Below are 140,927 nucleotides of genomic sequence, written 5' to 3' on the forward strand. Positions count from 1 at the left end.
TCAGAGAGCCACTGAACTGTACAGGTTATTTTCCATGGGAGATCCCTGGTATGTGTAGCGATTGTCCAAAGCTATGCTGCAGTTAACCAAATGGGTCTTTTCAATGATAGGAAGGACATACCATGTACCCTACAGTTGAATTCAACACTGAAATACATACAAAAATCCATTTGTCCATTATGTCAAAGAGCATCTGGTGATGATGAAAGATAGATAGGAGCTATATTTGGGAATAAGTTAAGGACTTTGGTGGTGGGGGAACTTTCTTATTCCTGAGACATTGTCTGGGTAGCTCCCTTAAATGCCTGTGATGGCAGAAAAGCAGCAGGAAAATTTGCCTACTCCTAATCTTTGAGTTTTTTGTGTTGCCTACGCTGTCTGCAAATTCTAATGCCACTTCTCCTTCTAGGCTATAGTGTTAATCAGCTTCGACAAGCGGAAGTGAGGATTATAAGTACTGAGGTTTGTAATAGGAGACAAGTGTACGGTGGAGCGATAACACCTGGAATGTTGTGTGCTGGATACTTGGAGGGGCAGGTGGATGCTTGCCAGGTAAGTCTCTATATAGGCAGTAGTAAAAAGGAAATAGCTGGGGTGGAAGGTGATGTTTTCTAGAAATAAAATGTACTTTGGGCAATCTTAAGTTTGAGTTTCAGTATCTTGATAGATACAAATGAAGACCTTCATGGCTCATGGGCTGAAGTCTGCACTTCAGTTTGCATGTGGTTTATATACAATGCACAAGTGAGAGAATGCAGATGTGAGGGTGTGGACTGGGAGAGACTGGATTAGACATAGGCTGTGAGCTTCTGTCTTGTCAGTAAAATGTGTAGAACTTATTACATTATAATTATAGCTGAGTCTAGAGAATTATATGAATTATAGCTGAGGTCTAGAGAAAAATACCTGCCAGTTGAACAGAAGAACTTGAGAATTTGAGTTCATTAGTGAGGTGAACACTGCTTACTTTTTTTGTCTGTTGCCATTTTTCTCCTTAGGGTGACTCTGGTGGGCCACTGGTGCATGCGAATTCCAGAGGAATCTGGTATCTTGTGGGAATAGTGAGCTGGGGAGATGAATGTGGCAAGCAAAATAAACCAGGAGTGTACACACGAGTTACTTACTATCGAAACTGGATCCACTCCAAAACGGGCATCTGAAACCTGGAGATAGTTAAGTTTTGTGGGCTGTGTACAGCTATTCCTCTGACACATCCTGCTCTGTGGTCACCCTCTAAGCAACTGCTGGCTTAGCTTGTGGTCATGTATAAAGTACCTGTAAGCTTGGAGCAGTCGAGGATTTGAAACTGCTTTGGCCTACAGCCAGACAGGAATGGACTTGATCCATGTGACAGTTGTTTGTTCAGGAAGTAGTCTGTGAGAGAGACAACTGCCTTTTGTCTATATGCAATATATTGACCCTTTTTTCTCCGTGGCCACATGTCTCGGTCCCAGCTTTTATACCCAAACAAAATGTTTGAGCCCAAACAATCATCTACCAGCATCCAAGACAAGCTATAACTGAAACCTGGCCCATCCATTTGCTGTGTGCTCACAAGGCCCTACCTATTGACAAGCTACAATCCAGCAAGGCTGCTGTACTTCTGAATTCTTGAGCTTTCTCCTGCATCATTCCAGGGAGTGTACTATAATGAAGAATGGAAGATGGCTTAGAGAAGTTCTGGTTCCTAACATCAGACTGTTACTTAAGTGAATAGAGAATTTTTCCTTGCCTGAAAAAGAAATTAAAGGAAAACACCAGCTTGCATCCCCCTTCTTTGAACAAGTGAAAGTATGCCCGCTCATCGCTTCATATAAACAGCCTCTACCACAGCATTTGCCACGGGAGTGATTGCTGGACTTAAGACCAAAAACCACTTTATGTTTATACCAGTCTGTTGTCATAGCACAATATTTGGCTGGATTAATTTCCATTTTTATCTTTCCAGAGGGTATTTTTCTGAATAAAAGTCCTTTGCCTTTTGTGCAGGATGGATGATTGTAACAATCTTAGTATGACCATCATCAAAAAAAACTTCTTAAACTTCTTATTCTTGTGAATGCTGTTCTCAAGTCTTTATAATTTTATATGTGCATCTTTAGCTGCATCCTATTAAAAAAAAAAAAAAAAAAGTTTTTGCATTACAGTGGAAATTCCCCTCTCCTTCAGAGCAGGGCAGAACTTCTGACAGGCCCAGAAATCTTACGTAAAGATCTCTCTCTCCTCACAGAAAGTAAGGATTGCCTGTGTTGCATTGCCAGACTGTAGCGTACTGATTTGATCTCAACCACACAAACCTCATATTCTCTCTGACTTCATGTTTTCAGGAGCCCATGTTTCTGTCAGCCAGGTAGATATCCAATGCTTTCTACAACCCAGCAGAAGAACATGCCTATTCTTGGTGAGGATGCTCTCCTTGGTGTGTCTGCAAGGTCTCCAACACCTCATGTGGATCCTGATCCGCACAACAGCAAGTGCTGTGGACTTAATTGCTGGATAATGAGCCACTCAACTGCTCTCTTCTCCCTCTGTGCTCAGAAGAGGAAGAACTCAGCAGAGGAGATACTGGCCACACTGCCAAGACTCGGAGCTGGTCCAGCATGGCAAGCAAGCAAGAATCTTATGCCAGGCTAGAAAAGGCAAACAGCAGGCTTTCAGCATGCTCTCAGTTAGAAGGGCTGGGGGGAATGGGCCCTTAGTGATCAGTCTTAGGATCAGTGTTGTTCAAGTTGAGCACCAGTCAGCTGGCGAAGTCAATGACAGTTCAGGGATCCCCTCTGGACTGTGCAGCTCGCTGCCAGTGCTGCCAGAGCAGCGATCCCTCCAGAGCAGTGATAACAGAAGTATTTTGATTACGTGTCCTGTGATCTGTTTGTCAGTACAGAGAACCATGCTTTTCTAGAGCCTCACTGGAGGTACTGGAATAGTTGGAAGCCCAGAGAAGGTCTGCAGTTGTGTATTCTATACTTGTGTACACCTGGCACTTAATTTTTTTTTTCCTCCAGGAACTTTTCTTGTGGAATGTTGTGAGCTTCAGAAACAAACTTGGTGGTTTAATTTCTACATAGGGAATAAACACGGTCAGACTGGTTCCATGGGTCTAAGCCTAACAAATTTCATTTCAGCCTCTTCAGCTGAAAATGTCTTTGGTGTATATTACTTGTTAGAGGAAGCTTAAAACTGATATATGACAAATATATATGAAATTTTTTTCTTGGTTGTAGCAAGTGTCTTACCAGGATGGTGAATATAATTTTATACTTTTCTTCATAAATATCATTACAAAATACGATGGATTTTCAGTTCTCAAAGCACTTTAGGCTTGGGTTTTCAAAGGGCATAATGGTTTCCCTATCCACTGGATTTCATTGTAACTTGCACAGTTCATATTTTTAGGGTTGCAAATACCAACTTTCTCACCGATTCCCCAAAACAGAGAAATAGATGTCCAAAAAATTTATTTTGAATCTGTGACCTTTCCAATTGTGCTTCTATATGGTACTAGATCAGAAAGCCATAAACATTTAGCTCTGTATCAAGGGTTGGAGTAAATCTCATTCTCCAAAGTGGCGCACACAAAGCTGAAAAATTCAACTTGTCATTTGCTTAAGGAATTGCCAGTTCTGAGGATCTCCTTGTAGAGATACAGTACCTGATCTACCTTATTGCTGAGTGTCAGCACAGTGCAGCCAGGAGGAGTGGGGTGAAGAGAACCTGGCATCTACATGGTGTATGTTTTGGAAGCCTTTATTTTAGACTACTTTGTAGAGTTTCTCCTTATAGCATCTGGAAATTTCTGTTCCAGCTTCTTCTGGAAGCAATGTAGTTTACATGCTCTGAGGCCTCTTGGTGCTGCAAAGCAGTACAAATGGTGACTATCAAGAGCATTTAAAAGAGCAGACTTCATTCAAGGGAGTATTGGTATGCTTGGATGTGATGGGCCTGAATCCCTTACTTGTGGCAAAACTACACTGATGTCATCCTTGTCTTCACTCAAAGCAGAATGGGATGTATCTAAAGATACAATCATGCATGACACACAGGAATGTAATTTATATGTAAATTTAATAAAATCTGTTAAATTTACCTTCTGTTTAATGTATTTACTAATTTCCTGCATCAGAGTAAGCAACTGTAAGTTGGAGAGTCCTCTGTTTTAGAACGTTACCCTGATCCTATACCATGGATTTATGCGCTGGCTTTTATGTAGGCTTAATCATCTGGCTTTTTTTTGATTGTTAGAAGCTGTTAGATGAGCAAAATATCATCCAGACTAGGATAGAATTTACCCACCTGACCAGCAGTTACCCAAATTTATGTGCAAGTAAACAGGTCCTGTGTCATCCACTAGAGGGTGAATCGTATTGTACAAGAGCCTTAAGCTCTTGGCAGCTGGTGGTGCTCTGCTTCAACTCAATAGAGAGGAGCCGGAGGATAAGGCACTGTCTTCCTGCTGCCTTGAAGAGGCAGAGATGCTACACAGTTTGCTTGCAAAATCTGGGAGGCTGCAGCTGCTCAGCTTTAAGCATGAGCATCTGCAGCACTGGGTGAGTTTCAGGCTTCTCCATGGGCAAGCTTGGCATCCTTCTCTCCCCTTTAAGTATGGGAAATGCAGTAGGCTATGGCTGTGAGAGCAAGGGCTGAGCAGGTTTTGTCTGCTTATCTGCAGCAACAAAGCCAGAGCTTTGTCCTGTGGAAGAGTAGACTAGAAAGGCATATGGTCAGGTACTTTTTGGCATCATGGGTCAATTTTCTGAGCTTGTCAGCCTTCTTGCAAACAAGATAGCAGAGCAGCAGTAATTTTGAGAACTTGATAGGATAAGGATAGGGAGGTTTGCAGTGGCATGCTTTGGTCTCCCATTTTGACAATTCCTGATGATTCTTGTAGATCAAAGACACTGATCAGATTTCTTCTTGTCCCTTTCCTGTCATAATGGGAAACTTGGTACAAATTGTACAGTATTCTGAGCTGGAAGGGCACTACATGCTGGAGTTAATTGATCCCGGTCTATAATACCTCACAGCCAGCAGGACGAACTTGGAATTTGAGGTTATTTAAGAGGATAAAAAGGAGTGCAACAGCTTTATTGCAGTACTAGAGGACATGCCATGTTGGCTGTAGATGGGAAGGTGGCCATTTGTTTGAAAGAAGAGTAGTCCTTTTGTCACATTTTACTGGGTCCAGTGCAAGAAAGGGAGTGTTAGAGACATACTTCTTAAAGGACATAATTTTATCAAATATTTTTTATGGCTTAGAAAACAGCTTTGTGCTGAGTTTCTGACAGAGGCTGTGTTTCGTATGTAACACTTGGAGCATTTATGAGCATTCAGTTACGTTGGTAACTGTGCCATGACCCAAAGATATGCTCAGCTGGTGTGGTTGTATTTGGCTATGTGGGTGGAATTTCTGTCAAAGGGTTTGAAGTGAAGAACTGAAGAGAAGAATAATTCTTGTGGTCTTTTGTATGCGTGGCCAAACAGCATCCTTCTATAAAACAGAGCTGTCAGTATTTCAGCCTGCTGGGTGTCTGATCTATTATTGCTGCAAAGAAAACTTTTCAAAACTCATCTGGTTAGAAGACTTCAGAAACAAATACAGCAAATGGCATTTAAAGTGCTTTATCTTAGGGTAAAGTTTTATTTCTAATTGAACCCTTTCTTAAATTGCACTTTCTTTGAAGAATATTTTGTTTGCCTTTCATTGTTTGTGGCTTTTTCTCAGGTTCAAAAAAACCTGTTTCAATTAAGAAAGAGAAAAAGCTTTGAGGAACTTGTCATCCAAAAAATGCAACTCTTTCTTTTATCTAAGCTTGCATAGGTCTGAGAAATACATAGCATATCTCCGATTCACTTGATTAGCTACTGAATTCCTTCCTCCCTGCAGTAAATGGGAGTTGTGCTTGCTATGTGATGTTTGTCCCCTCTGCAGCTGTGCTTTCCATTTTCCAGTTGTGCCACTGGGCTGTCCCTTACTTGAGGAAGGACTTGCCATCAGCCTGCCATCCAGAGCCTGTTTTAACCACAGATCGTTCTTTGCAAATCAGTACAAACAAACAGCAATTGTCACACATCTCTGACCTTCACCAGACTCTTTGGATCACCTGCAGCCTTTGGAGCTGTGACTCAGACAGTCTGGCACTGTTCTCCAGGCCAGCAGATGACCTGCATACCAAAGGGGGCTGTTGATGGCAACATTCCTTCCCCAGTGGACAGACCAGATGGAGGGACTGTGCTAGGAAATAATGTCTCCTGTACTAGAGCATGATCAAAATGTAAGAAAGAACTTTTTTACTGTGACAGTACTTGGACTTTGAACTAGGTTGTCAGGAGAAGTTATGGAGTCTCCATCCTTGGAGATGCTCAAACCACAATGGGACATGATCCTTAGCACTCTCATCCAGCCGTGCTTGTTTTGAGCAGAGATTTTGGGCTAGACCATCTCCAGAGTTCCCTTTCTGCCTCAGCTGCTCTGTGATTCTGTTCTCTCCAAGTACCTTAGCGGCTTCAGGGAAAGACACGTGGCCATGGCTAAGGGGTGGGTACAGTCTCAGGTGAGCTGACTGTCCCTCAGCTGTGTCTGTGACAGCTGAGTGCTCTGGTAGCCAGCCTAAAGAAGCCTGACACCAGGTCATTTTCACGCTTGACCCTTAGATGCCATAACAGTGCTCTTGTCCCAAACTTGCCTGGCACTGTTGCCTTTGAATAATCAATGGAAACAGCAGGGCATGGAAGGGAGAACAATCCATTCTGTGCCACCTAAGTAGAAAGCAAGTTACCTGAGAGAGAGCTAGAAAGAAGGTCTCACAGAGAGGCAGCCAACCAAGTGGGACCCTCATTAGGTACTCTGTGTTTCTATCAGAGTGACTAATCTCCTGAACTGTGGCTGAAAATACAGCCAGAGTTAAAACAGCTGCAGGATGGAGGTCCTGGACATGATTTTCATTATATCTAATTTAGTCTATGAAGCCTTGAAGGCTAATGCAGTGTATGATAAATCGGGTGACCACTGACAAGAATGCCATGTAGGATCTTGCATGCTGCTGCAGAGTAAACTGGAACAGGTAATAGCTGAGGCAGAAAGCATCTCAAACTCTGTTTGGCTTCCACCAGGCAACTTAGGTGCTAACAAATAATATGAGATCAAATCCAAGCTACCTATTTTCTGGGGAGGTAGAGATGTAGGAAAAGCCTTCTTTTGTGTGTGCTGCCATCCGCAGAGCTCTGTCTAAGTGCTCCCAGTAAGTCCCTCTAGCACTTCAGATTCGTGAAACAATGCTGCTCTTCCTTTGTTCAATTGGAGCTGTGCCTGTTAAAGATTTATTTGTATTTTAAAGTGCTCTGTTTCTTTATAGGCCTAGTCTAAGTCATGTGAAGATCTCCTGTCTCTTTGGAGATGCTGTGTGCCTTAACAGGGAGAGGAGGATTCATGCACTGGATGTCGAGAGTTATTAGCCTGAGAGAAGAAAATGCAGGCTGGCCTGTTTCACTGCACCAAGCTGCAGCTCTGTCTGAGCAGCTGCAGAGGACAGGCACACGTGTGCCACCTTTTTGCCTCAAACGGGGCGACGGGCTATGAATTCTTTTCTAATGACTCTGGCACTGGGGGACTTCCGTTGTCGAAGGGAGTTGCTGGTATTCTGGGCTGGCCTCGCTGGCTGCAACTCAGACGGGTGTAGCAGTTTCTGTTACAAGGCCCTGGAAAGAGGGACTGTTTGGAAACCAGCCAGGACAGGATCTAGCATACTTCAGAGCTTGAGGCTGTAGCATCACAGGATCTCCATGTGTTCAGTATCTCAAAGCTGCATGGGCATGTAATAAAATCTTGCCCCAAGTGACTTTTCAAGGCTCAAAAGAAAGGTCCTGGCTTCTCTTCCAGCTCTCATATTGGCTCTGGAGAATAATTCTATCCTTTTAATGGATTTTCTGCTTTTGTTTTTCTACTTATCAGTTATTAACTGCCATCAGTTATTTAAAGCCATGGTCAGCATTTCATGTAGCAAAGGAAAGCATGAGATAATAAACTGGTGACCTTTTCTGGTCAAAAGAGTAAACTTGTGTAGCATGTCCACAGCTGAAAAGAAAAAGTATAATGAAATGCAGCTCATTTAGAGCTTCTGCTGAATTTTGAAGGCCAAATGCAAGAAGTTTTTGTGTTTTTCAGGAGGGGGAGGCCTGAAGCCATAACTGAGCTATCCAGGTGTGCTGATGGAAAAAGGAGTGGACTTGTCCAAGGGAAGGATTTCATCGCAGTGTGCCAGTTTGGTCTTATCAGATGCTCACAGATTTACAGAGTAATTTAGATTGGGAGGGATGTACAGAGGTCTTGTCAAACACCCTGCTCATAGCAGCTCTAATTAATTCAGGTTGTTTAACGTTGAGGCTGTTTAACAGAGCTTCTGTCAGTTCTGTTAAACATCACTGACAGGAACACTCAGTTTAAAAGTAATGACTGACCGCTGTCTTTGGTCTGAAATTCATGGCATGGCTTGAGTAACTGGTAGACAACTATGAAAAACATCTTTGATTTGTAAATTCCAAAGATGTTGCTACAGGACTGGCCAGCGGTCTTCTCTAAAGGTGCTCTTTGTCTCTAGAGCCCGTGAGCCTGTGTTAAGTATGCAAACACAAACCCAGGTAGTCTGTTATTACCATTCTTAGGCAAGCAGTGTGTCTGACTGGCTGGGCTGACTTTGCAGGGTTAAATGGAGAGAATGGTCATTACATCTTTTTACACTTTCATTCACAAAATCCTGTGCACCCACATTCTTGGATTTCCACCCCATGCTTTGATAGCTGTGCTGCTTCCCTAGTATTAACCAAAAAAGGTTACTAATTGCCTAGGTTGCTGAATTACACCCTAATACCAAGCACTTTGCAACTTGATAATTTATTGTGGGGAAAATTATTTGTTAATTATTGTCTTTTCTTGATCTGTCTGTACCATTGTTCCTGGGGCACAGGTATGTGTAAATTAATTTTGCATCATCTGAAAGAAGCAAGGGTATTTCCTTATTTCACACTGCTTTGCTGGACAGTTCATTTTAATGGCTAATTAATTTGCAAACAAAAGCAACCTACTTAAAGTTTTATTAGGCAGGTTGCAAAATATTCTTGATTGTAAGAAAATGAAATAATTTTTTAGGAATATCTTTGGTTTTCATATTCTGGAGTAACAATAGGAATAGTCTGTCCTAGTGTGATCTGAAAGTTACCAGAAGTTCATTCACCTGGTGCCCAATCCCTTTTCTCTGGCACTTCTTCCTGAGAATCTTTGCAATTCTAATAAATGTTTTTCATTCTTGTTTCAGGGCTCAAGGTCTCAGGTAAATGATGTCTCAAAATATACCTGTTTGCTAAAACCTGCTTCTCTTGTAATATGTCTTTTACCTGATCCAGGTGGTTAGAGTTTGCCACTGAACTTCTGCATGCATCAGGGAAAAATCTCTGCATCTCATAGGGTAAACACTTCAAGGGCCACTTTTTCCCAGCATAAAAAAGAAGAAACAAACAAAAAAACCAAACCAAACAAACAAAAAAAACCCCAAAAAAAACCTGGGAGAAAAAAAAAGGATGAAAAAACTGAACAAGGAATTCTAAGGTATTTTCTTGGCTCCTGCATTGAATCAGTTTGTAACCAATCTCCATCAAGTGCTTGAGCTCCTGTGGAGGTGTGTGTATTTCTGGGTGGAGCACAGAATCCTTTGTGCACAATCTTTTTTGAGTTTTACTAATTTTGAAAAAGAAAATAACAGGGTAGGTGGTGGGGAATGGAAGGTACAGCCCAGGGAGGATATTAGTACTTGGCAGGTACCTGTGTACTCAGTCAGTAAAGCCCCAGGTCCCAGGTAAGGTAGGCAACTGCGACAAAGCCCTTTCTACAGGGAGCTTGGAGAATCCAAAAAAACCCAATTGATTTGATCAAGGCAAATGAAGAAATTGATGTTAGAGAAACAGCAGATGCTGTTCAGCAGTGATCAGCTTTTCCCACTGTCCTCAAAATGGTCTGCCCAAATGCTCCTACAATTGCATTGAAATGCCTGTGAATGGATAACTTTGGGGAAAGATGGAAAAGGACTTGATATGTTTAGGTAAAATTTTCTTCAAATCTTCCTTGTCTTTTTTTTCCCTCCCCTCCCTTCATGCTGAGACTGTTTCCAGAAGATAGTGAATGTTCCAATAAAAATTACTGAAATCTTGAGACTTCATTGGAAAACCAAATGCTTCAAGATTTTTGGTACAAGTGCATCAAAGAGCAGAAAACAGATTTGGATTCTGGTAATTTTACTTCTTGTTTTATGATTTTCAATTTTTGATGTAAATGCAGATTTTCTCACTAGTGAATCTCCATTTTCCTCCTTTCCAGCTGGCCCTGAAGAATCACATTTGTGCTGGGAGAAGGGAATTCCAAGGAGATTGGTGGCCCTTTTCACAGAGTAAGCATTTTCCACAGGCGGGGTTATGCCGACCATTAAATGACTAACATGTAATTAGGAGGCTGGATACTTATAGTTGTCTTGTCCCTGATGCCAAGGGAGTCCAGGACAGCTGTGGATGAGTGAGCACCGAGGCAGATTAGGCTTGGCTGACCAAGCTATTTATGTCCATATTTATTTTTGTGTTAGCTCTCTCAGAAGACAAGTGACGTAGCGTTGTGGACAGTGTGGTGCCTCTCTGCTGTGGGTTTTACAGTGAGCGTGTGGTAGAAGGTGCAGCCACTCAGTACAAGGCCTGCTGTAGGGATAAAAGCTGGACAGAAGGGGAGTGCTGGAAAAGGGAAATCTCACGCACTTCCTGTTTCGCTGTAGTGAAGAACGAGTCTTCTTGCTTGGGCCGGTTTATCTTCTCACTCCATCTCTGCCTGGGGAGCTCTTTGATGCGGAGCTGATCGGAAGGTTACAGTCTCCTTATCAACTCCATGCTTACCTCTGTTTGTTTTTATTCTGAAGTTCGTTCCCTCATTTTGCAATAACCCACAGGGTGCTGGGTGTTGCGCCAGCTGTGCCTCAATGAAGGATCTTCATTCAACACCTTTCCCTTCCCGTCACACCAGTCAATGCGACTCCTGCGTTTTCCAGCACCATTCGCTGCGCAGTCCAGACTTTAGTCAAGCCTTCGTTGGTGGTCAGAAAGGCTACCAGGCCTACCGGGACCTACCATGGGATCTTCAAAAGTAGGTGGCATGTTTTAACTTGGCAAGTTTAATTTGGAGGTGTAATGGCGGTAAAGGGTACTGTCTATGGGAAAGCTTTAGGGCTTCAAGGACATAGATCAAGAAGAGAAATTTCTTTTTCCTCTTGCCTTTGGTGCTCAGTGCTCTATCTAAGTCTTTCATCCTTTTAGACTTGGGGTAAATCATGGATCTGTCTGAAATGTGCAGCCTGAAAAAGAACAATAAATGGAGGGAAAGCTGAACAGGAAATTGCAGGCTGAAAGGGAGGTTTTGGAGGTTGTGGTCTGGATGAAAAGAGTAACGTGGCTGGAGTGAGAAATGCAGAGAGAAATCCTCTCTAGCATGGCCAGGAGCACAATGATTTGCTGTCTGTTTAGAAAGATGATGTGATGGCTCATGTTGACACTTACCTTTTCTTCCTTCTGATCATCTTATTCTGCTTGCAGCAGGCTTTTATTGCAGTGCAGAATCCAATAAGCTCTTTTGTGCCAAAATCAAGCGTTAATAACATGATTTTTGGAAAACATGGGGTTTAGTCTGGTGTAGCTGCAATAATATTTCCCCCAAATCCTGCAAAAACTCATGATTAAATTAAGTGATGGCAGCACAACTACCTAAGGGGAACACTATAGGTGTTCATCATTCTGGTTTTGACCCCTGTATTTTAAGGAAGAAGCCATGATTTCTAGGGAGTAATGAGCAGATGGTTTGCATTGGAAAGTATTTCATGCAGTCAGAGATGCTGGATATTCTTAGTTTTGTTTTACCATAACAATATTTAAGGCAATGCTGGAAAGTTCAGAGTATTTTTACAGAAATAAATCTTCCAGCTGCAACACTCTACTGCTATGTCTTGGGTCAGAGCAGAGCTTGGGTCACAAAGGTACAGGAAACCTCTTGGAATTTTCTGTTTAACTCACTGGGTTCTGGATTCATGTGGCAATAGGGGGATGCTCAGTCTCCCATGCGTTTGTTTTTTGTTGTTGTCTCAGCAGTTGATGAAGCTTAAAAGTATGACCTCAGGAACAAAATTCAAAAGAAATTGAATTATTTTTTAGCACCCTAATGATTTGGCTGGATGGTTGAATTTTTGTGTGTGATTGTTAAAGATTACGACATTAATCTTGTCTCTGTGTTGCTTTGGGGAAATGGCTGTGGATGATTCCAAGATACTGCTTATTTTTTCCATCCTCACTATTTTTAAAAATTGGGGTTTTAAATAATTTCTGGGCATGTTGAAATAGAAACGTTGTTTCTGGATGGACAAAACTTATTCTTTGTGCCCAATGAAGTGTTTTTCTCATTTTGTGGGAATAATATCATTTTAGTCAAGAGTCCTGACTTTGCCAGAAGATGAAGTTCATCTTTGTGTTCTGTGCTGCCTAGAGGTACCCTGCTCAACACCCAAAGATTTTCTGCCCTGTTTAATATCCATAACTTAAAAGGTATGCTATTCTAACTGTCAGGTAAAGAAGAAATCCCCATCAGCTGTGATTACCAGTTTGTGCATGTTAGATAAAGAGGGAAAACTAAGTGAGAGTTCTCTACCTAACAGAATTGAAAAGCCTTTTTTTTTCTAGTTAGATGTAAATCTACTTGCCATGACTTGGTGATATCAACAGTGGTGTAAATAATTTTAATGACAGTGTGCTAGAGGGTGGTTAAATAGCATCTGAGTACAGTTTGTTTGCTTCCTAGTTAGGAAAGGATTTAATTGTTTAAATGGTTGTTTAAATTATTATAAAATCTAAAGTACAGTGGGAGAAATCCATGTTGGATAGTTAAATATTTACACATTTGGGAAGAGATGACTAGATGCCTAGTCTCGATCTAATCCCCTGTGCAGCCTGTTAGATGTCCAGAGTTCTTTGCTGGGCAGGGATGTGGATCTGAGTGTGGAGCTGTAAGCTTTGCTGTTTGAGCTCATCCTTCTCTGCCTTAGTCCCATATGAGAGCGGAGTTTCACTATTAGTTTTATCCAATTCCAAGATGCCTCTTTTCAGAACATTTAAAGCTAAGTTGGAAGGTGTGCTCTGTAAAATCCTTCAGGAAGCCAACCTGCTAAGGAAAACTGGGTGGAGTAGACAGCCTTGCTGGTCTTGTCCCACTGTTGTGCTGCGTCCTGCACTCTGGGAAGCAGGTGCAGTGTCCCATCTGCAGCTTCCTTGTGAAGATCTCGTGCCTCGGCAGGGTGAGGTACAGAGTAGCTGGTGTTGTATATGGCAGTCTAAAAGTGAATATGCAGGTGGAAATGCAGTGCCACTTGCACCAATTTGTCATGCAGTAGGTGGGCAAAATGAATGCAAATTACAGACTGCTGAGGTGTAGCAGGAAATAGATACCAGCCCTGGTGCAAGGACACTCATGTGCCACTGGCATTAGTGGGAGTTTACCTTGATTATTGCAGGAGGCAGATGTGGTTCCTGCATGGTGCTGAAGAGAAACCTATTCTGCTCAGCTTGTCCCGGAGTAGACGCTGAATGGAGGAAACCCTAGTGAAATACTTCTGCTTCTGGTGCACACCCCACCTGATTTGACTGATATGGAATTGGTACCATTTATGTTTCCTTGCTGCATTCACTCAGTTTCTGGCCATTTTAGACAGGAAAACAAGAATGAGACAAGAGCTCCTCCTGAGCCTCAAAATCTTGCCGCCTGAGCAAGCCCCAGTGTAATCCCAGCAGCTTTTCTGGCCGCTGCTGTTCGTTTTAGAGGGTGTTTCAGGAGTGTTTCACTTTATTGATTTTTTCACATGCAGTTTTATGATTGGGCATTTTTGGTCAGCATAAGCTTTGAAAATCAAGGCATTTTCGCCTTCTACCACATACTCCTTCCATGTTTGTGTGTTTTATTCCTCCTTTTGAAGGAAGCCAAGCTAACACAAAGCTTGGGATGGCCTAATTTGACATGCTTCTGATCCAAGACAATCTGAAAGCTTCATGTGGTCTGTGGGCAGATTTGGTGATGACAGGGGGACAGATTTTATACAGAATTGAGCATGGGAATTATCTAGTTTCTCTGTCACTGGAGAATTGCCTGGGGTTTCAGTATCAGCTGTACCACTTGTCTAAGGAGCTTTCTCTAATTTCAGCAGCATTTTTCCCATGAAAAAAATCTGTCCATCTCTGTTCAGTGAAAACACATTGCTAGAGTACAGCATTTCACTGTGTATCTACCCAGCCCAGCAACTGTTTATTAGATATTGTGGTTTAGCCTCAAACAGCAACTAAGTGCAATGTAGCCTCTCACACCCCACACACACCACCCCCCCATTATTGAGGGGAAAAAAGATAAAAACCAATAGGTTGAGATAAGAGCAGTTTAATAATTGAAAATATTATTATTATTATTAATAAAAATAATAATAAATAGAGAGGCAGGAAAAAAAAAGTACCCCAAGAAAGACAACTGATGTACAATACAATTGCCCACCGCCCACTGACCAATGCCCAGCCCATGCTCCAGCAGGGAATGGCACCTTCCAGCCAACTTACCCCCAATTAATATACTGAACATGATGCTCTGTGGTATGGAATATCCCCGTGGCCAGTTCAGGTCAGGTGTCCTGGCCATGCTCCATCTCCGCTCCTTTTGCACCTGCTCACTGCCATAGCATGGGAAACTGAAAAGTCCTCGACTGACAGGGAGCACTACTGAGCAACAACTAAATCATCACTGTGATATCCACATTATTCTCACACTAAGCCTAAAACTCATCTTTGTATCAGCTACTAAGAAGAAAATTAGCTGTATCCCAGTTGAAACCAGGAGATAAAGTACAGAAATTATGTATTATTATCCAGAAATGTAAGCTTTTAAACTACAGAAGAAGGTGAATGCTTTGGGTCAGATTCTGAGTTGACATAATCTGTCACAGCTGCACACCAGCAAAAGGGCTGGTCTGTCACATCAAACTTGCAGAACTCCTTGGGAGCAATGGTAAGTATAGTTTTCATATACCAGTAAACAGATTTATTTCAGGAAACAAATTAAAACACATCACTGTCCTACTATTTCTGTATTTGTATATTACAACTATTGCTATAGTGATTTTTATAGAATTTTTTTCTCAAAGCACCTTAAGAGAGAGGTAGTACGTGTATTCTAAAACAGGGGAGAAATTTTGTCAATATAAGCATGCCTCTCTTGTAGGAAGGACTAAAAGCAAAGGACGTGTAATAGCCTGCAAGAGATCATCTCTAGATGACTGTTTTGGGTTTGGATTTTCATCAGTCTGTCTTGTCAGCACCTTTCTTGAGCAGCCACTGTCAGTGGGTGCGTGCCAAAGCACAGCCTGTGCTCTCTTTCCTGGTGCCTGCTGACTTAGCTGGACACTGTCTCTGATACAAAGCTCACTGCAGGTAATGGAGGTGTTCCGCAGGTGTCCAAGTGTGATTCCAGCCCTGGTGAGGAAAACCTTTGAGGCTTTTCCTCTGAAGCAGACAGTTTGACTCATAGAGGGCAGTTATAATTCTGCTTCTTTGCAAGAAGTGAATCTAAATTTCAGTAGGTAAAAGACACTAATTTCTTCTGTAAACTAACAGTTCCAGGCTTCAGTGAGGCAGGTGTGTGTATGATTTATTTAATGCAATGTTTATCATTTGTTTATTAAACAGCACCCTTAAAAAGCCAGGTTAGGATATTAGGCAATATTTTTAATTTTCCTTTGAGACTAGCATTTTTTCTTCTGATACTCTTCTGTTACTAAAAGTCAGATGTAATTAACTGTGTCCTTCTTATGCCTTCTAAAATGCATAATGGGAGGGATCCCTCTGGCTCTGTGTTCATTGGTCTGAATTCCTCCTTGTTGAGGAAAAGGTTCCTGGAGGGCTTCTTTGTGTATGATGTGAAGGAACCCAAGTATGGAATGCAGGGCTCCAAATCATGTACCACTGTTCAGGAAAGGTCTCAGGGGGTATTTCTGGGAAAATGTCAGCTGAATGTCAGTTGAAAAAGCTAAGACAATGTTGGGAATTATTAGGAAACAAAGAGAGGACAAAAAAGTAAAATTGTTATGTCAGTGTAAACAATTCTCTGTCAGTTTTTGTTGTTTCTCTTTGCCAGCAAGGATTTCACTCCTCTTCCTCATTGGAAAAATCTTAATCTGAGACTTGGCAGTTTTCTGCCAAGAGATGACATCCAGTCCTTGCTTGCAGTGTGTTTGAGATTGCTTCACAGGCATGGTGTCCTGGGAAAGAGCAGAGTTTTTTGGGGAAGAGGGAACAGCCACTTTAGCTGCAAGCAGAAGGGACCTTGTCAGAGGTCTGTCTGTGGTCAGTGGGAAGCTTTCAGCCTCAGGTACTTGGTTCAGGCTTAAAATTTCCACTTCTACTCTGGAGGACTTCACTGACCTTCCCAGCTGGAGTGTTTTTAATCTTAGTGTGCATTTCTAGGCTACAGTCCCTGTTCCCTCGCTTTGAGCAGACAGCTCCCAAGGAGTTAGCAAAGACTGCTTGACCCTTGGTCTGAGAGAAATAAATTCACAGCACTGAACTTTTATCAGCTCTCTGCAGAGTATTCAAGCCCTGACAGATCATCACATGGATCTCAGTTGTTTCAGTTCTGTCGTAGTTATTTCTCTTGTGTGTACTGAATCCCTGTAGGTACTGTTCAAGTTTATGCAGTGGGACATGTCAGATAAAGTAATTAATTTTTGAGGAATGACCCTTAGAAAGTACAGCAAAGCAGCAATAAAGCTCAAAGTTAATGGGAATCAAAAAATATCGGTTCAGTGATCTTTGTGGGTTTGTCTCACAGATATCTTTCAAAACCTGGATTTTAAATTCTCTTAGTCTGCAGCATGTCTGTTCAAGATGTCTATCCAGATGATACAGCCTAACCAAGGATATTTGGCTCAAAAATGCCTTTTGTTTTTGAAACCAATTTTCATTTTTAAAAGAAATTAGGACTGGAGAATAAAATTTAACAGCTGTTTCATATTTCTATATAAAAGGAAGGGGGAAAGTTCAAGATAAATCAAGAAAAAAGATGTCCAAGTCCCAAACAGCACCCCCTCCCCCCATTAAGTGACTTTCTAAGATGAATTTGTCAAACAGTTTCTTGTTTGAGGAAATTCAGTTTAGAAGCTGGTGCTGAGACCCCTCTGCACCTCTTTGAAATGATGTTCTCAAACAGGTTTCATGAGTTAAGTGAAAGTCATGTGTGTGAATAGAATTACACATGTGAGTAAATATTGTGGACTGGGGCTTCTGTTTGTTAATGATGACATGGAACTTGAAGTAGAAGAAATAAAGAATAAGAGTTACAAAAACCGTTACGCTATATGCAAGGGAGTGCTGAAAAGGTTTCACATTGATAGTACTCTGTTTAACTGTGTCCCAGCCATGCTACTTCTGCACTGAAACCGCTGTTTCAGTGATAGGATAGGCAGTAATTTCTTCAGGCTCACCTACTGCGGTGCAGAGGTGGCATTCAACCTTTCAAATGGGCTTCTCCAACCCAGCATTTTGGTTTGAGGTTACGCCAGGATCATTATAGCTGAAACACCTTCCGAGTGTTTTCCTTCTGTGCAGCCTAATCAAGACAACTGCTTTTTAAATGAGAGTATCCACAAGAATACAGAAGTAGGTTGTCTTAAGTTACATGCATTTTTTTGTTTGTTTTGGTGGCTTTTCTTGCAACTCAGTCTCATTTCAAATATAGTAGACACATTTGCAAAGCATGTAAGCCATACAAAAGACTACTACCTGGAGTGAGGGAAAAAACCCCAACAAACCATAAAACAGCAAATGCACATGAGAAATTAAAATTGAACTCACCACTGACTTTATGATTTCACCTAAAAGCTTAGAAATATTCTCGTTAGTGAGGTAGAGTCCTGACTGTTTATACTTGCACATTTTTCATTTCTGCAGTTGAAGTTTTAAGGCAGTTTTCATAGAGTAGTCTCAGAAATAATTTTGGAGGTGCTTATCTCTGAACTGTTAACAGGACTATTTAATTTCAGTCTTTGTTTTTTGGGGGTCTGGTTGATTGGTTGGTTGGTTGCTTGCTTGGTTGGGTCTTTTTGTTTTTTTGGGGTTTTGGGGGTGTTTTTTTTTTTTTTGCTATGGGGTCACAAATGAGTTTTGACACAAACTTGATGAGAGGTTAATGGCTGTTAAACAGGATAGCAGGAGGGAAGAAAACACTAAATAGGACATGCAGAACAAGTCAGAACAGATCCAAGTGACAAATTATTACTCCCATTTTCATTCAATCACATATCATGATATTTGGCCTGAGTCAGTTGTTTTCCAAGCCAAAGTAATGATTGTAATTGTAAGGTATCGCAATGGAATTAGAATGAAATATCAGGATCTGCTTTGGTATTTATAAGCTGTGCACAGTTGCTTGCTGTCCCTTTCCTGCACACAGCTGCAGGGGTCACTTGCAATTATTTCAACTTATTTGAATGTATTTAAACTTCTGGCTCATGAGGTGTGTGTTCGGGGAGCGAGCTGTGTGTACTTTGTATGTGGGAGCTCACTGGGGTACCTCACACCCTTGGGAGAGGATCCCTGCAGCCTGGTTTCCTGGGGTAGGCTGTACCTTAACCTGCAGGTGTGCATGTCTGCATGAGTGAGGTATCTGAAATAGAATAAAGGACCAAAAAATTGTGTCTCCTTGTTCTGTGTTTTGTAATGGCTGATAATGCAATAGAAAAACGGCTTTAAAGTTCTTAAGGAGTCTTTGAGTTTATAGACAAAGACAGAATTTGCTGTAACCAACCTTTTTTCAGGCAGTTTTTGTTTATAACACTGACTGTCCATTGGCTTTCCATGAGTTAATTTGGATTAGTACCCGCATAATTAAGAGCACAACAGAGAGAAGCATCTGGTGAGGCTTACTACTCACATGTCCTTGCCCTTCCCTGTCATTCTATCACTTCAGCAAATACTGCTTAAAGCAGTGCTTGCGTTTGTGTTTAGATTCAGTCTGAGTAAAACAGGAAACACTGGCTGGCCTTCTGAAATTTCTTTCTCTTTTTTTGTCCAGCTCTGTTTTGAAGGCTGAAATGGATTGAGCAACTGGAATCATGTATAGATATGTACTATACAAAGCATGAAGTGCTTTTTATCAATTTTACTGCACAAAGCAGTTTTGGGAGCAAAGGTGCCAGTGTGTCTGATAACTGATTTGCTTAACCAATTAAAAGCTGCATACATTGCTGTGTGAAAGTTCACCTAGCTGAAAAATAAGTTTTATTCTTGAAAATTTCTAGTCAGGAGTCACATGAGAATCTTAGTGGGACTCCTATTTAATTTGGCCCTAATAATACCCAAACCCTCAAACCTGTCTGTGTTCCTTTACTTCTAGCACATCCCAACACCTATATCAAAATAGTCTTGAGTCATGGTTTCATTTTCAAGGGTGTTGGGTGAGAAGTCAATTAATATTGCTGGGAAGAATCAACTAATGTTGAGGGATAAAACTTTAGCTTAATTTTTTTTTTTTGGGGGGGGGGGAGATGGGGGCCTTAAATAGAAAAGGATCTCCTATTAATCTCCCTTTGTTCTTATTTTCCCCCAGAATTCATCAGTCAGCCATCAAAATAAGACATCTCGAGCCCTGGAAAATTGCTGTAATTGTTATTGGAACAGCAGTGGCAGCAGCTATCACCATTGGTCTCCTTGTTTATTTTCTGGCATATGGTAAGTTTTGCATAATGTATCACTATTCCTATGCTTAGTGAATTTCCTCTGTGCCTGTTGTGCCAGATGATGCTGGGAGTTTTCACTAGTCTGTCTAAAGCTTATTTGGGGAAAAAACACTGGCTTCTTTAGAGCACTCTTTCCTTCCTCAACTAGCATATTTGCAGACCTCTTAGGAGCATTTTCTGCTGTGCAGGTTGATTTAGGGCTGTGGTTTCTGTTGGTTTTCATTTACTTACACTCGTTTCACATTTTTCTCATTATCTACTTCTGTCATGAAGTCGACACACAAGTGTCTGGTCTCCCTTACATGAGTGACAAACAGAGCCTTCTGCATGTCTGTCTGGGGTGTTTCTCTGTTCCCTATCCCTGATCACTAGCAGCTTCCTGCCAGAGCTTGGTGTTGAGTGGATAGGCCAGGAAGGAAGATAACTGAGCAGCAAGGTGCAGGTTGTGATCCTGTGTGAGCCCCAAGTGCTGCTGGTTGGCCACAAAAGTAACTGCTGGGTAAACTTGGATTAGATCACCTAACTGAATTGAGTACTTGCTCTTGGGCTCCTGGCTTTTGGAAGCGGTATTTGAATGGGTTGGATACAGGTGAAGGTTCATCCACTCCCTAGATGTCTGGATATAATTCAGTGCCAGGTGTTTCTCTAAAGTTCATTCATCTTGGTACTTTGAGTATTGCCTGTTCCTCTTCTTTCCCTTACAGATCAGAAGCTGTTCTATTACAGCGCCAATGTAAAAATCACCAACATCCGGTACAATAATGAATTTTCCAGACAGTCCTCAGGAAGGTTTAGAGACCTGAGCGAGAGGGTTGAGAGACTGGTAAGTTTGGACCATTGTGCCTTTCCATTAAGGACTGTGTGATAATACAAGAGTCATTAATGTGAACAGCACACTCGGAGACGACAGGGTCTGCTGTACTCTCAGTTGCCTGGTGGGCAGCCCTGGGAAATGGATAGCATGAGAGGCATGACCATATCTGGCAGAGCAGGCACTTGCCACTCGGCATCTTCTAGCCTGTCACTTCTCTCTGTCCCTGCAGTGGTGAAGTAGATATTTAAAATAATCTCAGCTTCCTCCTATATCACTGATCATAGAATCACAGAATATTCTCAGCTGAAAGGGTCTCACAAGGACCATGAACTCCAGCTCTCAAGTGAAATGCCCATACAGTAATTGAACCCACAACCTTGGTGTTTTTAGCAGCAGGCTCTAACCAGCTGAGCTAATCTCATCGTTTGTGTGTGTTCTCTTTCCATGCCCTGAGCCTGGCTTTGTGATTTATGTCCCATTGTCTCTAAAGAAAGCATTCTTTTCCACCCTCTCCTTTACAGGGTGGGGAACTCTACCTGTTGGGCTGTTACTGTGTGTTGAGAAAACAACACACAAGCCCTTTTCCTGCGCCTTTGGTATGTTTTGTTGGGAAACACTCCTACAAATAGCAGAGGCTGCTGAGTGGCTCTCAGTCATACAGCAGCTATGGAAATAAATAGACACATTGCAATTTCCTTTCTTGTTTTCTCTTTGAGACACTACCCCAGAGATGCTAATTACAGAGTCCTCTCTATACAACAAAAAGCACGTGATTGTGCTTGTATCTTTTTGTGTTTCATTCATCAGAATCCAATGCATATCTCTTACCTCCTGTTTGGCAACCATGCACAGATACCCAGTTAATAGGACAATCCTCTGCTCCCCACTACCATTTAATTTAGGGCAATGTCACTTGTCCACAACAAAATGTGAGCTGTGCTGGTCATTGCTCTGGAGAAGTAGGGTGTTGTGTAGGGACTTGGCAGTGCTAGCATCTCTTCACAGCTCCACTGCTGAGGGCTTCAGTGATCTTAGTCAAGTTGTCCTCTTCTCTGTACATGTCTGTTTTCTTTCTGCCCTCTTTGTCTACTGGGACCCATACCAGATTTCCCAGGATGTGCTTCTGGTGCATATCTGCATGTATAGAGTCTTACACAAGCTGTGTTTGCTTAGGTGCTACCACTTTACTACTGTTACCTAATAATTGCAGGCTTTTCACCTTGTGATATAGGACCTTGGAGAGGGAATGTTCTCCCTGACCAAGAAGACTTTGCATATTGCTGAGGGGGAAGGCAGAGAAGGACTGGGAAGGAGTCTGAGGAATAACACTTCATTGAGTACAGTTCCCACTCCATTCCTCCTTCATTTTATTTAAAACATGTGCCTCCTTTGGCAAAGTAACACTTATTTTAGCTGAGAAGTTCTTTCAAGACAGTGTCCAATGCAGTCAGATTTCCTCTGAACATGCCTATCAATTTAGATGCTTGAATGGAAGCCAGTGCTTTAGAAACCCCATCTCCTCTCTGGGTGTTGAGCAGTTCTGACAGCAGTGACAGTGCAGGTTGAGCAGTGAGAACCATTATATCAGGGCATGTTAATTGTACCTGATAAGTAACACCATAACAAACATACACAGAACGGTGTTGTCTTTCCTTCATTCCTGTAACTTTTCTTAAGAGCGGTACTTAATTCAGCTGTTAAATTCTATGTTCCTCTCTCAAATTCTATGAATTCTTTGCTTATATAAATGGTCCCTGCCATAAGTTTGACTTTTTGTGGTTTTAGCTCCGGGTGTTCCATTTAAGAAGGATGTATGAGATTGCGAATTGTCCGTAACGTTACTAAAAGCAACGCCATACACTCATAACACAGTGTGTTCCTTGTAAGTCTGATTTTATAACAGCAAAACTCATCTCGTGGTGATAAAAATCAAAGCAATCTTTCCAGATACACATATCCTCTTGATATCTTGACAGACAGCTGTCTCAGAACATCTGCATTTTTATTCTCAGCATCTTCACAGCAACTCTCTAATAGAGGATGAGAGAGTTATTTATCACATTTTCTAATTTGTTTGGATTTACCAAGACCCTTTGCAGTCTTTCCCTGGCTGGTGTCAGGGTTTGGGTATCCAAGCCTTCCCATTGTCACAGTAGTAACAATACCTTAAGCTCAGGTTGTGAAACAGTGAGTCAATGCAGATAAATGCAATGTCTTTCTCAACACTTGGTGCAAAGTGAACAGAAGTGAATCATCTCTGATAATCAGAAGCATTCAAATTACCTGAGTTAGTGCAACTCCCTGCCAAGTGTTCCCTTCTCTGACTCCTTCCTGAAGAAGCCCTCCTTCATTTGTCTCCAGAAAGACCCAGAAAGGAGCTCTTTTCAGAGCTGGTGTTTCACCAGGAAAAATGTTTTTGCTTCCATATGGAAGTCATATCTTGACTTCCTTGGGACCTGCAACAAATGCCTGATGTTTGCTTTGGTTTCCAGATTTGAAAAGTAACACCCATTGTGTGAACAACATTCCTGACTCTTATCTCATTGAAGGTGGGAGGAAATGCAACCAGATCATGCCAGAGAGCTGATGAAGCCGGTGCACCAGTCAACATCTCAGGGCTGACTGGAAAGTCTGGAAAATGTCTTTTGGGGTGGAGCTGGGGGGACTGAGGAACAGATGATGAAAGGTCTTTGCTCCTTGACTGGCTTCCTGTGAGTGTCTGTGAGTGTTCCCTTTGTGCTCTCTTGAAAAATCAGACTTGACTGAATGCCACCAGGGAAAGAGAGATCCAGCTCACCAGAGCCTCCTTGTTTTTCTAGTTGGACCAGTCCCTCTTCCCTTGCCAAGCTAAAATGCTCTGTGCCAGACTGTCCCCTCTTACACCGGATAAAAAGGGCACAGTCATAGTCTTATGGCTCCTTCTCCAAGGAGCCTTTATTTTATGGTGGGTTCACTTATTGTGTGGCTCATCTGCACAACTTTTTACCCACTGTTTTTCTCCAACTCCTGCACCAGACTTGGATTTCTTTTTCTTCTCCCACAAAATGCATTAATTCTTTTGGATTTCCCAAGAATGCCTTGGAGACCCTAACTACCCTCTTACTAACAGCATCCTGTGGGAGATTTCCAAGGACCTGCTCTATGCTTTGCTTCTTCAGCCTCTCTGGCGTGCCAAGGAGTGGAGGCAGCTGGGACAATCAGATAGACCTGGGTGACTGGGATGATCCCACTTGCCTGCTCTGGGCAGCTGCAGTAACTGTCCTGTGTGTAGAAAGAAGGGTGGAGGGGTGTTGTGTCTTGTGTAGAAAGACACATCCCCAAGGGAAAGGGATATGCAGTCAGGAGAGCTTGAAATGAGTATCTCAGTCTCTGTGGAAGTTGTCTCAGCTGAAGGCTGGCAAGTTTCTAGCTGTGAGAGAGAGGTGGATATCAAACAGCCACAGCAGGTGACTCCTTCAGTACATGGCTGGTTGCTCAATAGAAACAGACACCAGCCTTTCCCCTGCCCACCAGAGGTTTGTAAACGCACCTGTTGGCTCTTCTTTGCCACTACAATAACCTTCTGATACTTCCTCCTAGAAGTTGTGGGCTTTCCCCTCTTCGAGGAGAGCCTATGCAACCCTTCTCCTTTCTCAGGCACCTTGTATCTCCCTGTCTCTTTCTCTGGCCAGAGCTGTTCCCAGCTCTGCTGTCAGGCTGCTTCTCCCTGTCCAAGTCCATGTGTCTCTGTGGAGCCTTGTGTTGGACACTGTACCCTTCCCAGCTTCTGGGGCTGTGTCCTGTCTGTTATTCCCTACTCATTCCTGCTCCCATGTGCTGGTAAGCTGGGCTGTGAGCTGGGTGGATGGATGTTCCTCAGGCTTGAGTGTAGCATGGCTCCCTCCTTGGCTGGTTAGGTGGCTGGGGGAGAGTTGAGGGGTTTGTTTTCCCTCCTGGAGTGCCTTGAACAATGGAATGGACTGACATGGATTTCCCTGTTGTCTCATAATCCAGAACGCAGCTGGGCTATCCCCTGTCCTTCTACCATCTGAAACCAGCACAGAACTAACTTGCTGGATCTGGGCAGAGTGGTTGGGGATTATATTAGAACAATACCTGGATACTTCCCCTGGGAAACTGCTGCCTATCCAAATATTTCTCTGGAATTAATGGAATTTTATCAAGTAATTTCCACCTCAATACTGGGCGTCGTGTGTCAGGACATCTCTTTTAGAAAGAGGTATCTTGCTTCAGTGACTTCAAGTGACAAGAGAATCTTTTACATCTTTAAGTACAGATGTTGGGGGAAAGTTTTTAATGAATACAGCTCTTGAAGTTTGTCCTGTTTGATAGAGCTGAATTAGTGTGAGTTTAATTTAATGTCTCTACTGGGTATTGCAGAGGCACTTGAGATTGCACAGGAAAACGCTGCAGAACAGTTCTGATAACGGTGCCTGTTCTCGGTAGGTCGAAGGGCTGACTGCTAAATCCCTGCACTGGAACTGGTGAGGAAGGAGGTGATGCCTTTTCCTGCTCTTAAAATCAAGAGTCAAACACTTAGAAGGGGAAAAGGGATTTTACCTTGGTATTTATTTTAAGGATCCTTAGGTGCACACGTCCAGGTTGAATGCACCAAAATTCACACTGCAAATCACACCCAAAAGATCTGGTATAACATTATAGGTCTTACTACTTAGCATATGTATCAAAAATTCCCCAATGAGAGGCTTGAATGAGCCCCCCTCCCCAAGGAACCTTCCCCTGGATGGTTCTATCTCAGTTTACAGAATGTGTTCTGGAGAGGACCTTGGGGTCTGGGGCACACTATCCTCTACCTACGAAGCTTCTAAAATGTTTAGTCTTGTAGCTGAACAAACAAGTCCAAGAATGTAGGTAAAAAGCACTAAGAATACAGAAGTTATAAAAAGGTATAACAGGAGTATAAAAGAAAAGGCAAAAAATTTTCATGGCATCAGAGGCAGTTTTCTCCCTTGGGAAATTATGATTTTAGAGGTTATTAAGACACTTCTCTCACTATGAATGGTGTGGAGAAGAACCAGAGAAGCAACTTCCTTCCCTCGCCCCCAGCTTTAACACCTGATAACCCTGTTTGGTGGAAGTATTAGCCTTCAACAGGATGCTTGTAACTTAAAGGTTCTCTGCTTTATACCCAGGGATAAGCTTGCATCATCCCAATATTGAAAAGTGTCTTGTATCCTGTAAGTTGTGAACAGTTTACTGTCACATCTGCAGGGCCAAAGGGTCAGTCAGAGTTCTAATTAGGGTTTCCATCTGAGCTGAGCTCCAAGGAAGCCTATCTGAAAACACCAAGAACACCAATGAGTGAGCAGATGAGGCTGCTGTTTTATGGCACTTGGCCTTTTAGGGTCACACGTGACTCAAGTCTTCCTAGGGAGCAGAAGTGTGTGTGTATTTGGGAGAGAGAGGGTGGTGAAATACAAATCCCTTCAGAGCAGATAGCTGCAAAGCCAGGTGAAACTGCATGAGGTGTGTTTGTCACACCTTCCATGTGGGTGTTTAGATAAAGCTCAGAAGCCTGTGGCTTGCTCCATCAGTGCCTTATGGTCCTTGGGTTGGGAGGTTAATTCAGTAGGAGCAGATCCCCAAGGCAGCAGGTTTTTGAAACACTCCTAAAGAATTTGTTCTGGAAGACCAGACTGTGAGGATCATTTTAGAGATGATAACTAAACATGCCCCAAGAAAAGGGAGTATGCTGAAGTTCAAGGGAGTCTAACATGACTCTCATTTTTACAGCAAATGGAAAAGTACAGGTATCTACAAGTATCATGTAGCTTCGTTTGCTGTATGTGCAAACCCCCCACTTATTTTCCCCTCTTAGCCCCTGAAACAAAAGAAAATTTAATATAAATGGGCCAAATCAGAAATTATGATATCTGCAGCACCCAGATCTTTCCAAGGGCTTTTCAGAGTCCTTCAGCACTCAGACCAAACTGAGTAAGAATGTTCTGGCTCTAATAAATTTCAAAAGAGATTTGCTAGTGTTTACAGATAAGGATTTCAAAATCTAAAACCTAAACCTCTATTTAAACTCAAGCATTCCTAGGCTTTATATGTGCTCCCTAAGGTACCTACATAGTACCAATATGAGGTGAAAAGAGCAGAACTTTTATTGAAAGATGTTCTTCTTCATCACTAAAGGCAATTTGATTTGCGAATGCATCTATAGTACAAAAGCCAGAATAATTAAGCTTTTTAAATTTAGATTTTAGAGACTTTTTAAATAATAGTTTCCCTTTTTTCTTATTCTGAAAAACAATATTGTAAAATGGGGAAAAATATTTTAACTATGTAGAAAAAGTTATTTAAGGAACATTTTGAGAAGAAAAATACTAAAATAAATTTAGGGCATTTGATAACTTCTGTTTTATAAGCTTAATTTTAAAATGATTCTCACAAACAGGAAGCATTGTCCTTGGACTAGCGTGGTACAATTGGGGTGCCCTCTATGGGTAGCTGGGGCTAGAAACTAAGCAGAAAGGATTTTCCACGGTAATTCAGCCAAGAGGGAAGCAGCAATGGATCGGTGGCCAAAATGACAGCCTGGCAACTTGTTTATTTAGCTCTGGAATTAGAGGTTGACAGCACACTTGACTGTCAGTATGTATATATACAGGTGTGGCCCTAAAGAGATAGGTGAAATGTAGTACTCAGAGAGGAAATAACTCACAGAAAACACCTGCATCTCACTTGTGATGCTGTTTTTAGAAGTTCCTATTGAAATTAAAAGAAGAAAAAGATCACTGGCATAGGTATATACTGCAATGATTGGAGAACTGGGATGCTTTCTTGCTTTTTAATTTTGTTTCCAGTTTTTCCTGTTTCCATGGGTCACAGTAGCACAGGAAAATAAATATTGAACAAAATATGAAGCACTTTTAAATGCTAGTGTGAGTCGATGCAGTGTAGCACACGAAGCTGTGGCTTAGTGCCTTTCATCACCTCTAAGAGCTCAGACTTTCAGTGAGCTTTACCCAAACTGCATGAATTTCCAGGATGAAATCGTTAGTTATCAAAAATGTGCCTAATATCCAACTTTTTTCCCATGTAACTTCAGTGATCCTTCAACTTATTTGATTCTTTGACTTACTAATGCAATACAATTTTCTCAAGTAATAGGCATGAAAGCTGATTTTTCTTTTAAATTTTTTTTCTTGGTTCATCAAAGCAGAAATTGTAATATGCGTGCACAAATCCAGAAAAATCATAAGACACCTCACCCCCAATAAAAAAATAACTCTAATTCTGATCCAGTGTGCATCATGAAAAGCTCTGAAATGTGCACAAGGAGAATGGATGTGAACCTGAGCTGGAAAAAGGAATTCAAAATGAAGTAAAGCACAGCTATCGATAGTGTGTGTGATTAAGGGTAGAACCTTATCTTAATTATAGACTCACAATCCAGAATTACTGCATTGTTTGCAAGTAATTATATCAATGAAGTGATTCAAGATGCAAACTGGTGATCAAAATCTGGCTGGTCAAGAGAGTGGCTGCTTAGATTCTGGTGTTGTCCAAAGGGAGAATCCAAATTCAGTACAGAAGTTGTGTGGTTGGTGGTATTTGGGCACTTGTAAGCTGAATACATCACCAACGATCTTCCTTAGATTTCATAAAACTTTTACTTTCTTAAGAGCTATTTGCTCTTGTATTTCAGCTCCTTACCTCCAAGTGTTGTTTAAAAAAACCCAGAGGGCACACAGTCATTTTCCTGGGGAAAGTGTGCTGTATTGGGGAGAAGAAAAACCCCAACCGCAAAGCCCTTCTCTGGATATTGGAATAGATGCTCTTCTCACCAAACTTTATTTTCTCTCTAAAAGTTGGAAAATCCCCCCGCTAAGCAGACAAAAGTTTAATAGCAGTGTGAAAGTTTTAGGAAGCTAATTATGGATAATTGAAAGCAGGGAGTAGGAATGGGAATACTTAGGTGACCTTAATTCCAGCTGTCACTAATACACATAACTATAATGAAACACTCATGTCATTACATGCCTTTGAAATTGGTTGCACCAAGCATAAAGCATGGCACTTTAAATCCTGACGTTATCCCATGTATTAGTCCTCTTAATTTCTTTTATCCGAAAGACCAATCATTTTAGGAACTACTGTACTAGGACAATTATTCCTCTTTTGCAGCTCTTGCCTGCGGGAACCATCCAGCTGAGCTCCTTACTGCAGTGCAGTCAGGCAGTGCTTACTCACCCCTCAGCTTTAGCAGCCCTGTTAGCTTAAACCCCGTGAGGAGTTTGTGATGCCATTCGCAGATGTTTGGGATCACACAGCTCTTGCCCACTGTGATGTGTGCTGTCTTTGTGTGTGTATGGTTTCTGATGGGAAGGTTTCTGATCCTCTGGTTTGCTGGAGGCATGGGGACCATTGCACTTGCTCTCATTCAGGTCCATTTTCTTCACCTTGGGCAAGGACTGTGGCTGTAGGGCTGTTGTAGTCATTGGAATGTCTGTTTCCAAGGAGAGTGTGATGTCCACATCCTGGTTTGGGACAGCGCCACATTCTTTTTTTTGCTGTCTCTGTCAGTCTTTCTCCTTGTGTCCTCTCTCAACGCCTTAGTTGAAACCGGCAGTAAAAATGTCAGGTTCTCAAAGGAGCAGCTACTGGATTTGTATTATGGTCAGCTCTGAGGGTCTCAGCATGTTGAGCTGTAAATTGGGGAGAGTCACTGAATCAAGTGGTATGTTACAGTTAATATTTATGGTCAAAAAAGCTTTAAAAATCACTAATAATAGGCTCTACATCCTAAGTAGTTAGTGATGTAAGAGGAAGAACGTAGAATGAGGATAGCTGTTGAAGGACTAAACAACTGAAGGCAGCAGGCAAAAAAGCAATCCTATTGAGCAACAAGAGGCTTTGTGCTCCCAAGCCTACTGAATGCTTTTGAACATCCCATGTAAGTAACTCAGTGCATTCAGCAAGTATTCCAGAGGAGAGTTCTGTCAAACTAGATTTAAGATAACTTTTTCATAAGCCTTGTGACCCAGTGTGCAATGGCAGAGCAGTATGTGGTGGGAGAAAGCAAGGGCTTGACACAGCCGGCCTTGCTGGGTCACTTCCAGACACAGCCACACACCTGGGCAAGCCCAGCTCATGTCAGTTCAATACTACACTGGAGCAATGGGATACCTGTCGTGAGTTATTTCCAGAGCTTGGGTGTTTTTTGGGTCCCAGAGAAGAAGGACATACTGTGTGACTCTGAAATCACAAAGATTTCAGCAGGGTACTCATGGGCCTTAGAGGGTTGGGCATGGTGTGACACAAGAAAAAGAGTATGATGATGAGACCTGAAGTTGAGACAGAATAGGAAAAGAAGACTTGTTCATCAAAGTATGAAACAACTTCTGGCTACAAGGAACAAGGGAGAATTTCCTTTTTGTCTGGGTTTATACAAGTTTTGCCTTCTTATTGCATTTTTTGTGCTGGCCACTATTAGTTACTGTATTGGATGGACCAGCACTCATGAACAAAGTCCAGTTTGTCTAAGAAAATTGTTCTGCATGGACAGAAGTTTAGTAAAAAGTATAGAAAATATGAAATTAAACTGAGGAAATACCTGATGTCATTAAGCCAAGCTAGCCAGCAAACATTAGCTTAAAGAAAATCTCATTTGGAAAAATGCTAAAATAAAGGCTGTCAGGAAAATGCTTCTCACTTGAAAGGAGCAGGACTTGGCACTTGGTTCAGAAGGCTCGTAGACCTTGCCTGCAGCAACAGCTGTCACAGTTGAGCTGTTGCTAGACAAGGGCTAGGAAAAACAGTGAGATGCACTTGGTGGCAAATTTAAGGGATCTGGTCATGCCAGTGTCACTTTTGAGTGGCTGTAAACAAAGCAAAACATTGAAAATGAGTGTAAATGCTTCTCCCAAGCTGGACCAGGTCACAAAGTTCTAGTTGCTTTTGCTCCCAGGGTTGTGACTCAAGCTGAAAAGAAAGCTATAAGCAGGCTCAAGAGAAATGTTTTCTGTTTGGTGTGTGAAAGGCTTCACCAAAAGATGAACAGTAAAAATATAAGGCAGAACATTAATCTCTGAGAGTTATTATCTGAAGGCATCTTCCTACATGCTCTCCTCTCATATAAACTCTGTATGAATATAAAGATTACTCTTAATAGTTCAGGTTACCAAAATCATAGTTGAAGGAAAGAAGAGATTTGGGTCATATTTGCCACATGAATTCATCAGCAGGTGAGCGGTGAGCCACAGTGCAGAGGTTTGTTTAGCCTTTCTTTCATGGTAAGACACAGTAGATTACAAAAGTAAAAAATGTTTGCTCACATTTGAAGGTGTTAAAGGCCCTGCAAGGTTCACAAAGCCACACTTCAGTTATTTTTGTCTGTGGGTGATGTAGTGCTAAGGCAACTCTTAAGGTGGGAAAGTTAGTGACAGTATGTAATGGGAAAAGTGTCTACTTCCTCATTCAGATATAAAAGTGTGAAAGAGAATTGAAGTAAGACAAATTTGGTATAATTTTAAATCATATGCTTCCTGTTCTCCCCCTGAAAGGAACTAACATGCCTTCTGGATTGAATGTTCTGAAAACAGTGTCTGCTACTGATAGTTTAGTTGCATTTGGACTCCATAGATTCTTTTTGTAAAAAGCACTGTGTGTAGCTGTGTTTTGTGAGACACCACTGGAAGTCTTTGTCTCCGCTGCAGCACATGGTGTTCCTGATCAGACTGTATAGTACATCTTGGAAGTGGTCCAGGCTGATGAGAAAAGGAGAAAGCTGAACATGTTGGGAGTATGAAAACCACAATCACACGAGCTGCTTAGGCTGTAACAAAGATACACAAGAGAATGGGTGATAGAAGTAAGGATCACTGTATCTACTGCTGAAATGCAGGTGGAAAGTGTAGCAAAAACACTTGACATCTGAGACAGTAAGGTATCTCGAAAACACGACTTTCAGGAGGAGATAAAGGAGTTGGGAATGTCAAATGGACGCAACCCTTTCTTGCAAGGGATTGTGAATTCCTTCCCTCTTCAGTCCCACACTGAAAGCCAGTCTGCTTTCTCTTTAATTGTTACCAGCGCAGCAGCTTGAGGTGTATCTCAGCCCAGCTCAGGGCTCTCTTTTGATTGCAAAGCACTCCGCAAAGAAGTCCCTGTCCCAAAGATCTCAAAAGTTCTCAGAGACAATGCAGCTGAAGATAGCACATGCCACTGCATGCCACAAAGCTGGCAGTGCTGCTTAGCCACATGCTTCTGCTTACACAATCACTGGTGAAGCAGTTAAGACTGTGACAGAAACGATAGCAAATGCTATCACTAAAAAAAGGCAAAGCAAAACCAACCCCTTTTTGTTTACGGGCAGCTACTTCCAATAACCAGGGGAGGTTGTGGTGGAACAGGATGCAGGGTTATAGGAAATAAAACTTTTTTTAACTGGATGCATCATAAAATGCAGTGGTAGCAGCTGGCAATCTGCAAAATGAGAGGATAAAATGCATTCTGCAGGTCTACAGTAGTTTGTTGCAGTTGAGATGTCTTTTTCCATAGAACTTTGTCTGTTCCAAATGCCAAACCAATTGCAGATTACTTGCCAGTAAGAGCAAGGTAAAACATCAGCTCAATGCATGACCATTAAAAATGTTTATTTTTTTCCTTACTAATGTATGCTTAAAATCACCTTAAAATAATAAATCGTACAGTTTTCATCTTGAAATTATTCTGCTTCAATATCCCTGTATAATGTCATGAAGCTTCATCTTAGGACAGCCAAGGCTGAAAAAGGGGGCGGGTTGTGTTACTTGGGAAGAATCACCCCCAGATTTCATGCTTATGTGCTTGTTTCCATATCTGAAAGATTTTAACATACTAGTTGTTTGAGAACCATTACTTTTTTCTTTCCTTTGGAAGACAGACCACCTTGAGACTTGGCTAAAACAGACTGCCTTTAAGGGCTAAAAACAAACAGAAAAAGACAGCTTACATGATGTTGTAATTCTAAGCATTTCTACGCAGTTTTCCCTGTAATGCATTTGATGTTTACAGGATATGTTCAATTTACTGTGTCTTGTTGGTAAGAGGAGTTGCTACATAACTCACTAGTGACTCTGCTATTTCTCAATCCTTCAGTGATCCTGAGCCATTCCTGGCAGAATTTCATGCCATGTTATATCTGTGCTGTCTCAGGCCAATCATGCAATCTTGAGATGACATCTTGGCAGGATGTGGTTAAGAGGAACCAGTAAGGATGTTACTTGGAGATCGATTCCTAAGGAGTCCTAGATTTCCAATTTCTGATGAGAATTGCTTGATGATTGTCCAAGCATGTGGAAAATCACAGGGGTGATAGGGGAACATGATAATTGAATAATAATTTGAAATTACTGGTGTCTTTGCTACAGATTTCTATAAGACCAAGGGTAAATGCTGTGTCAGAAAGGAACCCTACAAGACTGCACTGCAGAGCACAGCATGCTGTATCCATTCTGTGGGCAGTCGTTAGGAAGCTGTGCTTTGGAACACTGCAGCAGTGTGCTCCAAGGATGTTTATGTATTTCTCATTATGCCTGGGAGTGCAGGAGACAGCACTGCAGTGGCACACTGATGTAGCCATAGGACATTTAGAAAAACAAGCTTGCTTTTTTAAGATGCACCCTAGGCCAAATGGGAAATGGTTTGAAAAGGTCTGTGACAAATGTTATCTACAGGCTGGGCTGCATTATTTTCCTTGGCTCTGTAAGCTGTGAGTTTGTAACTGAATGCTGTTTTCTGAATGCTCCTTCCACCAATATGTCCACTTCCCTCCTTTTTGTTGTTATCTTATATTTTTCTTTTTTCAACAGATCGACAAGACATTTTACAATTCCATTTTAAGGAAAAAATACATCCGTTCACGCTTAATCAGAGTGAGGTATGTGAGATTATAATAAATGCACGCAGCTGAGATAAAATTAAATGTACACTAAGCCCAGCTAGATCTGGTTCAGTAAAGTGTATTGTGTGTAAAACCACAGCACAATCCCTAACTGAGCATAATCTGGTTCTGAACCTTACTCTCCTTTGGATCTTAATGCAGAAGATACCCTTCAGTCAGTCCAAATTCCAACATGTTTGTGTTCAGATCTTGAGCAAGCTTTAGCTAATAAAGCAGAGATAACTAAAGCTATCTAAAACCAAAAAGGATTTTCAAAACTATTTCTTACACTGCAATGCAGATGTCATTTCTAGTATTTCTATTGTGCTGGGCTTGTCAAGTAAAACCAGGCTGTGCTGGCTCAGAAAGTCCCACTTACCATTGTGGCTCTAAGAATGGGCATAAATAGGTGCCCAGGGAACAGTAGCAGCACAACAGACCTGTATGATAACTGCTTCTTGGCATGCTCCCTGCCTCCAGCTATTTACCACTTCGAAGTTCTTGAAGTGGTTGTGGTTTGTTTAGCAGCCCTCGGTGGCGTTATTTCCCAAGGACTTGTCTACTGTCTCCAGGACTCTTGAAATCCGTGCACCTCAGTCCTTTAGGAAGTGGATACTTGTGAAGAACCGCGTTCTTTGGATCATTCAGTGACCCCTAGTTCTTGGGCTGGAAGAGGTGATGAAAAGTTGATCACTACCTCTCCTCTCCATGCAATTAGTGATACTGGACACTCCCATCATATCCCTTTTCTCTCTTGTATTCAATAAGATCCACCCTTTTATTTTATTTTATTTTTTTCAGCTGGAAGTCCCAGTCTACTTAGCCATTCTTTGCAGAAACTGTTTCTTATCCTGTTCCATGTATCTTTCAGGTCTGCTGTTCCTGCTTTTTGAGATGAAGGGGTCAGACCCATAGTTGGGATTATCACTGAGAAATCTGGAGCTTTTTTTCCTCTTTTGCTCTCTGTTCAACTGCCAATAATACGTAATGTTCAATTTGAATTTTTAACCACTGTTAAGTGCTGAAAATGATCTTTTTATATAACTGTCTATTGTAGTATTAAGATCTTGCTCCTGAGTGACAGTGGCCATCACTTTGCAAATAAACCTTGAATGTCTTCATAATCATACACTAAAGCTGCAAGACTAAGTTCTAAAGATCTAATCCTCGTGAATGTGTTTCTCCTTGTTCTTACACGGTTTGTGACATCCTGCCTCTTCCTCTACCTTAGCTTAATCCCCAGCTACACACAAGTCATTATTTGAATGTAGCTTTAAGGATATTTTTTGATACTGACTAGAGTGTTGCAAGTGTAAACAGGGTGATTTAAGGATCTGAGAGGCCAATATGTAGGGATAAGTGTATTTTTCATTACTTCTTGTTCCCAAGGACAGACTGAGGTACTTGTAATGTTTGCTGTGTTGGATGCAAGATTTGTATGCTCCAAAGCTTGTTTGCTTTTTCAGATACCTACTCTTTATACTTCTTCAAGGGCTCAGACTGCAAGTTCTTTTGAGCAGGGTCGTGGTTGTGAATTTACTTGGAAAGCACTGTGCATATTTTTTGTCTCAGTATAAGCAATGCATTAACAATAATGCCCACTGCTCACTGACAAAGACAATACTAATCTTGACTAGGTGTCCTTGTCTCTGGATCTCTGCTATATAATAAGTGAATCAAGGTGGGCAGTACTTACCTGAGGGTTTGGAGAGGTGTGGTGTGCTTGCAAGAATTGATAGGGTAATTCCAGTGTGGCATAGCACAGGAAGAGGAGTGGGGGGAGAGGTGAGGGAACACCTCAGAAATGCAGAGCAACACCCACAGTTGGATCAGATAATATCTGGAAAATAAACGAAGTGGCAATCAGGCTGAAGTTGGCACAAATGGAAAAAACAGTCTGTTGAAAAGTTCGCATATGACTACTCAGTCTGAATTATGAGATCCTTGAGGCAAGGAGTTTGTCTTTTTGCTCACCTACAAACCGCTTCATATGTGTTGGTGTGCTTAAAACACATGGCCTTTTATTTCCTTTCACTGGTGATATCAGGAATGGCTGTTTCAATTTAGTACGTGTTCCTTTCAAAGATTAAAGCCTGATTGCATGAGTTCTGTATAAGCTGCCTGTCTCCTATTTTTCCTGTATGTAATTACAAATTTCCAAGACAGTGAGATATAACTGAAAGATCTTCTCTTTTCCTTTCCTATCTAAAGACAGAGCAACCTGCTTTTAGCTCTCCCCCTGTATGAAGTAACTGTGATTTCATCTGTTGTGGCTTGTGTCTCATTGCTTCTTGGTTCAGGTGGGAGGAGGCACAAGAGAGAAGGTTCCTGGTGCAAGCTCTTACCTTCCCTTTGTGATGACCAGGGATAAGCCATCTGCGAGCACAGAACAAGATTTACTATCCCAGATTAGTCAGTTTGATGTTTGTAGTCTATCATTCCATCTCGCACTATCTGATGCTTTAAGGAAAAAGAAACACTACTACCAGGTGAATTCAACCTGTTACAAGATTTTTCTCCCTTTTCTTTCCTCTGATCTTACATTAAAACTGTGAATTTTGTATCTCAATGCATGTGCTGCTTGCACTTTTCAATGAGGTGTTAAAGGCCCCTTTTGTGATCCATCCTTGTGACTTTAATAAATAGAGTGTGGGTATGCTGCCAAGTTTCATTTAATGTTGCACAACATGAGGTTATTAGGAACATTCTCCAAGAGGCTGCAGTGATGGAATTAGGTTGTGTGGTTCCTCCCCTTTGCTCAAGTACCTTTTTGATGATGATTGGAAATTTTTATTCTGTGTATGTACAGGGCCCTGGAAAGGTCTGTGTAGATACCTCATGTTTTTGAAGTGTTGTGTATCCAGCTTTTCATTGTAATCAAATCAGTTCATTCCTTCCTCTCATGTGTCTCAGGCATGTAGTCAGTGACTGCTTTCCACACTCCATTATAAAATCGGTCTGGCCATTTGTTTACAGAAAGCATCATGCTTTCTCCTAGTGTATGATGCATTTGACCATTCAGCGTTTGCTTGGATTTCTTTTGGAAATTTCTTCTCCTAAATGTTTGAAAATGTATCGAATCTTTTATGCTACATTGCCATTGCTAGAGGAGCTAAGATAAAAGCTAAGAAATGCAGAAATGGGCTGAAGGTAACCAGACTCTCATTGGTTTGTAGCCCAGATGCTGATGGTGTGACGGCAGAGGCTTTGCTCACATTCTGGTTCTCCTCCACGGATTCTAGAGAAGCATTGCGGGAAAGAGTTGGAAAGATCTTACGGAGGGGCCTGAAAAAATACACAGGCCCTCTGCGAATAAATGTCAGATCTTCTACCGTCTCAAGTAAGTATATCACATTTCTTTTAAAAGTAGTTCTTTTCATTTTCTGATTGATGGGACTTGATTTTTCCCTTTTGATGATTGCTTTTTGATGTTACTGTGTCTGAATGACAGTCTTCCCTGCTCCTTAAGTTAGAACAAAATCAGCGGCAAACCCCCCAAAGTCTTTAAAAAATACCTTAAATATGGATAAATGGGAGCAGTTGCTTTGTGGTTTCACAGTACAGCCTCAGCCTTCCTCCAAACTGCAGTACCAACTTTATGTTACTGTCATGGAGCCTGAAAGTGCAGGAAGTATACTTGGATGAATAGGGGAAAGAACCACCGCACCTAAAAAAAAATATTTGGTGGGAGGATCAAAACCCTTGCAAATTCCTCAGAGGAAAGGGAAAGAAAGGGATAATGTTCTTATCTACATGACTTCTCAGCTGGGGATTCTATCCCCTTCTTTGCAAAGCAGACCTGAATCTTCAGGATATGAAAATTAACTGCACTATCTTCTGCACTTCAGTTCTGCTACAGAATTTTTGTGCAGGCTTAGACTCTTGTCTCTGTCTTGGCTTCAGTTACATATAGTCAGCAATTTTTCTGTATGTCAGACTCTTCAAGAATGAGTTGCTGGTTGAGAGGCAGGGACAGATACTTGCTCCATTTGTTTTTGCGGAACTGCTTACTCCTAAGTGCAAGGGTGACAGTACAGCATAGGGTGGGTACTTGCTGCTTGCTGTTCCACACTAGACTACTTGAACCAGCAGAAATCTGCAGAGGTTAGACAGCTGTATTTAGAGAACAAGAAAGCTGGGCCAGATTCCATGCTGGATGGATCCAGACTTCCTCCCACTCAGAAATGAGCAGGAGCAACATCTTGTTCCTCTCCTTGGTGCTTAAACTTGGCACATATTTGCATTGTGGTAATGCAATGAAACTCAAATACGAGCTGTCACACCCCCATTGTTTCTTGATGGGCCAACCAGCCTTCCCCATTGGAATGGCTCAGGATGATAGGTGACATCCCTCTGGGCAAATAGTCACCTTTTCCCTGCAGTGTTGTTTATATGCCAGTAGTTCCTGCTCAACAAAGTGCACATGTAAATTCTCCCAGATAAAAATAGTGTGTAGGCATCAGAGAGATTCAAAGAGTTTTGGTTTTTGTTTAGACACTTGGGTCATGGGTTAGTGAATTTTGAATCTTCAGTTTAATTTGATGCTTTACATAAAGGATAAAATTGGAAAGAGCTACAAAAATTATTGTTAAAAAAAGGACTGTGATCTTATCAAGTTATCTGATTACCTGCTTCTATTCAGTCTGGTAAATGTGGGAAGTGACTCAAAACTGTTTTACTTGACCTTGAACTGCACCAGCATCGTTACAGTAATGCACTAATAGCTAATTTAAAAATTGGCTAATATAATTGAATTGCAATGTTTTCATTAAATAGTCTCACTAAGAGATGGCATCTATGTTACTTTATCAAAGTTGTGTGACAAACTTTGTTTTGCTTCTCTTGGCTCTCCCAGCCTAACCATAAAACACTGACTACATAGGTCAGCTACTCATTACAGGACTAGCATTGTGCAAGTGCTATGAGCGACACAAAGGAACATAAACAATACCTTGGTATTTCCAAGAGATAACAATAAAAGGTTGTCAAAAAAAAATTTTATCTTTCTTTGCTAATAGGATTTCAGCACTGGTACGAAGCTTAGGCAAGCTCCTGGATGGTGCTGCCATTTCAGGTCGACTCAAGAGAAGAGTATAGAATGGAGCACTCCTGTGCTTTTAGAGAAGATGCTGGTCTCAATTTATAAAACTTGTCACATTCCTCACACCAGGGAGAAGTGACAGTTTTCAGAAGGTCCTAGAGGTCCAGAGAAGAATCTAGGTTTTGCATTTTCTATTTTTCTCTCCCCTCCTGAAATAAGTTGTCCACCATTAGTATTTAAACCATGGAAACCTTAGAAGCCCTAGACTTTTTCCATGCTCTGCAGGCACCTTTCTAAATCTTGCTTCATTGCACCTTTTTGCCAGCTGGAATCCTTATTTATCCTGAGGCATTCTCAGAACATTTTCATAAAGGCTTGTAAAAAATCATTAAGCTGTTCTTTGTAATCACCTTATGAAAAGATTCTAATTTAGGGGCCATGATATAGCTCAGTTTAGCTAAGCATAGCTCACTAGTTGAACAAATCCAGGTCAGGCACTTATTTATATCATATGCTAGGGGGAGTCTGATAAAGGGAACCTCCTTAAGTCTTCCTCCCCCGAAATAATAACCTTGTTGTTCAATACCATGTCTCAACTTGTGCTTCACTCACAAGTATTTGCCTTGAGAATCAGCTCCAACAAACTCCTCCAAACTGGATGCTACACTTGGGACCTCCAGCTGCAGTTCAGGGCAGCACTACAACACTTAGGAGTCTGCCAGACCAGGGGTAGAACTTGCTTTGCCTCTGCATTCCTGAGGATTGGGAATAAAGAGGGGGTAAAGTCTAAGCTGACAATATTTTATTAGTTAACTTTTTTTCCAAAAAGAGAGAGAAGCTTGATCATACATATGTGAGAATATTAAAAATGTGCAAAACTTCAAGGAAATAACATAATATTGGTCTGGTTTGTAGACAAACAACATAATAATCTCTGGTTTGTCCCTCACTAAACTGTAGATGTTCTTTACACATGACTGCAAAAATACATTTTTGTCAGAGTACCTTCAAATGTATTATTACTGAAGTTCCTGCTTTCTTATTTAGCTAGATTTCAGCATCCCCTGGTCAAGGATGGTTTATATCCAGACATTCCCTCTGATTTTTATAGAATATAAGAACTGATAGAATTCTCTGCACCTGTGTACAAACCCCACTAGAAGCCCAAATATTTTTCAGTGAGGAATTAAGCAAACTACTTCCTACCTTCCCTGAAGAGCAGTGCAAGGACAATCAAAGTGAGATATCAAAGTGTCAGATGACTTGGAAACACCCATGTTAGGACTTGCTCTTCCACTGGCACTGAAAGAAGGTGTTGCAGTTTGCCTTCTGCATAGTTCTGGCACCAAAGCGTTATCCTACAAGGCTGATTTATTTTCCTGAGGGTTTCTTGGTTAGAAGTAAAGTCACCTGACAGTCTGGATCCCTATTAAGCAAAGTGTAGAGCACCTTGCCAGACTATTTCCCTTTGTCAGGTAGGTTGGAAGTATCCCAAAATGTATTTTTGGGAATGTACTTCTGATGTCAGAAAGCAGCTGGTTGCAAGATCACTGGCACTGTTCAAAGTGAGTAGGAAGTATTCCCACCTGTTGCACAGCCAAAGGTTTTGACTGTGAATAACGAGTCATGAATTGGTTTTGATCGACAAGCCAACTGTTATTGTTTCAATTTATCTGGAATCTGGGGCTTGCTAAAGCTCCTAACAACTACAAAGCACAGAACCTGGCAGACAGATTTTTACTTCTTTATCGAGTCTTCTGTGGGAGTCATGCAGATGACTCTGTCTGACAGGATTGATGAGGAATGTTCCAGGTCAAATAATGTATGTAGCAGTCTGGATTTTTGCACTTTATCAGCCACAACAGCACCTCGGGGGAGTGGAACTGGACATGCATCTGCATATTGGGAAACACTGGAGATCTGATATTCCTCCACTTTGAGGTCACTAGTTTGGCACAAGGTCATACATTTCAGTAAGAGTCTAGAGAGAATGATTGAAATGGGAGGGACTGAAATGTATTTTAAAATGAGTATTTTGCAAGGACATGCTTGTGATAAAGGAATTAAGCAGAAAGTCATCCTGACCTAACTTCTCGTGACCCAGATACATTAATTTAATTGATTTTCTCACTCAAATTTTAGTTTTCCCTTGCCTTGCTTGAAGAGGTTGAGAGCAATTTGGGCTGCCTTTACTGTAGTGAGACCTTAATTGCAGCTGGGGCATGAGTGTAGGTCAGCAAGAAAAGTAATGTTAAAAATTGTATCTGTTTGGATACCTGCAACACAGCTGGTACATAGCAGACCCCTCCTCGGGCTGCAGGACAACCGTATGGAGTAGGAAGTACACTGTGAAGTACGGACCTCTATCTGCCTCACAGACAGAATTAAGATGTGGTTGATGGGGGACAGTGGAGGGAGTCATAGATGTGAGGACAGGTGCAGTGAACATCAGCAGGGAGGGAACAGCTGGGTGACAGGGACAATTACAGGCACAAAGCAGTTGTCATGTCTCTATCAGGTTACTCTGTTGAAGGAATGACAATTGCATCACCGAAATCTAAGCCATGTTTTGCTACTTCCACAAGGGTGCATAACTCTGGGGAGGTAGTTCCTGTTGAGAGAGCAGTGAGACTATTGGAAGGTTAGTGGAGAGACATTTTACGATGTATGCACTGTGTAACCACACAAGAGCATGCCTTTCCTGCTGAATCCAAAGCTCATGTTTTGTCATCTTTCAGGAAATTCTTGCAGTTCCTTTTGGGTACAGTTTTTGGAACATGACTGAATCTGCTGCTCACTGCTCTCATTCCCATTTCCCCCAGTACTTCAGACCTTTGTGGTCTTTACTGTAATTAAAGAGCATTAGAGTAGAACTGTTATCCCCCCCTCTGTCTACACTGCAGGACAGATGCACTCTGTGACACTCCTCTCAGCTGCTCAGTTTGGTGACCTACTGAAACTTGCCAGTGCTCCTCTTTTTGCCTGCGTTCGCTGTTGTTACCCTACATAACACTGGGTGAGCCCCTGTTTCTGAGATTGCTGAGAATTTTTTAGTTCTCTCTCCTTTCAAGAAAGTTGTTATTAAAATGTGGCAAAGGACAATTGGAAAAATGCTTCCTCTGCTCCCTGGTGCATTTCACAAAGCTGTGCTTCAAATGGATGTCCAAGAATGTGTTATGAGTATTGAAGCACATACTCTTTCTTATTTTTGTTTACAATCCTTTCCTCCATTCATACCCCTTTTAAAATAATCTCTACCTTACCTTCTCCGTGTGAAAAAACACCTTAGACAAACAAGATGTGAGAACTTGATGTACTAGAAGATGGAACAAACACACAGTTTGCCTTTGAGACTAGAAGTTATGTTTTCACATCTGGAAAATCACGTGTGGAAACCTATAAAGAAAATCCAGTTTCTTTTAGGAATCAACACCTGTGAAAAATTATGTAATTAGGTAAAGCTGCATCAGATTTTTAAAGCAGATTTATCATCTTTAATTTTGCAGCTATCTCTGGCCCTTTCTATGCTGAAAATGCATAATATCCCCTAATAATTAATTTGCCTGCCTTGCTTGCACTATGTCAATATAATGCCTGATACACTTATGTCACAGAGCTCTGACTGATCTTTTCCTTTTAACATAAACACTGAACTCTGTGGATAAAATGAAATGAGGCAGTGGACACAAGACTGATTCCTCTGATGCAGTGACACTGATATTATTTAGAGATGTAGCAAAGTGAGCACATTTTTCCACAGGAACTTTTGAACCCCTCACAGATAAGATAGCCCATTCACTCTGCAGTTAACTATGAGCATTTCCTTCCATGTTTGCTCAAATATGTATGTTGAGGAGAGGAGTAAAAAAGTTATTTACTGATAATTTATTAACCTTACATTGTAAATGCAAGTCAATTTTCTCATTAATAATAAATTAAGAACTTAAGTGTGTTTTAGAGTTATTTTGTTGAATAAATAGGCAAAATAACTGTATTAACAAAATTGCTTGTCCAGTTGGAGAACAGAGCACTCTTCTGAGAGATGAAATCCCTAAGCTGCACTTCAATAGATTGCTGTGATTTTAATTTAAACATCAGTTTTCTCATTAAAGTTAAGCAAGCTTGAATTCAATAGCAAGCTCCATTTTACAGGTAGTCAATGCAGATTCAAGTGGAACTTGTTTACAGTAGAAGCTTGAACAATGTTTTCCTAAATGTGGCACAACTACTTTTGCAGCCATATGTGGTTGGGACAAGATATGACACTTTAATTGTTACTAATTGATGCTTTTTCTTGGTAGTGCAAACAACTAGGGCAACTAGTAAATGAGCAGGGCAGAGAAATTGTCTCTCGTGCCTTACAAGTGACTGCTTCAAGGCAGGGCTTACAACACATTGGCTGGCACAATGTGAACATCTGTGCTCTTGACCAGGCCAAAATGTGAAGCTGGTAACAAATGAAGTCGAGCCCCTAACAAGGTAAACCAGTAAGAAACCTGATTTTCATCAGTATCATGTAACCCAAAGTACTCCCTGCTTTTGATGGGATCTACTGTGGGCTCAGCCTATCTGAAAATAGGGTCAGTTACTTCAGTTTTCTAAACACATGCATGTGCTCTGCATCTGGGACCCCACCCTGTGAATACAGCACTGAATTTGCTGGCAGGGTATCACTGGCCTTTTTCCTTCAGCAGTGGATGGGTAGGAGAGTACAGCAGCTGCATAGTAGTGATATATTATGCTGAAATTCAAAGCTGTACAGACTGGCAGTGTGTGTGTGGAAAGGTTGTTTTTCCAACTACCCAGAAGTCGGGCCAACTGGGAGCAATGGGTAAAATTTTGCCCATGTGAGGTTCATACTTTTTCTAGGTGCCTCATGAAAAGGCAACCAGAGATACAGACAGGTGCCTTGCAGAACACCTGTGACTCACAGCAAAACTCGATGCAGTGGGAACATGCCAATAGAATTGCTTCCGGCACTGCACTTGAACAAGCTGGTTGCTCCTTTTGTCTTCTCAATGAGCTTTGCAACATAATGTAAGTGATAATAATTGGCTGCAGGCTTTATAATTACGAATTATGAGGTAAATGTCTCTCCACCCAGAGAAAAGCTAAAAAACATTGTTATCAATAGTGCACTTAAAGGCAAAAGGTCCTCTTTCGTGAATTACATTTGTTGATTTCTTACCAGTTTCCAGGTACAAAGTATTAGTGTGACTCAAATGATGAACTGCTTCTGAAGGCTGTATGAATTTCTAGGAAAACACTGGATGCTCATCAAAGTTGAAAGAAACAAGTAGGGCCAGATTTTTCAAAGCCAATATAAATATACGGGGGAAGTGACCAAATCCATAGTACAGCTTAGCAGACAGTAATGTTTACACCACCACTGAATCCCTCTGCTGACCTAGCTTTTGCTCTCTGGTATTACTCCATTGTGATGTAAGGGGTCTTGGAGACAACCAACCATATTTTCCATAGAAATTCACAGAATACAACTAGTGTTACTGAAAAGCAGAAGTACCTGTACTTTTAGTGTTTTCCTCCTTCTCTCATATGAATTCAGAAAGTACAAGTGAGCATTTTTACTTGAAAGAGGACCTTGCAAGTCATTGCCTGCCCACCAGTAAAACTTAGTTATCTTTAATATGCGAACAGTTCCTGTTCGTAGTGAATAAAGACTGTGTTGCTGTATAAGTGCCCAATTTTAACTCACCTCCCACCCTTACAAAATAAAGCAGTGGTTGCATGCACATATGGCAGCCCTAGCACTGCCTTTGGTCTGTAACATGCCCTGCAGACAAGCTGTACATATGCTGGAGTTCTGCTTGTTTCCTTTTTTCTACCATAATCTGCTTACTGTCACATTAAGAAATGAGTGAGCACACGTCTGGTACTGGTGGATTGCAAATAGACAATTCACCCTGCATACCTGAAGGAGTGTCAAGCCTGCAAGCAAAACACACGTGATACAAACCCAACAGGTGACAAGTGTGAGCCAGAGCCCTTTGCATTCAAAAGAGATTCCTCCTGACGTGGTGTGGGTTTGGCACAAAACTAGGATATTATTCTGTGTAGCAGCAAAGAGAAATGAAGGACGTGAATAAGGACAGGGATCTGCTGAGAAAGCCTATCCAGACACAAAATATGAAGTTGTTGACACTAGTATAGAATCACTATATAATTAAAAAAATGCATTGAACTTGAGGTTTTTTTTTAATTAGTATTATTTTTAAAATTGTTTTGAATGCTGGAAACTACAGTGGTAGCTCTAGTAAAAAACAGCTTTCTGGAAGAAAGGAGATAGATTTAGACCTTGAGCCAATGCTTGTTATTGTCAGCATGAGCATACCATATTGTCAGTAAACATACAACATGCACATTAAAGGAAGGAATGTATTGCTAGAACCTGGTGTGCCATGCAATAAATTGCTATTAACTATCTATTTCAGTATTAATAGTGTACCAATAAGATAGGAGAAAGGAGAGTGAGCCACTGCTGTCGTAAGCTTCCATTGCTGCAGTGAAGTGAGTGCCTTCTGATCTTGAAGAGGGCACAGACGGAGTACCAGATCTTGTCTGGCCCTCACTTGGGTGTAACATGTGGCCTGTTAATTTTTTTTTGCAAAAAAGAGGAACTTCAAAAATTTCCACCATATAAATTTCTCCCCAAGCAAATTGTGGATCTTGAGAAATACAGGACTTGTTTTGTCTGTACTCCTTTCCAGAAACACCGGGGCCCAGCAGTGCCTGCTCCTCAGAAGACACTGACTGCAGGAGAGTGCAACAGCCAGCACATGAACATGATCATATATGAGCTCCCCTGGTTTCTCTAGCAGCCCCCTCAGCCATGCCCGCTGTGTGCCCTGGACTCAAATACCTGTCGGGGGAATGACCATGCAGATGGGAAATCTTGTCTGTGTTTACCCTGACTGTGTGTTTGTTTGTTTGTTTGTTTCAGATGTGGAGCCAAAAAGAGCAGAAGCCATCTTCAACGACAGTAAGTGAGGCTTTTTTAAAATATCAGAAATCTCTGATTTTTTAAAATTAGCATTAAGAATCTCTGAGCACTTTTCCTGGCCCTTAAGAGCCTTTTCTCACCCTTCTGTCTAATGAATGTGACCTTGTACTCTCAGAACTTGGGACTGTGTCATTTTCTTTAGCGTGCATTGGAAGGAAAGAGGTACCATAAGGAAATGTATAGAACTTACATCAGCCTGCGATTATAATCAAAATGTTCTGGAATTTGGAATGGCTAACAGCACAAAATTATTCCTCATGGAAATATATGGAAATGTGACTGGTTTTCTCAATGCATTGCTGTAGGGGTTAGATAGAGATACCTTGTTTTAGAGATGTTTTTAAGTTTTCAGAGAAAGAAGTCTGCTTGCTTGGAGATAAAATAGTCATAAAAGCTATTTTTGCTTACAAAGATAGATATCTTTGCTATCTTTGCAAAAAGTTGTGTTTCTTTTAACTCTAAGAAGGTTTGATCAGTTCCTTGGCAATAAACTATCAAACAATGAAAGACTAAATTACATCACTTTTTGGGTCTGATTTAGGCGCTGGTGTTCTGGGGCTCTGATGAAACTGTGAGGTTTTTTTCCTGTGTTTTGAACATTGACTGCTCAGGTGGTTGATAGGATTGTGCAGTTTTAGGACCAGTTACTGAACATTACAAAGAGCTTTCAGGAAGGAAAAAAGTTCAGACAGTCTTATGAACTATGGTATATTCTGAAGTTTGTCTTTCACACAAAACTTTCGGACAAGTAGATTTAGATTTCACTGATTTCCTTCATTGTAGTTTTAAATCTCAGAACAGGGCAGATGCTGCACTGAGCCCATGAATTTCTCGATATTGTGTGACTTTTCTTTCTTCTTCTAAATTCATGAACAGCTTTCAATCTGCTGTAGTATTCCTGCCACTTTTGACTATAAAGTATTGTTAACATAATGTTGTGCAGATCCTAGCAGGAAAGGGATGAGGTTACACTCTGTGTAGCTCCAGTGTTTCAGTTCTGAGGATTTCAAGGCCCCTGGGGCTGGCAGCTCCTCAGTGATGAATTACTGAGTTCTGCTTTGGCCCCCTCCTGGGTCACTGTCTGGGAGATGAGCCGGGCAGCAATGGTTTGGATTGTGTGGTCACTATGCAAATAATTTTCATCTCTGTCTCTTTTTCAATGAATTGGGATAGTCCTGTGTGTCAACTTTCCTAATGTCTAGCTGAAATTGGGACCTGGATGAAAACTAGTGGGTCTTGGTCCAGGTAGGATGGATTTGATGCTGTTTGGATGGGAGAAGACGGCTGAAGAAGGTCTGTTCATTGAGGAAGTTTCTAAATTTATGCAGGAGCTTCAGCTGCTCCTGAATATCCTGAGTTTAATAGCTGAAACTATGGATATTTTAATTTCTCTCTGGGTTTGGATGAAAATGCTTAATTTGTGTCATGGATGCACACCATGCTGGAGGTATCCATGCCTTTTTCATCCCTGGTTGGAGTAGTGTGATGCTCTTTGCTTGAAGTGCCTCTCCAGGTCCACTTGCACACTGCAGTGATCAGTTGCCTGTCTCCAGGTGACATCTTGCTGATGTAATCTGTGTGCATGCAAGGTAAAACCCCATGGCTTGGATAATTCCCACCTTAGGTTTTGCCTTTTTCATGTTTTATCCTAATGACAAATCACCTGGGACATAAAAGTTGGCAATCCCTGTATTTGGGAATTGTCTTGGGTGTGTGGTGAAGGATTTGATTCCTGAATTGGACTGCTCACACAGCTAAGCCTGAATGTTTGACCATCATGGCTTCTAACACATGGGTTGTGCAAGAGGAGCTCTGATTTGGGGGGCTGGTGGAAGGTATGTTTTCTTGTTGATGTCAATAGGTGTAGAAGACATAGGTGGTGTGTAGTCTTACATTATGTTTTCCACAGTCATTTGCAGGAATATCTACTAAACAGAGGAATACCTAATACTCTCCTCATCCTTTTTGACAGTCTGTGGGTTACGGCAGAATAGATCAGTCAAGTCAATGGCAAAATCCTCATCGCTGAGAATCGTTGGTGGATTGTCTTCTGCAGAGACCGGGGATTGGCCGTGGCAGGCCAGCTTGCAGTACAATAACATCCATCGCTGTGGTGCCACACTCATCAGCAACACCTGGCTGGTATCTGCAGCTCACTGCTTCAGAGAGTAAGTTCCCATCTTAGAATCTGCAGCAGAATGTCCCCTTGTGTATCAAGTCGTGTGGTTTTCCAGATTTGCACCACACCCCCGACTCTTTCCCAGAGAAACAATTTTGGAGGAGAAAAGTCAGGGTTAAGTAGGCCCATCAATTGGATGTTTCAATGAGAAATTAAAGACTGTCCCTTTGGAGCAGAACTGGAAATTTTATGAGTGAAAATCATTATTTGGCATATTGAGAAAAGATGAGCAAAAAAGTTAAGGTGACTGACATGGTGGAGTATTTGTTTCCTGTTACACTTTGTGTTTCTTAAATATATGCCTTAGTGTCACAATGAGGTTGCTGCCACTGCAGGCTGCTACCAGCAGTCACCCACCCCTCTATTCAGCCATTCACGTCCAGCATTTTTTGTTTAAAGCATGGCAACTGTGAATCTGCAAGGCATTTTCAGATGGACCAGCTGATTGAACAAATTATCAATGTGCAAAAATTGTACGGGAAACGAAGAGTTTACAGCGGAAGAGCTTTTTGATTTGACAACACCCTGTGGCCACACAATGGTTAGATCAGGGACAAGGAGCAGGGGAGGAGTACAAGGCCATGGCTGAGGAGGGAATGCAGGAGTGCCCTCTTCTAGCAGCAGCCCACAGTTCTGTTATGGAAAGTGATGGATGCCACAACAGTCTAGTAGAGAGCTGGCTTGAAGGAGTTTTACAGTAAAGGCACTCAGCAAATTTAAAGTCCCAAACATATATTTACCGCAAAATACTTACAGCACTCTTACCTTTTTCAGCATGACTCACCCTCAGAAGTGGACTGCTACTTTTGGAGCTCTTCTGAAGCCACCAAGCTTGAAGCGCTCAGTCAAGACAATTATTATTCATGAGAAGTACCTCTACCCAGAACATGACTATGACATTGCACTTGTGCAGCTCTCCAACCGAGTTGAGTTCACGAGCAGCATACACCGTGTCTGTCTGCCTGAGCCGTCTCAGACTTTTCCCTACAATATTTACGCTGTCATCACAGGCTGGGGAGCTCTTACCAACGACGGTGAGTCCTGAGTCTGCCAGATGACCTGTATGGTCCATAAACAGCGGCTCTGATCTGCTACTGAACTGATATCACTTCTGTAGCCACACGTTCTATGGCAGCAAGCCTAATGTTTGCAATAGGTTTGTTTAGTTGTAGGCATCACTTTCTTGTTCTAAAACTAGAGTGGATAAAGACAGAGCTACAATCCACTGGCGCAGAAAAAAAGGAAGAAGACCCTTCTGTTTTCCCAGCCTTTCCATTCCATACTGTAAATTTTTAAGACAGGTAGTCCAGCCATGCACATGTTTGTACAGCACCTAAAAAACTATTTCCCCAGCACTAGCCAGAAGCTACAGAAAACTCTGTGAGCTTTCAGGTAAATGTGCAGAGCAAGCTGTGAATTACCCAAGTTCACGCTCTTACCAGGCCACACTAAGAGTGGATTTACCAATGGAATCAAGATGTCTTCATTTTTGTATCATCTGCCCAAATTGCTAGGTAATTTGTGTTCCATGGAATGTGGAACTTGTGTTATATGGAACATGTATAAAATATATGGATTTACACTTAAGGCACTATGCAATCGTTACTTCAGTCTTAATGGTACAGTTCCCAAGTGAGTCTGTGATTCTATGTACATTCTCCTTAAGGGCCTGACCTAGACAGATCAACAAGCAAAACCTCCACATTAAACCAAATCAAGCTGGTCCTCCATAAGAGGACATTATCTTCCTGTATATTAACTACTGCTAAGTAATTATGTTGATAAATAACCAAATTGTATTGTCTCTCAGGTCCAGCCCCAAATGCTCTTCAGGAGGCAACAGTGAAACTTATTGACTCAGACACTTGCAACAGAGAAGAAGTGTATGATGGGGACATAACACCCAGGATGTTGTGTGCAGGATACTTGGAAGGAGGAGTAGATGCTTGTCAGGTAATTGTAGCTGAAAATTAGAAAGAAAAACTATTTTAATACTTACTGCAGTATCTGGTTGACCAAATCTTAATTGGACAGTGTATTAGTTCTTTAAATAGGCTCCATTCAAACAGGAATTAAGTTGTACAGTGAAATAGCATTCAGTATCCATCATTTAGCACTAAATGCTGTTATACTAGTTATGAGCTAAAAATTAGATGTCTCAAATAGCTAAAACCAGACATCTGTAGAGGTGAGAAGGAAGAAGGTTTAGAATGTTAAGTTACCAGCAAAACCACACTATCACTCACTGAACTTAAATTCTGGACTGAATCATATCATAACGCACCTGTTACAATCTTTGTGATCTTTGGTAACACACTTGGCTCAGTGAAAGGAAAACTCTCAGAAACAAAGATAACCATAAGGAAGGTAGGTGTAAAAGAATGGAAAGGAAATGTGCATGCTGCAGGTTTGCAAATGCTGCAAGGAAATGCTTATGTTCAAAGAAAAATATTTCCATAGTGATAAGTTTTAAAAACATAATTTCTATTTATGTTATTTTAAAACATTGTACTCAAAGTTCTGGTTCAATACTGACAGTTTCCTGAATCCCAGTCCTACAGATTTTTGCCCAAAGACAAACTCCCTAAAGAATAAGCCTGGGAAGCTCATTCTTCTGTTCCTGGCTCAGCACTGAAGAGACCTGAGCAGAAGGGTGCAACTGCTGTTTAGTTCAGTAAATAATTTTGGTGGAAGTTGGGGAATTCAGTCTGTTGTGTGAAGACTGCCTCTCTGTCTGTAAGGTTTCCGGTACTGAGCCTTGGAAAGTGGATAATATCTTAAGAAGATATTACCTAACTAGAAGACCAAGTTCTTGATGAAAGCTCCAAAACAAAAGGAGCTTTAAACTCCTTTTTGAAACGTTATTGCTGCAAGTTACTAAAATTAATTATTTCAAGAATAGCAATTAATATTAAAACCTGTTAAAAAAATGGTTCCTGCTGGCTTAGATTGCTGTCTATACTTGTGTTTCCCTACTCTGTACGAGGAAGAAGACAAGGCAGGTGGAAAGCAGTCTTCACAAAACAGAAGAGAAGCTTTCTGTTGGGTTTTTTTACTGTAACAGTATGGAAACAGAGCTCAGGAGGTCCCCTGGCAAAGAGGAAAATGCCACAGACTTCTGACTCAAGTTTCAGAAACAGCCTGGATTCTGCACAAATGGCAGCTCTTGAAATACTGCTTGTTTACTCCTCTTATAGGAAGTCTCTTATAGTCTGTCTATGGAGAGAATTGTATTTTCTCTTCTGATCAATTAAATTTTTTCCCCCCTCCTCTTTTTCTAGGGGGATTCTGGGGGACCACTGGTTACTCCAGACTCTAGACTGATGTGGTACCTCGTGGGAATAGTGAGCTGGGGAGATGAATGTGCCAAACCAAATAAACCTGGAGTTTACACACGAGTGACTTATTTCCGTGACTGGATTACTACAAAAACGGGCATCTAATTCCAAAGGAAAAAATGGATTTAACTACATAGACTACATGTAACTTGTATTTGTCTGTAATTCTGAAAGGTTATTTTTTTAGTCTATATATTCCTATGTAATTTTGGTTGAAGCAACCTTAGCCCACAGCAAGCAGTATCTTTGCTGTCAGAGATCCTAACCCTTCTGAATTCATGCTAAATATATGAAATTGTCTGCCTCATCTTTGAGCCGTGAAACTTTCTCCCTTACCAGAAATTATGAACTGACATAATTAAAATTACTTTAAAAGCTACCAATTTACCTGCTTTATAAATGCAAACATTTTCCAGGGGAAAGAAAAAAGAAATTTTTCTTCAGCCATGGGCAAGGTCTGCAGCTAAATCTTCCTCCTCCAGTGAACCAAATGCTATCACAGCTGTGTTTCTAGCAAAGTGGACCCTTGATGATTATTCTTGTTAGAGACTATCATCGGCACTAACTCCAGCTCAGAACCTGGATGCCCACCTTGCTCCGTGGTCTTGGTAACTAAAAGTGGATCAGTTGGAGGGTAGGTCCTAACTAAGGAAAAGTAGGATTTCTGTGCTTGCAGTAGGTTGGAAGGGGAAAGAGAAAAACTTGATGTTTTTATTGCAAAGCACATTTAAACAGGATTTTTTTTTTTGTGGATTCTGTGACGTTCAAGTTGCTTGAAGTTGCTATTGTGGAATTGCTTTATCACAACATTGTGCTGCTACCTCTGTACCTGTTGTCTTCTAGATCTACTCTGTTCAACACACAATATGCTTCAGATGCAGAAACACAAGCTCTACCTAAACTGTTTTTGTAAAAAAAAGTGTGCCCCCAAGAACAATCTCCATAGAAAGAAACATGGCATTTAAATTTGTTCTAAAGGAAAAACAAGTATTCACCACAAAGGGAACTACCTTTTCGGTTCAAGAAACAGCATGCTTTTCCAAGGGCATGCCAGCCAGCAGAAACCATCTCACTGCAAAGAAAGCAATTAGTGATACTTCACTGATGGATTCATCTCTGCCATGATTGAATATGAACCTGAATATGAATGTGTCTTATGAGGATGAACTGTAATTTTATATTAAAGAACAGTCCCAAAAAGAACTTCAGAGAAAATGCAATCATCACACATTGATTAAGCGCTTTTCCTACCTCTGTGCACGACCTCTCGTGGATTGCTGGTGGAAGGGGGTCCTCTAGAGCCAAGGCCTTCAATATGGGGATCCAAAATGTCACTCCACTACTGTCACCTGTAGTCTTCAAACAGCCACTGGACTGCTTAGGCTCTGAATACAGGACTCACAGGAGTCTGTACAAGACGTAAATGAAACTGCAAGTCCCACAGCCACACCTACTACAGGTGAAAATTCTGCTGAAGCATCCTGCCTCCCCCACTGCTCAGGACTGGATCTCTCCTCAGCCTTCCTACTGTGCAAGCTCTCCAATAATCAGCATCCCTGGGAATGAGATGTTTGGCACTTCTTGAAAACCCACACCCTGAATTACAAGTCTACATATGAATGGAAAAACCTATGTTTAAGCCTTGGTGGTGTAGGAGGGGTTGTCTTGTTATTGGGCTACTTCCAGTCATTCTGTCTTTTGAATTTTGGTAAAAGACAAGTTGCCTTATCTCAGAAAGAAATCTAATGAAGACTTTAGATTAGTTTTGGTTTCAAAGTAGTAGTACCTTTATTCTGATTTTCCAAGTCATTGTAAAAAGAAGAGGATCTTGGGACAGTTAGGAGGATAGATAGATGCAGCAAATCCATTTCCTTAATTTATTGATGAAGTTTGTCATTTATGCACTTTTGAGTTGCTGTTGTTTTTCAATTAAGAATTTACTCTAGGCCAGGTTCAGTTACAAAACAGAAACTTCATGGAGCTTTGAATTAGATAACCTGAAAACATTGCTTTCTTCTAGTGTTCAAGTCCCCTTTTTTCAAAGGCATCCTTTAGGAAAAAAAAAATTCGTCTAGTTATTTGTGCCTCTTACTGCTTTGAAGGTGAAAATCATGAGAAGTGTCCTTTACAATCAGCTGATGTATTGTGAGTGAAAAGAAACAGTAGTTCACTTTCATAGGCAGCTAAGGCTTTGTTTTGCACTTAAGTCTCTTTTTGCATAGCAAATGGAGGGGCAACAATAAGGAGGTCAGGCCCAGATACAGCCTCTAGAAACTGGTTCCTACCTCACACTGCAAGTGACATGTACATGCAATACCTTTAAAATGAGAAAGGCAGCCTTTATTTCAGATTTTCTCAAGAGTGGATAAATAGCCAAGAGGTGTGTGGGAGAATGTCTACCTTACTCAGGGAGTCCTGAGCCAGCCAGATGCACTTTTCATAAACTTTTTAGCAAACTGCCTGGCCTGGGTTTGTCTTATATTCCATGTCAGTGTTTTATTTATGATGACTCTGTTTGTTTTCTGCCTTAGAATAAAACAATGAGACTACGGTGTGAATAAAAAGGTTTTTTAAAGCCTTTTATTATTGTTGATGTTAAGATTTAGCAAGGATTTAAACAAAATAAAGGCAATATGTTGCGTAACATTAAATGTATTTTAAAAGAATTGATCCTTTTCTGTCCTTTTTTTTTGCATAATAATAATCAAGCTAAAATTTGAATATGACACAAAATAGACTAATCTTCCTTATTTTATATAAAACTATTCTAAAACTATAGTTTTCTGTCCATTCTCTGTCCTAGGAATTGTTTTGTTATTAACAGTGCTTGAACTTTACCGATATTTCAGCGAAGACAAGGTGGGGCATTTGCTTTTCTAAAATACTCAGAGGTGAATTTTAGCTAAGCTAGTACTATGCAAATTAGAGAATGGATCTGAAGCTTCATTCAAGAATTCACCACCCTGCTTCTGCCCTTGGAAAAAAAAACCTGTGTGTGATGTTGCATCCCTGCAAACAGGCTACAGGGAGCTCTATGCAGCTGGTACCAATTCTCCTGAGATTCCCCAGGTATATTTAAAGCATCAAGAAATGTGTTCCAAACCTCTGTTTATTCAAATTGAGTTGTCTGGGGCTTGCCCAATGCTAATTTTCAGCTTGGAGCCAAAGTAGGAAAGAAAGAAGAGGCTGATTGCACAAGGCCTAATCATGTGAGGAGGTCTGGTTGAATGACATTAATCTGTCATCAGGATTCCTTATGTAAGTAAAGCTTGTAGAAAATCCCATTCTGTATCTGCTATTCCTGTTAACAAATTAGATGAGTTGAGAGCCAAAAGTCATTATTTAACCCAATGAATGTTTATCTGGCAACTTGCAGCCTATGCTGGAGATTCACGGGCACAGAAAAGCTGGCTCTTGCTTTTAGAAATGCAGTCAAACACATCTCAGTGTGAAATCAGCTTAGGTAATTGGTGCCTTTGTTTATCTGGATTTATCGACATTATTAACATGGTTTCTAGGAAGGTGTCACTTGCTAGAGCAGCTCTAAGTGGCAAGATCTTTCGGCCCAGCCAGCTGGGAAGCTGGAGTCCTTTTAAATATGCCATCAAAACACTCCTACACCGCATGGGTTGCCAAAAAGAGGAGACAAAGCCTTGCCAGTCAGCATCTTGCTCCTACAAGAGTGAGTGCAAGCCATAGCCTATGGCAGGATGTTTGGAAACCCACTGAAGGATGTTGATGTAGATTTATGGTAACTTCTAGACTGGCCTGTGTGCTAAACTGAACTGTGTTTGCCTTAGCATTTTCAAATAACACATTTTTAGGGAAAAAACTACAAGAGTTTTGTCTGCTGGTTTGCTTATTAACTAAACCAATCAGGGAAACAAATGTACCTCCCCAAATCCCCACTTTGGATTCCTCATTAAGAATGTGAAATCACACCTGGAAACCAGGAAATTAACAGACTGAAAAAAACTCAAGTGGCTTGGATTTTCCCAGCAGAAGGAAAGGAGATTTACAGCTATTCTGCTTCAGCTTCTTATGAAAATACTGGCTCTAATATATCTATATTGAATATATCTAAAGATATATTCAATACCTGGATGGAGAATGAATCTACAGAGGTGCACATAAAGTGAAATTATGGAGATCTGGGACATGAACAGGCTCAAGTCTGGAGGTGGTGATGTTCTCCTGGCCACAGCCTCATCCCAGTCATTGTTTCAGCAAGTCTGTAAACTGACAGCTCTGCTTGCTACCTCAAAAGCTATAGCTGACTATAACATGATGCAACTAGGGAGCTGGGATTTCCTATAAAAGTAATTTATTTATCCAAATATACTAAGATTTTAATGTCATATGTAGTTTTTAAGAAGAAGGCTATGGGGAAAAAGAAAAGTCAAATGACTTCAGGTATTTCAAATTTTGCAGTCTTAGAAAGTTAGGGGAAAACCTGTACCTGTTTTGATTTGGTACCATCAGCCTAGAGAGTTCCTGAATGCACCTACTAACTGATGCATTTGGGAACCCATTTCTTTGGCTTCTGGGGCAAACAGAATCTGTCCATTTCTTTGTGGCATTTTATCTTAGAAGGCCCATATTCATTGTTTCACTGATGGTTAGTGTTTGCCTGCTTACTGTTAAAGGGTTACACCAGAATTAACTGGATGTTGCTGTTTCTCTACTTAGGCAAAAGGCTTGTCAGTATTTGCTGTGACTATGCAAAATCTGTTTCATGGGAGATGACTGTATCAAAGTGGACTGGTTCTTGAAAAATGTAATGACCTGGACACAAAGATGGTAGGTAGCAGATTTTTAAAATTATTATTATTATTCATAACACATTTGATGGGTAAGTTTTTAAAAATAAGAATGGTTAGGCTAACCTTAAAAAAAAAAAGAAAGAAAGAAAGAAAGAAAAAAGGTTTATTTTTAAGGAAAGAAACCACAAACATAAAGGTAAAAATCACTGACAAGACTAAAAATTATGCAAGTGACAAAACTGAAGCTGACATTTTTTCTGTCTTTAAACTCTCCTTCGTTTTTCCCCCCCACCCTTTGTCACTCGGTCTCCTGTTAATTCCATTCCTTAGATACATGCACTGCTCTTTGAAATTACTGTATTGAAATAATGAAAGTAGTTCTTCTATGTTCTGATTCTTATGTATTACGTGAAAAAGCTACAAAGCAAATACTAGCCTTAGTATCCAATTCCTTTACTGCTAAGGGTTTCAATCGACATCCCGAACGGCTTTCTCCCTTTATCCCGTCTCTGAGTTCGGCATTCCAGACTTCTAGTGGCCTCTAGTGGTTCTCTGAAATTTGCCCACATCTCGAATTTTCTTCGTGTGAAAACAGCGGTGTAGCAGACAGGAACCTTCACCCTCATCCTGCCAAAGCACAGCCCAAGTTTGAACGAGCACAGTGTTGTCCAGCTGCTCTTAATCTTTGTTACTAATTAAGTACAAAGGCTGTGTGCACTGTTGGACTGAGGTGTAAATCTTGAGGGTTGATAGAACTTTGTTAAAGAGAGAAATGCCAAAATAATGCACTGGATGCTCACAAAGAGGACAAAACTTGGGTCTTATTGTCCTTACAAGTGCCTAAAACCCCAATCAAGATAGACAACAACCTTGCTTTTTTTTTTCTTTGTGTACGGTAGAATGCAGATGGTTGGTCTGTTTGTTCTTTTCTTTCTTAAGCTATAAATATTCTAAAATACAAGGTGACTATTCTGTATTTACTGTATGCAAGGACACTTCTCATTGCTTGAATCCCTCCCATTCCAGACAGTATGTGCTAATGGTAGCAAGCTCTCACCTACTCCAATGATCAGGGGTAACAGAAAGGAAGGCAGGGCTCAACGTGAAGGGAGATTAAACTGGATGATGGGAAGGCGGGCAGTGCTGGGATCTTAATCAAGAGTTTGGGAAACGGGAGAGAAAATAAAGCCTATATACCACCCCGGCATGGGCTGTACTTTTGTTTTGACGACTCTTTGCCAAATCTCCTCTACGGCCTTGGGTAATCTCTGGCATTTCGCAGTTGGCTCCCTAGACCATTTGAATGAAATTTTGCATGTTTGTGTGGTAGGTGGCATCCTGCTGGTGCTCTCCTGCGAGATGCGGCGGCAGGTATCGCAGGAGCAGGGCCCGGAAGCGCTCTTCATTGTCTAAACTGGTCATGCTTGAACCTAAGGAGGATTCATTTATTTTATTGTTTTTAACATCACGGTGTGTTACTTTTCAGGCAGAAAATGGCGGGGTTTTTCAATGGCTTAAGCGGCTCCGGCAAGGCAGGGGCTGCGCAGCCGCTTCCGCTGCCGACTCGCAGCGGACCCGCCTCCCCAGGGCGGCCCCGGCCCGGCCCCTCAAGTCGGCGCAGGCGGGGAAGCGCCGCGGCACCGGCGCTGCCGCTTCCCACCCCCTTTCTGCCTTTTCCCCCGCCGGCCGCGCTCGGGCCTGGATCGCCACGCTAAGGCCGCCGCGGGGTGAGGAGAGCGGGCGGCGGCGGGGCCGGGGCCGCGGAGGGGGCGGGGCACGGCGAGCCCGGGGTGGCCCGGCCGGGCGGGTGGCGGTGCCCAGCGGCGCGGGAGCGCCCCGGGAGCCGCGGCGGCGAGTGGGGGCTGCAGCCGCCAGGCTCTGCTTGGGACCCGGGTCGGGCTGGTTTCGAGGCAGCCCTGGGCTCTGTCGGGGTTCCCCGCTGCAGATCCGAGGTGTTAGCCTGGCTCGCATTAGCCTGGTTGGGCAGTAACTGGGTTTGAGCTCTCTCTCTCTCTCCCTCCACCGACTGTACAGGGGAGCATCGACTGGGATTAGCCGCTGGAAGCCCTGGGTAGGTGGGATGAGTCCAGGCCTCTGTGCCATCTCAGCGTGCTGAACAGCGAGTAGTTAATACTGCTTCAGTCTGCGCTGACTTGGAGGTAAGAACACTGTGAAGCCAGCACACTGCTACAGCTCCTGTGCCTTTGCTGCTCTTCAGAGCATCTTAGCCCTTCTTGGTAACATGTGGCTTCTTGGTTTGTCCCTGGGTTATGTCATGCAAGCAGCTGAGGCTTTAAAAATTAAGAACATTACTTGAATAGTTAAGTACAAGGCTGACATTAAAACCGCTAGTGTTGGCTTTTAAAAGGAAAGAGGCAAGTGTATAAATGCTGAGCCTCTGGTAAGAACTAGGACATAACGTTAGAATGACTTTTTTACATGCATTTCTTTGAAACAGATTCAATACTGGTTGACCTAAAATGAGAAATAACTTGGATGCAGGAATACTTTAACCAAGTTTGTCCTACAGTTGCTTGACAATAGTGTCATTAAATCCTCCTTGTGGAAGGAGGTATTTTGCTCTACCTGATGGGTGCACTGGCAGCATCTCAGTGCTGTAACTATGACTGCAGGAGGAGAAGGGGGAATTAAAAAATATATTGGAAGAGCCACTGTCAAATGAGTCTGTGTGAAACAGGTGGCAAAGGTTATTGCCAGCTGATTACACATCCTAGTTGTTTACAAAAGACTGTTTGGGAGGGCATAGAGATTGAGATGGATTGAGATGGCTGTCAGCAGCCACAGCAGTGGAAGCTGAGCACTTTTATCCAGGGGTGGATCACCTTCCTCATCTTCGTACCACGATCCGTTTATGTTGTGTAGTCCCAGAGTGCCAGTGCTGTCTGGGGAGGAGCAGAACAGCTCTGGACTGTTATGAGATGATGCTGGCTTGCTTTGAGGGGGATTTCCAATCTTGTGCCTTAGGCAGTGGTTGAAATGAAGGCCTTTAAGCAGGGACTGGAGCCTGTGACTGTAAGATGTGGTGTGTTGCACTCTGGCTTGAGATCTGGGTCTAGTAGAATGGTCATTGCCTGTCTTCAGCCCTTGTGGTGTCAGGGGCACAGGAGCTGCGCTGAAGTGGCTGGTGGTGTGTAGAGTTTGATGGAGCTGCCCCATGCTGACTGCCTTGAGTGTTAGCTGAAGTGTCTGAGTTAGTATCCACACTGTGGAAGAGCTTTGTGGATGTGATTTGTGGCCTGCGTCCAGTAGTAACTCTGTCCCTTGCCGTGCTATTTCAGCGCTATCTAAGAACCAAAAGGACAAATTTTGGGTCAGAATGTTGCAGTCTCCATGTTGTGACAGACAACATGCAGGTGCCATCCCTCAGAAATGCTAAGATGTTTGCCAAAGTCACCTGAACAGTGAATAGGAGTTATGGTTTGGGCAGGTTTGAAAGCTGTTTTAGGATATATCTGTGCTCTCCAATAAAAAAGTCCTTAGTATGGCTGGGCCCTTACTTTTCAATCTTTTAGGAGAGAGGGTTGTCAGCTATTTGTAGTTTCCAAGGCAGTTTGTAGAAAGCTGAAATAAGGTATGTGACCCAGAACATCAGTTCCTATCACTACTACAAAAGTACACACAGGGTCTATTTTGGTCATCCTGTGTTGGGTGGCAGTCACCTGCCAGGTTCAGGAAGCACCAGTTCCCAGTGTGCATAAGTAAGAAACAAGACCCATGGGGCAGCTTGTTCCTAATCCTGGTGCTTAGTTATCACCAACTTAACAATGAAAACATCCTTGTTAAGGGCTGAAGGCCTCAATAGTACAAATTATGTTTTTTCTTACAATCCTATCAAACTGTCTAACTGCATGTCTTAGTTAAATGCTGCATTAATCCAGATCTTTGGGTGTTGGTTTCTTCAGTTAGCTAAAACAGTAACTTGTTTCCTAAGGATTTTCAATTAACATCAAAATAATGCACCATAAATGCCTATTTCTAGCCATTCAAGGATCTTCTATCTTATTTTCAAAAAACCCCACTGATCAGGTAGATGCAAGTTGATCAGCTTGGAGCTATTAATAGAAAATGAAGTTGCCCTTTTAGTAAATCTAACTGTAGCAAATACAAGAAGTAAGTCTTGCATTTCCTCAGTAGGGAAATAAACATCTGTTTGTATTTTGGAAGCATTTATTGAAGATTTGGGGATGCTTGTCTTCTGGCTGGTATGTGTTTTCATTACCCTGGTGCTGTGGCGTTCCACAGGCTTCTTTTCAGTTCCTTTAATGAAGAGCTGAGTGGGGTGGGGAGGGGGTGCCAGCTGTGAAATTGCATCCGACTTAACCAGCTCATTTCTTTTTGTAACCCTTTTAGTGTAAACAAATCACATTGAATCATGGCAGCAGACTCTATGGAAATTGATGATGCTTTGTATAGGTAAGATTGTCTGATTTTTAAGAGTTGCTCCTGACTTTCCAGGAACATATTTACCTGCAGTAATGTCATAATTTCATTCATCCCTCAGCCTTTGCTTTGCTTCTTGGTCCTCATCGTCAATAGCTCTGTTACCCTCCAGACTTCAGTGTGTTGGATTTTGAGGGGTTTTTGTAGATTTCAAAAAAAAAAAAAAAGATTTCTTGGCATGGCAATAGTTCAGAGGGTGTCTGCTAAGACTAAAGGTATCCCTGTAAAAGTGTGGTGGGATGAAAAGCTTCTTTGTATATCAAAAAATAATTTAGAAAATGCTGGTATGCAGAACAAATAAAGCTTCTTTTTAAATCAGTGCGATACTTCAGGTGTTGTGTCACTTTACTTTTTGGCAGTAAACTGATGGAAGTCATTCTTTTCCTTGGTGAAAAAGGTGGTGTTCAGAATGGTGTAAGTTTAGTTGTATAGTTGGAAGTTAGGACTCTTCCAGATTTCAGGATCTGACTACAAAAGCTGTGTCACCCTATGGTTTGAAGATTTCTGATAACAAAGAAATTCTTTTGCATGCTTGTGTCTTCAATAGTTAATTGCAAAAACTGGTTCATCCTGAAGAAGTTTTGCACTGATTTAAAATTATAAATTATTTATCTTCTCTAAAACCTGGCACTGACAAGGTCTGTACTAAATGCATTTCACTATATGGATTGTGCGTGCAAATTTTGTTTGACTGATAAACATTTGAACTTTTTAAAAATTTTTTAATGACTGGGAATTCTTGACTTGCTTTAATATGCTCTTGACTTTGTTTGTATCTTGTTTTGATCTGAATTTATCTTTGCTGTAGTCGCCAGAGGTATGTTCTTGGAGACACAGCAATGCAGAAGATGGCTCAGTCCCATGTCTTCCTGAGTGGTATAGGTGGCCTTGGTGTGGAGATTGGTAAGTTAGGCGACATTTGTTTAAGGAGGCACAAGTGTGTATAAACATACTGTCCCAGAATACTTGCAAGCCTTAAATTTAAATACAATAAGCATGTCTAAACTACCTGAGTGAATTTATGTGTACATGATTCTTACGACTAACATTGCAGGTGCAGAAAAGATCCTGGACTTAACTTCTCATTTTACTAGAAAAACATTTCAAATTTTACTGTAAAATGTGCTTCTATGGGCCAGATTGCTTTACCCAAATCTTGTGTCCTGGGTGAAGGTTTAGGGTAGGTAATCCAAGTTAGTCCTTTAGGCATCAGTATCAATGAACGTAATATAGGAACAGCTATAGTCCAGATTATTCCCATGTAGGAAATGGGAGGGTGTGTAGGAGAACAGAACTATTTGGTGAAAATGCATAACTGCCCTGATACAAGAGACTCCTTAACAATTCCCCTTACTCTTTATGAGCAAGACTTGTTTTGGCTGGTTTGTGCCTGGGGTATTACTCCTTCAGTTGGCTCTAGTGGTTCTCTGCACCAGATGCCAGAACACAGTCATGGGGTTTTGCAGTTTATTATCATTAGCATCTCTGTAATCACAATTGTGGGATGAACAGCTGACAAGTGACAAATGTAGAGAGCCTTTTTAACCTTGCTTATGTTATTTTGCTTTCAGGAGTGCCGTAGAATGCTTGAGCCAAATGTAAAAGAGAAAAAATGCTTTAGCTGTGAGGTTCTTAACAATGAAATACTGTTATTGTCCACCTGATTAACTATCCAGTTACAGATTTGCAAGTAACCTGCAAGAGTCCCTCTCTCTGTTATTGCTTTGTTTTGTTTTTTCAGCCAAAAACATCATTCTGGCTGGGGTAAAGGTATGTAAAAGAAGTTCTGTTGTTGGGTATTCTTGGGTGAGCATGAGAAAAAGGCACAACACTACTAGCTAATTAATCTAAAGTTTCTGAATCTGTTTTTCAGTAGAAGGGTTGCAAAATGTTTGAGAACCTAGGGGTGAAAACTTTCAAAAATCTGGATGTTCTAGTGGTACAGTCAGAATTTCACATTAATGTCCACTCCACTCTGAAATAGCTCATAAAATATTTTATCCAGCTGCTGATTAGATACTGAAGCCTTTTGTACATAGTGACTTCTCCTAAATGGAGTGGTCCAAACTCAAAAGCCAAACTATTCAAAATACCTTATCCTATTTTGTCATCCATTAGAATCCTTTTGTGTAGATGTTAGAATGGTTGAGCGTTTTAATCCAACAACTGCTTTTGTGCTGCCAGGGTTAATTTTATTAGCAAGAAGCCTTTTAAAACTCTTCTTTCCAATAGAAAAAAATCAAATGAGTCCATTAGTTTTCAGATCACAATTGCCCCTGTATCACAGTCTGGCAAAAATCATCCTTGATATTTAAATGCTGTCTGTTATCACTGCAGACTGGGAGGAAAATGCTTAATGAAGTGCGTGTTGTAGATGTGTTTTCGTCTCTCAAACAGTAAGAGTTCTCTTGGGGAATATGTTGGAAGAGCTTATATATGCTGCAACGAAATCTGCTGTAGTGTTAGTCCTCCAGCATTTTGTGGGGGGCTTAATCCATGCTTTTGGGTGCTGTGACCATGTACATTTCTTCCAGCAAATGCTTTTTGACAAACTTTCTTAGGCTCTTACAGTTCATGACACCAAGCACTGCACGAAATGGGATTTGGGGATCAACTTCTTCATCCATGAAGATGATGTTACCAGTCAAAGGAACAGGTTAGTGAAGTCTTTGGAGTGGGCGAGGACTGAGCTTGACAGTTTCCTGAGCATCAAGAATAGCAGTTTGTTGTCCAAGAGCTGGCAGTACATCTCAAATACCTATTAAACACTTTGTCTGGAGTTGCTGACTTTGAGTACAGTGCCCAGGTGGATATTAGAGGAAGTCTAGACTGGGACTGAGGCTCTGAGTCACAAGCGTCACTGCTTGTAATGCAAATTTAATAGTGGGGGCCAGCGTGCATTTCTTCCTTGGGCTTTCTCAGCCACCTCTACAAGACTGGACAACAGCCATGACAGCAGACCATCCGTGGGTCCTGTACTATACTGGACACAGCAGTTTTCCTCAGACCTGCTAGGAATTGAAGTGTGAATAAATGAGTTGGTGATTGTTGCCAGGAGACATTGTGAGGGACTCTTGTAGGGCATGTGTAGTAAAAAATTCTATATTGAAAATACAATTTTGTAGACACATAAAAAATTGAAAATTGCTGTTCTTTCAGGGCTGAGGCCACACTTCATCGTATTGCAGAACTCAATCCATATGTCCATGTAGCAGCATCAACTGTGCCACTAGATGAAACCACAGATCTGTCTTTCCTAAAGCACTACCAGGTATGTCACTCTTAAAGCAGTTGTATGTGTATTTTGTTCAGAGCAAACAGCTTGGATTTTTTAATGTAAGTAAATACAATGAAGAACTTTAAAGTACATTTTGAGATGATGTAAAGAAAACAGTTGGTCTTCTGTTTGGACTGATGAAGTGTTGTGCTTGTTTTTTTCAAGACTGAAACAGTGGTCTTGTGTTCCCACCACTTTCTTAGTACATTTACTATGGAATTTGCTATGACAATAAATAGCTAAGTGGGGTTGCTATACAAATTTTTTTCTTTGAAGGCGAAACTGTGACCTTTCTTTGCAGCTACATAGCACAGATGTTCTACATATATTCAGTGTGCTGTATTCCAGGCAGCAGAAGCTCAGGCTATATAATTCGATCATTCATGTATGTATGTAATGAAATGTAAATGCCTCTATGATGGAGTGAGGGCACTTGCAGTTGTTCAGTCAGCTGTCTCCTGCCTGTGTGTGTGGCTCAGCCTGAGTGGGAGCCTTTACTGTGTGGCTTACATGCAAGCACACCCAAGTTTCTGAATGTCCCAGCTCCAACAGGCCGTGTGTAGCTGAATGAGATGCAGTGCATGTGCCTTGGAACCCAGTACCATCCTAGACATCAAAAGAATGCATGCAGAAATTCTGTGTCTGCAGTTTTATGAGCACAAATACTGGAAGCCTATGCAGACTTCTTGGTGTGCACTGATGAGTGTCATTTGTGTTTGTTTGCTAGCTTTAATCCTAAAATTCAAAATCTACATTTTTGCTGATATTATCCATAATTGTTTTGGTAAATATTCTAACTGGGTTTTGAGTTTCAAAGCTACAGTTAAAAAAAAAAGCAACCAAAAACTGAGAATTTGCTGTTCCTGCTCTTACTCATCTTGTTTCCAGAACCTATGGAGTGGTAACCAGTCTGCTTTAACGAGAACTTCCACAAGACTGCTTTCTCTTAGGTGTGGAGGATAGGAGTCAGGACACCTAAGTAACTTACTCTTATGTCATAGGTCAGCAAGCATGTATTTCTAAATTTGGCCAAACCGGAACATCTTAGTACTAGTTTTTCCGTAGCCTGAAGATATTGATTGCTTTTAGTGTCTTAGAAGTATTTCTGTTCTTGTTCACAGTGTGTCATATTGACTGAAGTAAGTCTGTTGCTGCAGAAGAAGATTAATGACTTCTGTCATGCTCAGCAGCCACCTATTAAGGTAATAGAAAAAATGAAACACATGCATAATCTGTACAGTGAGCATTCCGGACCTTCAGGGTGTTCTTTGCAAAAATGGAGAAAGCTGGTTCTGAGGTATATAATTCTATGCAGATGGCATGTTGATGGAGTAGCAGGAGTTTTGGGAATACAGTGTTGCTAGTGGTATTATCTGGATATCAGCATGGGTAACCACAGCTTGGTCCTTGATTAAAAAACAATCGTGTTAAAGAGTTTTCACTGTTAACTGAAAATGGTTCTGAAAGAATGTGCTGAGACCGAAGGACGTGCTGAGGCTGAATGTAAGAGACCACATGTAGAAATGGCAGTATTTCACTCTGTATTGCTGTTACTCCTGTGTTGTGTATGGGCTCAGAAATGCTCATACAGGTTCAAGGTCTTTCATCAATGCTGTGCTATGTAGTCAGTGGCCTGAGTACACGACAGGTTTCCGCTGTAGAATTAAACCTGCTGGCCTTCAGTGAGGTCCAGTGTGAGGCATTATTTCTTTGGCTTGTGCTGTTCTAGGGATACTCATGATTTTTGCTTTCTCTTGTAGTTCATCAGCGCAGATGTGTATGGAGTATGTTCACGTTTGTTTTGTGACTTTGGTGATGAATTTGAAGTGCTGGATACAACAGGAGAGGAGCCAAAGGAGATCTTCATTTCAAATATAACACAAGTAAGGGATAAAAGTCATTGTGTTGCTTTTACTGTTTTTAAAAGTACTCATTATTGGCTCTTTGAAAAGGAGAGTGCCAAAGTGCTTCACTTAGCAGCCTGCTAAGCAATTTAAAATTGGCAGTACAGGAGATGCAAAGTTACTTTGGTTACTTTGTTCTTATTGATACCTCCTGGTTGTTACTTACTATGTACACAAGTACTGATTTTTTTTTAATTGGAGGGGGAGAGAGAAAGAAATGAAGAGATGTAGAAAGAAATTGGCATAACTTTGGTGTGGGAATAGGGTAAGTCTTCTAAGGAACCATGAAAAATAGGCATGAAAAGAGCCCTTTTTATGAGGAACTGCAGCACTTAGAGGCGGACTACTGGAACAATCAAGGGGATTGAGGACTTATTTTGAAAAGAAATTTAAAGGTTTGTTTTAACCAGGTGAAGCAGAGGCAATGAGAAGAGGATATTATTGCTAGTATTTCCAGTGCAGAGTGTTAGGATGTCCATTTAATCTTGTGTTACTGTTTTATAAAGGGAAATTACTTTAGGTCCTTTTTTGAGTTCTGGAAGTACAGACAGTAAGCTCACTTATCCAGCAGCAAGTCTTTTGTCCTATCTCCAGTCTAGATATAAAAATAACCGATCTAGGAGGGGTTGTACAGCAAGTTGGGTTTGGTCTGGATTAAAGTTTATGATATGATGATTTGGGTAGCCTGTTCTTTGGTGCCTTTAAAGGGAATGGATGACTTGATTGTTCTCATTGATTACATGAGGAGTACATAGCTGAGTTTCATGGCTTGTGCTGATTACCTGCCAAGTCAAGAAATGAATATATATTTGTATATATGTCCTGTGTTTCATAATCTGATACTTGAGTTTAGTTGTTCCTTGCTTCCACTCTGAAGTGTAAAACTGATGAGAATAAAAACTCAATGCCATCAAGTGGCTGTTCTTGTCCTGTAGACAGGGTCAAGGTGGCACTGTGGCCCTAAATCGGAGCAGATTTTTCTCCAATCAACTCCTTGGCTGTTGTTCATTGTCACAGTGAATGTAGTCCACTGTAATTAAGTTCTGTGCTACTTAACTGAAATCTTTCTAATACTGGGGACTTGGGAAGGGATGGCAGGAGACTTTATAGGCCAGGCTTGCTTGCAAACCCACCATGTTACAGCCTGAGGTGCAGCGCAAGGTCTTGATGAGCTGTGTTCAGACTGCAGCGAGGTCTCTGTGTGCATAGCAGGTTGGCGCAAATCCCATAATAGGATGAGATGTTGTCTGAGATTCCTGTAAGTGTAAGCTTGTCTGTGACCTGCTGAAGCTGTGTCTTGCCTGTATGCTGATGTCCAGCTTTGTAAGCCTTCCTAACTTTCAATAATGAGTTTGGATGTAATTTTTAAGGGTATCAGACAGAAAGGAAGCATGGAGTGATAAGGACCATTCACACAACTTTATTTTTTAATGCCTCTGAAAATTTCTTTGCACATAGAGACTATTTTTAGTTTGGAAAAAGGAAATAAATCTGCTACTATTTAAGAAATAACAATGGATTTGACTGCTGAGAGCTAACAAATGCACTTTGCTAACATACTGAGAACTGGAAACAGTGAAAATTAGTAAGTTTGTGTTGTAGAAACTCTGTTAAATTGAAAATAGTAGGACTGAAAAAGTTGTTATAGGTAACTCTCTTGCTCTGACAGAAATGAGATGTTAAAAGTATTAGAGACGGCAGTTTCAGTAGACAAAAAGCTATGTGCCTACAATAAAATGTAACCCCTTTGCACAAGACACTTTCCTCCTTGCTGACTGCCATTTTTTATTTCAGTCAAATCCTGGTATTGTCACTTGCCTTGAAAATCATCCACACAGGCTTGAAACAGGACAGTTCTTAACCTTTCGGGAAGTTAACGGAATGTCATGCTTGAATGGATCCACACACCAAATAACAGGTAAGCTGCTGCTGACTCATGTGCAAGGTGCTTCTTTTCTGCCCTGATTTAGCTAGTGCAGTGTTAGTTACTGTAGCCAGAGGAGCACTGGGTTAGGCAGACCTGCAGTGAGCATGCACAAAAAAATTGCTTTTTGGTGCAAAGGTCTTCCTAGTGTTGTCTTGATGCTGTTTCTGTTTAGTAAAGTCTTGCTGAACTCCTCTTGCTGCTTAAGGAGCCAATGGAATTGCTCGGCTCAACACATGGAATCTAGTTGGCAGCCTCTGAGCTGACCATCATTCGTCTGCTGATGAAACTGGTTTGGTTTTTGGAGAGTCCCATAATGCCTGTGCTTCTGTCACGGTTTTGGATGCCACTTGGTGTGTCACTGTTTGCCTTGTAGCTTTTTTGGGTGGCAATTTAAGTGTACAGGGATGCATTAACAACGTTCTGTTTCTAAGCATGCTTTTGAAATTATTTTCATGATTTATGTCTACCTTGTTTTGTTCTGCTTCATGCATGACTCAAGGCATTCTACTTGGTTCCTTTTGGATGCTGGGCAATATCCCAGTTTCCAGATCTGAATGCCTGTTTGAAGCAGAAGAGAGAGCAAGCGGGTGATGGTTGTTTGTTTTTATTTTGGGTTTTCTATTTTGTGGTCTGAGGCAAAAACCAGTACTCTTGAAACATGTGCTTGAATCTGTTTGCTCTGGTCCCTTTGCATTTTGCTAGAACTGATGCTGTGGTCAGTTCCTTCCTCTTATTCATGGCTTAGCTTTCATTTTAGTTTTCCATGAATTAACAATTTTTGTGACTTTTTGCCTTGCCTGAATAATGTTTCCCATGTATGAGAAGGAAGATGTGACAAAATGCTCCAGCTGTCCTTTTTGATTGCCTGTAGTTCTCATCACAGGGCTAAAATCCTACTCTGAGCAGTTAATACTGGACACTGCTGTGCACAGTCTAAATAAAATTAAGCGTGATTTCATTTTTATTACAGAGCTGTGGTCATCAGAATTCTTGTTCAATCAGCTTCCACTTAAAAAAGCTCATTTCATAACAGATCATGTGAAACTAATACTTTGTCCCTCTGTCAGTTTCTGGGTTAATCCTGTTAGGAGGATCAGCTGTGCTTATGCTTTCAAAACAAGGTTGCCCACTGCAAAATTGCAGCACAAAAAGCACTGGCAAACCCCCACTTTGTTGTATACAGAATTGTAGCATCCAGTGACACTTTGAATTAATCTTTCACCGTTGATTCTCTTCTCTTTTCAGTGGTGTCACCTTATTCCTTCAGCATTGGTGATACATCAGAGATGGAGCCTTACTTGCACGGGGGCATAGCTGTGCAAGTGAAGATGCCCAAGCTGTGTTACTTTGTAAGTGTGTGCTTGACAGAGCTGGGTTCTCTGGAATTAATGGTCTGAGCACTGGAAGCAGAGTTCAGCACATACGTGTTCCCTAGAATTATAGAGTGAACTGTGTTGGAAGGGACCCACAAGGATCATGGACTCCAGCTCCTGACTCTGCCCAGGACAGCCCCAAAAATCACACCTGTTTAAAGATGAGTCTTGCCACTAGGAAGTGAAACATCTCTGACCATTTTTGACAGACAGAATTTGCAGTAGATAATTATTTTCAGCATCTATTGTGGTATGAGTAATGAAGAGAGCAATGGCAGTGCTAGTCAGAAAGAATATTTGTTTCTTAATCTCTACAGGAAGAGTTTTGTTTTGTCAGGTAGCAGTGGCTGTTGTGTTCTTAAATAGTGTGTTGTTGTCATGAATTCTGTTTTTCCAGGAACGGCTGGAGAAGCAGATAACAAATCCATTATGCCTTGTTGCAGATTTTAGCAAGCCTGAGGTAATTAGTATGTGGGGATTTGGGCATAAGTGTTCTAATATTAAAAATACATGGATTGTAATCTGTAGCTTTATGTTTAGAATAATATAATTTCTACTTTTTGCCCTTAGTGCTGGGCTTTGTTATGGATGTTTGGCAAAATGCAAGACATTATAATGTCCAGTTAAAAGAAGATTACCACATTTTCCCATTTCAACACTAAAGTCTTTTGGGGACTCTTCAGTTGGATTTACCTGAAGTGGGTGCTGAATGTGTGTAAAGGGCATTGTATTTTTTAAAAACATTAATATAAGGTATTTCAAATTCACTTTTTAATGTTATTTTAAAACTTTTTTTGAGCATTGTACTTAAGAGACAAATGAAAAGATAACAGAAGAGTTCAAATAGTTGTTTTTGTTTACTTCATGTCTCTCTAGTTTGTAACTGATCAGCAGCAATTGTTGTCGTAACAGGCACCTTTGCAGATCCACGTTGCCATGCTTGCCTTGAACCACTTCCAGGAGAACTTTGGTCGCGGACCGAACATTGGGTAAAGCAGTAGTTTTGTGTTTGCCAAGCCTTGAATCAGACAGATCTCTCCTTTTCCTGTAGTTGCTGGCTGTGCAGCATGGTACCTTCCCTGTCTGGTACCTGATAGACCACTTAGAAATGGAAAGTTGTAAAATGTTACCTGATGTATGTCTGGGTGTGTAACCAGGCTTTCTCAATACAGCAGTGATACTTTCTGGGCCCAGGTAGACAGCAAATACTTCTGGAGGAAGGCCTTCTCTGTTCTAGTTTTTTCACAGTGTGGGATTGGTATGGAAAAGTTGTTTCTGTGATCCTGAATTATCTTGTAGTTCATGGATTTTAAAAATAATTATTGGAATGATTTGGTTTTAATTTTCAGTGTTTTTCATTCAGCTGTAGTTCTTGATGTGTGTAATTGCATGTGTGAGTTAAATGAGACAAAATTACTTAAAAAGTATTAAGTCTTAAGACTATACTTGCACATGGGCTTTTCCACTGAGACTCCTGTTCTTGAGCTAACCCTAACATTTAGAAGTACATCTTGAATGCTCACAGTTAGGGATAATGTGAGTTTCCAAATTTCCTACTGTATCCATTGCTTTTTTCTTCCATTGACTTGTGTTTCTAGAAGAACTCTGGAATGTTTAAGTCATCATTATTGTTTCTACCCTGGTGTCTAGATGCCTTCAAGATGCGGAGGAAATGCTGAAAATAGCTGTGTCTATAAGTGAAACACTGGAAAACAAAGTGAGTAAGGAATCATTGTCACAGTGAGTCACTTCCTTATGTGCTCATTTACTTGCCTAAAGGTCATGCTTTAGTTGCTTGTCTTTGTTCTGGTCTTTGAATCCATCTTTAGATGTATCAGCTGCCTTTGTGAAGGCCATGTGAGGAAACAGAATGGGGTTTCAGCATGGGTTCAACTGAGTGTTGACCTGACATGAAGGCTGAATCCTGTGGCTGTGTGAATCCAGTTTTTAGACAAATGCATGTTAACAAATACAGGGTATATGGCGGATCTGTTTTGGCTGAAAACTTTTTTGCTAGTTGGAGTGAAATAATTTGTCTGTCTTTTACTGAAGAATAATAATCTGTGAAACTGTCAAGCATTGGCTTGTTCACTGAGGGGATAAACCTGTTACTGGGTCTTACTTTTCAGCCTCAGGTGAATGGAGATGTGGTGAAATGGCTGTCTAGGACTGCTCAGGGATTTCTGCCTCCTCTGGCTGCAGCAGTGGGTGGTGTTGCTAGCCAGGAAGTCCTGAAAGCAGTAACAGGAAAATTTTCTCCATTGCAGCAGTGGGTAAGGCTGTCTTGGTTTTTGGATGGTTATTTTGACATGTTATGAATGGATAGCTGTGTGTAAATGCTGTATGATCAGAGTAAACAGAACAACTTCTATAACATGGAACAAAAAAATCCCCCACCAGATTAGAGACTATATTTAGAAAAAATAGTGGTTGGTTTTATGTGTACAATAAAAGTACAGCCAGTTTTAGTTAAAATTTTTGTATTTGGGGTTCAGACAGCACATTGTTTTTTCACACAAGCAAAGAGAGCATTGGCTTGTCACTGCATGGCTGCAAAGGTGTGATACAGTCCAGATGCCAGCTTAAACTACTGTACCTAAGAGCAGTGCTTTCAGACTCCCAGGATGAATGTCAGAGTAAAGTTAGATTAAAAAATTTCACAATCTTCACTTACCTCTGGTTACCTCTGGAGGTGTAACATGCCTGTCAGAAGTCAAAAGCTTGCAGCTCACCTGTTTGAGTGAGTGTTTTTTCCCCTTTGTGTCCAAGTGCTTTTTCCTGTCTGCTAAAATCGTGAACTGTTGGGTACCAGGTGCTGTGTATCCACTGACAGTAAAAACTCAGTGCTTCTAAATTTCTAGACTCTGTTATTCATACAAAATAGTCAGGTTTTTTAATTAAAATAACACAAATGTTTTTCACAGGTTTTCATTGGACTTTCTTTTTTTTATTTTTCTTTTACAGCTATATATAGATGTGTTAGACATTGTAACACCTCTAGAGAAGGTGGGCTCTGAGGAATTTCTCCCACGGTAAATATAGCTACAGTCTGCTGGCTTATGTACTGTTCACATCTGAGTCTCAAGCAGGCACAGATGTCTTTTAAAATTAATTCAGTGCTGTTTGCTGGAGGAACAGGTTTGGGGTTAAGAATGTGTGTCTTATTTCAGCATGGGATGAACAGGAATTACAGACTCTGACTTTCTTAGTTCATGTCAAAGTGCAGTTTGGCATCAATGGTACTACTGTGATAAATGGCAACTTGAAGTCTCCTGGTTTTGTGTTCTGTGCCTGCATAGGGGAGATAGATATGATGCCTTGAGGGCTTGTATTGGAGACTCTCTGTGCCAGAAGCTCCATGATTTGAATGTTTTCTTGGTGAGTATGACTGACACTGTTACAGTGTTTGCAAATGCTTTGTTGGTACAGCTAATGTCCACTGTCCTCAAAATACATGAGGGCAGCTCTGATATGTGCCACTGCAGAATAAATGGTCCAGAATTGCAGTGGGACTTGTCTTTGTGGTTTGCACTTATATTTCTGATTCTGCGAACATAATGTTCTTTAGGTTGGCTGTGGAGCGATAGGCTGTGAAATGCTAAAAAACTTTGCACTTCTTGGTGTTGGTACTGGGCAAGACAAAGGATTGGTAAGTCACCTGTTAACCTCACTTCTCAATAAAAGTAATGTGACAGGGAATAATAAAATAATTTAGACTACTAAAAAATGTTGAGTTTAAGTCGTATTTCAGGTTGATCTCTGTGCAGAGGGTACAGTGGCCTTGGCATGGAAGTGTGTTTAGTTTGAAGAATACACTTGTAGCAGTCTTGCTGTATTTTGATTTTAAAACAAAATTTAGTCAGTCATTATAAGCAGAGCTTTGGCCACAGTGGATGCCAATAGCAGTGTTTTTGTTTTGACAACTGTCTATAGAGGTTTCATCAAAATCATTGCGCAGTGTTACACTTAAATTGTAACTTCAGCTGTTGCTTTTGCCCCTTCTGACTTAGGTTACAGTTACAGATCCAGACTTGATAGAGAAATCTAACCTGAACAGGCAGTTTCTTTTTCGACCTCATCACATACAGGTAGGCTTTCTTATTCAGTGAAGTTTCTGGACTATTGTGTTCCCCTGTCCTGTGTCCCCACAGAGAGCTGAACTTGTGAGTGTCTGTACTTCTGTCCAGAAAAGACTTAAAGGCTGTAATGAAACCTAGGGGGTTTTTAAAACAATGTTTAGAACTGCAACGGCATCCAACTTATCACTAGTATCAGTTGAGTAAAATTGGCTTGTCTAATCTTAATTTGTACTGGTGTTTTTGACTAATGAAATCTCTTAAATTTGACAACTGGATGAGTACTGTATTGCATAAGAGCCCGCCGTGGGTTAATATGCCAGAAATGCTCTGCTATGCCATTGAAATTTGGGGAAAATAAAACAGCAAAAAACGGACAGTGCTGGCAGAAGTGTTCTAAATAGAGCTCAGTAGTGCTACTGCTGATGGCACTTGACCAAAGCTGCTGTCTTCTGACTTAATTGTTTTCACTAAGCTGGTAAATAGTTTTGAAAAAGCCCAGCATGTACATTCACTAAATGCATGACACAGAAGCTGTTAATTCCTTAGAAGCAGAGAGAACATCCCTGTACTTGCAAACACAGCACAAAATAAAAAAGATGGCTTAGATCTTGACAGCAATGTGGAAAAAGGTTTCCCCTGCCCAAAACCCAGCAGTTGAATTTTCTGCCTCCTGTTTGTGTAGCAAATCTGGGAACAGATTGCACTTTGGATGGATAGGTAAATGGAAGGTGAACCCTGCAAGCTTTTAGAAGCCACAGGCTTGAGTGCTGATCCCTAGATAATTGTAGAATGGCTAGAAGTGTTGGGTAGGTCAAGAACTCTATTTCAGTTTAGCTTCTGAAATTGGCTTCGTGTACTGAAGCCACTGAAATTACTTCGTACTGAAATTACCTTGCGGTAATGTGATTATTCACAGGTGCTTGATGTCTGTGCTCTATAGACACAGTCAGAGTTGCTAATGGGTTTATCCTCAGACAGTCATGAACTGCTCCCTTCTTTTGAAGAAATTCTTACGAGAGGCAGCACACAGCATCAATTTCAGTTACTTGATAAACCATTTAAGCACTTCCACCGCATGGTCTCTGAAACACTAAATAAAACTGAAAATAAAACTAGGAAACTAGATAATGAAATATTTATCAGTGAGGGAGGTACATGATTAAAAAATGTTGTTTATTGTGTTTTGCATACTAATGTTTCTGTCAGTGAATTTTGTCTGATCAGTAAATGAAGTCGATGTTTCTGTGTCCAATGTGTTCTTTATCTGCATATTGTTGATCTCTGTATTTCTACTTTCAGAAACCTAAGAGCTACACTGCAGCAGAAGCAACTGTGAACATCAATCCTTACATAAAGATTGACTCAGATATTAATAAAGTTTGTCCAGCCACTGAGAACACTTACAGCGATGAATTCTATACCAAGCAAGACGTGATTGTGACTGCTTTGGACAATGTTGAAGCCAGGAGATACATTGATAGGTAGGGGGTGGAAGGGAAACAAGGGGAACTGTTAACTTCTGATGAGGCTGAGAATATTCTGGCAGTCTTAAGGTTGAATTATTAAAGCATAAAAATACATATTTAAATTTAAAAGTAGAGATATTTACTTTTAAAAATAATTTCTAATGCTCATAATTCACACAGGCTGAGGTTTATGGTATTGTGATCTAGCTTGAATAGTTCTTACTTAATCTCTTTTTTTCCTGAGTTTGGTATAAGCTTTCCACTGTTCTGAAAGTGCCTAGGGACAATTCTGGTTGCACTCCAGTAATGTCTGCAAGGCAAGAATGTAGAGATTGCTCTGTATTCTGATAGTCTGTGTCTTTCCATGTCAGTCGTTGTGTAGCAAACCTGCGTCCTCTTATAGACTCTGGAACTATGGGAACAAAAGGACACACAGAAGTTATTGTGCCCCATCTGACAGAGTCCTACAATAGTCATGTAAGTATTTCAAGACCATCGCTCACCTTCTGTAGCTTATCACATAATGCCCTCTAATTCTTTGATCATTTTTATGTGTCTTTCTAAAATAAGTGGCCTATTTGAGCTGCTGAAGAACAGTACTGTTAGGAAATAATGACTTCCTTGGTTTCTGAAGAAAAGCTCACAGGAAATAAAATTTGAGCAGTGCTTTACAAGCATACATAACAGTTCTGTTCAAATGGGAAAGGGGAAAAATGAACCTTCAGGCTCTATTCCTGATAGACACTATCTGCAGTATCCCTCTGTTTAAGTTCTTCTGGAGAAATTCACTGGTTGAGAACACCATGAAATGGTGCCACGTGGACACGGAGACAGTATTTTGAGCATCCTAATTGTCCTGCTAGGATCCATTAGGAAGTCTTTCTGGCCTTGAGTGACAGGGCATGTTTCATGTTGAAAGTGTACATGAATGCCAGCTGCACGTCTTGGAAAAGCTGGTTGGCAGTTTCATCTGTTGTTTATGTTTCACAGTTCAGTTTTGCTTTCCAGTGTTGAATGTAGACTGTTCCTCATAAAGAGGAAGTGAAAATGTTAGTGTTCATAAAACAGATTTCTAAGCATAAAAAGTCACTTTGTATTTTAGAACAGCAGAGTTTTTAACTTATGTAGTGTACAAGTTCTTGGTGCTATTATTAGCAGTTAACCTGGATAAGCCTGCATTCCCATGCAACCCTCCTTATTTACAGCGGGATCCACCGGAGGAAGAAATACCTTTTTGCACCTTAAAGTCTTTCCCAGCTGCCATTGAGCATACAATACAGTGGGCAAGAGATAAGGTAATGGATTAACCTTTCTGGCATTCAGCATAACTCCATGTTTGGGAAGGTGGGGATCTGATGTACTTCTTGCGAAATGCCATATTTGTTCTTTTTATTTTACAGTTTGAAAGTTCATTTTCTCACAAGCCTTCATTGTTTAACAAGTTCTGGCAAACCTATCCGTCGGCAGAAGAAGTTTTGCAGGTAAGGGAATGTTGCCAGGGTAGAATAGAGTGTTTAAACTACTGGTTTATGGATTTTGTTTCTATTTAAGGCCAGTGAGATTTGGGTTAGTTTCTGACTTGTTTCAGAAAACCTGAAGACTTACTTGGCCAAGTCATTAGTTCCTCATGTGAACAGTATTTCTGGTGTGTCCCATAATTAAAAGCTTCTCCAGCTCATGGGCTCTGTACATGATGTAGAAATATCAGAAAGACTGAGACACTGCTTGTGTGTGATTAGTGTGTGTCACACTGATGTGTAACTAGCTGGGAAAAATGAAAGTGAGACTGAGTTTGAAGTGAATTTAACTATGTAATAAATTAGATTGAAATTGTTTACTATCTTTTCTTGTGAGTCTATAATGGCCTGTGGTCCAAAGGGCTGGTGGAAGTAAGTGGGAGAAAAACCCCAGTGGAGAGGACCACATAAAGGATAATACTTCATGAAGTGAACCTCTGTTTCCTCTTGCCTATGGATTACTAAAAACATATTTACTGTTTGACTGAATTAGAAGGAATCTTGTCTGTTTTAACATTTTCATGTTTCTTTATCTAGAGAATAAAATCAGGAGAGAGCTTGGAAGGCTGTTTTCATGTTATTAAAACTCTGAGTAGAAGACCCCGAAGTTGGACTCAATGTGTAGAACTAGCAAGAGTAAAATTTGAAAAGTATTTTAGCCATAAGGTAGGTAAGACCTGTAAATGAGGTGGCACTAGACTAATGAGGATTTTAGAAAACTTGGTGGCCCTAATAACAAGGTGTCCAAGTCTGCACTCACTTCCATCTCTTCAAAAATAACGAACTATATTTGAAACTTAAAAATGCTGCATCCCCTTCTACTTCTAGGTCCGGTTTATTAACTTACTCTTAGTACTCTGTTCAGTAGTCTCCATGCAGTTTTCTTGGCATTTTTCTGGTGTTTTCCAAAACAGAGGATTATCAGATGTCCTTTATTCGGCAGTGGGTTTTAGTTTCCCATGTTAAACTCCCGTTACTGAACTCACCTTTGTAACCCTGATTTTCTCAAAGATTTTCTGAAATAAGAGCCAGTCATTCTGACAGTCTGGTCCACAGTGTTGCCTAAAGTATGTGTGTAATTTTGTAGGAAAGATGGGATTGGGATGTTGTGGACTAATAAACATACCTGTGCATACAGAATCCCTGGTGGTAGTTGTCACATTGAGAAAATATTGCATTCCTAGTTGTGAATCCATGTGCAAGAATCCTAAAGTGACAATAAGGTGGGGGAGAGTGCTTTGCTTCTTGGATTAAATGCCTTGCTTGAGCTTTGTACAGATGAGGTGACATTGTCATCTTTGTTTTGTGGCTGAAATGGGCAAGCATTCTGTCTTGTAGTACTTGTCTTTAAGCTGTCCATCTTGACAAAGTTGTCTCATGATTTTCTTAACTCTTTAAATTACTTCAGCTAAGAAAGCTCAATTCAGTGTGGTCTTGTCAATCTATGTGACAAAGTACTGAAGCCTCTCTGGCTTTTCCTCTAGGCTCTTCAGCTCCTTCATTCATTTCCCCTTGATACACGATTAAAAGATGGAAGTAAGTACAAGTGCCCCTTTATGCCTGCTGTAAATTCATGGCATATGTCATGTGTTGCTGTTCCTGGTTCCTTAGGATTTCATCTTAAGTCTGTCTTCCTTCCAGGTTTGTTTTGGCAGTCACCAAAGAGGCCTCCTTTCCCAGTGAAGTTTGAATTTAATGATCCTTTGTAAGTATGGTACTGTCCCAGATGCATTGTATAGCATCCTGTAAAACTGACAGCAGAAAGTGCAAGGCAGTGGCTTTATAGGCCGGGAAGTTGGACTGGAATCAATAGGTGTTAGTGCACAGTCTTATGCTGTGGCAGATTTGGTGAGCTATCAAATAGTTTCACTGCAGATAATTTTACTTTCACTGACATGGGATTGGAGGGTGCTGTCCTGACAACATCTAATGTGAAATGGCTTAGAATGACCCCTTTCATGTCTTACATGGCTACAGAATTACTGAGTTGTTGCTGTCATACCTCCCTGCCCCCATTGTCCACATCGTGAAATGCAGGATGTGCCAAATTAAGTTGACTACCTAGAATGACCTAGTGGAGCAACTCCTTTTCTTGTTCATCACAATTTGGGTCTAATCTAGATGGCTTGGGTATTACAGATAATTTTAAGAATTTATGTGGTTGATGGATTAAAAAGCTTTTATCTGCTGTGTATCTACAATTGCTTTGATAAACTGGATCACCATTTTTAGTTTGAGTGAAAACTGAGGTCATGGCAAATATCAAAGTAATTCTGAGATTAAGCTTTTTATCATGTTGATGTCATTTGAGTGTCTGTAATTGTTTGGTTGACTGCAAAGGTTAAGGAAATACTGTTTTCATTAAATAACTTTTCACTCATCAAAATCTGCTTGATTTTGGGGACAGCTTCTGAGTCACTCAAAAACGTACTATCTATTTTGTACTGTGTGCACTGAAGGATGGAAATCCTGTTTTTCAGTACGTGTGTTCAAGATCTTGAACATGATTGCAAACCTTTGGGCAACTGAAGTAGAAAAAACAACCAACTAAAAATAATTCTGTTTTCTTTAGGCACTACGGTTTCATTGTGAGCGCAGCAAAACTCTTTGCAACAGTGTACTGTGTTCCTTTCACAGAAAAGGTAATCTAGGCTCTAACAGCATTCCCAACACTTAATGTGGTGTTCAGTTTTGGCCTGATGTCCAGCTGCCAGTTCTTTTCAAGAACTGATTAAAGTGATTCTTAAAGTAAACTATCCTTCTGCACTGGCTGTTTAGCAGCTGCTTGCACTTATTTTTCTTTATTTGAATCCCTAACCTGGAGAAGAAATGAGTAGTGTATTGGATATTTTCAGTAAGCACTGACCTTGGGAATTATTATTTTGATGCACCTATTTCCTGTGGAATATAACTACTGAACTGAAAGAAAATCTCTTTACGGCATTTTTAAAAATTAAGTGTCTTAGCTATGCTATGAGGGTTTTATATTTTACTGCTTAGAGCCTCTGCGCTGCTTATCCTTTGTTTTTTCTTGTTTCTTCCTGTAAGTCAGGTTTGCACTTCTGTTCAGTTTTCAAGTGCTAGACACTTCACACTGCTCTGGTTTGCTGTAGTAACTCAGTTGTCACTTGGTGTTTTAATGATGATGTTTGGCTGAAACCTCACTGAATATCTGTGAGATTTTTTTGGGTCTAGTCTTCTTTGAAATACTATTGGATTTACAGTCTTTTTGTGGGGGACCTTTTGAGTTGATGAGAATTTAAATTGTTTTTCTTCAAAACCATAACAGGACTTGTCAGAGGAAACTATTTTGGGGATTATTTCATCTGTGAAGGTACCAGAGTTTAGACCTTCAAACAAAGTAAGTGAGATATTTAATTTAAAGAAAAAAAATATTCCACAAGCAGTGTCCCACATCTCCAACTACTTCTTGCATCAATGCTAATGAGAAATAAACATAAATTAACATGTGTTTTGTAATAAATAATAGTGTGGCATACAGGACTGTTTTAACTTGGTATAGCTATGGTATCTACTATATGCTAAATGGAAAATCGTTTGGAGGGTTACCTTTTTCAAATTACTTGTTTTAGCATTGTTTTCCATGCATGAATGTGATTGTAATTCTGCAAGGTTTTTTTTTACATTTACATGAGTCTGTACTATTTTAATAAAAGTAGTAAAATTTTACTCATAAGCAACTTTAAAGCAATCCAAGACTGGTGTCAATTTTATTTCTTTGTAGTTAATATTAAAGAAGCGTCGTTACCTTTGTGTTTATTTTTGAAGTGTTTGAACTTCAAAACAACTTAAGCATTATTGTGCAGGGGCTAGCATTTTTCATAATTTAAAATTAGGAAATACTCTGAATTTTTTCATATTTTCTTGCCTAGTGTTAATACTTGTCCCATGAATGCTTGCTTTGGGAAGACAAACGGGTGTTTTGACTTGGAATCACAGTTTGGTTGGGGTGGTTTTGTTTGAGTGTTTGTTTTGAGTATTTTTCTGTATTTCTTAGGGAATTTAATGTGCTTCAATTTGTGCCCTGGTGCTGTCACTGGGTACCAGTGAAAAGAGTTTGGCTGTGCTTGCTGTACTTCCCCCCCCATCAGATATTTATACACATTGATAAGATTGCACTGACCCTCCACTCTGAACCATTACAGCTCTCTCAGCTTCTCCTCGTATGAGAGATGCTCCAATCCTTTAATGCTCTTGGAAGCTCTTGGCTGGACATGATCCAGTAAATCCATGTCTCTCTTGAACTGGGGAGGAAAATCTGCAGGGAAGACAGGAAATTTAGTACACTTGACACTTGTGCTGTATGAAGTTCACATATTTTATTACTCAAGCACTGCACACATTTGCAGGTTGTACAGACTGATGAAACTGCAAGAAAACCAGATCATATTCCAGTCAGCAGTGAGGATGAAAGAAATGCTATTTTCCAACTGGAGAAGTCTATACTATCCAATGAAGCTCTGGAAAGTGAGTAGTGCAAACTAGGTTCATAGTTTAGTAATATCCTGCATTTGCATTGCCACTAATAACATTCAGATCTTTGGATGAAGCAGTTCTGGAATTCTGCAAGAAGGAGAGCTGATACCCAAAGCTTTCTGAAGTGCCACATACATACCTATCCGGTTCCTTGACATTACCCTGTGCTTCTGTATTGCTGAGATTCCTGGCAGTTTTAGGGCTCTCTGTTACGCTTGCGTGTAATCACAACACTGATGTCAGTGAGCAGGCAGCAGCAGGGAATTGAACCCTTAAGGAGGGGAAGGGTGCTGGCTGGGTCCCAGATGGACTGCAAGTGATTCGGGTTTGAGAAGGCAGAAAGTCACTACTTAGAGCTCTCAGTCTGAAATGATCCTAAATTGTAAAGACTGTTAAGAGTCTTCCTCAGCATCTTCTAGATGTTAAAATGAGGATGCTTGGATTCCATTTTGTGCCTGGCCACATGAAGAGGTCGTTGGGCAACAACTACAAGCAAGCTTTTTTAGCCCATGAATCCGGGAGAAAGATAAGCTTATCTCTAACTCATCCCATGGAGTGTCAATCCAAAACTCTGACTCCAATGCTACTGAGTCCATAGTGAAATTTTTGCAGATAAACTAAGCTTTAAAAGGGAATTCTCACAGGATGGAGCTTTAGTGAGGTGGGATATATGTGTAACATCCACAGGAATGTTCAAAATCTGTTCTTGGTGGTGCGAAGAAAGTAAAATTACAGTGCTCTGTTGATGTTCATTTCATTATTCACTTTTAGCTAGTGGTATTGAAAGGGCATTTCTGCTTTCAGCAGAGGAAAACGAGTAAGGCACCAAACTCAAACTCCAGGATGTGAAATTTTTAATTTGTTAAGATTCTAGATTTAATTTGTTCCTATAAATTATGTTTAGGACATCTTCAGTTTTCTAATAAAATTTTTGCTCTTTTTTTTTTTAATGAACAGCCGACTTGCAAATGAAGCCCATCTCCTTTGAGAAAGATGACGATAGTAATGGGCACATAGATTTCATAACAGCGGCGTCAAACCTGCGAGCCAAGATGTACAACATCGAACCAGCAGATCGGTTCAAAACAAAGCGCATTGCTGGAAAGATTATTCCTGCCATTGCAACAGCTACTGCTGCAGTATCGGGGCTGGTGAGATTGATTTTTAAAATGCGTATTTCTTTCTCTTACTGTTTCTTGCCTAAAACTGCTGTTGTCTTGGTATTGATTACTGCTACCCTGACCGAGGCTCATTTAAAGAAATGGATTTGTATCCATTGACCTAATAGAAAAGGTCATGCTTGGTTCTAGATGTGGTTGAGGAATACATGTAGTGCAGGTAGCTCAGTGGGGAGCTGCAGTGCCAGCCAGAGATTGAGCTCTGGGTGGGAGCCTCAGGCAAGAGGTTGTGAACTGGTGCTGACCCTTTGCACGACAAAGGGCACGGGGACCTGTGGCCCAGCCAGGTGACTGGACACTCAGAGACACAGCAGGAGCTGAGGACTCAGCTGGAAGACCCTGGACTGTCGAACACACAGACTGTGAGGGTACAAAAGCCCAGGTAGTCCTTTGTTCAGGGCCCCTTCTCCGAGGCACCAGCTTGAGCTGTTATTCCCTTGCTACACCATGATAAATATACTTAAAGAAACCAGAAGTCTGAGGCTCTGCTATGGGAAACCCAGGGTTGAGCCAGCAAGGAAATCTTGTCTGGCTGTGAGAGTGGGATGAGTAGCAAGGCACCCATTGAGAAGCTGCCCACTGTGAATTCAGTCCCAGCAGTGAAAATCTTGGGTGGTGTGAGTATGGCTGCTGGACTGGCTCCTGAATAGTCAAAAAGGGAAGTTTCCTTAACATGGTGAGCCTTTGGTGCTTTTATTTTTGATTTGCTGCACAGAAAGATGGGTTGGAATTCAGCATTTTGGTTTGTTTTCTGCCATTAACACTAACTTCCATCAGAATGCCACTGCCAAGAGTGGAAAGGATGTGTTCTGTAGTAGTTCGCATTCAAGCATCTCAACAGAACTTCATGCTTTGTGGAGGTTTCATGAACCAAACAATTTTGGAAGAGTACCACATTAAGAACAGTATTGAATGTTTTAAAGTATTTCCCTTGGCAGCAACAGAATTTATTTCTATGGCATAGTGGGTTGCATTTCCATGTTATTTACTCTGCTGATTGGATAAAGGCTGATCTCGTTAACAACTTTCTCTGTAGTTGATGGCCTCTTTAACTACACCAGAGTTGATAACACAAAACCTAGTAAGTAAATTCTAATTTACTGCAGGTTGCACTGGAACTCATCAAAGTTGTGGGTGGCTACACAGCTGATGCATACAAGAACTGTTTCCTGAACCTAGCCATTCCCATAATGGTCTTTACAGAAACTGCTGAAGTAAGAAGAACAGAAATCAGGTAGGAAGGACAATGGCAGTATGTGGAAACCTACTCATTGATGCTTAGAACTTGCTGAGCCATTCCAACAAGTGTGAAGCTTGAATAGTTACTAAATCCAGATATCCAGATTAAGACCTTATGTGCTCACATAGCAGAGCTATGATGGAACCACAGCTCATGGCCATATTCCAGTTAAGCATTCTAGATATTCAAGGTTATTTTTTTGTTGTTTAAACTTGGAAGATGTTAAATTACTTCATGCTTGCTATCAAACTCTGCTGTCCACTTACTGTGTACTACTAGAGGTGTAAGTGATCCTTGTAATACTGCCAAGGGTGTCCTGTAATGCATTGCCCAAGAATTTCCTGTTTGGAAAATGTAGCCCATATTCATCTGTCCTAATTTAAAAAATAGTGTATTTAAAGGCTTAGTTTTGTTTTCAGTGGAAGATGTTACTTGTGAGGCTTTAAAAATCTAGAGAAGGTAGATGTGTGGCATTGTCCTTAGGAAACATAAATTGTTCAATACAAGAGCTATTTTTCAGCTGGTCTGAAAACTCAGTAACTTCATTGTCAGATACCATGTTTACTTGGAGGTCTTACTGTGTCTTGTGCTTAGCACGGTCAGAGGGCTGGAGAAATGGCAGCAGAGAGGGAAGAGATTTTTGCTCAAGATTAAATAGCACATCACTAAGAAGACATGGCAGTTCTTCAATATGCTTTTAAAGGAAATGACTGAGTTCACATTCTAAAGTAACAACCTTTCACTTTTAAAACAGAAATGGGATATCATTTACCATCTGGGACAGGTGGACAATTTATGGGAAAGAGGATTTTACTCTGTTGGACTTCATAAATGCTGTCAGAGTAAGTTATCTACTGTCCTTGGTTAATACAAGACAAGAGGAAAGGAGTTTCTTGGTTTGGGTTGTTGAACTGTGTTTTGTTTTGTTTTTTATTTCCATCAAGTTACTGTTCAAACCAGAATAAATTTAGTAATAACTAATGTCAATGGGAATGTCTCTAAGTAAAAGGCATCCAAGCCTGTTTTCAAATTCTTTGTTAATTCAGTTGCCTCAAATGTATCTTAATAAAACTTCTGTCAGTGTCCATGCATTAGCAGGTTTTCTGGTGTGGATCCTATGGATTGGAATAATTAGCTATAGTATTAGCAGCAGTAGTATCTGCTGCTCTGGGCAGATGTTCTGGTCTTCTAATAAGTTTTAATTTGTGAATTCCAGGAGAAGTATGGAATTGAACCAACTATGGTTGTACAAGGAGTCAAAATGCTCTATGTTCCTGTGATGCCAGGCCATATTAAAAGACTAAAGTTGACGTAAGTATAACTGGAAAATGGATTTAGTGACACAAGCGCACATATAAATTATGCTCAATGGTTGTATCAAAAGGACGTGTGTCTTACAGCAGTGTTTTCTCTCAAAGTGGTTTCTAGTCATTAATACTTTGGAAAGAAAACACATAATTTGTTTCTTTTGTGAAAAAAAAAAAAAGAAAAAGAGAAAGTGAATTAACTTCTGTGATGAGGAAAGGAGACTTGCAAAATGCTGCTTTAACTGTTGAATACCAGAATGAGAAAGCTAAAGAAGTCTGACAGTAATTTTTTGGGGGGAAAGAATGCACCATGGTTCAAGCAGAACAAGACTACTAGAACCTTTTGAAACTGGCTTAAAACTACTGCTGATATATAGCAACTTAGCTCTGAAGGAGTTAATGTGTTGCTTGCAGTTTAAGATTTCTGGAAGTCTGTTCAGTTATAGTACTTGCTTAAGATTCTACACCACTTTAGCCCTTTTAAAATATGATATTCACAAAGGCTTTGCAATGCTTCTTACAGACAGGAAGTTGAGGTATTGCACACTGGCAGTTTGGCAGGATGTGAAGGCAGGACATTGAGTTTTGACTGAAGGCCTTTGCAAAATAACAGCCAAATCTCACCCAGGTTTAGTTCTGCTTTACACCTGTTGATTGAACTACTTTAGCTCAAAATCTGTTCTTTACAGCTCCTCTGAAGTGTGTGCTGGTCAGTGCTCACAGGCTTTGCTGAAGCAAGTTGATGCACTGCTCAATACTGTTTTGAGGGCCTGCCAGTAGGTAATATTAGGCAAAGTAGTATGAGCAAGCCTCTTCAAACTCCCAAGAAGAGAAGAGCCTCTAAGCTGCAGAGTGCCTGGCATACTAAGATGAGAATTTACACCCTGTCTCCAAAGAAGTTGCTTATATGCTTTCTCTTACAGCTGTATAAATAATTTTGAGTGAGGGGGGTATGTAATGAAGTCAAAGTTATGGTGTGAAGCTGCCTTCTTGTGAGTATCAGCGTTTCTTACTACTCTAAGATTTGAGTCCAGCTTTTCATGGAGTAACAGTGGCTTGGGGTTCTGTTACAAACAGTCCCAAAAGCTTTGGGATATTTGCACAGCAAACTGTGGTCTTGCTTGCATGTTTGTTTTTTCTCAAGTTGTTTTAAATCTTGCTGTAATATAACAAGCATTATCAGACTGCTTATTCATTTCAGAATTGCAGCATTAACTGATGGCAAACTCCTTAAAAGCAAGTTTTAGAGACGTAGTAGCTTAGGACTACCTCATGGAAATGAATATGACCTCAGTATCTCTGCTGAGAAGAGGCTGCTTTGTGTTCTTGCAAGGAAGCAAGTACTTTGAGGAAAGCAGCTTTTTGACCTGCACACTAAGGCATATCCAGAGGGGAAATCCTTCTCTAGGTGGCCTGTGAGGAATAGAAGTGAGTGACGCTATTCCCCCAGCTTCCTAGCATTTGAGCTGGCCTCAGGAGCTAGTGCAAGAAAATAATTTTGAGTCATCCACAGATATGTGATGAAAGTCAGGTTGGCTGACCTCCTTCAATATTCCAGTGTGCAACTTGCAAGCACTGGCTGCAGCTTTTGAGAGTGCAGAGGGCAAATGGGGAAAGTTGCACTACCATGTGACATACTTACAGAGTTTGAACTCCCACTGTGGTCATGAAGAAAGAAGTCCCAGATCATGGCTTGCTTTTCCCCCTCATCACTCTTCACCTTTGAAATTCAAGGATTTAACATCTTAACCCCAACAGAATTACTTTCCATCAAAACTTACAATCTAGTGTCTGCACTGGCATGGTTCTTCCTAATGCATTAAAACTGGTGTTTATTGGTAGACAGAAAACTTACTCCTCTTCATTGACCCAAATCCTACACAGAAGCTAACTTTACCTTGTGCCTCAGTAGGATGCTAAGGGGAAATTGTTTCTGTGAGGAATCCCATCTGAAAGTGGCCATGTGCTCTTCTCTTTTGTACTGGGCACTTGTGGAGGAACAGTGTAATAGCTCACTAATGGGCTGTGTCTATCAGAAAAATGGAGTATGATGTGCTGAAGCTCAGGTGGAGGAACAACTTTTGTGTCAAAATTTAGAGGTGGCTTATTCTCTATTTTGGTTTGGTCTGTAGTATGCCGGGCCAGTACGTACTGCTGGCAGTGAAATTCCTTCTGGCCCCGAATTCCCACTGCCAATCCTCCTGGTGTGTTTACAAATTGTCCTTCATTTCTTTATAGGATGCAAAAGCTTGTGAAGCCATCAGCTGATAAGAAGTACGTGGATTTGACAGTATCATTTGCTCCAGAGACTGATGGAGAGGAAGACTTGCCAGGGCCGCCAGTGAGATACTACTTTGTTCAGGAAGACAATTGATGGTAGAGACACAAAAGTCACTCATGGACCATTTGTTCTGAAAGGAGTGTGCTAATTTGCAGCTATTAAAGATGGTACTATATACTTCTTTTTGGTGAAGCCTTAATTAAATGGTGAAAATCAGTGGCTCTGCACTGAAGACAAACTGATTTGTTTCTTCTGCTCCTGTATTCTTCAAACCTGTTTGCTCAAAGGAGGATTGGTCACTCCATGAAATGGAATGTCCAGTACAGTCCTTACCTTAAAGACAAGATTTGTATTGAGGAAAGCAAGAAGAACAGTGAACCTAAGAATGGCCCCTATGTGCAAATTAGGCATTGCTTAGGGAAGAGTCCAAAAAATAGGAGAAGCACCATTTTATGATATTCCTGGTGTTCTAAGAACATCTCAAATTCATTTCATATGTTACTTAATTCTCAAACAAGAATTTCATTCTTGCCATCTACACATGAGATTTAACCCACCTGGAAGGCTTAAACTCCCACTTAAAAGCAGAGGAACTGGTTCTTGTGTGGATGGTTAGTGGTGCCGTGGTCAGCACAGCTGTCTTGTGTCAGTCTCAACATGGAAACATAGGGAGGAGGTGTGAATTGTCAAAACTCCCCTGAAGTTCAGAGAGCTGGAAATGTTGATTATCTGCACTAAGACTGTTCTTTGTGGAATACTGCAGTATGGGGAAAGTGAAAACCTATTGGAGAGCCGAATTAGCACTTTCAACAATAAAACTTGGTCTTCAACAAAGAGAGAATGTGGTTGAACCTTTCTGCCCTCATCAAATTAAAATCACATGTAGCACTTGATAATTTTAAAGGGAGGAAAAGACAAATGCCTCTGGATGTTTGTCACAGCAGACAGTTTCCTCAGCTGCTCCTTTTGGTATCATTTCCCTATAGCAAATCATTGTGCTGTACACCTGTCCTCAGCACAAGTCTGAGCTTTACTGAACAGTGAGGTTTTAACCTTCATTGGTCAGTTACTGGGATATCAAAGTGTAAAAATTCTGCTTAATTGGAAATTATTATGAACTAGTTTTGTTGCTGTGGTGAGGCAGAGGTGTGTTACAGAAAAATCATAATTTAACTCTATCATTTAAACACTGGATACTTGAGGTGGTTTTTTTTCTCCCCATCATGGTAGAGCAATGTGAGGTTAGAATAAAAACTTATAAACTGAAAAACCTTCTCATGTGTTTAAGCTTTAGAGACTGTTATTGTACATTATGTTGTGCAGCTGTTGCAAAAGCTATTAACAGCTTAGCTGTTTATCCTCAGTCATAATTGATTAAGCTTTAGGAATGTCTTCACATTTAATGAACACTATTGGTCAGGAGTTTTATTTCTTTTTTCCTTCTCCGTCAGGAATAAGTCAGGTATTAAGGTTGGGAACCTGTATACCAAGATGTATAGAACTGAGTAGCTGGAATCAATACAATTATGTCAATATTTTGGATTCAGTCTTACGTGCAGGATGTCTTGTGGAAGGTGTATATAGTTTTATAGTTACTTTAGTTTATTGCTGTAATTTTCTAGATTAATAATACTGCTTTTTAAACTGCCTAGTTTGCTTTTTTAAGAACTTCTTTTAGAGAAACTTTTTGAAACATGAGAAAAGGCAGCTACATTTAGAGTGCAGAGGAAGCATAAGCAGACAGTAAGTTTCCACTTCTAAATAACAACTAAAATATATTTCAGTGTGGCAGTATTAGAATCTGAACTGTTAACTGGTATCACTAATTAGTGCTAAGGATAACTTAAAGGTTTAGGTCAAGTTGAAAACACTGTCATCTCTCATATTTGGAGGCTGGGAAACAAAACTTTGAGTAAGTATACTCTGATACATTAGTGTGGCGTTAACATCATGCTTGTGCTTTTGAAATAAGCAGCATTTAAAAATAGTGAAGTACTATTCTAGAATGCTTTATGACTGTCCTCAGGGTTTCAAGTACACTGTCAGATGTAATTCATGCAATGGCTTTTATTAATGACAACATGAGCACCTTTGAGAGCCTTGTAAAAAGTCCAGGTCGAGGCTGGCAGGGATCACAGCCAGAATTTGCAGACATGGCTGTATCGTTATGCCGCTCCTTATTGTGTGTGTCTGTTGGATGGATGCTCTGTGGATGGGTTCTGCTCAGTTAAAAAGTTGGTATGGAAAAACTGAAAATGCACAATGGCTCTAGATATCTATTAGCACACCTTTAAAATTTTTTGGATATAAATTAATCTAGGTAAAATCTCACAACTAGTAACTTCAAGAGGACTTTCTGTAGAAGAAGTTGGCATGTTAGGTATCCCATTAAAACTGTTTGTTGTGTTTTAAACTTTTGAATTGCTGATACGGAGACTGAATGTATTTATATTGAAGATTGTGCAGTGGTGTGTGCTGATTCAGTGTGCATTTGTGTTTGACAGAGCCTGTTTCCCAGTCTGTTCCTCCTTTTTATCAAAAGTCTCTGCAGGTGCTCAGCGTGATCACACTAAAAAGGCTCTGTCAAACTGGGCAAGTGAATTTTGGGGTGCTGATCTTCCAAATCTCCAACATTGTCACTAACAGTGCTACCCAGCTAGAGGGTTGTAGTATTACCTGGAATCTGAGAACTGCTTTTTCTCTTTTTCTTTTTTTTATTCATTGCAATGAAAGCTTGTATTTGTCTAGGACTGTTAGATGCACTATGCTCGTGGAGCAGCTAGAGCATGCTGTCTTCCTGCAGGAGTGAAGAACTGTCTTTCCGCTAGAGCACTTCAAATAGCTTTCCCTCAAAATGTTACTCTTTGAGAGAGCAGTTGATTTGCCAGAGTTAAGTTTTATATGCTTTCTTGAAGAGTTTGTTCATATTTACACCAGCTTTCCCTGAATGGTTACCACTCTTAATAGATGCAGGAATGTTTGTGCATGCAAAGCATTAAGCAGCCAGCTCAACTTTTTTCTGGTTAGGTAACATATTTCTTCAATGTTAGGAGTAATGAGGATTCTGTGTGAGGGTCTCAATACAGTTAACAGGACTGCTTTGGTGGATCAGATGGGTTTAGGCTTTTATTATCTATACCACGAGTAAAAAGTAGATGTCCCTATTATTTTCCCACCCTTTTCCTATGTACAGGGAATATGTGACTGCTTATTAAAAAGATAAAGCTATTCAAGAATAGTGATATGTAGGAAGAACAACTCTGGCACCAGTTGGGCCTCTGTCACCTCTTCATGGCTTCTCAAATCCTGAAATAATGTGGGTTTGAGCTAGGCAGAGGGTTTGTACATCTGACAGACTTGTTGTCAAACACAAAGATTTTAGATAAGTTCATGACTTTCATGTTCTTAAATTTTCCTTGTTTCTTTGGAACAATATGGATGTAGGCTAGTTGTTTTAAGAAATGAACTGATTTTCAGCCAAAAGCTGAACTTGACAGTTTATCGGTTCCTGTGCAATTAGAGAAAGTGTATGTGCAGCACAATGTGGCAACCTAAGCCTTTGTCCAAAGGTTGATAAATTTGACCAGAGACCTTTTTGAGCACTTATTTTTGTAAAGATATACTGTGTGTGGTTGATGAAGCAGCTGGTGCAGTTGCTTATCCATGGTGCATGAAGCTGATTGAAGCTCAAGCTTAAAGGTGCAGCGAGTTCCAGGACTGGTAACAGCAGTAGAGCTGTGTTGCTGCCGTGTATCCTTTGGATGGCACAGGTGAGAGACAGGGAAGAAGTGTTAAGTTCCCACTTCTCCCAGCAGCGTATGAGTTTTAATTTCATACTGAGGGGAAAAGCTGCAACTCTGACCAGATGCATACTGAGCAGCACCATCCCTTTAGTGGTCAGAAAGACTAGGAATAACGAGACCTCGTGTTCTAGTCGCAAGTGTGTGATAAAAAGCATCACTTAAAACTATTTTTTTGGGCACTGTTTTGCTGGCACTGTAAGGTACTGCGGCCTTACGTTCTCAAGCCGTTGTTTGTTGCTCACTGTTGAGTTCTTCAGTAGAGTTCTAAAGAAAAAATTGCCTCGCCCCGTGGTGACAATGAATGTTTTGTAGCGTTTAGAAATGCGAGGATTTGAACTGGCGTTTCCCACGGGGGAAATAAAAGAACGGGAACCGTCCCCCGCCCGTCCCCTCAGAGAAAGGCAGGCAGGAAAGGGGCGCGGGGCGGGAAGCGGTGGCAACCGCTGCTTCTGCGCAGGCGCAACGGCCGCGCGCGCCTAAACCAGCTGCCCTCCATGGCGCGCGGCGGCGGCCGACCAATGGGACGGGGCCGGGGGGCGTGGCCGGAGCGCTGCCTCCCGCCGGCCGTGCGCGCGCGCCCGCCGGGAAAGGCGCGCGAGGTTCGAAGGTGGCGCGGGGGGCGCGCGCCGGCCCCGGTCCGGGATGGCGGAGGGCTTGGTGAGAGAGCGCGGGAGCGGCCGGTCTGTGTGTCTCTGTCTCGCTGTCTGGCTCTGTGTGTGTTGTGTGTGCGTGTGTGGCTGGCTGGCTGGCTGGCTGGCTGGCTGGCTGGCTGCTGTGTTGTGGGCAGCGGCCGGGCCCTCCCGTAGCGCAGAGGCGCGGCCCTCGGCGCGCTCTTGAAGGGAGGGACTGGGATAGGAAGGCTCGAATTGGGGTTCCGCACTCGCTCCGGGTCCGGCTGCTGGCACAGACACTTGAGCTCTGAGGGCTGGTCTGTCGGGAGCCCCGTTCCCCTCAGAGCACAAGCGTCTGTGCCAGCCCTTGTTCCCCTTGGGCTGCCTCTGGAGAGCCGCCTTCCACGGGCGAGTGAGCACATCAAGAGCAGGACACTTGTCCAGGCACGCTAGAATCGTGCTTAAGTTTTAAAATTCTTCATGTTTAGCGCGACACGAACACAATAATAAATGAACTGTTAAAGGCTCTTCTAGGTCCGTGACAGGAATTTTTAGTTTCTTTAATGTGCAAGGTCACTTGACAGTGCATTATGCTGCACCCTGCTGCAGGGGAAAGGGGTTTAAGCTCAAGTGCCAGATTGACTGCGGAGTGTGGTTCTGCATAGTTTCTGAAGTGGTGGCTTTTGGTCAGTTGTTTTCCCTTGTCAGCTATAATTTCCTTCTGCCACTTTAAACGGATGTTGAAAATTTGCAGTGAAATCAATCCATGTGGGGTTTGGTTATTTTGATGCCAGAAGTAATAGCCAAAGGGGAATCACAAAGAAGTGCTGTCAGTATGGCAAACTTCAGAAAAACGTGCTGAATTCTCTTGTGTTGGACTAGACAATCTCCACACTGCATATTCTCTTTAAATTTACACGGATCAGGAAGAGGTTATAGTTGTTTTTCAGCTAAACGTTTACATTTTTTTGAGATTTCTCCTGTCACATTAGTGAAGAACTGCACTGTGCTTTCCTTTGAATTTTTCTTTCCCTTTCTTCCTGTTTTATCCTCGACAACTGTTGCCAGTTCCCAGGTCAGTGGCTTTATTTCATTTGTTGTCACAGAAGGCAACACTGATAATGTGCTGCTTGAATTATTACTGCTCTAGTTGTGGTAAATGACTGGAGTCCTGTCAGCTATTTGAATGACTTTCGTTATACTCGGGTTTCAAGTGTATGAAGAGGCACTGTGGCATTCTAAGAAAAACAATGCTGCAGTAACTCCCACTTTCCCACTAAGGTGTCTCGAGAATCCTCGAGATCTGCTTACCTGTTTTTCTGCCAGGTGTCATCATGCTTAGTAAAAATTGATTCTTATTTCTTCACAGAATCATTTAAAAAAAGACTACAGAGCAAGATTCTGCAATGGAGGAGGGTAACTTGCATTTAAACTCTTATTCTTAGACTCTGGAAAATGTACCTTGATTTTTATCTGAGAGCTAAACATCAAAACACGTGGTGTACCTTATTAAACTGATCATTTGATGTTTCCCAAATGTCTTGTATTTCTTAGGGGTAAGAGGAACAAACTCTGCAGGGTGACAAAGCTCCAAGGGTTTCCTTGGTATTCCTTTGCTGAGGCAGCAGATTGTGGTGTAGCTGTACCTGAGGTACCCCTAACTGGGCTGCCTGAGTACGGAAGCAGTAATCTGTGCAAACATGTTGCCTTTCAAGGAGTAGAGAAATGAAGCCCATACAGAGTTCCAGCACATTTGAACCTTGCTGGTAAATGTTAGAGATGAGTTTGAGCAGTTGCAGTGCTGTGACATTCTTTACATGCGTGTTAGAAGTCTGTGAAGTTTTTGTTACTGAAATCTGGACATGTGTTTCATGAGCTTACCAAATCTGCACAATTAGCTGTTTTTAAAGGTATATATTGAGCATCATGGGAGTAATACTCCATGGCTTTTCTAGTGCTATTTTGGTTTTGATCAGTACTGTCTGGCTGCTGAATCACTCACCTTTGCCCTTTTCATTTGTGCTGGTTTGAAATAGTAATCTAACCAGCTGAGCTGTTCACTTGCTTACGGACTGGATACCTCAAGCCAATCCTTGCTGCTGAAACTTTTGTATAAGTGCAGAAATAACTTGTTTTACAGGGTGACTGCCTGTATGGAGGGATGGATGTGCAGCAGCACATTTCATTTCTAGGTCTGCTGTGACTAGATCACTCTGCAGGCAACATAGCTCGAGGTCTGATTTATAAAAAAAATTATTTATTTCAAGTGAGACTCTAGTCAGCCCAAAGCTCATTTACCTCAGGGCTGTTGCAGTAGTTGCATGTTTGCTTTTATGTAGAGAGAATTCTTCATTCTTATTATAATCTGCAGCAGCGAGGCTCTTTTTCCTGGAATTCTTATTTAGACAAATTTCTTTGCAGATATCTATGCATGGAAATGGTAGGTAAAAATATATTAAAGTTGGAACTGTGGGAAATAGTAACATAAAGTATTAAGAAGTAAAACTTTGCTACTTTAATATTTGGGATAAGAGCATTTGGTATTTTTGATTGAAAATATTTTTTTCCCTCATCTTTCTAGAAATAAGATTGATGTACAGCCGGGTCAGAATGTTCTGAAACTCATACAGGATTGTTTTGAAAGTAAGCTCTTACTTGGTGTTTTGCTTAATTTGCTGATAAAAGTAAAAAAGTAATTTCTTCCTTGTGTTATATTTAGTGGTAAGGAGATAGAAATAAAAAATAGGGATAAAATGTATAAAAATAGTATTTCTCAGGGTTTTTAAGAGCAGCCACTTCCCAGCTTCATAAAACTGTGTCTTAGCTGTCTTATGAAGGTAATCTCTTCCTCAGCAGCTGATTCATTTTTTGTTTGGATTTAAAGGAGCTTAATAAGCCTTAGAACTTGTTAAAATAAATGAAACTTGGAAAATTCCAAGATTCCCATATTTACAGTTTTTTTTCTTCATAGGTTGCAGCGATGATCTTACAATAAACTCTCCAAATTGCTCAACCTTTGTTTTGAAAAATGAGAAGAGAACTTCAATGCAGAGCCAAAGGGTGAGTTATGTCAGTGTCACAGCGTAGCACTGGGTCCAGCTTCGTGTGGGTACAAGTTTAGTTCTGTAGCATTTAGTTCTGTATGAGCACTTGTAAAAGTATATAGGTTATAATTTAATGATATATAATAGTTGTTGAAAAATGTGGTTTTTTCTTAGTTATGCTCTAATAGTAAATATTCTGTAAGTAGAATTATTTAATAGCTTTTTTTCTTGGCTTTTTACTAATGAAAGCTTCTTCAGCTTTTTGTCTGGGATAGTTAAATTTCTTATGGTCTCAGGCTGAAGCACGCTGCCTTATTACTGGTGGTGGGTATGGCTGTCTTGGACTCCTTTGGATTTGGTTGTGGCCACTTTTCCAGATATAAGGATACAGCTCTTAACTATCAGATGGACAGTAAAATTTATAGGTGATTCATGTAGAAAAACAGCTTGTTAACTCCTAATAGTTATCTATACAATAACTTCATATACCTGTAACTTTGTTGAAGAGTGGAAACAATTTGAAGGCCCTAGTGTGCTGCCTGAGAGGATGATGCCAATAATCAGTTTGTATACTTAGTTTTGATATTTTGGTTTTACTTTTTTTAAGTAGGATATTCTACTAATGGCAGGGTTGAGAACAGGCAACATTATAATGGTGTTTGTTTACTTTAGTCTGATGTTAGAATATAATCTCAAAGCAAATCTCAAATCTCTTGCTAAACCTCAGCCTGTCTTAATAAAGGTGAGTTAAATTGTTTAAATTCATTTTAATGATAATAATAAATAGTTTACCTCGAGGTTAGCAGGATGTCCTTTTAAAGCTGCATATGGATTTTTACTGTACACACTGTTTCACCTGTTGCTTGAAATTTGCAGTTACTTCTAGAAAGTTTTACAAGATAGAGAATTGAAGTGTTTAGTTAAAATAGAACTGTGATTCGAATGAAGATGAATTAAGGGAAGATAATATCATGTTCTGTAGAAATGGCTATTCCTGTTAAAATACCAGTGCTTTATCAAATATTTTACTTTGTCTTATTATTCATTACCAACTGCAACAGCCCAAGGCAGGGTCAGCCAAGTCTGTGAAAAGAGCCCATAAGTCTGCAGAGCCCTCACCTGCCTCACCGCTAAAACCAGTCAGCAGCAGAGGTTGGTCGCGCTATTGCTGAATTAAGGTTTTTAAAATAACTATTTCTTGGTATTTGTAAGGTTTCAAGTAAAATAATTAAACCTGTCCTATATATATGGCAGGCCAGTCATGTGAATCACACCTGAAGCCTGCAACACACGATTACGTAGCTGCTTCTAAAAAACCAGAGTCTCCTGTGTCTAAAAGAGAAAAACATAACACATTAAAAGATGTTGAAGCACTGTGCCAGAGTCCGGCCGGGCTTTTGGACTCTGAGGATAATCGTGGATCACCTTTTCCTGTGGAGGAAGTGAAAAGCTCTCCTGTAGTTAAGTAAGTAGAGCTGAACATGCTGTGGTGTCATATTCCATGCATGCCCCTCACTTCAGGGTAAATAAAATTTGGATTATGAACTCATAAAAAATAATTCCAAACTTTTTAGAAAGTTTCCATATCTGGGTTTACAAAGGGCAGAATTGTTTTTTAATTAATATTCTGGTGATAAGTGCAGTACCCAAGTGAAGGAAGCCTGTCAGAATAGATTTAAACTCTTTTTTTCAGGAAAGTGCACCAAAATACCAGTTTCTGAGACAGTTTAGACTTCTTCAGTGAAATCCTATTGACTGTGTTGACTTTAAAAGTTAACAAGAATTTGTTAAAGCAGGAATGAGCAGTCACTGTTCCTCTCACTCTGAATATACAAATGTCTTTTACAAAGTAAACCAGCTTCAGTTGTGATTATTATCTCCTCGTTGGAAGATTTGAAGCTGAACTGCAACACTGGCTAGTCGTCCTGGCCACAGTTCTGCTTTCCTAGAGGATTGAATCTCTGGCGTAGATCATAATGATGGACTGACGCTCATCCCATTGGCTCCCATTGATGGAATGAGATTGGAAAGACAGTGCACCTGCAGTCTAGGAAACCTGGTGATTTCTGAAGCACACTTTCCTAAAATTAGGAATTTGTCTTGGTGAGCAGCCTTCACTTGGATCAAGAGTCACATGCTGACTCCATGTTGCCTGTGGACACTTGCTACTATGCTGGAAAGTACTACTGCTAATCTGTGTTCCAGCAAGTTTCCAAAGGGAAGCTCATTCATAAGAAGTGAGATGCTGTCAGCAAGAGCATCTGTTCATCCTCACAATACTTTATTGTGCACTCAGGATTTATAGCAACAGGTTTGAATGCTGCTTTTCATTCATAGATTGCGTTTTGATGACTGTAATACGTCAGCTGCAGCAAAGAGTCGTGGAGAAGTTGAAAATTTGGAAGGATCTCAGCCTGGGAGAGATGAGCAGGTTGCTCTTGTGCAAGGAACAGAACATGTTACTGCGTCTTCTGCCCGGAAAGAGAAGTCTTTCTCTTCAGCTGTCTTAGCAGCTGTAGCAACAAGAACGCTTGGACAGAGGTTTGTTTCGAGGCTTAATATGGAAAGTAGGAAGGATGAACTTTATAATAATTCTTCTGAGGAATGTTCTGTACTGTGTCTAGGTTGGGAGTCACCACTAGACTTGAAAGACTGAAAGTCAATTTCCCCCCAACCCTGAATGATATGAATGTTTTTTTCCGTCCTTTCTTTAGATATTCAACGTCGATATCACCACCATCACCTCATCCTGTGAAACATCAAGATATAGAAATAGAAGATGAATGTGAATTTTTAATTGATGAATCAGGTGATGCATTTTCTACTGCTTGGATTTCAATACCCAGTAAGAGCAAAAGATCAAAAAACAATGGCTCCGCAACTCCCATTTCTAAATCTCAGCCCTCTGAAAAGAAGAAGCCGCAGAATAAGAAAGTCAAGAACAGAAAAGTACAGGTAAAAGCACTTACTAAACAGAAACTGGATCATCTGGATGTTGGAGCTTTTGACCTCAAAGAAATGTCAGAGTCAGATCCGATATCTAATAGTGAAGAAAATGTCCTTCCATCTCAAAGCCGTAAGAGTACTCATATGGGTAAGTTATTTAACAGCTTTTCAGTATTTCCTTCCAGGTCACATTACTGGATTATTTTCTGGTGGTTTATAAGGAAATTATAACAAAGTAGATGATAGGTATTAATGGATTCCTTTTTGGTGTTTCAGTTGCACAGTTAGATTTGGGTGAGACAGAAAGTCTTCACTTTTTTCGCCACACCCTTTGCCTTTCCTGTTAGGACATTGAAAATTAAATTAGCAGTGTTGTCTTTTCTTATGAGGAGCTGTAGAAGGTAGGTACCCACAAGCTTTTGTTCCTCTCTCCATAGAAAGGAGATTATGTGCTTTGAACAGAAAGGGGATTGAGTTTTAGGAATTATTTGTGAAGGGTTTTGTAGCAGGAAACACTGAAAACTGGAAAGCAGACTGAATGTAACATTTCTGCCCCCTCTTTTTAATTAGGAAATACTGAAAGTATGCCAAAAAGTTTTTTGTAGACTAGTTTAGTGAAAGCCTTCTTTTAGCCATCGGTGATAAAACTGGTTTTGCGATACCTCTTTTTTTTTTTTTCTTCCCCATTTTGATTCTTTATTTTGTGCATTCAGATATCAACATATCTCTTCAGGTTTAATAGGAAAAAGGTATTAATGTCCAAATGTTTCATGTACTGACAGGAAAGACTAAAAAGGATGCACTTAGACAAGACTCTCCAAACCAGGAAAAGAACACATCCTTGAAACCAGAAGCTGAAGAACTGATGTTGTCGTTGTCTGGACTGGAAACAAAACCATCTGATGAAGAACAATGTAAAACAAGGATGCTGCCAAGTGAGGATTTGCCTGTGCCCTCATCTGGGCATCAAGAAGAGCAGACTGTGTCTCTAAAAAAGTCTCTCAAGTCTTCCAAGAATCTGCAGTTGGCTTCTAAAGCTTCTCAACATTTAGTTAAGAAGAAACAAACTGCTAAGCAGAAACTTCCAAAAGTTAAAGTAGCTAAGAGAGGGACAGTAAGTCCAAGGAAGAAGCTTAAAAAATCTGCCCAGAAAAGTAGTAATAAAAAGCCTCAGTTACAAAGAGAGGAGAGTTCTGACAGTGAACCTGGTGAAGAAGAGCTTGAAAGAGAGCCTGTAGAATTGAATGAAGTATGCACCACACCCTTGCATCAGAAATTGGAGACTCCTGTGATTCAGAAGTTGACTAAGTCCGAAAAGCGTAGAAATGTATTACACACACCAGAGTCACCTGGTGGTGCAAATAACAGAACTTCTGTAAAAGCATTACAGCATCCCATGGACAGCGTGAAGAATCCTAAAAAGAAACATTTGCCTGCCAAGTCTTCAGGGAAGATACCCAAAAAGATTCCACGTAGAACCAATAAAGCTCTTTGCTCAAGCCCCGAAGACACCGAGTCTCAAACAGATTCTGACAGCTCTTCTGTACAGGCCATGACAAGGAAAAAACAGAAGTTACCAGATGTGAAAATAAAAAATAACAAAAGGAAACGTAACAGGTAACATGGACTACAGTAAGCTTTTTGTGTGATTCCTTACAAATGTGGTGTATAACTTGGTAGATAATTAAACTCATCTTGACACCTTTTAAGCAGAGATGGCCCAGTTGAAGTATGTGATAGTTTGAGGCTGGTTGAATAGTTATAGAGAAACCAAGCAGTTTAATCAACATTCTTTTCTCAAAGCTGGGTACCATGTTTAGTGCCTCCTACATGAGGAAGTTTGTTCTAAAGTGTTCTTGTGAGACTTGCAGAGCAGATCCCGTTTAACACAACCCCACCACCAACAGAGTAACTTCACTGTCAAATTTGTTCCTTTTGAAAAATAAATTTAGAAAATACAGTATTTAATTCTTCAGCTGTATTTGTTTTTGTCAATCTAAAGACTGAGTTCAAGTGGTCTAAAACCTGGTTTATAATCATTGCTCTTTGCATTGCTTTTTAATTTTTTTAATGCCTTTTTTATAGTTTTGTTCAGGATGCAAAATTATTGACCTGCAGGTTCCTTTCATTAAGTTGACTTAACACCAAATGTAATAAGAATAATTTTTTCTTTTCTAGAGATTCCTTTGTAGCTGAGAAGGTTGTGAGTTGCGAAAGGTAATTTCCTGAGTTGTCTGAAAAATGTTAATTTAATCCTACTTCTGCCCCACTGAGACCCCCCTGAGACTGAGCAACTTGTATGGCTGGTGTGTTCTGTGCTTTACTGGTGAAGCACCGAGTGGAACAGGATTGTGATTCATGCTTGAGGGTTTTAAATACTGTGCTAATACATTTAATAAAGTAATACAATTTTTCTTCCTGTCAAGAATAAGGGGTCATAATAAGCTTCTTGCCTTTGGGGATTTCTTTCCTTTGAGGCTTGCTTCCACATGAGTGTGTAATTTTTGAATAGGAATACCAATGCTCCTAGAACTAATGACAGCTGCACTGATAAAATTGATGTCAAGTAGGGTATAGAACTATATCTACAATCCAAACTCTTTGTGCACATACACAGGCATGTATCTTCCCCTTTCAAGGGATGGGAACTTAATAACAAAGCAAACAGGAGTGGCAGTCTGTGAATTTATTAAATTCTTGTGCATTCATTCTGCTGAAAATGTTGGGGGCTTTAATTCTAAGGGAGCCTACTGCAGACTGACTTGGAAAATTTGTAGTGTAGGTTTGCTAATCTAAATAATTGAAATGCATCTTTTGGACTTGATGTGGATAACAGCTGAACTTCACTGGCACACTAAAAGCAGTGATGCACAGCCTCAGATGGGGGAAGAGGGAATGTTAAGGGTTCTGATGTTAAGGCTGTAGAAGTCCTGTTTCAAGTGGGTTAATTGCTACGGAATCTCTGTTGGAGTTATATGTGTAAATTTTTGCCATTTTATGGGGGAGATTTCATTACAGACTACGTATTAAAAGCTGTTTTACTGTCCTTTCCTTACAGTATGCAAAACAACTCTTTAAAGCACTTCTATAATCGTGGTATATGGAAAATTGTTTGTAAGGTAATGCTACAGAGGTGAGGAGAAGGTCTATTCTGGAAGGGAGAAAAAAGAAGTTTAGGAAACCTGTTTAGAGAGGAGGTGTGGACACTAATTTGTCTGCCTGATGACTGAGTAGAGGAGTAGTTAATGAACTTCTTGACCTGTGATTTCTAAGGAGCAGTCATTTGCTTCAGTGTCTTAATTGGTATGGACATGTTTAAAAATAAAACCCAGCCCACATGATCTGAAACAAACTTAAATTCACTATTCTTGGCAGTGTAATGTTCCATTGACATTTAACATGTTCAAGCAGGTGTATTTTTTTTTTTTCCTTTGCAGTGGGCCTGTTCTAGAAGATTGTGATAAATTTGCTTCCAGCAGTAAGTCTCCTGAACAGGATGATACATCTTCAGGTAATGTTTAAACTTGGTATTTCCTTGCATTTTGTAGGTTTCTTATAAACTGTAGCTGACAGTTCAGTAATTTCTGTTGTGTTCAGCTTGTCCAGAACAAGAAATGCAGGTTTTATTGGCTGTGGTTACATTTGTGTCCAAGTGTGTGGTGCAGCGTACTACTTCATGGTGTTAGCTTTGGGAGAACACAGCCCTCCACGGTTTGGCATCATGCCTACCAGGATGAAGCAGGATGAAGTTATTCTTTCCAAAATACTTAGAAAAAATTTTTCAGGCTCAGTTTGTACCAGTTTGATGTGTTGCCATATGGTGGTCCTGTATGCAGTCACTTCAGGCAACCCTGAGCCAAATTACGGCATTAATGGTGTCATGGCCTGTTTGCCAAAGAATACTTTGGTTTGGTGGTTTTGGGGGGAAGGAGGGGGGCAGTGTTTGTTGGTGTTGTTTGGGGTGTTTTTGGTTGGTTGGTTTTGTTTTGTTGTGTTAGGGGTTTTTTGTTAGTTGTTTGGTTTCGTTTTGAGTTTGGGGGTTTTTATGTGTGTGTTATTACTTGTTTGGTTTCAGTTTTAAGTTTCACTACACAAGTTGCACATGTAGTCATAATGGACATGAGCCCTGGAGATACGAAGTCTTTTCATTAGTGTTTCAGGGTCAGATGTGAATGTTATTAGTCCATGCAATGCTTTCTTCAGATACCTAGTTTTGTGTGTGTTCTGGTTAAAAATTTGTTCTAAAGTTAGGTTTGAGTGATATGAATCTGAATGACCGTGCACTTTGATCAATAAAATTATGTGTATAGTTTGTAATTTGTCAATGTTCATTTTATGAAGAGGGAGAGGTCTGAGGAGTATTTACTTGAATGTATAATTTTCAAGTAATTTTTAAGTTTACTCTGTTTAAAAACTAATTACATATACTGTTTATCTACACTGGGTTTCATATATGTTTATAGCAAAACGTGTTACTGGAAGCACTATCCTTGTGACTTCTGTTTGTGTTACTTTTGGTTGCTTCTGGTGGGTATATTGAAGAAAAGTCAGGAATAATAAACGCCGTTGGTGGTGGGGTTTTTGAATGTGTTTTCAGATAATTCTGAAGACTTGAATTACAAATTAAGACACCTGTTGTCAGACGACATAGCAAGGCATAAAATAGGTAAGACTATTTTAAAATATCATAATGTAAGTGTGTAAATGCAAATGCATTTTCAGCTTGATATAAACATTGCTGAAGGAGACAGGCAAACACCTAGAAATAGGTTCATCTGTTCGTAAGTACTTACAGATAAGATTTGTTATTTCTTCATGTATAGCCCTTCTCTTAAAGTTATTTTTAAAAACTTCTAGTGTTTTTTTATTGCCATATTCAACAATTATCTTTTTATCTGCCACACTTCCGTTTTTCATGGTATAGTGTTAAGGAAACTTAAGGAGCCACTCTGGCAGTCACACTCCCACCACCAGAGACTTTAAGTCCTGGGACTGAATCCCCTTTACAGTGGGTGGCTCCAGTGCCCTGACAGGTGCCCCACTTGACTCCCTACACAGCCAGACAAGGTTTCCGTGCTGGCTTGACCCTGGATTTCCCACAGCAGAGTCTCAGACCTCTGGTTCCTTTAAGTAATTTTATGGTGTAGTAACAGAATAACAGCTTAAACTGGAACAAAGGACCATCTGGGCTTTTGTACCCTCCCAGTCTGTGTGCCGGACAGTCTCGAGTCCTGCTGGTCCTTCCAGCTGAGTCCTCAGCTCCTGCTGTGTCTCTGAGTGTCCGGTCACCTGGCTGGGCCACAGGTCCCCGTGCCCTTTGTTGTGCAAAGGGTCAGCATCAGTTCACAACCTCTTGCCTGAGGCTCCCACCCAGAGCTCAATCTCTGGCTGGCACTGCAGCTGCACACCCAGCTACATGCACTGAATATATTCCTAAACAACTGAGTCAAGACAAACTCTTACTGTTCAGTGAGAACAGTAAGAGTTTGGATTGGTTTTACGCAGTAAAACTGAGAGTGCAAATAACCTGCCTTCTGTGGTGGTCTGAGTCTGGATAGGGTGGAACAATGGGAATGCAGTCAGTTGTAGTCCCATGCTTGTCTGTTTTACATTGTGGGTGTTTTTTTATTGGCTTCATTATTTTTTTATGCACAACACTTCAGTTTAACTTCGAAAACTGCTTTAGCAACTGTTTTCTATTTACCATTTTTAACATTTAAATATTCTTGATTAATTTTCTCTGAGATCTTAAGGGGCTTTTACTCTTACAAGCACTGAAATATCATATCTCACTGTGTTCATATATGGCAGCTTGCACAACTTGAAAGTTGAGATGATGTGATTAGTACAACTGAAAATAAATATCTGCGAAATCTTGGAAATATGTGGAGTTTCTGTTTGCAAAAGTGTTGCTCTTCTGGACCCTGGAAACAGAATTTATGAATGTGGAAGAGAAGGATGTGCCTATGCAGTCTCTGTTACCCTCCCCTTGCCATAACCGAGGCAGTGCCTTTTTACAGTTGCTAATGAAATCCCCCAGATTCAGGCAGGGTTCTTAGTCTTTGCCTAGAGCTTTGTCTTCACAGTTGTAGCATGTTTGCTGTCCTTGAGCTTGAGCTCCTAATGTCTGTATGTCTGTGGTTCACTAAGATGTATAGAATGAAATCTAATGTCCAGTCAGGGTGATGATTGTTTAAGAAAAAGGAGAGTGAAATACTGATGTATGCAAAAGAAGGCATTTGGCAATACTTGAATCCTATTTTCTTGTCATGATAGCAATGTGATAAAAATATCAGCTGGGAAGTGCTGACCCTCTTGTGGTACAGAACAAGAGGAAAAGATACTTAATATTTTCTGTCTCTGAATTTTTCTTTCATACTTGATGTGAATGACTTCATCCTTCAAATTAGTAATGCCTACCAACACACCTAATGTTCGTCGGACAAAGAGGATACGACTAAGACCTCTGGAATACTGGAGAGGCGAGCGCATAAACTATACTATGCAGCCTTCAGGTATGAGTTCCACAATAATTATTTGCTTCCTTCTGATAGAGCAGAAAAGAGAAATCTGTGAGTTGATCTTGTGCTGTGGGAGCTTTGAGACACTTATTATTGGATAACTTTTTAAAAAAAGATTATTTGTGGTCTCCAGTTAGGCATCTCTCCATGTAGTCATCTTCTCTTTTGACACTCCTGTGTCAGCTGAAAATAGTGTCAGCAGAGCATGTTAAGTACCCTTGCCTTGCCTTCATTATTTAGGGAAGAACAGAACACTTTCTCTGTACCTAGTGGGTTTTTTATGCCAGAGATTATGTATGATACTGGAAAGAGATACAATCTACTGGATCATTCATTGGAGCATTTCTCTTTGTGTGAGGATTGTTTTCCAGAGCTGATACTATAATATTTTATTCAGTCTCAGTGTTAAATACCTTAAGTGAGAAAATAAATCTTGTTCTCAGGAATTTTTTTTTACTGACAATTCAGCCTAGTTTAGTCCTTTCCTAATTAATTGGTTCACTCAAAAATAGTATTTCTTTGTGTCTCTAAAAGTGATATTTTGTCTTAAAAATTACTTGCATGTCATGGTTTTCTGAAATGTTCTTTGACTGAAATTTGATGAAATTATTTTTAAAATGTCTCAAGTTGCATTGCACTCCAAGATACTTAATGTTGAAAAGCTTTTTTGTTTGTTCTGGCTTTCTAAAGTGATCTGAAAAGTTCAGCACCAAGGAAGTGTATTCTCAATTGAAATGCTATTTGGTTGGTCAAGATTGCATTCTTTTAAATTTGCTATGAGTTAGTGAACTTTGTTTAACATCTTTTTGTTTCAGGAGGGCTTGTGATTAGTGGATTAGTGCATCCAGAAACACCATCTCCCAGGAAGAGTAAAAGAAGGAAGGATCGTCCCAAGCAGAAAAGAGATAAAACAAGTATGAACACAGACTTTTTTCCTTTGGATACTTAAAGTCTCTTTAATCAAATGCTCTATTGCTGTAAGATTTTCCTCCCATAAACACTCAATTCTCTCTCCGGGTGAAAATAATTTTATAACATAATTTTGTAATGTGATCTGATGTGGAAAAACCTGCTCCTACTGGATCTATAGCAATGTTGTACATTCTTGTTGTAAAATTGTTCGCTCCTCAGAGTAAGAAAGGAAGAAATGCTGGACATACCCGAAGTGCTTTTGGGCCTTTAAAGCAGAGGCTGAAGAAACTAAACTGTACTTACTTTGTGTTCAGATCGTGATGCTAGTGTGCACAGTTAAGGTATAAAAACTTGCCGCCATTTTACTGATACCTGTAGTAACACATCTAAAAATGCAGCAGAGAGTGTTAGTAGGGTTTCAAGCTGTTGTAGGTTAAATACAAAACCACAACACCGTAGGTGAAGGGAGAGCTTTAAGAACAATGCTTAAAATAGTTCAAAGTGGGCAATAAATCTATGTTTAAACAAATAGAGACTCTCTGTTCAGTAGATAATAAATATGTAAATAGTGCTCAGAAAAGAGAGTCAAAGTCCAAAAGCCAAAATATTTTTGCTGTGCTCTCTGGAAGATGTTGTAATGCTAAAGAGCCTTTCTTTATGAGGACTGTCTAGAGCTTTTGTTTGAAGCTGAAACATTTCTCTGTGAAGTTACAGAATTAATAAAACAAGAGCTAACAAGGATGGAAAGTGCCATACAGTTCTAGCACTAAAGTAATCAGGACTGAAATAATCATCAGAGAAATAAGGAAGAAAACAATCACTGTTGGTACCAATTTCTGATTTTATATGTGTTTCATGTAAATTTTGTTCCTTACCTCAAAAAGAAAGTGGTAGGACTAGAGAAGGTTTAGGGAAAGCTCATCAAAAACAGAGAAGGACTTCTGTAGTGAAGACTCCTCAGCCCTGAAGAGAATACTGTGGAGGTCTCTAAGGAGGAGGTCTAAAAACACCTCTGAAATCATGATATGGAGAAGGGAAATAGGGATAAATGATTTTGTTGGGGTTTTCTGCTTGTTTTTTTAAACACAAGAACTAGAAGGTGTGGAAGGAAGACAGTGAGAGCTGGGTTCTTCAGCAAAATAAGGTGGTCATTCTCACTGTGTGCTTCCTGAATATTGTGGATAAAAATATTTATGTAGTTTCAAGGCAAGAACCAGGTATATTCACAGGAGACTTAACTATTAATAGCTCTAAATAAAGCCTGTGAGCTCCAGATTAGAGGTGAAAAGTATTCTATTGAACAATCAGTACATTATTACGGCATTTTTGGGAATGGAAGGAATCCCTGTTTTGGGCCACTGATGGGAGACAGAACCCTGGTCTAAGTCAGTCTTTGATCTAAGTACAGTTTAAATTGTAATATGAATCATTTGCAGCCTATGAGGACCTGAGCTGGTACTAACTGTTCATACTGTATCTTACAAGAACTATTGGTTGCCTTTGAACTGTCTTCCAGAGGTGATTGATTTCCTCTGTGACAGACATTCGTCCTTGGAGACACATCCTTGAGTCTTAGTGATGCATATAAGGCCAGTCAGCCAAGTAAAATTTCTAGCACAAATTCTTAAATGTTATTGATACAATAAAAATTCTGTTTTTATAGCTGTAGAGTTACACCTGTTGCTGCTTCTTTTTATGGAGAGATGGTTATGTTGGAACAAAGCTGTTCAAATACAGTAACTTTTCTTCCTCCCCCTGACTGTCTTGCTGTAAGAGTATTTAAGCTGCCATGTGTGCCTACAAAATCCTATAGCTTGCCTTTAGCATGCTTCTTCGGTCTGTGTTTAAAGAAATTTCCTGTGCGCTGTAGAGCTAAAATTGTCTGCTTAAGAGAATTCTGCAAGAGAGCTTTGGGATATTTATTCTGCTGTGAATATTCTAAAGCATCACTTTTCTTTTTGAAAAGCATAGCGGTGTCATCAGTTCTTTGGATATTGCTTTCTCTGGAAAAATCCTTTTTATTATAGAAATAGTTCTCAGATTTACAACTTACAGCGAGCTTCCTGTAATGTTATTTCGTGAGAAAAGGAAAATTGGACATGTGCTTATCTTTTGAATGCTTTCTCTCTTAAGTGTCCTGATGCCTATCAGTAGTGGGTAAGAGCAAAAACACGTTCTTCGTACTTCATCATGTATTTCATATTCTCTCAGCATCTGTTGCTAGCAAAACACTTCTCTCAAAACACAAGAGTTTACTTTTGAGTAAATACTGTTGTTAATACCATAAGATAAATAGTTTCCTTGGATAAATCCTAGGAAATTCCTTAGGATTTAGAGAGTGTTCATCTCTTACACACAGAAATAATTCCAATGAAAAAGACATTTTCAAAGAATTGTTATGGATGGTTTTCTTTATTTGAAGAAAGAGTATTCAGTCTATTTAGTCACTTATTACAGAAAATTTAAGTACTTAATGTGTGACATTAGAATTGTGGAAAAGCTGTGGTTAAATGATGTAACTTTTTAAAATCTATACTGATTACTTTTCTGGTTTTGTTTTGGTTTCTTTGTATCCTCAGATACAAGAGAGATACCTGCAAGTTTGGACCACACCCTAGCTGATACGTCTAAGCCAACCATTGTACTGGACCCAGTAACAAATAAGGAAGTACATCTAGGTGAGTTGAAGGGATGTGGCCAAGGGACTTCCTGAATCATGTAGACTGATAAGAAAAACAGAATGTTCATGCCACATTTGGCATAAAAAGGTGAGGTTTTGAAATATTCATTGTTCTTTTGGAGAAAGTTCTGAGGAAGACACAAAAAATGTCCTGTTTTTTCAGCTAAATATTGAGTCTAGATTTTGGAGGTGTTGCACTGAAAGAATATGCACTGAGCATGTAACAAGACAAATTATGTGGTAGCATTAATGTTAATCTCCTGGACGTTTTTTGTAGATTGTATCAACGCTGCAAGCAGTAACACTTACTACGTCAAAGATGAAGCAGTAGAAATATACAAAACTTTGAATACATCTCTTTTTGCAACTGGTAGATTGATTCTGAAACCATTTAAAGAAAAGGGACACCAGTTTGTCCACATGGATACAATAGTAAGTGTGCTTTTTTGAAATTTTTTTAAAATGGACTTTGTAAACAGAAGATCTGTTGGAGCGGTTGGAAGTAACATATGAAGTTGAGAGGTCCCCCTGACTCCCCTCAATACAAACAAACATTAATGAATCGTTTGCTAGAGGTAATTTGCATGCACATTGCCTGCCTTGCTTTGTATTAAATCTGTATGTCCATGTGCTCCTGTTTTCTGGATCTTGCAGGCAAGATAGAAATAGCAAAAAAATAAAACTGGACCCCATCTGCCTTTTGAGTTGAGCATCTTATTTTTCATCAGTATGGAAAAAAGGGATTGCAGCTCTGCTAGCTTATTTGGGGTTTTATCTTTGTTATATGTATGCAAGTGTTTTCTTGTATATCTTTCTTAAATGTTTGCAAAGGAAGTGCTGCTAACCTTAGAACCTTTGGCTTCCATTAAGGCTTTCCATATTATCCGTGGCAAAGTTATTGTTACGTTACATAAGACATCGTATTATCTGACTGCAGGGGACTGCTTCTATGTTCCAGCAGGTGAGTACATGGGTCTGAAACCCATTTGTTGGGAGGTGCATGAGACTAAATTAGCATGCTAGGAATCAAAACCAAACAGAATGACTGAAAGAGAGAAGATTGAACAGAGAATGGGAAAGTACAGGGTGATGAAGAATGGAATGTGACACAACACTGGACATGGGTTGATTATCTAATTGTTGAATGCAGGGATACATATACCGCTTGTTTATGTGAGTTGGCCTCAATGTTGTGGTGACACTACCAAGTTCTAAGAGTAAATTTATCTTGGTATTCTGGTTCTGTCACTAGCTGTAATGTTGAGGAAACATCACAGACAGCTTAATGTTAGTGGTAGTTAATATAATTGTTTTGGTCACCATATGCTTGCTGCTTTTTTCCTATGTAAAATTATGAAAATCCATTTGGATCAGTTCACCATATTTTGTGCTTTGTGCTTGTATATAGAAGGTTTAAAATATCTTGTTGAATAGTTTGTACCTTCATATGTTATTTTGATAATTTAAAGGCTTGATTTTGTCCTTCTGATATAAAAGTGGCGTGAATTCCATACGGGAAGCTGTCCATCAGTGGGTTAAGACACTAGTCAGGAGATTTTGTAGTAGTGTTAAAGCAGGCTGTTCATGGAGCTGTAGAGAGCTTTTGTACAGCTTCTTGTGAAGAAGCTTATCCTTAGAAAATGAGGAATTAGCCCTTTTTTTCCCCGTTAACTTTTCAGCACAATGTCCTGAGTGAACAATCATTGTTCAATTAATGCTTGATGTTTTGAAGCATTTTTTTGGTGTTTGTTTTAGTTTTAAAAGTTTAGTGGGTCTGTAGAGACAATTTTGTCATTTGCTTTTTGGGAAAGCAGATTATATAGAACACTGAAAGTTTTGTATGACCGTAAGGATCTACACTTCATTCTTCCCTGCTTCCTGATGGCTGCTCTCAGTATGTCTGGATGGGCAATGCAGTGTTTGTGGCAGGTGATCCCTGTAATTCATCGTGTGGCTGTATATGAGTGTTAGGAGGTTGCTCGTTCCTGATGCTCAGGGCCTATTAGATAATGCTATTCTGTGGTCATGTTAGTGTGCAAATCTCAAGTGAAGATATGCAGGTAAGTTTCCATTGCAGTTTTTATTGATAGTTTCTGTAGGAATAAATTAAAGTAGATTCAGTCACCTTAAAGTTTTATTGTGGGTTTTGAGAGCTGAGAGCTCAAACCCGTTACATTCTTCTCAGTAAAAATCTTCTAAGCAAAGATTGAAGTAAATGACACTAGCTGTGTTCTTTGTCGTCTCTTTGAAATGCACTGACCTGCCTGTAAGAGTGGCATCCTAGATTAGGAGCTAATATTCCTTCTGTTAAAATATATAAAAAAAAAATATACTTGGCTGAAGACAAGACAGGACTTCAGTCCTAGTGGCTCCTAAGGAAAACTTACTCTGTTTTTATTTGTAGGAAATGGATATAACATACGTAATCTTCTGAATGAAGAAAGTGTTCTTCTCTTCACACAACTCAAAAACAGGTGAAGAATTTTCTGCAGAGAAGTTTGCCTAAACACTTGTTAATTTTTTGTATGTTCTGAAGTTCTTTTTACATACAGAAATGTTCGAGTCAGCCCATCCTAACATTACAAATTAATACAGAGCAGCTGAAATCAACGTACGAAGAGTTGAGACAAAAGCCAGAAGTATGTTGGTAATTGGCTGTCAAAATGAAATGACATACTGAAGGGCCTTGCTCTGCAGCAGTTACTGTTCTTGTGCCATCCAGTGACAGAAAACTATAAGTATGAAATGTGTGGGTATATTTGTTGTTCCAAATTGTATCAATATGCTTAATCTCCCTAAAGATGCTTAGCACTTGAAAAACGTTGACATCTTCAGCTAACATCTGATGCATAGTCTTAACAACTGCCTGGTACAACCTGCTCAGAATAATCTCTGTTTAAATGATGAACCTGCTGTTTGCATTCCAGTAATTGTTGTCTAGGAGATGGGCTGCTGAAATGCTGTTGTGCTGGGGTCCAGCCGCCTTCTTATATGTTAATGACAGGCGCTCCTTCCTTGTCTGGCAGCTGGATGATTAGTGCCTCCAATCTGAATAGGAAAATAGGAGCTCTTAAGTAGGAGCTTATCAGTTGTGTCTTTTTTGTGGAAGCTATGGCTTGATTAGCTCTGAACATTGTTGATAGCTTTATTTTGTGTAACAGTGATAGGTCATTGCCAAATGTATTACTTTAATATCTCCTTTTGATTTGCTTGCTGTGTTCCTGGATAATAATGAGGACCTTTGGGAAAGCTGTAATTACACTGTATACTCCAGAAGCCAAGTCTAGACAGCAGATGGTATACATAGCATTTGTCTCCCAAGCTCTTCGAGGTTTCTTCTGGCTGAAGATAAGGATGAACTACAGCTATTGTGGTATTCTGCTTTCTCTCTCTGGTCATTTCTATCCTCGAAGAGAAGGAGATAAGGAAAATTGAATTGGAATTGTGAACTTCCAAGGACTTGAGGATTGAGCACTAACCTTGTAAGCAGTTTTGGCCATGATCTTTATGCTAAATCTAGAGTATACATTAAAGTAGGAAAGAATTGGCTTTCAGCTAACTTCCTGTGTGAGTGAAGGGCTTGGACACCAAGATTACCATGCCTCTGTGAAAGATCCTTTGGATTGGGGAATTTGGGATAATACTGTCATTCTCTTTCAAGCAGTAGTTCCTATGGTTAGTGCATATGTAGACTGACAGCGGAAATACTGGTAGAAGTTGTGCGCTGTCTTTTCATTCATGGCTAAGTCATGTGTAACTGAGAAAATGAAACAGGAATGTGCCTACTGCCGTTTAGTTCTGTCTTGAAACGAACTACTGTCAGAGTTCAGACTACACAGAAAGACTTTTTTTCCAGCTCCAACTCTTGTAAGCAGTTTAAGAGTTTTTTAAAAAGAAAAAAGTCATTTAGTTACATTAGTTACATTAGTTACATTAGTTACATATGGTTTACAATATAAATTTGATGTTGGCAGCTTTTCTAAATTTTGGGCTTGGGTTGGTCTTTTCAAGGTCAGCAAGATTCAAATAATGTCCTTCCTGTGTTGGAGCCATACCAGCTACCAGATGGGCACACATGCTGTCTCACTGCTTGAGGGGATTCCACCCACTAAAACGTTTAGTTTTTGTCTTTCAACTCCTCAGGCCTACAGAGATCTGGAATTTTGCCACTTGGAAAAAGAGTACAGGGCTAGGATTAAACCAAAGACTCTGCTTCTAACCCAAGCAGGTCTCCCAGCAGTCAGGCCATGGATGTGATGGTCTCTGATCCCAGCAGCAAATTGGTTCCAGCTGAAAATCAGAACAAGAAAACTTTTCAGTTGTGTTAATGGCCAGGGAGTTCTGAAGAAAGATACCCTGCGAACTCTTATCTGTGTTACCTGTCTGCAGATTGGGTAGCAGAAGGATGGATACTTAAGGGGTTAGCATAGGTAACTTATGTGGATGGACTACAGAGCACGTTGTCCTAAAGGAAAGTGTGGGTGGATGCAGTGGCAGAGCTCAGCAGGCTGCTGCTTGCTAGGGATGTGTTTTCCTTTGGTGGGCTGAGATGAGAAGTGATAACATTACCCATGTCATACCAGGCACTGATGTGTCTTCCCCCACTGCACTGTACTGCAACTTGGCAGCAAAGTTTTGAGGGGTTTTCTTTTGGGTAAAGAGCACTAAGTCCTTCAGGATGCTTTCTTAAGCAGAAGTAATGTGTGCAGACCTTTTCCTGACACAGGCTGGAAAGTGCAGATGTCCAAGTGCAGGTCTAAGGTCAGCATGGCTGTTTGTGTTTTCCTATTTCTGTGTCTGGGAGCATCAAGAGAACAGGGAGGATTTGGTAAAGTACATCACTTTTTAGGCTGGATGGTTTTGCTGCTTTCTGGCAGGTCAGTTTCTTAGGTGAAATGTCCCGTGTAGTTTGCAGAGAACATTTTGTAGCTGGACTACATCTGAGTATGTTTGTGGTTTACTTTTTTTTTAAGAAGCAATATCAGGTTTGCCTAGGGATGTTCTCTGGAATATTGCTGTGGTTTAGCAACAATTCTATTATTTGTCAGTAGATGGGGCTTTAAGCACAGCTGTTGGTCCTTTGCTGGCCTCTGTGCTCATTAGGGTCTGGTTTTTGAAAGTCAAGAAGAGTGTATTACAGCTGGAGATAAATTTAGTTGAATTCTCTTGCAAGGAGATGTAAATCAGTTGCCCTTCACAGTAGGATGTAACTACTGAACATTGCTAAGTTCGTTCAGTTACATGGATGTTGTACTTGTTGCAGCCACTTGCACAAAATTGTTCTTTAAAACATTAGTGTATAGCAGGACCTGGGTTGTTCACCATTGGTCTGGATTGCATTTCAAATTTTTTTCTTCAACTTGGCACTTGTTAGAAATTTGCTGCTGTGTCATTAGCCTAAATATAGTTTGAGGAAGTGCAGGAGAATGTTCTGAGTTCCAGGACTCCTATGGCTGCTGAGTTGTGCAGTGCGTCAATCAATAATCAGTTGTTAAGTCAGAAGCAGCAGCTGATGTTTCACCTCTGCCTGGTCTTGCTTTGGCTCCTCCTTCCTACGTTTTTGTATACATCAAGCCAAATAGGATATTGCAAAGAAATAAGCCTTTTCTGAAATGTGAGAAGTTAATATTCTTCCTGCATGTGTGTGATTCTTTTTGCCAGCATATTTTCTGCTCTGCTGGGTAATCTCACTTCCTCTGGCTACTGTTGTTTTTAGCCAGGTTTTTGCGGAGCTAGGCTGAACTTGGTTAACCAGTGTTACCTGTTGTGGAGTGATGTGTGGGATCTTTGTCTTGAAAGAGACATGGCCTTTCTGTTGTCTGTGAGATGCACTTACTGTTCCTAGAGGATACCTACTTATATCCTAGTGGATATCCCTGTTTCAGTGTATTAATTCATTGCTTTCTGTCAACAGTAATTGAGAGAGCTGGAAACAAAAGCCAAGTCACATATTTCAGCTTCATGTTGATAGGTCCATGTGTTCTATAGTAGGTACTGTGGTGACATCCAGGGGCTTGTTTTAAGAGGCTTAACTGAAAAGTCCTGCCACAGTAAAAAGTCAGAGTTTTGAAGGCTTTGACTCCCTTCAAAAAAATTACAGGTTAGTAGGTTCTTCTGCAAATCTATCTTTTCATAGTTTCATTTGGTTAGAAAGCTGTTCCTGTTTTACTAACAAAGCTTTCTGCAGTTTAAATTAGCAGAAGAATGATGGCAGAACAGTCAGATGTGTATGCACATCCATATTTGTACGACTCTGTAAACATAAAATAGATTGTGAGCTGAGTAATTACAGAAAAAATAAACAGGACCAATAAAAGAGACTGTTGCGGCACATATACAGTTTCTTCTATTTTTCAAGTGCACAACTAAATTGGTTATCTGCAGATGATTTTAAATTAACATTTGGGGAATGCAATAAACCTAAAGAGCCATTTCCTCATAACAGCTGAAAAGGCATTTCAGCATGAAGGAATATTTCTTGGATTTCTACTGATGTATAGACTCTGCATGATGTCTTTTGCAATACAGGATTTACTTTAAGTGGTGATTAATTGCAGGTGATACATCTAACTGAAGAGCATGGACCATGCCTCTTTAATGGTATTGACAGCTGTTGTAACTGAATATCCTAGTTTTTCCAAACTGGTACATTTCCTTGGCAGAATATCTTGTCACTTCACAGCTGTTCACAGATATAGTCAGAAGAGATCTCAAAGGCAAACTTTTTGGGTTGCATAGATGAGCTTCAGTTAGGATTTGACAACCAAAGTGATTCCTGTGGTCCACTTCTAAGATGCAAACATGGTTGATCACCTGTCAAAACAGTCGGCTGCAGATTATTAGGAAACAAATATGTTAAAAGGTTTGCCTGCAGAGCTGCTCTATGTTTTTAAACCCACTCACAAAGCTCCTCTTCTGATCTGCTTCATTTAAACTTCTGTGCCCAAGTGAAAGTGCAACACAAAAGGTTGTAAAACCACAGGTACTTTGCATTCCTTCTGCAGTCCTGTTTGGAGCACAGTGATTGAAACAAGGACCTGGAAGAAGCAAAGTGTTTATTTTGTCAGTCTGACTGTTGAGTTGAGATACAAGTCTAAAAATGTTCACAGAAAAAAATATTAATGTCTGGAATAAGATTTTTAACTTCTCTTTTCAGGTAGGTAAGGACTTTTAAATTTGAAAACTGAAGAATTCCAGTACTCCTAACAAATATTTAGGAAGTTTATTAAGGGGTATGATAGCTGTTAACACACATTATTTCATTTAGCTTATTAAATTTTTTCACTGTGATGGTGTTTAAAGCTGCCTTTTCCTGTGTTTTCAGTAACAGTATCTGAAATGAGAGTTGATCAAGATGGCAGATGGATGGTAATGCTGTGAGGGTGTCTTCTGGAGTCAACGTGCCATAAAGAGCGAGAGGAAGGGAGTGATATGAGAGGTGTAAACATAATGAAGGGCTCTGTATTAGAGCTCAAACATGTTGCAGACTGACTGGTCTAGGTTATGCGAAGTGTTTTCAGTGAAGCTGAGCAACTTTGAAAAGATTGGTATGGGAAAGGTTTTCTGGTGTTGGTGCCACAAGGACACAGCTGTCTCTGGTGGTAACCCACACTCGTGGTTTGGGATTCTAGTAGTGATCTGATCACTTGCATTTAACAGCATTATGTCATCTTATCTAAAACTATAGGGTTCAGCTAATGAGCATGATGTATAATCCACTGAAGAAGAGGCCTGTATTTAATGAATTTTACCCTTTCTTTATGTTAGCAACCCTTTCATGTTGTAGTACAGCGGGGGTAATTACAAGAATTGAAAGTTAATTACAAAAAAGTTTTTTTCAAACACTATCTGAACTTGAAATTTTATTGCTGACAAAGAGGGGACTCCCCTAGGATGCAGTAGCCTATACACTGAAGAAACTGAGTGCTTCTCCTGTATTTCAGTTAGTGCCAAGTGAGCTCTGAGGCTAATTAATCAAAACAAATTCACAATTAAGCTCAGAAAGGAAGACTAATTAAGTAGACAGTTAAAAAAAGTGCTGAAGAAGGGAGCAACCTTAAGGGGAAAGTATGAGACTCCCAGTACTGGCCCATGAAGGACAATTAAGTGATAATTGCAGAGGCCTTTTTGCATCCAGCACATGCTGTCTGCCTTTTATTATGGCTGATTTTCTTAGCAGGAGAAGCAGACATTTGCCTGATGAGCAACTAAGCTGTACTGTGCACTCGTAAGGTAATTCACAGGTAAGGCAGAGAGCTTGCTGCAGCTATAAATTAGAACACAGCTTCCAGACTTGAACAGTATTTTAGATAGTGAAAAAGCCCCATTGCGTTTTAAAGACAAACTAACTTAAGTGTTTGCTTTATTTCCCTCTTCATTTTGTGGCACACTGAGTCCATGTTAGCATTCTGTTTAAGCTTTCAAACGAACTACACTGAGTGAACTGTCAGAATTTAAAATAGCTTCATTCAGTTGCTCACCCCACTGAAGTTCACAGAAATCATTACCTTGTCATGAAATGGCTTCGGTTGCTTATGTCCTTGTATTGGGTTTGTGTGGCCAGGTTTTGATAGTTGTGGGGGGTGGTTACTGGGATGGCTTCTGTGGGAAGCCAGTAGCAGCTTCCCTGCGTCTGGCAGAGCCAATGCCAGACAGCTCCAGTGCCAACCCACCACTGGCCAAGGCTGAGCCTACCAGAGCTGGTGGTAACTCTTCCATTTAAGAAGGAAAAAAGGTTACTGTGCTGAAGTAATTATGGACAGAGAAGAGAAGAGTATGTGAGAGAAACAGCCCTACCCACACCCAGGTCAGTGCAGAAGGAGCAGGGATGAGGTCCTCCAGGCACTGGAGCGGAGATTCCCCTGCAGCCTGTGATGGTAATGGGTGAGTGATCTCTCCCTGTCCTTATCTCAACCCAGGAGCCTTTCCTTACATTTTCTCTCCTCTGTCCAGCTGAGGGAGGAGAGAGATAGAGCAGCTTTGGTGGGCACCTGGCATCCAGCCAGGGTCAGCCCACCACAGTCCTGCACTCATGCTGCATGACATACTTGTGGTGGAAAAAAAAACTAGGAGGAACCTACAACACTAGTATTGTTTTTACTGAAAATATTTTAAATTTTCTTCTCAAGGACTTTTTCAGCTAGCAAAGCTAATCTCTGGTGAGATGCTGAGGCTTGTAGATGAGGTACATGCCCCAGACTTCCTGCATCCCTCCTTGCCCATTTCCATTGAACTGTGATGCTAATCATCAAAACCTCTCTTAATTTATTTAATTTAGCATGGGCTAAAAATTTGCATAAGTGTTCACTTTTTTTTCCCCCCCCTTATCTGGAACTTGAATTATTTCAAAAATTAGTGGTGAGGTCTCCTCAACTATTTTTAAAAATGTTGATAGTAATTTCCTTTTCTTCATGAAATTCCATGTGAACATTATGCTGCCACTGTGATGCACTGTGTCCTTCTATGCAAGTTGGCAGTTGTCTTCTTGAAGTATCTGTCCAAGGTGCAATCCTTCTCTTGGAACAGGCTGCAGGATGAGGCATTCACCTGCTGCTGTTTCAGCTCAGCTGCTCCATCAAGTTTCAATCTGCTCCTTCATTTTTTGTCTTTCTGCCTAAACTAATTTCCTGCCCTAATTTGGATGCATTTTCCTTACCAAAGGTTTCTTTTCTGTCTTTCTGCCACTTGCAAGGATTGAATAATTTTTTAACTCAGTTCCAGGTGTTTGAATTATTTCAGAGGTGTTCTTGTGCCTGAAGGTTCCTTTGCTACCTCTCCTGCAAGTTTTGTACAGGGCCTGGCAAAGCTCCCAATTTTAACTTTCAGAGAAGTGATGCAAAGCTTTCTTTCGCCTCTGTTCTTTGAAAGACTTTTATGTAGTTTTAATCCCAAGAAGGTTGGTTTAGGATGTCACTGGCAAGGTGTTTGTTATTATCATCATCTGCTGTTTTTCCTGGCTGCAGAAGCAGAATGGAGACTGCTTCAGGCCCACTTGGTTGCCCTTGAACCTCATCCATCTGTTGAGGCTGGCTCTGCAGTGCTGGAAGAGTGCATCCTAGCACCGTTCCCCATGGCCAGACCTACCCTGGGGCATCGTAGCATTGTGCTTTTTGCTCCTCTTAGAGCACTAATTCAGTCTGCTGGAGACTTCCTTTGCCTTGGCACAATTTTGACATGCGTCTGCCATCACTTAGGCACCATGCCATACCTTGATTTTGTATTGGCAGGCTAGTCCAGGCATTCACCTGCCTCTTACATCTTCATTCCTCTTGCCAGTGGGAATGCTGCCTGGCACCAGTTGGTTTTGGCACAGAGGTGTAGCATGGCAGCACATGCCCACTGCTACACATGTGGATGTGGGTCTCTCATGTGCCCTCTCACACCCTGTTGCTGCTTGACTTTTCTGGTAAATGCCAGGAGAAAGTAATCTTCTTGGTCTTTATTGTTTCTGTGGTGTCTAAAGAGTCTAGACTGAAAGAGCTGTAAAGGTTGGGTGGCCCCTCAGGATCAGCTTCATACATTTCTCTTGGAGATGGAGCTGAGACTGGGCCAAGCACATCTGAGATACCCTTCCATGTGGAACAGTTCTGTCCACAAAGTTCGGATCCCATCATCTCCATTTTACCATACTTAGTGCCATGGGTGGGAGTGTGTATTTGAAAAGCACGTCAGAGTGTTGGTGTACACACTTGGCATCCTCCGTCTTAGTGCTGTGGTTGCTGCAGAGGAGTCAAGAGGTATAGAAGAGATCAGGAAGCAGAAGCTCGTATGTGGGGAAAGAGCTTATCTGAATCCAGGGCAGCTGGCTCTTGGTGGTCCTGCTTGAGCAGCAATGTTGGATCAAATTACTTCCAGAGGTCCCCCCTGACCTCAGACATCCTGTGAAGTTGCAACCTGTGCTATGGAAGCTGCTCTTCTATAAGTTTAGTTCATGCTTTTGTTGGGAAGACCCATATTTCTGTGCCCCTCAAGCTGAGAGCAGTCTTTTCTATGTCACACAGCAGGCCACCAGTATTGCCACCAGTACTGCCACCAGAGTGTGGGGTGTGCCAGAGTCCCAGCCACTGGTGAACAGCCACTGCCATCCCATTCTCCACGGGAAAGGACAAAATGTGCACACTCAGTTGAGTCACAAGGGTCAGCTTTAACCTCCCCTTTCTGGTCTTGGCTCTGAGAAGTCCCTCTAGGGCAGACACATACCTGGGTTCGATGAGAAGTCCACTGCTCAGTTTGGGGGAATTAGGTAACAATTTTCTCTGCATATACCCCAAAACATTTTACTATATTTGGATAGTGGGTTGTTATTTTCACCTGCAAGTCTTAACAGCAGTCTTTATTCTGTGTATGGGCTTTAAACCAGTTGAAAATTTGGCATCTTGCGCAGTCCAGCCTATCAAGTGTCTGCTTTTCCCATGTAACTCTACATGTGGAGTAGCAGTGCTCAGCTGTCCCTTGATGTGGGGAGTTGTATCAGATATTATTCTCTCAGCAAGAATTTTAGTTTTTGGTTGCTTTCCCTACTGTCAGCAGCTTTGTGTGACCTTTGGGACTGTGGACCAGAGATTGTGAACCATTTGTGTAAACGTGAGTTAAAGTGAATTAAAATATGCCCAAGATCTATAAAAGTAACATGAAACTCATGCACATTTACTACTGAGGCTTCTTGGTTCTTCACAAGATATATTTCAAATTCAAAATAGCTTAAGAAAATACATGGAGAGCAAGTGTCAGTGCCCCAACCAGGTGTGGCTTTGACAGCTCCAGATTTTGCACAGATGAACACATTTGTCAGAGACCACTATTAGTTAAATTAAATTAGGCTAATGTGCTCTTTTGAGCATAATTGAAATGATACTAATGTTTTTATCGATTTGCCACTGGAGTAGGTGAATGCTCTGATGTACTTGCTGCTGTGAGTACAATCTGCAGTTGTTCCACTTTACTGTCTAGTAACTCCCCAATATTATGGCACTGATAGGCCTATTTTTAACTGTGTTAATTTGAACTAATTTCTGGTTTTTTTATAATTCAGAACAAAAGCACGAGACATGCTGTTGGACGCCTCTTCCAAATAACTGTACCTGCAAATTGAAGATCATCTAATGCAGAGGAGTTCTAAAGAATGCTGAACATTTTCATCTGACACCCTAGTTTTAGGGGCATGTTGTTTCATTGATCTTAAAGATCTTTCTTCAGTGTAAATGGTAAATACATAGTTTGTTATGAGTTATCTTTACTTTTGTATCAATAAATATTAAGTAATGGAAATCAGTTTTGATTCCTTTAATTTTAAATAATTTTGGAATCAGTTTCCTGGCATTCCATGTGGTTTTGAAAATGCAGGTAATTGCATGAGTTTGACTTGTAAATAAATATTTATGAATAACTGTGAGTTATCTTGGGTGGCTTCAAAGACATCTCAAATTGAAATGTTTCACTGTTACTTTGGAGTTGTTGAAACGTTCAAAGGGAGTTTGAAAGTAAATAGTTTTCAAAGGATGGAGTCATAGAATCATTAAGGTTGGAAAAGACCTTTAAGGCCATCAAGTTCAACCACTAACCCAGCCCTGCCAAGTCCATCACTAAGCCATGTCCCTAAGTGCCACATCTTTTAAATACTTCCAAGGACAGTGATACCACTTCCCTGGGCAGCCTGTTCCAGGGCCTGATCACCCTTTCAGTGAAGAAACTTTTCCTAATATCCAGTGTAAACCTCCCTGGCTATAACTTGAGGTCATTTGCTCTTGTCCTGTTACTTGGGAGAAGAGACCAACCCTCACCAGGCTACAGCCTCCTTTCAGGTGTTTGTAGAGAGTGAGAAGGTCACCCCTCCCTGAGCACTTGGCCTTGTAGAACCTCAGATACCAGTGGAGATGAGATCTGAAAACCAATGTTCCTAGTTGACAGTGACTTTGGTTGCAGTTTGAATCCCTGGTGTTCCTGCCAAGCTTATACAGAAACTTCTGGCTGGAATGGTGCAGAACTCTTTTGGCTTTCAAGTCAATCATAATCAGAGCTACATTCTGCTCTGCAGCATGTGATCATTCAGGGCTCTTCATATTTGGTATGTGATGACTTATGCTCTCCTCCATATTTTCTACGAAATTTTAAAGGTGTTTCCATTTAGCTGGAGATGGTGCTCTCTGAGAACAAATCTTGCCTAGTCATCAGAGTGAAATAAAGTAAAAACACCTCCCATCCCTTCAAGGAAAATATGGTCCATTAGTTTTTCATTTGCCAGGAGCATCAGTTTTTAATGTTTTTCCCTTTCCCTTTGTCTCCTGGGAATATCAATCTGCATAGATCTATTACTAATTCCACAGCAACAAGCTCATTTTCTCAAAAATCTTTACAGTGGGTAGTAAAAGTAGGTCTCCCTAGGAATTATTTAATATCCAAATTGAACTCAGTATCCTATGTATAGTGCTGGGTGGGTGCTGGGTTTCTTTTTGGTGGTGGTCAGTTGGTTGTTTTTTTCTAAAGTATCTTTGCCTCATCTGAAGTCACTGTTTTCTATGATAAGGTGAGTGTTGTAGGGTTGTCCAGCATTTAAAACTCAGGAGTCTGGATGAGTATTAAAAATAATTCTGCAACCAAAACAATTTTTGAAGGTGAAAGGGTGAGGAAAAATCCTCTTGAATAGCAGCATACTATGCTATGAATGATGGTGGATTGTATAAGCATTGCAGAGAAGGGAGCAAAAGAGGTTTTCCACTCCTGGAAGGTTCTGGAAGCTCTGTTTATAACATTCATTCCCATCAGCCATGCCCCAGGAGCACTGATGAGCATTTTACCAGCAAGAGCCTTGCTGGAGGGCTTTCCATCTGCAGTTCTCATGGTTCTTGAAGGCCTGTCTCAATTCCAGTAAGTATTTGCCATTCACTGAAGCAGCAGAGAACCTGGCTCTACAGCTCAGCCTCCTGTGGCCTCTTCTGTGCACCTGGGTAAGCCCCCACCCATCCACAGTGCTTGTGTCCCTGGGCTGTGCAAGTTGGGAAGGGGACAGTGCTGCTGGTGTCTTCCAGAGAGCCCAGACCTGGTGCGGCCTGAGCAGTTGTGTAGGTCCCTGTAGGATCCCTCCCAGGGCAGGACCTGGATCTGGAGTCTCTTTCTTTACCCTGTCTCGTTCAGAGAGGGCTCTCGTGCTCATGGTCTGATATGAGGAATGGTTACTGCTTATCTTCCTTGCAATGTTTAGGAGATGCTTTCATCCAGAACAGTCTCACAGCTTCTTGTTAATTGGCTCAAACCAATGCGTTGGACAGAAACAGCAATAACCTCCACATAGATCATGTGCTGTATTTTAGTAGTCAAGAAGATTGTCTTTTTCTTTTACCTGCCCTAACCTGGAAGAATCAGAATATTTGCCCTTCCTATGCCAGTTAGGGTCAATCATAACATCATAGAAGGAGGGTAGTTCCAGTAAAACCTGCACAGTGACTTAATATTTACTTTTTGGAAGCAAGGAGCTTCTTTGTCTTTTACATGGATATATTGTTTGGAGTTTGTCGTGTCCCTGGAATGTCACAGTTTGGGGAGCTGTAAGAAGTGATAAACAGGTAAGGTGCACAGTTCATGGGGGCACAATAGAAGCTGAGGCTGATTTTTTTTCTTGCATGTGAAAGAATTCAACTTAAATCTTTTTATCTTAGGGGACAGAAAGCAAAGTACTGGTCTTAAAAATTACCCCAGTCATCCGTCTTTCTCCACTGCACAGCAGAAAGAGATAGGATGTCCTGTGGCTTATGCCAAGCAAAGGTGCCAGTGGTTATGCAGTAGCCCAGTTGTGGGCATGTGACAGGCATAAAGAGGCACATCCTTGTACTGAGGACTTGGGAGCAGCCATGGAAACTTCATGTTGTTCAGTGGTGGTAGAAGAGATTATTAAAAGTCACATTTATTACATGGTTTTGGCAGCTCAGTGTTGGTTTTACCATTTAAGTCTCTTGTGTATTTTTCAGTCTCTCGAGTTAAACAGTTTCTCTCCTGTAGGAAGCCACTTGGTCACGCTGGTATGTGGTCTGCTGGAGCACATCTGTGATTGCTTTCTCATAGGACTCAGCCGTTACTAAAAAAAGATTTTCATTCCTCTTCAGATAAGCAGGTTTAACTTGTCTGTTAAGGATAGTGTGATTTTTATTTTTATTTTTTCTTATTTTCTGTTTTCAGCTGGGTGTTATCCATATGCATGCTTAACTGAAAGACTTATGTATCAAACCAGTGCTGAATGTTTTGCAGCCTAAGAAATTAAGATGAAAGTGGGTGAGGTGCAGACAGTTCTCCTGGCTGCCTCTCTTCACACTGAATGAGGAAAGCTTTCCTGTTACACAAGAGCCTTGCTTTGGTTCAGGCACTGCCGCAGCCTGGTGAAGTTCTGCCATGCACCAGTCCTGCTGCGATCGTGTCTGCTTTCTATTGCTCTGAGATCCCAGTCTGTGCAAGAGGCAGAGAGAAGCCCATTTCCAGCTCAGGCTGTGATTGTATTTAATCTTTTTTCTTTATTTTTTTCTTTCCTCATGAAGGAAGTAAATAGAACTAATCTGTGAGATTTACAAATGGGAGTTTAGCCAGCCCTGAGGATTCATGGTCTTGAAGTCCTGTGCTTGATTCTTTTACATTTATATCATTAAAATCAGGCTGCTTTAGGTCCCTCTGCTAAATGTTGTAGAAAAAAAGGCACTTGGACCAGCACTGAGCCAAGGATACTTTAACAGAAGGTAGCCTGGTAGTTTCCCTACTGCTGCTTACATTTGCCCCTCACAGGCACACAAGGTAGTGAGTGTAATGCTTCTGAACTCACAAAAAGTATTAAAGTGGTGGCTTTTGGATGTTGGTCTTTTCCCTTCTCTCCGTGAAGAGAATGCAAACAATTTGACCAAAACAAACAAGTCAGAAGATTGCATGTGGCTTTAAAAAATGGGGTTTTTTTTCAGATTTTTTATGTAGCTCACATCACCTTGCTCAGAATGAATGAGTGCTGTGTTGCTTTGGCATGGCGTTTGTTTGCACTTTTTTTGGCAGTTCAGCCTCCGAAGAAACTTCTACTGGCAACTCCCTGTGCCCTTAGCAAGCACAGAAACTGCTAAAATGAATGCAGGAGCAAGCGGATGCAAAACCCAGTCAAAATACACTGAAAAGTAAGTTTTGAAGAAGTTTTTTTCTCATGTTTGAGAATGCCTGCTGCTCTTTTCATTTTTCCTGTGTGCCACGGCTCCCGAGGGCCAAGCGTCTGCAGAGGATCGAAGACACATCCTGGGAGCTGGCAGCAGGACCGTGCCTCTGCTGAAGGCCAGCCAAGCAGCCTGCTCCATGTGGAGGATGGAGGTTCCATCTGCCTTCCACCATCTCCACACTGCTGTGACAGATCCCAGGGAGCTGTGCTGTTTCCCAGGGAGCAAACCTTGCTGTGTTGCCCTGGCCTCCAGAAGGCAGGCGTTGGAGGAGGGAGGAAACCAAGCCGAGCTTACGGAGTTGTTGGAGAGGTGCACAGAGATTAATACTCAGCTGGAGGAGGCTGGCACCCAGCACCCCTGCCCTGCTCATTGCTGGTGTGCACAGTTCCGCTGGGGGCACTCTTTGCTTTTTCAGCTGGCCCTGATTTTGAGGGTTCTGCTCTGCCCAAGATGTCTTGCTCCTGTTTGTTATCTAATATCTCTGCACTGAGCCTACTGCTCTCCATTGACTCACCTTCTCAAAGGTTTGTTCCTGTGATCCTGCTCAGAGCTTTTTTTGATTATTGTTTGTATTTTTAATTAGTTGAGGAGAGGTGTTGTCTTGTTTTTATCCACGGGTTTTGAGTCATTAAATTTATACCTAGGCAGGACTGCTGTTGCAGTGACTGCCAGTTCCATATAGGTTTTCATTTCAAGAGCCTATGTTTATAGAAGGCAGCAACTGAAATCCTTGGTTTAGAGTGTTCTTTACAGCCAAACTGCTGTGGTCTGAATGGTGCAAGGCTTAACTTTCAGCACAACACATACAGTGGTATGGAGTTTCTAACCCAAATGTAACAAACTTAGTGTCTCTGCAGGTGAAATTTTATTCCTTTTATGGCAGACAACTTAGAGGCTGACTAGAATGGGAACATGTGTAGGAAAAAAATAATAGTTAACTCAGTCTCTTCCCTGATGATAGCAAAACCAAGATTCTTTATGTACCTGATGCAGAATAGTCATCCTTTTTCATCGCATGCCTTTCATTCCTTCACCAGGTATGTATTCAAGCTCTGTGCAGGCAGTGGCATATTTCTCTATGCTCTGTAAATGAAGTTTTGTGATCATAAGACATAGCTTCTGTTTTCCACTAGAGGCCAATGAAGCGCAGGTTAAGGCTGTTGCAAGGCTTTCAGGGAAAACCCCATCTTTTTTTCCCTTCCAGACCTGTTGCTGAACTGTTGTATCTCCATCTTGATGATTATTTCTTCTTTTTGAAATGGTTCTCCCTCTAATGAAGTGGAATTAAATTGCTGTCTTTCTCCCACCATTTTGTTCCCAAAACCTGCAAGAAGTTAAAGAATTGTCCTCTTGATTTGCTGATACGTGTTCCTTCCACATTTGCAACTCCTAGCTGTTAACTGTGCAGCAGCCTCCATGGAATAAAGGGCACATCGAAAAGGTGATGGAAGCAGTGAGTAATGCCAGTGCTTGGGATTTTTAGAGTTGCAGGAAACAGTACGTCTTTAGCTACTACATTTTACTGGGGAGCTTCCTAAATTTTATGCTTACCAGTGACCAAGCCAATGACATCCCCTTACAGCTGAGGGACAGGGTCTGACATCATTCTGCCTGAGAGCCTTTGCCTCCTGACTCCTCAGGTCATATCTCAGTCCTGAGTAATAACACTGCTCTTTTAAAAAGTTTTTATGAGGTTCAGATCAGCAAAAGTCCTGAAATACGAGGCTGGTGGTGCCAGCTCTGTGTCACAGACCAGAGAAGCCATCTGGGATAATGTTTCTTGGCCAGGGAACTACCCCAAGTTTTCTGTCTCAAGTCAGTGAAGAATAATGCTGCCTAATGTGTTGGTTAGAGCCAGAAATGTTTACAGAAGGACAAAGGCACTACTTGGGGCATTAGCTTGGAAGATTGTTTAGGATTTTGTTGCTGCCTGGCAGGGGTCTCATGTGGGTGGCACATATGTGTGAGCCCCTCTGGTTGCCACACTGGTGGGCCTGGTTAAAGCACTGTGCTTTGGCTGATCCTAAACCTGTGAGATTTCTCTGGGGGTTGTAGGAAACCTGACTTTAGAGGGGACTGGGCTTCTCCTTTGGAAGGATATGCTGCTATGGTAGGAAGCAAAACTAAGGTAGGATTGCAGCTCAGAGACTTTCGTGAGCCAGCTCTAATCATGTGGTGGCATGGCTTAATGCAGCCCTTTGAGCTAGGGCACACCCATGGCCCCCACAAGATTTATCAGCATCTGTGAGCCCCTGACCCAACCTGTGAGCCAGAAGGGCTCTGCTGCAGCATTTCTGTGGTTAGAGAGGGAAGGTCAAGCCCAGGCAAATGCTGCGTGGGGCAGGCTGTAACCCATGAGGTGTCTCCTCCAACTTCATTCATCTGCCGTCTGCGAAGGATTTCCTAATGTGGCAGGATGGGCTGCTTTGAAGTTTATATCACAGAATATGGTACCTGGCTCTTCCAGAATAAATTGTGTTTGCAGTATTGCACTGTTTGCTAGGCAGAGGCCTCTAGAAACTGCCTCCAAGTTGCCAGTGGCTTCGGCGAATATTGAACACCTTACTGTCAACTGCAGAAAGCTGATTTATTACTATTATTTACTCCTCATTAGCACTGATGTAACGCAGCAGGGAATCGAGAGCAGCAGCAGCTTCCTGGCCGTTATCTGATGCTGCTGATGGCCATGTGTGTGCCGTGCTATGGTGTTATGTTTGTGCAGGACCTGAGATCAGGGGGATGTAGCAGCTGGCAAAAATGGGGAAAAAAGGAAGAAAAGGGAATCTATCTTAGCTTTATTTATGTCCTGGTGCAAGGAGTGTCAGAAACACTCATGCAGTATATCACATAAAATGAAAAGTAAGTAGGAAGTGAGACTGACACATCAACTTTCAGTCTAAAAGAGTCTACAGCTGTTTTTGCAAAATGAGCAGATTTGTGTATTACCGGTCACACACTCTGTTTAATTTCCTTTGTTTGCCTGCTGTGCATCTTCTCTTTCTCTCATAGGTGGATATCAAATAAAGTGTCACTGGGAATCAATGTTAAAGCTCAATACCTGTTTCAGAATAGAATTACAGAATCATGAAGTTTGGAAAAGACATCTAAGCTCATTGATGATCATAGACCCAGCAAACAGTGCACCTGTCCAAGCCATGACCAGCCAGTCTCTCCAAAAACAGTGTCCAAGGCTTTACTGAAGTCCAGGTAGACAACACCCACAGCTTTTCCCTCATCCACTAGTCATGTCACCTGGTCATGAAAGGAGATCAGGTCGGTCAAGCAGGACCTGGCTCTCATAAGCCTGTGCTGGCTGGGCCAGATCCCCTGATTGTCCTGTCTGTGCTGCATGATGGCACTCAAGACAATGTCTGCAAACTTCCCCATTGCTGAGGTCAGGCTGACAGGCCTATAGTTCCCCGAACCCTCCTCCTTGCCCTTCTTGTAGCTGGGTGTCTCATTTGCTCACCTCCTGTCAGCTGGGGCCTTCCCAATGAACCAGGATGGCAGGTAAGTGATGGGAAGTGGCTTGGTCAGCCACTTTCTGTTCAGATGTACCTGAAAGATTAGGACCTTATGATACAAGGTGCTATGCAAACAAAAACCCCCAGAATCTATCTTCTACAGTGTTTATGTTGTAATTGACAAGGGGAAAAAAATATAAGTGTAATGTTTTCTGGTGTTTGTACACTCCTTGGAACAGTGGGGCCGCCCTTATAAACCAAGTTAATATTAATAATTCTCCATTTTCTGAAGAATGGTGTTACAAGGTGGCTGCCTTGCTGTAACTCAAGCACTGTAAAGCAGGTGTGTAGACAAAAATGTGAGCCCCCAGTTTCTTGATGGTGTTTCAAGACAAGCACATCTCTCTGCTGAGGTTTGCCACATCAGAAATGTTCAAATGAAGAAAGGGGCTTGGGGCATTTTCCTAGCTTTAACTCGAAGGTGCTATTTCCCTTGGCAAGTGACAGTACCTTCCTGTCCAGCTGTTTCACCCTTATGTGAAAAGGGGGATTTGGAAACTTGCACTTTAGCAGCAGTGGAGGAAGAACCTTGGGTAAGTACAAGTCTTACAGATGCTGAGCAGAGGCCGTGGCTCTTGCATCATCTGTGTATGCAAAAATGGGGGATACTTTTAATGCTTCTTAACGTGTTAAACTAGAGGAATGTTCAGTCCCATTTTCTTGGTGCAGGTATTCATTCTAGAGGCTGATTACATCCAGGGAATAAGTTCCTGCTCCTTACAGCACAGGCTGACTTTGGGTGGAGTGAGCAGCCCTCTGGCCGTGCTCAGGCTATGGCACATGGAGGTGGCAGTTCTGTGTTTGGCCAAGGCAGAGATGCTGGCATTGATCCTCAGCTGCCATTCAACTCAAGCCAACAACTGCATCAGGGTGCACTTCAAGCTGCTCTGACTGGGAAAAGTACTATTAGGTCAGTGCATGTAGTATTTTATACTAAGCCTTTTATGCCATCCCCAATATCACAAGTCAGCACGATGCTGCGAATGAGCAGGAATGTTTGATCTGGGCATGTAATTTTGTTAACTGTTTCTCCTTATATTAATTTACATTTGGGTGATCCTGTGAGAAACTATAGCAGAATTTAATAACACTAATATTAAAAAAACAATATCAGGTCTGCATATTTCAATCTGATTAGTAGTTTTTCTCTCGATTAAATGATGCATTTTTAATGCAAGCCCTTCATTTGTCTGCAATAACATGGCACTGTAACCCTCTGTGTAAAGCGAGCACAACTCAGTGTCCTCTTTGCTCCTGCTGGTCCTGGATGCAAATTTCCTTGTTTCTCAGTAATCTTTTCTCTGTATCCATCAGAGCACTTGCCATTGCTTGCCTAGAATAAAAGGTCATTGTAAATCCTGATTACTCTTGAAAGTTGTTCATACATTTATTTCCTAGACTTGATATATTTCATCCTCTTGCCCATCAGAAATAGATTTAATCAAAAACGAGGATTTGTCTGGGAGAAACAGTTCATGATTCTTTCTCTTGGTGTGTTGTTTTTTCTCCCCATATAAAACGGTTTTGATAAATACACAAGACCCCCTGAATTTAAACTGTTTTTCATTTCAGTTTGAAGACCTGAAGTAGAATAGTCATTCTTTTTTAAAAACTTTCGTTTTTCTTTTTTTTTGCAGGGGATACAGACAAGAATTCACTCTTCACCTCACTGTAACATTTCAGTGATTCTCCAAAGCCAACCTCACCAAAGTGTGGTTAAAATGATAATGAGAGAGTTCAGGATCTCATCACAGTCAATAGCAAAAGGAGTGTTGAGTTCAGTGACACCACGACACCGTGCTGCTGGGGTTATTTGGTAAGTACATCTGCCCTCAAGGTTTATTTGATGTATATTTTTTTGTATATTTTCTTTGTGTGAGGTTGATTGCAAGTTTTGCCTTTTCCATGTAAAGAAACAAAGATGGCACTTTCACCCAGTTCACCTCTTTGTGACTATCTTATCAAAACATTATATTGATCTGGAGAGCTATGAAAAAGGGACAGCTGGGGTCTCAGCTGGGGTCTGGTCTCTGCTCTTCCACTTGGCCTTATCATGCCTGACACTGGCCTGGTACCATCCCTGGCTGTGTTCATCACAGGAGGATCATGCATCCCTGCCCAGCATCCCTACTAGCACATGCACACAGCTGTGCCTTACTTCGGGGTTCAGGGTTTGGTCAGGTCTGTCAGTGTTTCAGGGGAGGCTGGTGCAGGAGAGGCTGCAGAATCCTTCCTTACCATCCATGAAAGACTGTTACAGTAGCTGCAACCCAAATAACTCCTGTGTTATTTGTAAGAAGAAAATTAAAGCAGATTGATTTGCTAAACTCCAGTTTGGACAGGCATATTCTGAATACATTCAGAAGAGGAAGAAAAAAGGGTTCAAAATGTTTTGACAGGCAAAGGTCAAACGTAAAGTTTTGAAGCCCTAAATCCTCCATGGATCCATACTGTGTGTGATTTCAGAGAAAAAGATAATGCATCAAAGCATATTTTGAACATTTTTCATGAGGAAATAAGTGGAAGATGCAAGAAATAATTTTCTGCCCTGATTCTGAGCACATGCAATTATTTCTATTGCTTTTTCTTTAAGCAGGACTGATTTTTCTGGTATATTTCAGATAACTCCTCTAAGGAGGTTGTTTACACCACTGATGCTATCCTAAGGCAAACTGAAGTGATGGTGAAGGTGGACTAACTTTGCTGCCTTAGTGCCTCTCCCCTTTTGGGGAGTCCATACTGGGCCTGCTTTCCTGTGGGCCATCCTTGCCTGGGGTCTAGAAAATCCACGCAGGCAGGCTATCTGATTTAATTAGCTGATGCTAATTACTTGTTTTGGTCAGAGTTGTACTTCATCCTCGACTAAGAGTGATCTCTGCTTTTGTCCTGTGACAGAACAGCTACCAGGATGGGTGGAAGTGAGCTTTCTCCCCCTTAAAACCTGTCCAATTCCACCTTGCACAGGCTTGAATAGCCACAGTGCACCCAGGTGGTGGAGGCTCAGATGAGCAAGGCTAGATCTACAGGAAGCCAGCAGCTTTTGTCAGATCTTGCCACTCGCTGTGAGCGTCTCTGCTCTGCCTTTAAGGCTTAAGTGTCTTGTGTGAAGATGACAAACACTTCTGAAAGGTCAGCTGCAAGGTGAGCATGGCTCCCTTTTGCAGTGTGCCTGTTATGGGATGCCATTTACACAAGTTGCAGATACACAGGAATATCCATGAGAGTCAACACATTTTCATGTGCATTCTTATGGTCTTAGAATCTGATTTCTACCCCTGTTGAAAGAAAAATATCCTTATGGTTGCATACTGTGTTACTGCTCTACCTGTCTTTTCTCTTAATAAGCATCTTTTGGGGAATAGCAGTGATGACAAAAAAATCACGTTTCTGAACCAGGTGCACCCAATTTGTCCGAATGTGGCACTCTAGATTTCCCTGAGGTCAGAGTGAGGTGAACTCAGACCCATTCATGTAACCTAATCGTTTGTGATGACATTCAGAAAGTCTGAAAGCTTATTGATTTGTTTTATAATCATATTGTACATCTTTAAGAGCCAAACAAGTGCCCAGTTTAAATGAGTGGCTTGATTTTTTTTTCTCCTCTAGTTTGTTTTAGCAAAGGATGATAGCAGTTATTTATTGCCATTAAGACACAGTTTTAATGCAATTCACATTTGGGCTTTCAAGTCTTCTACCCTGATAGAGGCAAAAGATGTTAAAGCAAAAGGGGATGATGCCTGAGAACCAACCTGACCTGCTTTTTTCTTAATTTTTAAACTGTCTTAAAATTTTTTTCTTTAATTTTGCTACCTGCTAGGAGGCAACAGTCCTGTTTGCTACTGCCCTCATCTATTTTGTACTACCCTGTGTCTGCACAGGAATAAACCAGCATGATGAGCATCAGCTACCTTTTTTTTTTTAAAAAACCTGTAAGATAATGCTATTCTCACAAGGTAGTCTGACTATCATTTTCCAAACACCAGGCAAAGTGCTGGACTGTGAACTTAAACCTAAAGAGAGAAAGAAAAAAAAAATAAAAAAGAAAAATATGTTCCATCAGAAGATTCACAGCTGGCTTTAGTGTTATAATAATTTGATACCCTTTTTACCACGGATCCATGATTTGTTTGCTTTTCCAAGCAGGACTGTTTCCCCACCTCTTTTCCCTTATATTCTCTCATATTCATGTTTATCAGTTACACACAGAAATAAAACTGTTTTATGGTGAATACCCTCATTAATGTGCTTTAAACACTGTTGACTTTAAAATGATCCACTCCAAAGCTCCAAAGGCATTTTCGAGATTAAAAGTATCATTCTCCTTTTAGCACAAACAATGTGAAGGCATCAGGTAGAAGGCAGAGATAGGGGAAAACCATTTCCAAAGCTGAAAGGGATTCAGGAGATTTAGCTACAGCCTATCCGGCTTAAAATAAAGTTACAGCCCTGTCCTTTGCCGTGGCTCACGTCTCTGACAGCAAACGTCATTAAAGCCGTAGAGAGAGGCATCGCTACTTGTTCTGAATCGCTGAAACTTGACAACCAAGAAAATAATGCCAACTAATGCATCCCTCTGGGGCCCAGTCCGTTAGTGGATGGTTTTTTTCATCTCCGTTTGGGCAGGGGATACTGTGAAGGGGGAGGTGTGCATCAGGAGGAGATGTCTCTGGGCACTGGATATACATGTTGTTGAAATTTAGACCTTGCCCTTGCTCTGAGGATTCAGGTAGTTTTCAAAAAGCACTAAGTGTCATTTAAGCTTTCAGATGTTTTAAATCAACTTCCCAACATGTACTAGCATGATCTCCTACCTCATTTACCTGCAATGAGCCTTAAACCTAATTGTGCACATGCATATACCCAAGCTGCCTTTGCTTTCAGGTTCAGTTTCCCTCTGACTAAAAAAACAAAACGGCAAATTATTCATTTTGATGTCAGACTACATTAGGGGACTTCCATACTCAGCCCAGCTTTACTGCATAGAAGTCTCCCTTCTTTTTGTGTTTGCAGAGGAACTTGGCTCGTGGTCCTTTCTGCAAGCCAGAGCTCCAGGTTCCCAAAAACTCACCTCTGCTTCTCTACAGCTGGAAATCACGTGCCCACCAAAGCCATTCTTTCACTCCCCTCCTCAGCTGGAGAGGGGAGAAGAAATTTATCAAAAGCCTGAAGAGTTGAGACAGGGACAGTGAGAGATCCACTCAGCAACTACCATCACAGGCAAAACAGATGTAACTTGGAGAAAAATTTAACATTACCAATCAAATCAGAGTAGGGTGATGAAAATAAAAACTAAATCTTGAAAAAAATGTTCCCCCATCTTCTATCTTTCCTGGGCTTAACTTTTCTTTCAAGTTCTCTATCTCCAGCAGTGCAGAGGGATGGGACTGTGGTCAGTTCATTGTGTTCTCTCTGCTGCTCCTTTCTCCTCATGGGAAGGAGTCCTCCCACTCTTCCCCTGCTCCAGAATGGGGTCCCTCCTACAGGAGACAGTCTTTCATGATCTTTGGCAGTATGAGTCTTTCCCATGGGCTGGAGTTTTTCACAAACTGCTCCAGCATATGTCCCTTCCATAGGGTGCAGTCTCTCCGAAACAGAGACTGCTCCAGCATGGGCTCTCTTTGGGGTGGCAAGTCCTGCCAGAAAACCTGTTCCACCAGGGGCTTCTCTCTCCACAGGGCTACAGGTCCTGCCAGGAGCCTGCTCCAGCATGAGCTTCCCACAGGGCTCCTCCAAGCATCCACCTGCTTAGGCATGGAGTCCTTCATGGGATCACTGCTCACCCGTGGTCCTCCCATGGGCTTCAGGGACACAGCTGCCTCACCGTGGTCTGCACCATGGACTGCAGGGGAACCTCAGCTCTAGTGCATGGAGCACCTCCTCCCCCTCCTTCTGCACTGACCTGGATATCTGCACGGCTGTTCTTCTCACATATTTTCGCTCCACTCTCTGGTTGCAGTTGCTGTTGAGGTATTTTTTACCCCTTCTTAAATCTGTCATCCCTGAGGTGCTACCATCACCACTAATGGGCTCGACCTTGGCCAGCAGTGGCTCTTTCTCAGAGCTGGCTGGGACAGACTCTATCGGACATGGGGGAAGCTTCTGGCAGCTTCTCACAGCAGCCACCCCTGTAGCACACCCTCCTACCCCCTGCCCAACCTGACCATCCAAACCCAACACATGCAATAATAGTGCACTTTTAAGGGTTCTCTGCACAGGTGCTTCTGATTTTACCCCTGAGCCCATGTAGGTGGGCTGTGAAATCATTCCTGGGCCGCGAATCGAAGCTGTCCATTCCTGTGGCTGCTCCCTGCTCCTGGCCCGCGGTGCCTGCCATGCATTCTCAGAGCAATAACGAAGCTGTCACTTGCAACCAGCCTTTGCAGATTACCCATATACATTTTGTTCCTGTAAAGCCTCTATTAAGGATGCCATTCCGTGATACATATTTAAGTCAGTATCTTGGCACCATGGTTGCCTGCGTGAAAGAAGCTGAGAAGCTATTACTGTGAAATTGCCTGCAGCTCTTGAGCACAGGAGGTAGCAACTGGCTAATAGTTTCTTAGACAGCCCTGGCAGATGTGTCAGGTTGCTTCGCAACTGCGGACCTCGTGGGAGAGCAGCGCGTGCGAAGCTCCCCCCTCCGAGTGTCCCCTGCTGTAATTAATCCATAGCATCATTTCTATAGTGTCAGCAGCAGCATATGGACCAAGCACTATTTTGCAGGACTAACCACAAAGGAGGAAGACTGCAATTATGTGTCTGATGATTCTCTAGGGTAGCCACGGGTTGTTTTATGGAAGGCAAGAGAGTCTGAAAGAGGTGGGATTATGATGAGTGTGGCCATGGAAGATGAAACAGTGGATAAAATTACCTTTCACCTTGTGTAGTGCTACTGTCTTACACGACACTGCTTCCAGTCTTGCCTACAATGAGAATTCAAAAAGGGCAGCTGAAAAATAAAGCATACATTTGGCGTTCAACTCACCAATTTGTCCCCTGCATGGTACATGTTGAGTAAGCAGATAAAGAAGGGTGCAAGGATACATTCTTGATACCAACAGAACTTCCTTCTCTTCCTGAAGCTTATAAAGAGCTCCAGGGAGTTCCCAGTCAGAGCTGAGTGCCTGGACTTTTACAGATCTAGGTTTAGGTGGAAAACTCCTTTAATTGTCTTTTAAATCATATCCTAGAAAGAGAGGAATATTTTTTAAGATAGTCTAGCCTCTCTAACCCCATATTAAAATAATTTTGTTGGCAAAGCCCTATTTACCAATTATCTACTTAATTTATATGTTTATATTAAATGTATAATCAGATTATATATAAGCTGATTTATTCAAGGAGACAAAAAGATTAAACACTTTTTTGCTGGTCATATCCACATTACGACAGCAAAACTCGTGCAGGACCCTATAGGAGAGGTCAGCGGTCCCTGTGCTCCTGTCAGTAGCCCCAAATCTCCCAAACTGTCAGGGAGACACTGTGATGGCTGGGCCCTGGTGCACTGGACAAGTCATGTCAGCTTCCTCCAAGGCTTCATGAAAATCCTACCAAAAAACCCCAAATGAGCTTGCTTGCTTGCTTCCTTCCTCCCTCCCTCCCTTCCTTCCTCCCTTCCTCCCTTGCTGCTTCCTTTCTTCACCTCTTCTCTACTTCCTTCCTCTCCCCAAATTTGATGTTTAGCAGGAATGATTTTGTCACCACTTCAAAGCAGGGGAAAAGAGTTTATACTTAAAAAATAATATCAGCTGCTTATATTTGATTTTGTCTTACAGAAATGGTGGAAATAAAGCTGTTACAATCTCTGTGACAGTCACTACTGCTAATGTCTGTCATAAAAGCCAGTAAGGAGGCAGATATGTTGATTTATCATGCATTGATGCTCCCATAGATCTACTTTCTAATAAAAATCTGTGGAATTATTGCTTACACTGAGCTTCATGTGCCCAAATTTGTATAGCTAACTTCTCCTGGAAGATTTCAAAGCTTTGTTTATGGGAGGCTTTTATCTATCCGCAAGAAAAGCGCTCGCAATGGGAGCATGCCTACCCTTGAGACTCAAACCCTTTAAGAGTACAGATTTATGCCACCCAAATTCCCCAATGGAAAACATTCTCTTTATTTGAACTCTCGATTGAAGCATGGCTCCAGCTCATGCTTTCTGGTACGGAGGAAATTGGTAACCAGGGATTTTTGTAGGAGCCCCAGATAAGTTATCCAGCACCATCTTTTCAGGCAGGACCACATGTATTACCTGAGATCAAGCCTTCCTTCTAAACCCTAAGGGTTGTTTTACAGCTGTGGTTTTTTACCTCCCAGAAGAATTGCTTTCTTGCCTGCTTTTTAATCTTATCACAGAAGGATTTTTTTCAGATTTTTAGAAATTAAATTGTTTGTTTTAGGGTTTGCTACCTGCACACAGCATGTGCTGAGAAGAGCAATGTGTTATTTTGAACCAAACTATCTTAAATATGATCGTGGGGACAAGATGTCTTCCTAACTTTTCTCTACAGATCTTGCAAATTATGATGAATTTTGTCAGATTTAAGAACCAAAGAAGCTTTATCTCTTCAAGGTTGAAAGATGAAAAAGGTTGATGCTTTGGAGAAAAACCCCATTTTAAGGATGGAGCTGGATGCAGTGAGGAGCAAATTTCCATTTCCAGCAGCATTTTGGAGCTTTGTCCATCCTACCTTGCCCCTCTGAGCCCTTGGATTCATGCTGAGAGTATATATTCCCCTATGTCCATGTTCAAGTGTCAAACTGTCACAGCTCTGACTTGGATCATGGGGAAGGATCAGCACACAGTGCTGAGCCAAAATGACTTCTTTTTGGACAAACATCCCAAAACAGAGCTGGCTCTGGAAATTTCTCTGCATTTGTATTTTTCCAGGTTTGGGACACCCTATCCTGTCCATGTTTTTGCAAAATCTCAGCAAGCAATTAAGCAATGTGTAATCCCATGGGCATAGCACTGAAAGAGACATGCAAAGGACAACATTCTTAGTACATGGCATTACTTAAGGGACAGGTTTGTGTAGCACCCAGCAAGAGTTGTCTTCAAAAGCTAACTGCTGCTTTTTCTTACCTTGAAACCAAACTGCATCTTCTTAAACCTTTCTTTTTTTTTTTTTTTTTTTTTTTTTGTGGACCTGTTAGTGAAGTGGGAGGTAGCCCACTTCATAGCTTCAAAAAATGGAAGAAAAAAATTGTTTGGTTGGGAACTCTAAAAAAACCCCAGGAAATTCTCCATTTCCCATCCTGCTTTAGACAAGATTTCAAACTAATTTTCTTCTCAACGTTAAAGCCTTGCTCCTCTTTCTCCCCACTAAATATTTCTTCATTTCCAAAGTTACTCCAACTTTCTTTTTAAAGACATGAGATGATCTTCAGCACTAACAAGAAGTTAGCAGAGTAATCAATGAGAAGAGAAGGCTTGATGCTTCAGGCAAATTGAGTCTGAGCCAGTTAACTATTTATATGGGAAGAAAGCAAAACTCTCCTCACTTATGCATCACCTGTGCTGTAGTGAGGGCTGTGTTTGCTGTAAGAGTGCAGTTTGGGCTGATGCTCTATTTCCAAGTGTGTCCTGGAAGCAGTTTTAGGTGAAAGAAAGGACAGATTTTTTCAAGGAGTATATGGAAACATGGTGAAATTGGGAAACAAAAAAGAAATGCCTTGGTTTTTAATTCTGGGAGCAATTGCTTTCAGCAATATGAAAAGCCTGTCCTCAAACATGGAATGAGAAGTTTAATTTTGAGTCAAACATTGTTTTGGTTAACCTGAATTGTGTCATATGGTACTGCTCACATCTTCTTTTATACACCATGGGTCCTTAATAAGATGGAATAATTTGGAGGATTATTCTACAAGTGGAATAGATTTTGTAAAATATTTGCTACCATCTGTGGCTTCCCTTGCATGGGAAGCATGCAAAAGAAAATACATTCTGAGGAGCTTTATGCAATTTTCACCCATCATTGTTCTCCTTGAACAAAACAATCCCTCACTCCATAATCCTAAGCATCAAAATATTCAAGCAAGTAAGTAGTTCTGATAAAGTTGGGGCATTTGGACACTTAGCTTGTGGTTGAGGATGGGGATGAGAGATGAGAAATGCCAGGTGTTCACCAAGGCATTTGTTGAAGTCTGTGTAAGTACAGTGAGCCAGGGACCATGAGTTTGTGGTCTGCACCATTTCTTCTCTGTGCCACAGAGTGCCTGGCCTACAGCAGGATCCATAGTGTGAATACGTTTGCATTGATACTTGGTAAATTGATGCCCCATGAGTCTGTTTGTAAGACCATTCTGCTTTCATATTTTGTGCTGTCACTGACTTCGCTGGTACATTGGCTCAGGTAGACCAAAGCACTTTTTTCTGATCTTCTTTGTTGTTTTCCCTGGGCAGCCAACAGCTAAGCAGTTGTAGCTGTGTCAGCATTAAGCCCAGCAGATTTACACTGCAAATACTGGCATGGTGATGTTTTTGCAGCTGCCCCTGGAGGCTGTGGATTCCTTGGAGATGCCTGGAAGAAAAAACTGAGAGGAAGGGGAGTTGGAGAAAAAATATCTTCAAGAAACATCACTAGAAGTACTCCATGGAAGCAGTGTGGGTGTCCTGGGGTGCTGGTGAGAGACTGATGGGGAAAGGTAGTTTTATTTGCCAATGCTTGGACTTTGCAAGGCAGAGCTGCAGCTGAATTGCAGATGGGTAGTGCTTCCCATGCTCGACCTGAGGAAAGCTGTTTCCATTGGGTCTAAAGGGGCCACAGAAAAACCTTCTGATGCCTTGCCTGAGATGGTGTTTAATTTAAAGGAAAAAGTCTTTCTGGTCAGAATGACTGCATGCCTCCCTTTGGGCCAGCGTTCGGTCATGGTATCAGATGCTGCTTAAGAGGTGCGGATGTAAAAGCCATCTGCAGTCACAGATATATGACCCAGGGGTTAAGTAATGGAGTAACATGCCAGCACAGCCGGCTGCTCCCTAAATGTGGATCCAGAAAATGTTTGATTCCATTTTTGAATTGCTTTGCTGGTGCTAAGTGGAGCTATTGTATTACCAGCAATTAAGGCACTTGTCCCCGAGGCTGCTCGGGTGCTGCTTGGCCCCAACACGCCGAGTGATGCAGGCTCATGTAGCAGGTGGGCTGACCTGTCGCAGAGGATGAGCATAATGGAAAGGTTTTCTTATCCCACTGAAAAATGCGCCTTTTTGGAACATTTTGTGAAAAGTGTCTCTGCAGCCTGGGGCCTGCACCCTCTGCAGGAAGCTTTTATATAGAGTGTGGGAAGAAACATAGATTCATAGAATCATAGAATGCTTTAATTTGAAAGGGATCTTTACAGGCCGGCTTCCCTTCAATGAGCAGGGACATCTTCAACTAGATCAGGTTGCTCAAAACCCCATCCAACCTGACCCAGGCAAGGGGCACCTATGACCTGTCAGTCATAGTGTTTAAGCACCCTCATAGTAAAACATTCCTTCCTTGTATCTAGTCTGAATCTACCCTCCTTCAGTTTAAAGCAATTCTCCCCTGTCCTATCACAACAGGCACTGCTAAAAACTTGCCACCCCAGGATGGCTCACCACTTGGCTTCAGTTACAGACAGACTTTCCCCAGCCAGTTCATAGCATCTGCAGCACTCATTGCAATCATTTCTATTCTGCTCTTTTTAAAACACACCCTTTTCTCTAGCAGAAGATAGGAGAAATAATGGTTTCCCCAGACTTACATGTAATGAACATGATATTTCATACACGCCTTGGAGAGTTGAAAAAAAGGGCTGGTTTGAGTAAGCTGTGTGTAAGCAGTTTTTAATAAGGCATATTCATGTGCCGAAGTGAATCATTCTGGTCCATTGGGTAAATATGTATTAAAGTAATTTTCAAAATACTTTTCTGCAGCCAATGAGCTGGAAAGGGTCAGTCCAACCATGCATCATTTTTCAATGCATACATTTATTTTTGGAAAAGAAGGAAGAGCACAAAATTCTTCTGTTTACCTGCCTGGCCAAATGCATCTTTAATTTCTTCAAGCACAACCATACTATTTGGACGGAGAGTCAGCAATGCTCTTTCCTGGTGTTGAGCTTGCTCAGTGAAGGTATCCAGATTCACCACACAAGGATGAGGACTGAAACCACATCTCTCTCTCAGCAACAGCTCCAATTGTTTTTGGCATGAATTCCCAGGATACAGGAGGCCTTGGAGCAAGCCCAAGGGAAATGGATGAGGTACTCCTGGTTTGAGGTTGTTATTAGGATTGTATGTGAGCAGAAATCCAGTGGCTTGGACTTGATTTTTTCCAGCATGAAGAGCAGGACTGGAGCACCTGGAAACTTCTTGGCAATTTAGCATAGTGTCTGTGTGTAGGCAACAGCTGTATGATATTTTTTCAGCGTCATGGTTAGTCTTTGGTCATTTAAATTCCAAAGAGGTAACTCTTTAGGAACCTAAATTTTTTTTTTGATGAGGGTAAAACATGGACAGTACCCCTATTTTTGAAGGTTTGCAGCAGGGAAGTTGGAGTCAGTAGCAGAAGTGTGATTAACCTTGGATTCATTCACATGTTTTCAGATCGATTTTCATTTTGCAAGAGTAAATCATAAAACATCTGGGACAGTTTGACATACACATGCAGGCAGCAATTAGTCCTAGCCTAGGGGCAAAGGGGCAGAGAGGGAGTTTTTGCCAAGGTCTGAACATTTGTGGATTACTTTGTATTTATTGTACATGCGTGGACTTAACACCTGGAAATGGAGGCAGAACAGCAGAAATGCCTGTTCTCCACTTCAAGCGCCTAAACAACAGAAGCAATTAGTCATTTGCCTCCTCTGGAGAAAAAGAGCATTTAAAAAATATATCCCAAGCAGGAATATGCATGTGTGCCATATTCCATCATTAACGCATCTCCAGCCAGTGTACTTTATAAATATGCACAGATGGCTCTTGTTGCTGGTAAAGATTTACAAATTAGGCAGTTCATATTTTTAAACAAAACCTCAAGTGCTAAATAAAGAAAATGTCATGACTCTTTAACAATGGGGAAAAAAAGTCTAGTTCAAAGGCACAGCTGTGGGACATCATGGGAGTAGAATAAAACAGGAGGCCTTTCCCTTCAGGAACTGGATATCATGTATTTAAACCGTAATTTTTGTGCTTACAAAGAGAAGTCTGAGTCTGGTGTCACCTTATGGACCTTCTGCCCCCTCAGATGACCGGAGGGGCTGAGAGCCATGGGTTGCTTTGCATCTGTTATCTCCCCTGAGTGCTGGTGGGTATGTTACAAGAGCAGCCAGCAGCTCTAAGAGAGTTGGGACTGTGATCCTGCAGTAGCAGAGCAAAGAGAGATGCTGTGTCCCGAAGAATCTGCTCACTGGGGGTGGTTATATCCAGGTTTGTGTGTGTGTACCTATATGTATATGAAAAAAAAATAAACAGTTGTAGTGGTTTAGTCCAAAATACTCATTACTGTTTATCTTCTGTGAGATAAGAATTAGGAGAAACGCAAAGCAGGGACTAAACTTGAAAGAATATAAAGTTTATTAACAGACCTAAAAGAGGGAAAAAAAAATCATACCACACCTTCAGAGCTCTTCTCTTCCCCCCACCTTCCTCCCATCTCCCACTGACAATGTAAAGAGACAACCCTTGAGATGTTCAGTCTCTTTACCACTTCCATAATAACCTTGTTCAGTCCTTTTAGGAAGAGGAGTCTCTCTTGCTCATGCTATGAGCACATTATCACAACGACACAGCCACCCACTTCCAAATAACTTTGTTCAGTCCATTTAGGGAGAGGAGTCTCTCTGCCTGTGTGTGAGTCCCTTCCCCCGACTTGCAGCTTTTCCCACAACTGCTTTCGAGGGTCCACTCTTGAAGTTTTTTGGGGTACAATTTTAAGGTTGAGCAGTTCAGAAACAAAAGTCCTCTTCACCCATCTCTGGGAGCATTTCATCTCTAAGAATAGAGGCCCTTCTCCTTCCCTGGGAGCAAAGGGTCTTCCTCATCTTCATCGTTAGGACTATCTCTGGGAGCATCTCTAGGAACTGAAGTTTTCTCCTTTCCCATTTGGAGCAAAAGTCCTCATCACTTCCATCTCTCCCTGTTCAAACTTCTCATGAAATTACAGCTGCGTCAGCATCTGCCTATCTCAGCGCAGGTGCTTTTACTAACGAGTAGTTAGCAAGTTAACAAGTTCCACCCCCCATATCTTCATGAAATTACAATGGGTACTCTGACATATCATAGCTTTACAACTGAATTTCAGCTTTAAGCATCTACTCTTTCTCTTCCCTCAGGTTTTCAGCTCTTCACAGCACTAAAA

The 140,927-nt window shown here is 41.0% G+C and overlaps 4 protein-coding genes across 5 annotated transcripts in view; all 4 read left to right on the top strand.

Annotated features, from left to right (window-relative positions):
- Window positions 1-4,086, top strand: part of TMPRSS11E (transmembrane serine protease 11E) — an 18,997-nt gene extending 14,911 nt beyond the window's left edge. Inside the window, exons 9-10 of the mRNA XM_042049929.1 lie at window positions 410-552; window positions 999-4,086. Coding sequence (XP_041905863.1) covers window positions 410-552; window positions 999-1,160 — 305 coding nt within the window. The 3' untranslated portion in view covers window positions 1,161-4,086. The remainder of the gene's footprint in view (window positions 1-409; window positions 553-998) is intronic.
- Window positions 4,087-10,545: 6,459 nt separating this feature from the next.
- On the top strand, window positions 10,546-53,783 carry LOC121674991 (transmembrane protease serine 11E-like). Of its 2 annotated transcripts, XM_042049923.1 has the most exons (11): window positions 10,546-10,892; window positions 10,977-11,170; window positions 19,703-19,824; window positions 20,537-20,655; window positions 33,468-33,535; window positions 36,715-36,878; window positions 45,541-45,579; window positions 47,573-47,768; window positions 48,554-48,813; window positions 49,590-49,732; window positions 51,061-53,783. In XM_042049923.1, exons 2-11 carry the CDS (start codon window positions 11,007-11,009, stop codon window positions 51,220-51,222), a joined length of 1,437 nt encoding a protein of 478 aa, XP_041905857.1. In that variant the 5' UTR covers window positions 10,546-10,892; window positions 10,977-11,006; the 3' UTR covers window positions 51,223-53,783. The 2 variants fall into 2 exon arrangements, with proteins under 2 accessions (XP_041905857.1, XP_041905856.1); XM_042049922.1 differs by having other exon boundaries at window positions 10,546-11,170.
- A 3,707-nt stretch (window positions 53,784-57,490) lies between these two features.
- On the top strand, window positions 57,491-87,221 carry UBA6 (ubiquitin like modifier activating enzyme 6). The gene is made up of 34 exons (XM_042049500.1): window positions 57,491-57,607; window positions 57,915-58,039; window positions 60,252-60,314; window positions 61,150-61,244; window positions 62,083-62,111; window positions 62,903-62,997; window positions 63,501-63,612; window positions 64,740-64,820; window positions 65,379-65,501; window positions 67,317-67,440; window positions 68,695-68,798; window positions 69,220-69,282; window positions 69,735-69,811; window positions 70,473-70,539; window positions 70,952-71,095; window positions 71,787-71,854; window positions 72,122-72,200; window positions 72,391-72,471; window positions 72,833-72,910; window positions 74,201-74,382; window positions 74,739-74,844; window positions 75,573-75,662; window positions 75,768-75,848; window positions 76,422-76,550; window positions 77,369-77,420; window positions 77,526-77,589; window positions 78,457-78,526; window positions 79,174-79,245; window positions 80,255-80,372; window positions 81,339-81,532; window positions 82,666-82,793; window positions 83,554-83,641; window positions 84,016-84,110; window positions 86,345-87,221. The coding sequence occupies exons 3-34, from the start codon at window positions 60,274-60,276 to the stop codon at window positions 86,478-86,480; spliced, it is 3,066 nt and encodes a 1,021-aa protein (XP_041905434.1). The 5' UTR covers window positions 57,491-57,607; window positions 57,915-58,039; window positions 60,252-60,273; the 3' UTR covers window positions 86,481-87,221.
- Window positions 87,222-90,748: 3,527 nt separating this feature from the next.
- Window positions 90,749-119,174, top strand: CENPC (centromere protein C). The gene is made up of 19 exons (XM_042049501.1): window positions 90,749-90,847; window positions 92,171-92,217; window positions 93,383-93,444; window positions 93,773-93,861; window positions 94,907-94,997; window positions 95,100-95,310; window positions 96,183-96,386; window positions 96,560-96,939; window positions 97,574-98,408; window positions 98,970-99,008; window positions 100,229-100,302; window positions 101,389-101,457; window positions 103,202-103,306; window positions 104,128-104,226; window positions 106,804-106,902; window positions 107,182-107,336; window positions 107,775-107,865; window positions 109,309-109,378; window positions 118,936-119,174. Exons 1-19 carry the CDS (start codon window positions 90,833-90,835, stop codon window positions 118,976-118,978), a joined length of 2,778 nt encoding a protein of 925 aa, XP_041905435.1. The 5' UTR covers window positions 90,749-90,832; the 3' UTR covers window positions 118,979-119,174.
- The last annotated feature ends 21,753 nt before the right edge of the window (window positions 119,175-140,927 follow it).

Source organism: Corvus kubaryi, unplaced genomic scaffold (genome assembly GCF_017639235.1).
Source record: "Corvus kubaryi isolate FWS band 111438036 unplaced genomic scaffold, C.kubaryi_AGA036_p1.0 71, whole genome shotgun sequence".
NCBI classification, from domain to species: domain Eukaryota; kingdom Metazoa; phylum Chordata; class Aves; order Passeriformes; family Corvidae; genus Corvus; species Corvus kubaryi.

Excerpts from the sequence above, each read along its gene's own strand:
- CENPC (XM_042049501.1), top strand. Across the intron at positions 100,303-101,388 it reads ACAGGATGATACATCTTCAG|ATAATTCTGAAGACTTGAAT; the intron begins GTAATGTTTAAA and ends ATGTGTTTTCAG. Across the intron at positions 109,379-118,935 it reads TTCACACAACTCAAAAACAG|AACAAAAGCACGAGACATGC; the intron begins GTGAAGAATTTT and ends TTTATAATTCAG.
- UBA6 (XM_042049500.1), top strand. The coding sequence starts at position 60,274 with ATGGCAGCAGACTCTATGGAAATTGATGATGCTTTGTATAG. Across the intron at positions 72,472-72,832 it reads CTGGGCAAGACAAAGGATTG|GTTACAGTTACAGATCCAGA; the intron begins GTAAGTCACCTG and ends CTTCTGACTTAG. Across the intron at positions 72,911-74,200 it reads TTCGACCTCATCACATACAG|AAACCTAAGAGCTACACTGC; the intron begins GTAGGCTTTCTT and ends TTCTACTTTCAG.
- LOC121674991 (XM_042049922.1), top strand. The coding sequence starts at position 11,007 with ATGAAGGATCTTCATTCAACACCTTTCCCTTCCCGTCACACCAGTCAA. Across the intron at positions 20,656-33,467 it reads GCGAGAGGGTTGAGAGACTG|ATCGACAAGACATTTTACAA; the intron begins GTAAGTTTGGAC and ends TTTTTTCAACAG. Across the intron at positions 49,733-51,060 it reads GAGGAGTAGATGCTTGTCAG|GGGGATTCTGGGGGACCACT; the intron begins GTAATTGTAGCT and ends CTCTTTTTCTAG.